General features: G+C 36.7%; 5 protein-coding genes, 2 long non-coding RNA genes and 1 other non-coding gene across 9 annotated transcripts; 6 read left to right on the forward strand and 2 right to left on the reverse strand.

Annotated features, from left to right (window-relative positions):
* Positions 1-22,767: 22,767 nt before the first annotated feature.
* Positions 22,768-24,569, reverse strand: LOC128198558 (uncharacterized). Of its 2 annotated transcripts, none has more exons than XR_008251306.1 (2): positions 24,470-24,569; positions 22,768-23,025 (listed from the first exon to the last, which is right to left on the reverse strand). It is a non-coding gene; the product is annotated as an uncharacterized LOC128198558 (long non-coding RNA). The 2 variants fall into 2 exon arrangements; XR_008251307.1 differs by having other exon boundaries at positions 22,768-23,037.
* Positions 24,570-27,533: 2,964 nt separating this feature from the next.
* On the reverse strand, positions 27,534-28,495 carry LOC128198567 (uncharacterized). The gene is made up of 2 exons (XR_008251312.1): positions 28,378-28,495; positions 27,534-27,759 (listed from the first exon to the last, which is right to left on the reverse strand). It is a non-coding gene; the product is annotated as an uncharacterized LOC128198567 (long non-coding RNA).
* Positions 28,496-44,734: 16,239 nt separating this feature from the next.
* LOC112050974 (sodium channel protein Nach-like) lies at positions 44,735-50,746 on the forward strand. Its single transcript, XM_024089394.2, has 10 exons — positions 44,735-44,928; positions 45,566-45,763; positions 46,089-46,358; positions 46,673-46,784; positions 46,892-47,016; positions 47,626-47,777; positions 48,376-48,429; positions 49,383-49,477; positions 50,030-50,135; positions 50,571-50,746. Exons 1-10 carry the CDS (start codon positions 44,735-44,737, stop codon positions 50,684-50,686), a joined length of 1,422 nt encoding a protein of 473 aa, XP_023945162.2. The 3' UTR covers positions 50,687-50,746.
* A 921-nt stretch (positions 50,747-51,667) lies between these two features.
* LOC112050973 (sodium channel protein Nach-like) lies at positions 51,668-56,373 on the forward strand. The gene is made up of 10 exons (XM_052884785.1): positions 51,668-51,870; positions 52,186-52,383; positions 52,809-53,075; positions 53,221-53,332; positions 53,515-53,639; positions 53,975-54,126; positions 54,455-54,508; positions 54,946-55,043; positions 55,504-55,612; positions 56,231-56,373. The coding sequence occupies exons 1-10, from the start codon at positions 51,668-51,670 to the stop codon at positions 56,371-56,373; spliced, it is 1,461 nt and encodes a 486-aa protein (XP_052740745.1).
* A 2,904-nt stretch (positions 56,374-59,277) lies between these two features.
* LOC112050988 (uncharacterized) lies at positions 59,278-61,049 on the forward strand. The gene is made up of 3 exons (XM_024089424.2): positions 59,278-59,499; positions 59,756-59,845; positions 60,612-61,049. The coding sequence occupies exons 1-3, from the start codon at positions 59,329-59,331 to the stop codon at positions 60,912-60,914; spliced, it is 564 nt and encodes a 187-aa protein (XP_023945192.2). The 5' UTR covers positions 59,278-59,328; the 3' UTR covers positions 60,915-61,049.
* A 729-nt stretch (positions 61,050-61,778) lies between these two features.
* On the forward strand, positions 61,779-63,855 carry LOC112050985 (uncharacterized). The gene is made up of 4 exons (XM_024089421.2): positions 61,779-61,925; positions 62,611-62,813; positions 63,184-63,273; positions 63,492-63,855. Exons 2-4 carry the CDS (start codon positions 62,631-62,633, stop codon positions 63,774-63,776), a joined length of 558 nt encoding a protein of 185 aa, XP_023945189.2. The 5' UTR covers positions 61,779-61,925; positions 62,611-62,630; the 3' UTR covers positions 63,777-63,855.
* An 854-nt stretch (positions 63,856-64,709) lies between these two features.
* On the forward strand, positions 64,710-69,714 carry LOC112050990 (uncharacterized). The gene is made up of 4 exons (XM_024089429.2): positions 64,710-64,896; positions 65,356-65,555; positions 67,879-67,968; positions 68,521-69,714. Exons 2-4 carry the CDS (start codon positions 65,367-65,369, stop codon positions 68,806-68,808), a joined length of 567 nt encoding a protein of 188 aa, XP_023945197.2. The 5' UTR covers positions 64,710-64,896; positions 65,356-65,366; the 3' UTR covers positions 68,809-69,714.
* Positions 69,715-126,764: 57,050 nt separating this feature from the next.
* Positions 126,765-126,835, forward strand: Trnag-gcc (transfer RNA glycine (anticodon GCC)). Its single transcript has one exon. It is a non-coding gene; the product is annotated as a tRNA-Gly (tRNA).
* The last annotated feature ends 17,344 nt before the right edge of the window (positions 126,836-144,179 follow it).

A 144,179-nucleotide genomic window follows, 5' to 3' on the forward strand; every position in this document is an offset into this window, starting at 1 on the left:
CAATATCTCTTTTGAACAGAAGTATTGGCAACGATTCTAACGTTGACTCATAGAGACTTACCTCAAACATGAAATTTTGTGATGAGGCTGTAAGAGGTCAATGTAATGCAAATTGTATCTTATTTCAACGTTTTTGTAGCCCTTTTCATGCACTACGTCACAGTTTAGGATGTATATGATTAGATTTCTAAACTAAGCGTTGTATTTCCCCCCGCTGAAACGTTTTACGTATACCACCAGCGCAATGTCTACTCACAGGTGTGTCCCTGCGCGCCGGGGACGGTAACACGACAGGAACGCGGCGGGAACGCACCGGGAACGTCGCAGGAGCGTGCCGGGAACGTCGCCGGAACGTGGCGGGCGCATGCGTGGACGACAGCGATGCGCCAACGATTTATCGACACGCATTACCTCAGAAAAGGTGAGCCCTGAATTAGACTGTTATTCATTGAGCAAACCGACTCTCCTATAGCTACGTATTGATTTATCGTAAACTATAGTTAGAGTGCAAATAGTAGATTAAAATTTATATAGGTAAATATAGATTCAATTTTATAAAAAAAACTACATACAGCTCAAAGGAAGCCTTTCCTTCCGTTCTTGGCGACCGCGCGACCCACTGACTTTAGTGTTTCATTTACACGAACGGCAGCTGCTACCAACGACTGCAGTCAGCGACGTCTCGGCGAAGGCCAACTGGAGTCGACTTCAGTCGGCGACCGCCGTCGCCCGCCGCCGAGATTCGACTGCAGTCGGCGACGCCGTCGCCTACCGCCGAGACGTTACCGGCTGCAGTCGACTGCGGTCGTCGGTAGAGTTGCCGCTTGTGTAAATGAACCCATAATATGAATTTGAGCTCAGAATGAGAGGGGTTAGTTTACCACGCTGGCCCAATGCGGATTGGCAGACTTCACACACGCAGAGAATTAAGAAAGTTCTCTGGTATGCAGGTTTCCTCACGGTGTTTTCCTTCACCGTTTGAGACACGTGATATTGAATTTCTTAAAATGCACACAACTGAATAGTTGGAGGTGCATGGACCGGTTTCGAACACACACTAGGAATCGGAGGCAGAGGTCATATCCACTGAGCTATCACTGCTCTGTAGTTACAGTTAGTGACAGTTACCTCCACGCATTTCATACATGCGGCGGTTCCGCACATTCGTATAACGTAACGCAATAACGGAAGTACGCAATACGCATTGCGGATATAACGCTCTCCGGACACGTTGTTGAAACCTTTCGCTTTTATTACGGGTATATTTTATTTACCTACTAGCTTTGAATGTACTTTTATATATAAATAATTGACGAACTACGTAGATAGTACACTGGCTAAGCTATTCGCTAACTCATCACTAACTCACTCAGGTTTGTCCCCAGAATCTAGGAATCTATACTAATATTATAAAGTTGAAGAGTTTGTTTGTTTGTTTGATTGAACGCGCTAATCTCAGGAACTACTGGTCCGATTTAAAAAATTCTTTCAGTGTTAGACAGCCCATTTATCGAGGAAGGCTATTAGGCTATATATAGGCTATTTATTATCCCCGTATTTCTACAGGGACGGGAACCACGCGGGTGAAACCGCGCGGCGTCAGCTAGTATAATATAAATAGGTCCATTTCAGTGAGACTTATATATTACGCCATCTGCCAAAAATTACATAAAAATATCAGAGTCACCATTTTATGGTAGGTACGAAATATTTTTAAACATGACCGGGATCGATAGCATATTGTGCTTTCTAGAGCAAAGGTTACAGTGACCCTATAACACCGAACTGCTATTTATATCTAAAGAAAATCCTAATAACTTCATAGACTATGAAGTCTGACTCAAAACTTGAATCTCAGGATCCAATGTCGCATAGACTAACCACTGAACACTTGAGGCAGGTACATTATAACCTGCATTTGGCCACCGTGGAGGACTAAGGCCTAATCCCTCTCATTCTGAGAGGAGACTCGTGCACTAGTGATGATAATGATGACATTATAAACTACCGCATATAACGCCAGCTTTCATTCAATACTTAATCCGCAATTGAATTTCGAATTCATATACGCCACAGCGCGCAAAACTATCGATATTTTAACTGTTACCACTACACTAGCACCTGTTCCACCGCTCAGCGAAGTGTTGTCCCTAATTTGTATAGTAGTGCTGACACGTTGAGCCGGCACATCACTATTAGTACCCATTAGTGAGGAGCCAGCCTGAGCCGGACTAATGAAGACTAATCGACAATTAATTCAACAGGTTCGGATTACTGGGATCGATATTTTAATCTGGTACTACGTCTAAGCTGGAATTAATCTAATGTGTAAATGGTTGCCCCATAAATTATAATCTGTGCTAATTTTGAGGGACGTTTTGAGCTTCCTAATGAACAATACGTTACTTTTTTATGCTGACATGTACATGTCCCACCTGATGTTCGATATCGTTGCATTTGCTACAAGGGCAGGCCTCTCTCTATAAAAGCATATCACACTGCTCTGTTGCTAGTCGGACAACAACATGTTATAATCTGTAAGGATCACTCTCGGACGTTAATAAGTATTAACGTACTCTCTGTGGCAACACAAGTGAGTATAACACCAACCATTTCCGAATTCCATAGCCTGCTACTTAAAATTTCACAGAAGAGAGAAAAACTTTATAAACTACCTGAAGAATAATAATTATAGTGGTAATTCTTACATTCTTGCAATAACACCAACAAAAAGGTCTACCTACTATTAAAGTAAAAGACATTCATTTGCCATTACCGTGGCCAATCGCTAACCAATTAATAAAGTCCATGATTTAATGAACTAAACTATAATTGAACTTATCATGTACTCGTAGTGTACACTGTCTATTTAGTATACATATCCCTACTTATTACCGCAGTTACGCTAAAAATTATTCCAATCGTGGTATTAGCACAGATCACGGAAGTTAACCCAAAAACTCATTTACCGCTTTTGTTTGGAAAACAACACGTAACACGCACTTTGTTCTTTCTCTACACAGCCCTTGAGGGAAATTACAAACATATCTCAGCAGAAATAATAAACCGCAGCTTGTCACCTTAAGATAAAAGGGATTAACCGAGTCGTGAAACAGGTTGGCTTCAAAGGAAGCTAGGAAAAACTATTTTGAGCTCTATACCTCTTACTATAAAGTCGGATTTAGTTCTGAGCAAAGATAATGAGCGTTTGAAGAAAATTAACAGTGTGTTATTGCAAGTGTGTAGGTGGATCGTTGTATAATTTCATTTTGTGACAACCCTTGTGCGCTAATAGTGATGTCATTCACGGTTGTCGAGTACGCAAATATAGTTTTATTGGTTTTAACTATTTAATTTTATGTACGACAGATTAATAGAGATTTTACACGATAGTTATAAGCGAGTGATTACAATTGGGATGTATGAAAACAGCTTTGCGTCCGTTATTTATTATTGAAAACGTAATTAGCTTATCAACTATAAATTATACAGTGCTTTCGGTGGAAATGCATTTGAAGAATTTTCATTTTTATTGTAACACTGTTCTATAAGTGTTACTTAACCATTGCCGCTTTTCGAAATAAACCTCTCAAACATTTCATGAATAAAATATATTGTATAGGTACAACAATCAAAATCACGAAAATCTACTTTGTACTTTCGGAAATTAAAATATATAAAAATAATATTTTTGATGTATCTTTTTAATTTTTAAACTCTGAAGTTTAAATACCTACACAAATAATGGTAATTTTAACTATAGTGCCGATAATATTGGCTTAACCGATTACATTTTATAAGTTAGTTATACTAGTTAATTCAACAAACTTTTTATAACAAAACATAAATTTTTCATTTAAACTTGAAAATAATAATCTACCTACAACAAAAATTAAAATTAAAAAGAAGATGAAAACTTGGAAATAATTTCTATGTCACTACAACCACTGAGGAGAATTGATATCTCGTACGACATCAAACGGTTCAGGCTTAAAAGTGTGCCGAAAATAAAATGTACATAGTGCAAAATATAACCCCCCTTGGATAGCTTTAAAAAAAAAAAAAGAATGGAGACGGACTATTCTGGGCCCAGCACGTTAAAGAAAAAAAAATACGGAAAATTCTTCATTTAATAATAAATCACCAAAAATAATTAGAATTGATAGTAGCTAATATTTTTTGGAAATGTGTGTGTTCGTGCATTTTATACTGTTGACAATTGCTCATATCTTGATTATGCAACTTTCAATAAAACTGTAATTAAACCAGTCTAAAACTAATATTATTACATATTTATTAAATGATTGAGTGTAACGGTTCATTCATTAAATTTGGGTCCATTAATGTATGAAAAATGGTCGATCTCGTTTGTCGATAGAACTCCCAACTCTAGCACGAATCTCAGTTCTTCAGGGGTTTTAACAGCGCACTTAACAGAAACACATTACGCTCTAGCTCGTTCACTGCACGAACAGGTGGAACTTTACTTCATTAACTTTGTCATCATTTAAATTGGGAAATAGAGCAGTGTTCTCGACGTTGACATCCTTTTTAATAGCTTTTTAGTTTTGGTTCTAGTCGTTAAAAATATTATCATAAAGGTGTTTATAGACTTGAGTTTTTATACTTATTTGTCGAACTGAACAACGAGCCAAGCCAAGCAAATATTGCTACGAACATCTGGAGAATTCTAGCAAACGCTCTATTCGATTCTCGTCCTAAGATATTTTTCATGAAGATTGACTTCAGACTTGACAATCGCGTGTGCTGCAAATCTGCTTGCTCGCCAGAACGCTCGTATGTACTATGAATACTCGCTAAAATATTCTCGTATGTTTCTGTGATGTACATTCGTACGAATGCTCATTACAAGTGAATGATCAAGTCTATTAGCACTTTTAGTTGAATAGAAAAACGCATTATAGTTATTTTCGTGTGGTAGGTACGAGAAGAAGTTTCATATAGGCAAACTCTGAATTTTAGGTACTCTAAATACCTTAGATGACAAATTATTTTATATTAATAACATGTAAATGTATACTTAATGTTTTGACAATATTACTTTCGTTTAATTTTATTTTATTATGTTTGTTATATGACTTTAATTTTTGAAATGACATTATAAATGATTGACAGTTCTAATATTAGTAAATAAAAATTATAATAATGTACTCGGCTTGCACGCCTATGAGGCAGATTGTGTAGGAACATTAAAATGTAACAATATCTGGATCTCTTTAACGAAAACTGACGTATTATGAAAATACAATAGGCTTATCCTAACAACTATACGAATCTTGCCCGAATGGTGACAAAAATATATGAAAATTAAAATGAAAAATACCTAAACGCCTATGGTTAGTTTCAAATTATATCCTGCAGAGATGTTGACTCTACAACATTCAGTTGCGGAGTTTTATTGCGTTAAAACCCTATTTTTCTTGAAGCTTGCGTTAAATAAAACCTCATCGAAGCAATCAATCCCAAAATAAGTAATCACATACGCAAGAGAATGCAATAAAAGTTGAATCGTAACCACCAGCAATGAAATAATCCAAACAGTATAAGCGTTAAATGGTTTGGAAATAGCGCGTATAAAAATACCTACGCAGGTAATGGCGGACGCGGGCGCACGACACGAAACACATGGCAGGTACACTGCTGTTGCTGGTCAAATAGTCTTGAGATTTTACTTTTTTAATAGTGGACCCATTTTCATCCGCATAGTTCCTAATTCCGTGGGAATACAGGGATGATTTATAGCCATTGTCGCGCTGATATAATAGCTTTACGTTAGCGAAACAAAGGAAAATAAAATCTCTCTCTTGACTCGCGCTTGACCATGACCATATCCACTTTTAAGGAAGAGCCTTAGCATCAGGTAAGCGTGTACAGCTCTATAATGAAATCAGGTATTTTAGAATTTAAACTATTGTAATTCTTATTCATATTAATTGATTATAAAATACGGCTTAAACTCACGTGATACACGGGGCATATACCCATACTCATATGGGGCCCTTAGTCATGAGCTGGCTCTTGCAACGTGGCACATTTCAAACTGATCGTACCAGCCAGGGTTCGGAACTAATTGGGCATACTCCGATGTTCTAACACGTAAGTTTTAGCCATGTTTCAATTCAATCATTTTTATTTCAATCAATTAATATGAAATCACGTATATACAGGCACATGCGGCTTAACACTTTGCCTCAAGTTTGCCAACGCAAGACAACGCATCGGTTCTTGGCATGCGTTGTGAAGTGTTGCGCTGTTGACCATGGTTTTCCACTTACTATCAGATGCGCTAGGGACAACAGGTATTATTAACCACCACCAATAAAGATTAAAGATTTCGCAGGCATATTACAAGGATTGCAAGCAATTGCAACCCACAATGCCCTAAGAACGCCAGTGTGAGGTATTAAACTATAAGCACGCGTGATATTATGTTAACACTTTTTTTAATTTATTTCACCAAGTGCTTTTAATTGACTAATTAATACTCAAACTCGAGTTAATTTAATACAGTAGAGACTTGATTATGAGACTTTTTACTTATAATTAAAAGAAGAAAATATTGCAAGTAACAATATAACAATTAACTTTAAAAATATAGCTTGTTTTCATATATATTATGGTTATTTTTTCTAAGGATAAAGATACCAAGTGTCCGCTGCATTAGCGACCAAGTATCAAAACGTATCGCTCGCGCTGCAGCTGTCGATCAAGCGCAAACGCATCAAACATTTCAGTAAAACCAACAGGTAATTTACAGTCGGCCCGCCCGCTACTCGCTATGGCGCGTGTTTATTTTTGTTCCAAATCTATTTATTTTACTTGCGGGGAATTGGGCCGATTACATTTTATTATTTCGTTAGTAGGCCACGATCACATTAACAACTACATCTGTACTGTAGTATATATTTTTTTATTCTTTATTTTTGGAATGTGCATGAGATTCTAAGATTCTTGGCAGTATTAGGCTGCCACTCACCTGTTTCATCGTCATAATAATCAGCCTATTTGTATACGTACGTTACGTTATCAACCCATATACGGCTCACTGCTGAGCTCGAGTCTCCTCTCAGAATAAGAGGGGTTAGGCCAATAGTCCACCACGCTGGCCCAATGCGGATTGGCAGACTTCACACACGCAGAGAATTAAGAAATTCTCTGGTATGCAGGTTTCCTCACGATGTTTTCCTTCACCGTTTGAGGCACGTGATATTTAATTTCTTAAAATGCACACAACTGAAAAGTTGGAGGTGCATGCTCCGTACCGGATCCCACACCCTCCGGAATCGGAGGCAGAGGTCATATCCACTGGGCTATCACGACTCTATGATAATGATTGGCACCTACATTTCATACGCTCCGAGGCACGGGTAAAACTACCAAATATCCTGAAGCATAGGTTTTAATCCTCATTTATATGTATTTTAGCAGCAGTATACCTTGGCCAGAAAATAAAATTGCTGCTACAAATAAGCATGGCGGTAGTACAACCCTCTACAAATTCTATCACAAAGAGCGCTACCAACTTCTACTAAATTTAATTGCAACACGACAAAAAGTCTTAGTACAAAAAGTCGTCAGTGTGGTGTTTGTTACGTTTCATTTCTTACTTGGAGTGTAGGTACACCTGTGTTTAAAAATGTTTGAGTGTTGAAAAAATAAATTGTTTTGTCAGAACGTACTTCGTCAGTTACAAGTTATAATGGCGTGGAAATAAACGCTTCGTGTAAAAGGTATTACACTAAAAACAAACAGAAAGCAATAACAGTTAAAAACGTCTATAGTATACCAGTTTATATACGACCGTTTGAATTTTAAATATTATTCATGAATTTGTATTTGTACATATTGCTTGCAAATGAAAATGCAACTTTCTTGTTGCTCCAGTAATTCGCCCATGTGTCTTCGAATCGCTGAGTCCTGAGTCGAGCTTTGAAATACTTCTACTTCTTCTGAAATACTAATTATTCTAACAAATTTTCAGAAAAATATCTAAGCCCTAGTGGGCAAAGTGGTCGGTTTCTGTATTCGCGAAACATTTAGAGAACGTATTCCCCGCGAATAATGAGCTTTTACTGTAAATGAAATTTAGTTTTAAATTGAATTTTAGGAGCTATGTAAATAAGCTTCAAATATGTAGCAATTTGGCTACACAAAATATATACCCACTAGATATTTAATGGGTATTTTTAATATGGAAAGAACGGTATACATTATATATTATTACATTTATTCTTGGGGGAGCAATATTTTCTCAAAAACCTGCTATCCTAAACAATCTTTAGCCATGCCATAAATTGCGTGGCGCTATAAAATATGCATATAAATTATCAAAGTAGGTATACACATGAAATATAATGCATTCGTGCGGCGTGATGTATAGCCACGGTATTACATTAGTTTTAAAGAGAGCTATGAGCTTTTACCATGCTCTAGAACAAAATATAGCAGTGGACTAAAGCACAATATTTTCACGAATTAAATAAACCAAAATAAATTATGCTCTGAACTACGTAAATAATGGCACACCCATGGTAATCACAATTCATGGAGTACTTCCCATTTTTATCTAGAACTATGAAATGTATAAAGTCTTAAATGTATAAAATCTTATGTCTTAAACTACAAGGATAGTGAGAAATCCAAAACTATACATTCGTAATTCAATAACATGAATGAATAATATGATTGTTCAATAATATGATTGTAGTTAAGCTGTGATAGCCCAGTGGATATGACCTATGCCTCAGATTCTGGAGAGTGTGGGTTTGAATCCGGTCCGGGGCATGTACCTCCAATTTTTCAGTTGTGAGCATTTTACGAAATTAAATATCGAATTACTCAAACGGTGAAGGAAAAACATCGTGAGGAAACCTGCACACCAGAGAATTTTCTTAATTCTCTGCGTATGTTAAGGCTGCCAATCCGCATTGGGCTAGCATGGTTGACTAAGGTCAAACTCCTCTCATTCTGAGAGGAGACTCGAGCTCAGCATTGAGGCGAATATGAGTTGATAATGATGATGTAGTTACCTATTTATGACGAAGAAAATATTTGTAAATAAGCCGAGATCAAGTCGCACTTATACAGTTATTTATTCACTTAGTCCAGTTAGTCTACAATCATACTTGTAATTGATGGACCAAACAAATGGTTCACCTGATCATAAGAGATTATATACAGGGTAACTCTTCGTATGGCAACTTATAGATAGTCAGTAAAAGATAGAAATGTATGTTTGTTTCCAGTGGATCCTATGTCACAATATATCTGTCACTCGGCAGCAAATGACGCGATCTCAACGCGTCGACCTTGTCATCTCTAATTATGACGTCTCAGCGGCTCTCAGATGAAAAAGATTCGGAAGAAAAACTTACGTGATGAATTACGTCACGGTGAAGATTCGGAGCAGCGGGAAATCTCTCTGAACTATTTTAATTGTCATATTATGTTTATTTTATGCCTGTCTTGTTAGCTCAGTGGTTAAATTGCTCGGCTAGGGAAAGCAAGATAGAATTTGAATTCTAGGTAAAAAATGAAATATCATTTTTCTTCCTTTTAAGAAATAAATTGATGTTACACCCCAGTCCGTCCCGGGCTTTATCGATGCTTTTATATTAATATTATAAATAGATAAAATTTGTGTAATCTCTGGATGTAATAAACCGATTTGAAAAAATATTTTACTATAAGAAAACCACGTTATTTGCTAGTGTCATAGGTTATGTTCTATTCCTATATTCCCACGGGATCGGCAAACTCGTGAGTGAAACCGTGGTGCATCTGCTAGTCTTTAATATCGCCGAGACACGGAGTGTAATACCATCAACTTACCAGCACCAGGCTGAGTTTTTTGACGGCCTCCGTGGCGCAGTGGTAAGCGCAGTGGATTTACAAAACGGAGGTCCTGGGTTCGATCCCCGGCTGGGCAGAATGAGATTTTCTTAATTTGTCCAATCTCTGTCTGGCTGGTGGGAGGCTTCGGCCGTGGCTAGTTACCACCCTACCGGCAAAGACGTACCGCCAAGCAATTTAGCGTTCCGGTACGATGCCGTGTAGAAACCGAAAGGGGTGTGGATTTTCATCCTCCTCCTAACAAGTTAGTCCGCTTCCATCTTAGACTGCATCATCACTTACCATCAGGTGAGATTGTAGTCAAGGGCTAACTTGTAAAGAATAAAAAAAAATGAGTATTCTAAGAAAAAAAAAGCTTAATATTTCACAGCCCTCGAACCCAACAACTTGTGATCCGGCGCAAACTAAGGCACTGGACAAACGATGCATTTGCATGTAAGAATTTATAATTATCAACCTATATTCAGCTCACTATTGAGCACGAGTCTCCTCTCAGAATGAGAGGGGATAGGCCTTAGTAAACCACGCTGGCCCAATACGGATTGGCGATGTTTTTCCTTTACCGTTTGAGACACGTGATATTAAATTTCTTAAAATGCACATAGCTGAATAGTTGGAGTTGCATGCTCCGGACTGGAGTCGAACCTACGCCCTCTCAATCGAAGGGAGGGGTCATATCTACTGTGTTATGATGACTCCACTTATATCCACTGGGCTATCAAGTGGAAGCAGACTTCGGTCGTGGCTAATTGCTCCCATACCGGTTAAAACGCATTGCGTGTTCTATGCTGCGATACAGTGCAGAAACAAATTCAGTAGGTAAATTAATTACATATTTTCCAGATGTAAATATATGATAATATATAATATATGTATAATGCTCTACTATCAGTCTAAACAGCATCATCATTTAACATCAAGTTAAATTATAATCAAGGGTTAATTTCTAGGAATTTCAAAAAATATAAACGAAGATAGAAAAATCCCAGTGTTGGACGGTGTGCTGTTTATTTTTATAATGTCGCAAATACCTGCCACAGGGTTAATGACCGGTTTTATCACGGCGCCCATAAATATCATGGCAACGAGGTTATCGGCCAGTTTGTACTTAATCTTTCAGATTATATGCGAGATAGATACACAGAATATAGGAAATAGATGGACTGGTGCGGGAAATATGCTTCTTACTTTACTTTGCAAACTTATATCTAATAAACCGAGAGTTTGGTATAGCCTTTGGTATAGCCTCATTTTAAAAAGACTGAAAGCTACTGAAAGTTAGGAAGTCTATGGTGATACTATAGGTAAGTACGGTAGCCAGTTATCAAGTTTGGATTATGTTAGCGTTGGAAGGTAGCAGGTTTCCAGTGTTCGACCGAAGAATATGCTCCCTGATAATTGTTCGACAAGGTTAGCACTTGATTTTAGGCATAGTTTGGGATATTTTTCAGGTCATGAGTAAAAATCGAAACGAGAGTGTCGCTTAAAAGAACTCTTTCTGTGTTGCGATAAGATTATGTAAAACACCTAAACGTTTTGAGTATAGCAAAATGTTTAGTTGTCTACGAGGATTTTTTATCTATACCTACTGCAAAAAATTGCCCTTGGTTTAGGCAATATTTGTTTTATTAAATAATGCAAGTGGTTATGAATAAATATTTTGTAATATGATGTTAAGTTGTCTACGAGTATTTCTCGTAGTCTGTGCCGGTATAAAAATATTTTCTATTTTTCACGTAAACATTTAATTTTCAACAGGTGTGCTGTTAACGTCCATCTGATGAAATTGAAATGGCGCTTCTGTGTCGTTGGGAATGGTTTCATCTGTGACTAATGAATGGACTTAGCCTTTATAAATTATCACCTCTGATACGAGTATGTGCAAATAAAAGAGTGTGGAGATGGAAAGATTATCCTAACTTATATTATTAATGTCAGTTTATTTGTATGTTTGTTTGTAGTAGTAGATATTGTGTACCTTTTTTGTATTGTTAGTAACTATGAACTTTAAAATAATTACTCATATGTGTCTCTATGATGAAAAAATGACAACACTGACGTTTGAGTTAATCGATGTTCTTGTAAAAATGATAATTTAACACACATGCTTCATTTATTTGGTATCTAAAATACTAGCAGATCCTTTTTCTATTGATTCCACCTGAATAGTTCCCATTCCCGTGGGAATACGGGGATAAAATATAGCCTATGTTAGGTACTTCTTTAAAATGTAGCTTTTTAGAGATGAAAGAAATTTTCAAATCGGAGTTTATTCGTTTCTTTTGCATGATGCAATCTAAGATGGAAGCGGGCTAACTTGTTAAAAGTAGGATGACATCTACACTCCTTTGGGCTTCTACACGACATCGTACCGGGACGCTAAATCGCTTGTCGGTACGTCTTTGTCGGTAGGGTGGTAACTAGCCACGGCGGAAGCCTCCCACCAGCCAGACCTGGAACAATTAAGAAAACCTCAATTGGTCCAGCCGGGGATCGAACCCAGGACCTCCGTCTTGTAAATCCATACCACTGCGCCACGGAGGCCGTCAAAATCGTTACTTATAAAAATACAAATCTTTCCTTTATAATATTGGTGTAGATGTAGATAATATAATAAGAATAGAAAACACTATTGCGTGTTATTTTTTTCGTATGGAGGTTAAAAAGAAAATAAGACAGATACATATCCGAAGTGAGCCGGTCCAATGAAAGCAATACAATGTTCTCACCTAGAAGTCGGCGTAAAAAACTAAAAGTGGGGCTTAGCCCCCCCGGGCGAGGGGGGTACACGCGAAACCACTCAGCAGCGCCATTAGCCCCCCCATAAAACATTTTATAAAACGGTGACGGTTACTTTGATCGCTCTAGGTGATAGCCGTGAACTTTATTGTCTTAGCATTGAATACAAGGTGTTTACTAGAACGTGCCCAAAGCGATTTTTTTTTTTTTAAACAAATGTTCGTACTGAATTTAAATTATTTGACTTGCCGCTAGTTACTTAAATCTATGTAAAGAAGATATTTGAATCATACCATTGTTTGAAAATCGAGTTTTCAGCGTTTAAGGATTTTTTTTTACGAGTTAGCCTTTGACTATAATCTCACCTGATGGTAAGTGATGATGCAATCTAAGATGGAAGCGTACTAACTTTATAGGAGGATGATGAAAATTCACACCTCTTTCGGTTTCTACTCGACATCGTACCGTAAATCGCTTGGCGGTACATCTTTGTCGGTAGGGTGGTAACTAGCCACGACCGAAGCCTCCCACCAGCCAGACCTGGACTTCTTTTTTTATTCATTACAAGTTAGCCCTTGACTATAATATCACCTGATGGTAAGTGATGATGCAATCTAAGATAGAAGTGGATCAACTTGTTAGGAGGATAATGGAAATTCACACCCCTTTCGGTTTCTACATGACATCGTACCGAAACGCTAAATCGCTTGGCGGTACATCTTTGTCAGTAGAGTGGAAAAGAGCCACGGCCGAAGCCTCCCACCAGCCAGACCAATTAAATAAACCTCAATCGGTCGAGCCGGGGATCCAACCCAGGACCTTCATCTTATAAGTCCACCGTGCATACCACGGCGTCACAGAGGTTCAAGAGTCCGTTTATGTCAGGTCAGTCCACTTTCTGCTGATATTGTTCTTCCTGCCCAGTCATATTGGGTAGGATCCTACTAGAGCAGATTAATATACTTGTTCCATATATGTAAAGGCAGCAAGTTGTTTAATGCGAAGTCAAAATCTTTAAGCAGGTTACAGACAATGATATAGTTAAAATCGTTGGTTACAGATAGATTTTGCTACCCACTTCTATGGTATATGTGTAAAGTAGTACAGCAGAGTAAGCTCTACATGAAATATTTAATTTTAACACATTTAACTACACAAGAAATCTTATCAAAAGACCTAACAAGGAGTGGGTGTCGACAATAACAAACTGTCGTCATTTCCTGAAAATTTTATCGGATACCTGTAGGAAACGAATATAATCTCCGAGTCAAGAAGAGTCGAATTATCATAACTCATAAAGTTTTTTACGTATCGACACAGTTTATCAATCAGTTAGTTTGTTTATTGTAAGCCTTTTCCAGAAACCATAATCATAGAACATGCTGTCCAAGTACAAATAGATTACCTAGTGGTGCCACGTTTTTTTGACATTGTATTGTTTTGTGTCCTACCCAATTAAATGAAAATTCTGTTTTAGTATTAGTTACGACAATACGGGTTTTGGTGAAATGTACAAAGACAGACAATAAGCTAGAATATGAGATGAATATATATTTTACAAGAATGGAATACTTTATTAGTATGGAAAGAAAAACTCCGACCAAAGCCCGGCACTTGTGACCAACGACTGTAGCGTTACGAATATCCTTTCAAAATCGATTAAAACTCCTCTTCTGCGTTAGAGTTATTCTGCACAGCCAAGTTTGGTAAGATCCTACTAGAGCCGCTTAAGATACTCGGTTTAATAGAACAACATATGCAACTATACCGAAAATTAAACATATGGCTCGGAATGTTAAAAATTTAAACTTCAAGCGCACAAAGTCCTGGACGTCATCATCGTCAGCATCCGTTGCCCACTGTACAATCGCTAAACTGCGGATCGCCCACACGCCTCTATCACTCATTTGCTAATGAATGAGGAAATAATGAATTTCACTGTATTATTTACGGATACGTTTCATTATGTTTATATCTGCCTTCCGAATGTAATAAAATCTACGCATTTCTTACTGTGATTTACAGTTGAATATATTTGATTCACCTTGTACACGTTTTATTTTATTTTTTCAGGTTACGCGGTGTGTGAGATTAACATTATTTTTAACTAGGTGATACTTTTTTATTTATGTATCCGTGGAAGTCTATTTTCGTGGTTACATCATCGTCTTAATTAATCTTTTAAGATCAGGCAATGGATTCCAGGTGGACAAGGACATTGGGATAGACTTAGTACTTTTTAATAAGTTTTACCAACATCTTCTATTTTAAAGGTAATCACGTCAACATATGACAAGTATGAGTACTTGCTTACTTATAATTTAATATTTATATTTTTTTTTTTATAATTAATAGGCATATGTTTGAGGGCATAAGCCTATTAACAGCTCGAATAGACTCCTGTCTGCCTGTTCGCAGACGAGACAAAAATTACTAAAACTGGTTTTGTTAGACTTTAACACCAAAATTATAGTAATCAATATTCAAAGTACAAGAACTCGAATCTACTCTATCATAGTTTAGATGATATTAAAATGTTTTTGCCTTCGCAAAATTAAATGACCACAACAGAGCTGCCTATTTCGCAACATAATACTATCAGCATCAGCATTTCCGCACAACGTGGGTAGTTATTATAAAATTTGTTACAATTTTGGCGGCAAATTGTCACCTATCTCATAAATGAGATCGCGTTAACACTATCCACGTTGATACGAAATACATGTGTTACCAATTTGTTTGCGAAGCGATTTAACAAGCTGGCTGCGCGTACAGTGTAGCCACAATCAGTATGTCAAATAATAAAACAATTTAAACTATTACAAAAAAAAAATCTAACCTCTTATATAATGCTATAGCCATGTAGCAGCTAACATGATGCTTAAATCGATGTTCTTATCTTGTTTAGTGTATATCGGTGATTGATAAAATGACATCGCCTGATATACCTACTCATGAAATTATTTAAAAAAAAACACTTTCTCTTCCTTTTTTTTCAATTTAACGAAAGAAAGCCTCATTAAGCTTTTTTTGTCAAATCGTAAAATTATTCCAGACTTAATTGACCTTCCGAAAAACAATCAAATTACAGTTCAGTAGTTTCTAAGCTATAACAAAGCAGTCTGTAGGCTCTGCTACTTTTCATTTGTCACTTTATCCAATGTAGTTTGTCTGTCAAATTATAAAGTTTGCTTTTTATCGACTCCGCGGTTGTCGAGAAAAAAAATTTCATCAGAGTGTCTACTTGAAAGTCTGCTGGACCTAAATCTAACGGAAAAAAACAGTCGAGCGTTTGATAGGCGCGTCGGTTTTTAATATTATTGTATTTTGGTGCGTACATACTTACATCTCTCTCGGTCTATCATCGTACTCGTATTACTACATCCAAAGACTAACGGACTTCCCGGAATGGACTAGGTATATGGGTTTACTGCTTCCACTACTCTACAGCACAAACCCGATCAGACAGATTGTCAGTGGGCGAGCTCCCATTCGCCGCTAATTACTGAGCTCATTGCGGGCAAACACACCGCTTTGTCAATACTGCACTCGGTTAATTGATACGGAACTTTACAACTACCGATTTCCGATAATCGATCTGCTGGAATCGAATGATTAGCACGCGCACGGCTTTGTTGTGGTCTTCTTAGAGCTCTTTTTACCTGGTCTTTTGGATCCCATACATAAGCAATAAGCCTACTCTTGAAACGTGAAAGTTTAGGTCTGTACGTTCGTAGCAATTTCACACTTAAATAAGAAATATATTGGTTATCGAAGAAAAACATTGCTACCGAAGTATGCTAAATTTTGATGTTAATTGTACGACAGTAAAGTTTTGAATTAGACTTGAAGCAGGTTAATGGAAGGCAAAAACCATCATCAGGAAATATTGACGCTACAACGATTACTTACCAAGAAAAATTATTTCAAGAAAGACAGCTTCCGTTTTTTCTACATTGTGTAGGTACCTATTCACCTACATTGTGTAGTTAGTTAGTTAAGCACCTTCTCGACAATCAAGTTCTTTCTACCATAGGTTACATCTTTGTTTACCAACTAGGCACGATAGAAGCCAAGCGCTGGCAAATTACATGTAGATATAATAATGTAATTATATTTGTCTAGGATGTCGTTATTGCTTTGATTCGTAGGTTTCTCTGAAATAATAGCACAACTAAAATGATTTACAGATACCAAGATACAACAAATGCACATTTTTGCGAGGTAATCGCGAATCGTGTTTCATTAAACATGTAACAGCGGATACTCCTCAAAGGGCCGCTCAAAAAAATTCAATGATTCGCTGTATCCATTGCGAGAGGCGAAAAGTTGACCACAAAGCGAGTGTTGGATATTGGCGCAGCCTTTGCTCATTTTAATAGCCTGCTTTTTTCCTTCATCCGCGCTCTGATTTAATCGAACCGCCGCAAATATCCGCACAAATCGAGATCATCCGCGGATCCGCACGGTCCGCTGCGTCCGCACAAATAAACGCTTGATTTGATCACTCGCTGCGGAGGGCCATCGGAAAAATGCATCGACGTATCGAATTTGTGAGCGTGTTGATCGAGTTAATGAAATTATATAGTTCACTTTTAAATCGATTTTTGCTCTCGTGATTTTGTTAATTATTGGGTTATAATTATCCGCGGTGTATTGGATATTAATGTGTCATAATTTGTTTATTTCATTAAAAACTTAATTATAGTAGGTATAACATATAACATGGCATATTTTATAATTTTATGGAAATAAAAGGTATGCATTATAGTATATACCTTTATATAATTTCCTAATTATACCCACCCTTAAACCCTGGCTCCCGTGGTTTGCCCCTGTGAATTTGAATCAGCAGATCCTGTGTTCGAATCCTGGAGCTACAAAGGAGCTTTTCTTCATGTTTTTCAGAGCTAATTCTCAGCCCGGAGTGATGAAGTTGGTACACCTCCGTGCATTGAAGAGCACGTTGAGCCGTCTCTCCCGGTCATTATTACTTATATCCATCTGATAGTGGTCGTTAAATAGTCAAAAATGATCACTCTATGCCCGCCAATACTATCAGATCAGAGTTGAATCTAAGAGTGAAAGTGGGCTAAAGTGTTTAAGCTCCGTATCTCTTCTCCTATATAAAGACTAATATTGAGGTTTATCTTCAAAGAACGTTCATTTGGTTGAGGAGCATTTTGGAAAAACTATATAAAACTGAATCAAAATAAGTAAATATTTTTGCCATTTAACGTGACTATCATAATTTGTACAGGTATTGGGATAAATTAGTGTCAGAGAAATAACTAGGTCTCCTATAGTATCAAATACAAAAACGAGAAATAATAGTTTAAACTTGTTTTATGTCATAATCAAACAGAACGTCTGACGGCTCGTTGGGGTTCATATTCATGCGCTGGTACGCGTCGCGGTAGATGCCGAGCGGCGCCTGGCAGTAGCACTGGCTGCTGTAGCACAGGGGTCGCCGGAACGCGGTGCAGGCGCGGCGGCAGGCGGGGATGCAGTCGGAGCTGCTGGAACAGCCCCAGCGGTTCTTCCTGCTACCTAAAAGGTCAACTATGTGAATATTTTAACCATGTATTGCCCTATTTTCATGCACAGGAAGATAGAGGATACAGTCCGAACAGCCAACAGTTCTTCCTACTGCCACGCAGCGCATTCGGTTACTTAGGACATGACATTGACCTGTTTTATGCATGAGAAACTTTTGTTGGTCCTTTGGTTAGCCTATGTGGTATTTTATCGAGGTTCTGGGTCGAGGTCGAGCGAGCTATGATTTATGAGTTTGTTTCACTAATGTTCACTTAGGTTAATTTCTCAGCCATGAGTTTGGTTTATGGTGTTTTACCCCCGTACCTCGTAGAGCACCTTAAGGCGTTGGTCCTACTAATTATCAATAACATTAATTGATAGAGGTCGTTAATAAATCTCTCCCGCTAAAATGAATTAATGATTGATGGAAGTTAGAAGAGAAGGCTAACCAGAATAACGATTGGTGCAGTGGGTGTGACCCTGCCTTCTGCATCTAAGAGCACGGGTTCGATGCTCACTGCTGAAAAAATATTAGTGTGATGAGCATGGATGGTTTCCAGTGTCTGGATAATTTGTACATGTTATTATTTATCTATGTTATATGAGCTTATCATTATTCATCAGTTTTCTCAATAATCTTGACACAAGCTACGTTTACTTTTAGGCTGGATGACGAACTATTTATCTAGTCCTAGTCCTTATGAAAGAGGGGATATGGAGCTTGGACTTACACGCTGCTACAATGCAGGTTGGCGTGCTTAGGGTGATAATATTAAATTCATTAACAACTACTATCAGATGCTAACGATAATGACTGGGACCGGCAGCTTGGCCTGTTGTCCAGGACATGGGGCTGTCACTTCACCATCTTTCAAACTCGGGGTCGAGAGTTATAACTGATTTTTTTTTTAGAAAAAACATCAGGATGATATAAGATGATTCAAAACACTTTGTCTGTACTAGTTCTAGGGGCATCACGAAATAAGAATAAAATACCACCCGATGATTTGCAATGCGATCAATGTGAGTTCTCCTTTACATATTATGTTCAGTTTGTATTCCTGTCGGTTTGTGAAAATTTTAATTGCTGTATTTTTATCTGAAGATAGTTGCTGGTGAATTTACAAGTTAGTAAGTGAGAATAAACAACATAATCATCTACTATCAAGTGTGATCATGATTATAGGAAATTTTATTAGGTTAAAAAGTCTTACCTCCTTGCGCCATTAGTGGTAGAAGAACCATTAATACCATTAAAATGAAAATGTTGGTTAGCTTCATTTTGTTTCCTTAATGATCCAAATTAACTATTGAACTAACTATAATTAGTCTTCTAACCTCTTTTATATGCTCTTATTGTTATTGTTATCAACAACTAATCAATGGTTTGGTTTATTAACAAATAATAAACCGTAGTTAATTGCTGATATTTTAATTGCTCGAAATATACCCCTTAATACTTATTCATTTAAAAATGCGATATTCATTTCTACTTTTTAACCGACGATAAACGAAAGAGGTTCTCAAGTCAACGTATTTGTTTGTTAAAGAATTAAGAAAATTCTCAAAATATATATCACTAGCGGACGCCCGCGACTTCGTCCGCGTAAAAATCGATGGCAATTTTCAACCCCTATTTCACATTCTATTTTGCATACCCCACCCTACCCTACCCTACCCTACCCTACCGTACCCCTACCCTACCGTACCCCTACCCTACCCTACCCTACCCCTACCCTACCGTACACTATACCTTCCCTACCTTACCCCTACCCTTAGCAAAATCGGTCCAGCCCTAGCGTGGTGCGATGACAAAGGGAAATAGAGAAAATTCTATGCTAAAATTATAATGAGGTAAAGTTTGTGTGGTTGTCGTAGGTAATCTTTGGATCTACTGGACCGATTTGGAAAATTGTTTTACCAATAGAAAGCTACGTTATTTGCGAGTGTCATAGGCTATGTTTGATCCCCATATTCACACGGGAACGGGAACTACGTAATTGAAAGTGCGGGGCGTCAAGTAGCGGAATTTCTCCGTCTTTTAGAAATTTTGTATTATCTCCGAAATTATTTAACTAATTAACATACTATAAAGGGCAAATCTTATCTCCATAATATCCTTGTGATTATTAAATAATTTATTTTCATAAGGATTTAAGTTAAGTAGCATAAATAATGACGCAAACCTAAGTATATAAAATTAATAATTTTTAAAACACAAAAGGTACAATATCTGCTAATATATAGAAGATATATATATGGTGTCGCGGACTTTTTTGTAGAACTTTTAAAGATACATAAAGCCTCTATACATTAATTTAAATTTTACACAATGGTTAAGGCAGCGCATGCGAATAAGTCTGCTTAAGAGGATTTTCGGTCCGACCTGTATGACAAAATCTGCGTTAACTCCGCTAATATATATGATATCAATATATAATATAACCTATAGCACTCCCCGATAATGTAGCATTCTATTGGTGAAAGAATTTTTGAAATCGGACCAGTAGTTCCGAAGATTACCCCATTTAAAGAATGTGACAAACTTACAAACTTTACCTCTTTATAATATTAGTATAAGTATAGTATGCGCGTTATCATCTGAGTCGTCCGGTCATAAAAGTCAAAAAAGATAGGAATGTGCAGCGCGCCTACCTGCGCACCCTAATTATCGATAAACGGCTACCTGCGCACGTGCTAATGATGAGTCAATAATGATTTGGACGATTCTGATTGGTCGGTTTCTAATGTAATTGCATTGCGTATTTTTTTTGCTATAAATGTGTTTACTGCAATTAAATAAATATTTAATGGAAAGAACTGATATTGTTTGTGCTAGAATGGACTTTTTAAGGAAATTGGATTTACTTAGAAGAACTAACGATCAGCGACCACGTTTCTATCTAGACGAAACATGGATTAATCAAAACCATGCAAGAAAGAGGATGTGGCTTGGAAGCAACGATGAAGGAGGTTTCAAGAATCAGCCTGTGGGAAAAGGCCAAAGATTAATAGTTTGCCATGCGGGTTCTGCAAGGACTGGCTTCGTTCCAGATGCGAAGCTAATATTTAAAGCGGTGAAATCAAAGGATGCTGATTACCACACAGAAATGGATGGCGAAACATATATGGCATGGTTTTCCGAATTCCTGAATCTACTTGAAGAGCCCTCAGTTATAATTGTCGATAACGCAAGCTATCATTCGATACAGTTGGAAAAGATACCCACAAGAAACACGAGGAAAGCTGAAATTCAAGAATGGTTGACAAAGAAAAAGATTCCATATTCCAGCAACGAAATTATTGAAGAATTAATAAGAAAAGTAAAAGCCAGTAACCCGCAGAAGGTCTACGCTTTAGACCATCTGGCAAATGAACGAGGTCATGAAGTAATAAGGCTCCCTCCATATCACTGTCAATATAACCCAATAGAATTAATTTGGGCACAAGTAAAGGGAGAAGTTGCGAAGAATAATAATACCTTCAAGATAGCAGATGTCGAAAATCACCTCCACCGAGCCATAGAAAATGTCACACGAGAAGACTGGGCCAAATGTGTTAGGCATGCCGAAGAACTTCAAAACAAAGATTTACAAAAAGCTCTAATTAGAGATCACGCGCCGCTTATAATAAATTTGGCAGAAGACGAAGATTCTGATGATGAAGACTCAGATGAAGATTAATTTTATTTAGTTAATAATTATATAATATGAAATATGTATTATATTAAATCAAATATTGTTAATTTTTTTAATTTTGTGAACAAGATACGATAATAAACTTTACTTATCGATAATATGTCTTTCATTGTTACACCCTTCACTAGACGGCTCCATAAGACCCATAAGTGCAAGCGACATAGATATAGAGAAATGATTTATGGCCCTAAGACTCAGTTGTTAACGCGCGTACTATGAAGTGCCAATTTGCCATATCTCGTCGATATCGACAGTCTTACCACTACGATTACGTATTTTAAAAAGCAAGGATAGATAAAAGCTTGTGTTACATGGATATTCGGCATTATTTTAATTACTTTGTGTGAAAACTTAATAATTTATTATAATAAATATTTATTTATTATTTATTATTTTCGGCTTCTATAAGTGGACTTGTCAACACCTTGAAGTTATGGGAAATATTAACGAGCACCTGTATATGATAAATCCGCTATCTTACTACCCATAACACAGGCTAGTAGTGATATGTGTATCGTGTAAGTATGTTTAATATAGCTCATCTGAAGAATGGTAATCTGAGAAAGGATTCAATTTATCAATAGTTCCCCAATTCTAGCAAAATGGTCCATTTAAAGTTCTACATTTCTTATTCCATAAGAAGGTCAATCAATCTATCGTTTACATCTGCAATGCATGCTTTTTAAAAACGAAATGTTATTAATTTATTCATCCATGTACATTTTAGGTTATATACTTACTTGGGCCTAAGATTGGATAGTTATCGACGCCATATGATGGCGAAGTAATTTAAGTTAATTATGTTTTCATGTTAGCGATTAAGCCATTTTATAAGAATAAATATAATCTTAAACCTTAGATTTAATTAAGTGGGCTGGGGATACATATGGAGGACAGAATTAATAATAACTCACATTAATTAAACTGAAATATTTTTTATTTATCTGCTAAATACATTGCCAATGACATCGAGACCAATTCAAAAATTTTAATACAAAGAAGTTATTCTCAGAACATTAGTATGGAACTTCTCTATGCGACAATCCGCGCTTGTTGGACACTGCCTTGCAGAAGCATCGATGTGTGTAGCAGAGAGCTTTGTCGGCAGTAGGACACGCTAGTTGGCACAGCGGGACACAGTCTTCGCTGTCGATGCACGATGTACGAGGCTGGTCCACTGGGAAAGGAACTTATCTTCTCGTCATTATCAATTACTTCAAATTAATGTACTTAAATCTATACTAATATAAAGCTCAAGAGTTTGTTTGTTTGTTTCTTTGAACGCGCTAGTATCAGGAACTACTGGACCGATTTGAAAAATTCTTTTAGTGTTAGATAGCCCATTTATCGAGGAAGGCTATAAGATATATATAATTCCCGTTTTTTTACGGGAACGGAAACCACGCGTAAAACCGTGTGGTGTCGGCTAGTAGATATATAAAATAGCCGTGATAGCCCAGTGTATATAAACTCTGCCTCCGATGCAGGAGGACGTGGGTTTAAATCCGGTCCGGGGTATACACCTCCATCTTTTCAGTTGTGTGCATTTTAAGAAATTAAATATCACGTGTCTCAAGCGGTGAAGTAAAATGAGATGGACGTTGGGGTCCCAAAGTTCTGGAATGGCGACCCCGCACTCGAAAGCGCAGTGTTGGTCGACGCCCCAACAGGCGGACTGACGACATCAAGCGAGTCGCAGGAATTCGCTGGATGCGGGTGGCTTAGTATCGTAATGTTTGGAAGTCTCTACTATGTCCTGCAGTGGACGTCCATCGGCTGATATGATGATGATGATGATGAAGCAGCATCGCTTTTTTGTTGCAGGCATTGTGTGTCGGTGACGTACTTATTTAAGTACTTTCTTTATCTAACTTCTTTGTAGAGTTGGGACAGGCTTATGTACCTTATACCCCAAAATTAATAATACTTTTACTGCACTGTATAGCTATTTAACGTAGAAGGTCAACGCAGACGTTAATAGTCTCCTACCTAGCTGCATTGATAGTGAATTGGTAATAGGCCGTGTCGCACGAGGCTAACTTTGCCATTGTTTTACTGCACTGCGTCATCAATTGACGAAGGCTTATACTCGTAATTATCCTAAATACTTTAACCTGTTATAAGCCTTATTGTATACAGGCATATATAAGACTTGACAATACACACCTACACCACAGGTTGACAATGCAGGGTGACACTTTTTAAACCTTTAAAGTTATAAAATAGCATCCTATAAATTATTGTTTATAGCAAAGCTGACCTCCTTTTGGAACAAAGAGGCGAACTAGCAATTTAAATAGTGTATTACCACAACCAGGCTTCCCTCTTTATTTAAATATAAGAAGGGTATATGGAGGTTAGAACAATCACACTGTCCCGATGTGGGTTTGTTGACTATGCGTGATATTTAACACTATCAGAATATGATGATAATAAAAGAAAAGATGGCATAAGGAGGTTAGTGTGTAACACCACAACTTCCTAACACCAACCTGAGAATTTTACAAAGAGTTTCTTGGTAGAAAGAAAAATTCAATATTTCATAGCTTGACCCAAGATGAACCACTAGATCGAGGCTTTTTAATTTAAATACTTAATAATAACTATTGCAAAGGTCTCACCTTGACCGAACGCTGTAGTAGACAACATGAAGACCAGAGCTGCAGCAGCTATGAAGTAACTTGCGAGTAGTTTCATCCTGACCACTTATTTGACAGCGCCATTTCGTAAACCGTATCCCAGCTTATATACTAATTCTGATTAAATTCAATTAAGCCGTACTAATTGATTACACCTTCATATAATTATAGTAATCTAAAATCGATGTAAGCAAATTGGAATTAAAAGGTGCGAAATTGTGAAATTATAATTACAAAATTGATTTTTTTTAAATATACATTTTAGGTATATAGCTCAAATCAAAATCAAAATCAAAAATCATTTATTTCAAGTAGGCTCAGTTTACAAGCACTTTTGACACGTCAGTTGACTATTTGTAAAGATTCTACCACCGGTTCGGAAGGCAGGTTCTGCTGAGAAGATACCGGCAAGAAACTCAACAGTTGCTCTTTTGAAAAAGTCATACAGTATTATAATTTACAATTGATAACAATTACAATTTCTTATAGTTTTATTTCCTGTGTGAAGGTGGAAACTGATCCAATGGCCTCCAAGCGCTTTTATCTTTAAGGATAAGCTCAGAGATTTATTCTTATTCGACTGCCTCATTGGTTCTGTACTTTGTTAATGTAGCTTCGGACTACGAGGTTCGAGCCCTGGGTAAGGTTATTTGAAATTAAGCTTCTCTTCTAAGCTTATAATATTCTCATTCTAGAGTTGGGAAGTTGGTACTTGGTAATGTTACACCCCCGTGCCTCGGAGAGTACGTTAACTCGTCCTGGTGATAAACATTACCAGTTAATAGTGGCCGTGAAATAAGGCTGTTCGCAGAACAGCCAAAGTCACTGTCATCAGTGAATCGCGAAGCAGAAGAGGCAATGGGCTGGCCACATAGTTCGAAGAGTCGATGAACGTTGGGGTCCCAAGGTGGTTGGAATTGCGACCCCGCACCGAAATGTGCAGAGTGCACCCCCCACTAGGTGGACCGAGGACATCAAGAGGGTTATATATATAATGATGATGTAGGGTAGGGGTAGGGTAGGGGTAGTTGAAAGTTTACATCAAGTTTCACGCGGACGAAGTCGCGGGCGTCCGCTAGTTAATAATAATTTGTAATAATTTGCAACTTGTTGCAGTCAAAATGTTCTTCTCACCTCTCTGATAATAGAAATTGATTAGAAAAAATTAAAAAAAAAATCTGTATAGCCTCCCGAGACGCACACTTTTTGTTTTCTACCGACAATCAGCATTGCTGTGTCTGGTCCAGTCTGAGTAGGTATGGTTGCCGCTTTAAGTACAGGCACAAGAGGCTTAACATCTCTGCATTTAATTAAGCCTTAGATTAACTTGTTCAAGAGGGCTGACTGATCTTTGTATGCCATGCGAAATGCTCTTCACTTATATGCGGCAAGTCATTTAATTGTTCAGTCAACTTGTAATATAAATTTTGTTTATGCATACAAAGTGAACTTCTATTTGTTTATTTTTATTTCTAACTCTTGTTTTAGTAGGTCAGATCAAAGAGCTTTTGGTTTCAAGCTTCCTTTTGGAATTGAACAATATTTATTTCGGGTACATATATTTAACAATCTAGATTAAGTCTCTCTGCCGTATTTCAAAAAATGTTCATTAAACAGATAAATAAACCGATTAAACATAAAGGGTAATAATTAAAAAATATATATTATTATGGAAAACATGTCTCTTTTTTTTCTGTATACATAAGTATACAATATATGATCGTGAATCGGACACATGACCTAACCTGAACCAATTCGTACCTTTGTGATAAACATGACAACGAAGCCCTGTCATCCTTCTGCTAGTATGCTTATTTTTCTAATTCCATTCTAATGTAAAGCTTAGCAAAGATTTTAGCTTTTTTTCAAAGTTTCCTAATTAATTTTTCGATATTTAACTTAGACTTAGAGTTTCACTTAATATTGTTGACATACTTAAAACATGATGAGATGTACTCTCAAATATTTATCCCAAGGGCGTTTGAGTGGAACGTTTTGGTACAATGCCGCAATCAGCAATTCATCAAAATAGTAATCAGCAAATAGACTAATCAAAAAACAATGACCAGGTCAGGGTATAGACTCCTACGTCTATTGCACTTAGCTAACGTCAAAGCTGTGTACAAAATTACGGATCTTGCTTGCATTCAATTACTGATGGTCTGTTGAAGTAATAATATTTTGCTTAAAGAATTTCTGAAGGATGATAAATGATGATTGAATTGACAATGATCACCAAAAGGAAAAATAAAACTCGTCGAGCCAGTTTCCTTACTTTACCTGTAACGAGAACAACTTATGGTAAAAAGACCCCAACCTATGAACGAGCCAAATTTTACAATAAAATACCGACACCAATTAAAAATGTAAACTCACTCAATGCATTTAAAACTAAACTAGCAGATTACATAATAAGTAACACAGCAGTTTAAATAATTATCACTGAACTAATGCATTGAGTAAGTAATAGCAAAAAACATGATGGCGAAGTAATATAAGTTAATTTAAGTTAAAAATTATGTTCACAAGTTAAGCGGTTAAGCCATTTTATGAGAATAAATATCATCTTAAACCTTATTCAAAATCAGCTACAAGTAGGTGTGTAGGTACGAAATTAGTGCAATAGATATTGAATTTGCAGCCTTTCAATCCAACCTGACGGTTTATCTGTCAAAGCGTAATTATTAAAAAAAAAAACATGAAAAATTTACAAAAAAGATAAAGTTATTTTATTTGTATGATTCCAAATCAAATGGCACTGGCACTGGTCGCCGCGGTGCCACGCGCGAGGCAACTTTGCCATTGAATGGCTGGCAGTAGCATTGTGGATTTCTTGCAGAGAATTGCGATATATTTACTTTGATTTTTTTTTCATATCATTGTTATAATTCTATCACTCCCAAGTAAGGGAGATACAAACCTTAAAACTTCATCGATTGAAAGAAGAGAGTAAGTAAGGTTTGAACTATCCTAGGCAAGAAAAAAGAATTTTCTAAAACTACACGGTTTACCTATCAAAGCGTAATTTATAAAAAAAACATGAAAAATTGACAAAAATATATTTTATTTGAAGCAAAGGAAGAAGTTATTTTATTTGTAGGATTCCAAATCAAATGGCACTGGCACTGGTCGCCGCGGTGCCACGCGCGAAGCGACTTTGCCATTATATGGTTGGCAGTAGCATTGTCCTAGGTAGCACATGTAGTATCGCACGGTGGAGCAGGTCCTCAAACAAGGATAGAGGCAATCATCGCTGGTGATACAAGGTTTGTCTGAAAATAAACATGATAATATTTCATTAATTTTTAGGCTGCAGGATGAAATTTTTTAATTAAAGTCCATTTTGCTTTGAAAAATCTTCACTACGTATCGGCCATCTTACCCATTAGAAAAAGTGTAAGAAAGCAATAAATAAATGTAATCTGCCTCTTCAATATTGAATCAGGAGTGAAGCAGGAGTTACTAATTATTATAAACAGTAATTTTATTTCATTAAATCTAGGGACATGTTGACATATTTTGTTTCAATTTTGTAGTTGCCTACATAAAGCAATGCCGCTTGGATTTGTGGATTTCTTGCAGAGAATTGCGAAATTTTTACTTTAATTTTTTTTTTATATAATTGTTATAATTCTATCACTCCCAAGTAAGGGAGTTAAAACTTCATCGATTGAAAGAAGGGCAGTCAGTGGAGTAAGTAAGGTTTGAACTATCGTAGGCAAGAAAAAAAAAATTCTAAAACTACACGTCCAACATCGAAAAGTCTTTTTTCAATTCGTTTTGTGCTCTTCTCAAAAAATGCTCTACTTACCTGAGTAAGTAGCATTTTTGTATCTTTGAAGTGCACGCCACTCATGATTCACATTGGTTATATTAAAATAATCCCTTACCTTGCCCTTTTGCGCCTGAGACCAAAGTTATAATTAAAAATACTGCCATAACCAGACCACATGTAAGGAACTTCATTTTGCACTCAACTCAACTGAAGCAAGTACTGAAACCTGTGGCTAAGATCGAGAAACGACAGTATTTATACACACTATCAAACAAATTCTAATTAGTATCAAATTGAAACAAGGCGTGATTAATTCTCACGCCTTGTTTTACAAATTATACCATTTTTAAATTAATAGGTTTTGATAGCCACTTGACTTTCAAAACCTATTAAAGTTATTAAATTAATTTTAGCGAATTGAAATTCAAAATTTGTTATGGTTAAAAATAATTATAAGAATTGATAAGAGCTTTACTGGTCTTACAAAGGATAATAAAGTCATGTAAATTAAATTTTCATGTTTTAAAAATGTTCAATTAAGTACCTACTTATCTAGGAATAGTAATAAATTCAAAACACTTAGGAACATTTTTATGAAATGTATGTACATGAGAAAATTATAATGCCGGCAATGTCATTAGGCACAGAACAGAAAACGCTAAAAGCGAACACTTATTAGGTATAAGGTATAACTTTATGCTTACTGACGCCAAATACAATTCTTACTTCACTTAATTTTAATGAAAAAAAAAACAAAAAATAATTATTGACAAACTACTGAATTCTAAGTTAATCGTATTAAACGCTAATGTGTCGTAAGTCGATCGACAACTTAAATCCACACTAAATTAATATTACGACAAACAAATCCGCAGATAATAGTTATAGTATCAAATAATTATAAATATATTGACGAAATTTCACAGTTCGCTTTATTACCTAATTCAATTAATTACAGCTTTGTTTCTCTCAAAACCAATTAGTTCATTAGTTCAGGTGAAAACAAAACGTTTATAAACGCCGACTTCATGAATTTGTTGTTCCGCAGACCATTGCAGTCATTAGACGAAGATGAAGGTACCCCGCGCACTGTTGTTAGTCACATTATTGGCAAATCTCATTGCCGTCATTTTTGGACAGTTTCAAGATAACGGTAAGGTTGCTTTGTTTTGTCTGTCTACACTGTCTAGCCTATTTTTTAACTAACCGAGTCCGACCGAATAGTGGTAAACGAATTTTCAAAATCGATTCAGTCAAGTTAGAACTTTATAATAATAGTATATAAAAACGAATTTGAATTTGATTCTATTTGCGGCTCCCTCGTTGTTCCATTGGTTAGCCTATAATATGGTTTCAGATCACAAGGCTGGGCTGGCAATGCTGACCCATGCTGATTCGAATCCTTGGTCAGCATTGCCAGCTATACTTAGCTAGGTATGTGTTTTTCTTCCTATAAGAAATTTTCAGTTCATTACTGGGAAATTGGTGATTTTACACCCGCGTGCCTTGGAGAGCAAGTTAAGCCGTCGGTCCCGGTCATTATCAATTACAAATGATAGTGATTATTAATGCATTTAACATAACCACCAACCCGCATTAGAGAAGCGTGATGAGTCTAAACTCTAAGCTATATATCCCCTTCTATAAGAAAGGATGCCTGAGCTTGCAGGAAGCCTTAAAAGTAGGCTGAGGATTATGATTATGTTTGCAGAATGCGACTTCAACAGAGACTGCGAGCGCGTCTGCAGCAGGAACTGCGAGGCTCCCACCACCCCGCACTGTATACTGCACGTGTGCTACTGTGCGCCGGTGACTTACCACCCCCATCCACGTGCTAGACACCACCCGGTTAACTATTAACTAGTCTGTGTGCCTAGTGGGAGTTTTCAATATTTTCATACTGTTACTTTCGCGTTGACGTAAACGCGAATTTATATGGAATTGAAACAATGGTGCAGTAGTCCCAATAGATGGCGCTGTTTCAATTCCTTAGAAATTCGCGTTTACGTTAACGTGATAGTAACAGTATCAAACTGCCACTAGGCTCTCTGTTCTAATAACAAGTCTCTTGACCACTTGTTAGATAAGCAAATAAACTTGTAGCGTTACTAATCCATACTAATATTATAAATTCAAAAGTAAGTCTGTATATCTGTCTATCTGTTACCTTTTCATGGCTAAACAACTGAACCGATTTGGATAAAATTTGGTATAGACACAAATTGGAGCTTGGAGCAGAAGGCAAACTACGAGTGATTTTTATCCAAAAAAAAAACAAGGTTCTCGTGGAATTAAAAAACAGATTCACGAGAACGAATAATATGGATATAACTAGTATTTTAACTTTTTTAGTATTTATTAATTTAGTATCTTTATAAGTTAAGAAAAGTTATATAAATAAATCTATCTCCTGAATCTCTCAAAACATTTTCAGTTCAACTTAAGTATTTTTTTCCTATTGTAAAGTATGTATAATAATAAATAAGTACCGGATGTATCGTGTTTTATCTTTATTGACGCAAATATTATAAACTGATAATTTAAAACTGACACGGCATTTTTATTTTAGAATGTTATTCATGACCCAATATTTCACACTGGTTTTTAATGGTAAAATTATATAGTTTGATATTTAATCTCAATCGACGGATTAAAGAGATGGCACAGTAGACGGTAAGTAATTTCCCTCCTAAAAAGATAAACAACTTAGACCCGTGGTGTGTCTATGTTTCACTTGCTGCATTTTTGTTGATGTTGTTTGACTTAGTAATGATCAATACGCAAATAGCATAGGGGTATCAATCAATTTCTCAATTCTAGTCCGAGAACTTGTACTTAAACATTCTTGATATGACAGAAAGAAAAGTCATTATTTCGTTGCCTAAACTAAGCACCAGAACCCAGAGGTCACCAAATCAAAAACAACAAAAGAAAAAGTAAGAAGTCACATAGGCTAACCAATCAAGAGACACTAAAAAAAAACATTACTACCATTTTTATTCAAGAATTTATTCATAAGAATTAAAACATTGGAAATCGTACTCAGGTCCTTTTCCTCCTGACGTCACGGTGTGAAAGTTTGTGAAGAGGGCTGTTAAGTACAGAGGTTAAAGATAACAATAGGCAAGTTAAAGTTGTAACGTTTGATGTAGCGCACAGGAAGAGGGAGGATGATCGCGGACTGAGATTCAGAGACAAAACAAGCTGAAGCAGGCTTACCTACATATACAGGATGATGGACTTTTCTTTTGAGTAATTAGAAATTACATTATAACAACAAAATAAATAATAACACAATGACAAGAAATTCATACCAATCTATGCAACTACTCAACGGATTTTCTTTCTTTGTTTTATGAAGATTAAATGTAAGGAAAAAAAAGTTACTCGGAAAAATCAGAAACCTCTAGGTTTGATAATACGCTGTTAACTTGGAAGTATACAAAGTTTTTACTGAGACTGGTTTCTATTGTATTTTTAATTTTATTGTATTAAATTCAAAATTCATTTATTTCAAGTAGGCTCAGTTTACAAGCATTTTTGATACGTCAGTTGACTATTTATAAAGATTCTACCACCGGTTCGGAAGGCAGGTTCTACTGAGAAGAAACCGGCAAGAAACTCAACAGTTGCTCTTTTGAAAAAATCATACAATATTATAATTTACAATTGATGACAACATTACAATTATGTAATTGTTGGTAGGTATGTATGTATATTCGTATGTGTTCATATATATATAATAAAAAAGTAGGAGATACATTACACTTATAAAATCAATATATATATATATATATATATATATATATATATATATATATAAATATATATATATATTGATTTTGATTTAATATATTATTATATAAGTGTAATGTATCTCCTACTTTTTTTTTTATGTGTACACCCGTCATTATGCATTATTCCTTGTATTTATTTTCTCTTTTTCGATAGGTTGTCTGGAAGAGATCGCTCATTAGCGATAAGGCCGCTAATTGTACATTAGTTTTTAAGTTAATTTCTTGCCTGTAATTATTATTTTTGGTGTACAATAAAGTATATTTCATTCATTCATCCAAATTTCTTATAGTTTTACTTCCTGTGTGAAGGTGGAAGTTAATCCAACGGCCTCCAAGCATCTTTATCATTAAGGAACTCATCAATAGTGTAGTAATCTCGACTAAGTAAATATTTTTTAACACATTGCTTAAACTATGCATTGGCAGGTCCATCACACTCTTGGGGATCTTGTTATAGAAGAGATGTCTTGTTTATTGTTTAAATTATGACATTTGAATTTAGAACCGTAACTAACTGACTGCTCAACATTCTCCAGAAATATATAGAATAATAAAACAACGATGCTAAAGTTGAATCACCGTGTATACAAAGTCTCACCTCTTCATGGTGACTTGTCTCGTACAGCGCCGCTCCGACCGCGGAACTTTTTAACGAGCATCCTTCACATTATCTGTATTTAAATGTCGCTAAATACACCGATTCTTGTGACGACCCCTCTGGTTTGTTGATTGTTTTAAAGTTATTCGATATCTAAAAGGTTCTAAATTCGATTTTCAGTCACTTCAGTACTGAATATGGCTACGGAACATTCGACTGGCGAATTTACGCGGCGAAATTTATTTAACTCTGGTAACCAACCCACCCAAAAAAGTACTATTTCGTGTAAACCAATACTGGCCTGCAATAATCCTTAGTTATACAATGTATTTTAAGGCTCTATAAATACTTCGCTGGCACAGTACTTTATTTGAGCAGTTTGATAGGTTATAAAAACATTATTATATTTTAAAAAACACTAGGTTCTTGATGTTCTATTTCCCATTATTTTTTACTTTACACTCACAAGGACTTTGCTTTTCACAACAATTTAAAAAAGCCACAATACCGCATCAACCTCATCCCATCAACACCCAACACCATTAATAACAACAGAAAGCCATAAAACCTTCATAAAAGATACACCTCCGTGTTATTTACCCCACCTTAAAGATTGGTAGATAAAAAATAACATGATTTATTAGGTTCTTACCCGATAAATAGTTGTCTTAGAGGGTAGAGGGCGGGCAGTACTCATTTTTCGAAGGTGCCCTTTTTTGCTGATAAAGGAATGACGAATGGAAAAGGTGCCCCTGTTTTATGGGCATGTGAGTGGCGTATTTATGACGTGGTCGAGTTCCCACTGAACTATAAAAGGGAATATCTTCATTTATTCGACTATCATGATTTTCCATCAGGGATTTTCGGCGTTCCGATAATGCTTTATTTCTGTGCTTTAGTATTTTACGTCGATTACTTTACTATTCTACAATGTAAATACCTAATAATTATTTATATGAAATATCTATGGGTAGTTGGTACGCTTCGTGATGTTTGGAAGTCTTATTTCCTGCACAGACCTATGTCCTGCAGTGGACGTCTACTTACTGATATGATGATGATGATGGACGACTTCATTCTAGACTATAATCTATGTCTGTGGTTTTAATGTCGATCCATTCAGCCAATTTGAGTTTATAATTAAAGTACGTAACTAATCCGATTTTATTTTATTTGTACTCGAGTAGATAGAAAATTGCATACGAAGAGTTACAATTAAATGAATTGATAATATAATAAACCAATTTTTTTAATTACTATTTTGCATGCATAAAAATAATACAAAATTGCGAGCGTACGCAGGTCAAAACTAAAAGTTTTGACCTGCGTACGCTCGCAATTTTGTATTAATTAAAGTTAAGTTTTTACGCATGAGTATAGGACAAACATTCCTCTTTTCCATAACCTAACCGAAAAGCCTGTGATTGGTAACCAACGGGCGATGAAACTTTGGACCTCTCGATTTGTGTTCTATCCCTTAAAAGTAGAGTTGTAGAGGATCAATAATCAAAATACAGGTAAATGAATTTGTAAAAGCATACGAAGAGTATGCTCCTCCGTTCCCCGTGCTCGTATCTACCCTCAGTCGCACCTCATTAGCACACGAGGCGCAGATAAAACAAAGCCTCCCCCACTCATACACAATTCACAAAAGCCACTTGATGCCCGCAATTAAAATCTTAACATGTACACTTAATAACGCCACCTTACTAGGACAGAGACTTTATCGATATCTGCAAGTTATCTTCTCTCCTTTATAGATAACAATTTATATTGTTTTATCACGTTTAACTGTTGTGCAGTGAACATTTCATTATGATGGTTATGATGGTCTTGTTTTAGAGTAAAAAGAAAAGAAAAAATTAATTAATAACTTCTTATAAAGTTCATAATAAAGCAAAGCAACGTTTATTCAGTGTTCGAGCTTTAGAATCATTCTTATTTCAAGTAGGATAAGTTTAATTTTAATTAAAAAATCGAACAAACACAAATGATTCGGTAGGCTGAAGATATTTTGTCTGTAGATATTAGAAACTTAACAATCGTTCTTTTAAAAAAAACTATAGTTAGACATTAAATTTAATTTCCAGCGTGCAGGTGACCGTAGATAGAACTGCCTCCAAACATTACGAGTACTGATGTATAATGAGTTAGGTACTAATAATAAAACAGTACGAACTGAGTATCTGTCCATTCATTTTATAATCTTTTTTCTGCCTGCAAATACATCAAGTATACAAATGCACACCAAGTATATCCGTTGTTAAAAAATAACTTATCGATATCGATATAGCAACATAAAATATTGCAGCAATCACTAATTCAAGAATCGTTAAGAGAGAGGTAGGACGTCTTTGAATTAAATTACACCTCGCTTACTCCAAACAATAATCTTTAACATTTGCCTCACCCTGTCCCATACTGTCGAATCCCACTGATAAAGGTGTGACTTGAGTGCAAGCGGGGTTAGTATACCTATACTTTTGTCGACTAAGTTGTTTACGTTTATGATATTTACGTTTACCACAAGAACGAATTTGAGAAGTTTGCGAATTTGAGATGTGCAAAGCAGCAAAATGTTTAACAAAACTAATGTCTTTAAAATTTTAGTAAGCTAGTTTCAATGTCAAAGGTCTCATACTAAAAAAAAAATTAACACTATATTATTACTACTAACTAACTCTAACGATACTCAGCTCGAATTTCTATTTGCTTTTAAAAAGAACTAAACAATCAAACTTTGGTCACTATGGTTAACTTAGAATTAATCAAATTCGTCAGCGTAGACATCATAAAATAATGGTTAGTACGTTGAGAGACGAGACGAAAGTCTTAATTAGCTAAGCATTAACATATATCTCAAGTCAATTAAATTGAATAAATTCGTAATAAAAAAAAATCACGTGGTTTGTACGTTATTCATAGATATCCTAAAATGGGTATTTTGCAGAGATTTGCATTAGCTTAAAAAAATATGACAGTCAATAAGCAAAATAATTATAGGTACCTCAAACCGCTCACATTAACGCTTATAATTTCGCCTCCGCCATAACTCACGCCACACCCTATCTCATTTATGGTTGCGTAGAAGACGTCTTGGCGACTACAGATAAGTCTTAACGACTGGTGTTTTGTACCAAAGGTATGTTGCCCGGAGATAAGATGAAGTTAGCATTGCTACTGTAGTTGTGTTCATTCTGACTGGTCCAAAACGTTTACGATAGTTTCAAATGAGGACTGAGCTTCTGCCTAAATAATTTTATGGTTTGTGTTCTATTCTAAATAGTTTATTTCGCGTAGGTTTACTTTAAATATTATGCTTTTGAAAAGTAGTCGTAGTAGTAGTACCTAGAGGTTTTGTATCCCAATGCTGGTTGGCCATCAACACCTCATTTATTTTCCAAGTATGAAGTTCTGTCATCGTTCCCTTTTGGATCTGACCATAGGATGTTGAGAGCAACACTCAATTTAAAATCAAATAAAAAGAGCAGGCGCAACTTTACAAGTACTATTAAAAACTTGAAAACATTGAAAGAGCAAGAAACATACCTTGAAAACCTAAATAATTTTATACCAGAACTTACTTATTGGAATCACATCAAAACTATAATATTGACGAATACTGTCAAAAAATTACTCACTCAATGCTTGAAAGTTTAAAAGATATACAAAGGAAAAAGAAAAACAGCGTTTTATCAGAAGAAGCACTGGTTCTTATGAAAGAAAGAAATAGACTTCAAAATAAGCCTAAACTGAATAAAAGTGAAAAAGAACAGCTTAAAAAGCTTTACAAATCGGCAAACAAAGAAATAAAGAAATGTTATGACACCTACAGAACAAACACTATAAAAAAACATATCGGAAAGTCCCGATCTGCAAAAAGAGCTTATAAAGAATTAAACAGGACAAAGGAATGGATTACATCACTTCAGCCTGGTTCTACCAAATGCCAATCACGATTTGGAATTATAGACATAGCTACAGACTTTTATACAAAACTATATAGTCAACCAGAAACATCAAATGAATCGAATAACATCATCCAATGCAGCGATACCCCTACAGTCGATGAGTTTACAGGGCCTGAAATTTTAAAACAAATAATGAGATTAAAGTCAGAAAAAACCGCAGGGCCAGATGGCATAACAAATGAATTCATAAAACTGGGCAGAGGTTCACTTCTGGCCCCTATCACACTCCTATGGAACAAAATTTTACAAAAAGAAACTGTCCCTCATACATGGACGGAATCCGAAATAATTCTGCTCTATAAAAAAGGGGACCCAGCTGATATCGGGAACTATCGACCGATAAGTCTTATGTCTTGTCTCTACAAACTGTTTGCATCTTGTATACTTGAAAGAATTTCACCAGATATTGACGTACACATAACCTATAGAGCAAGCTGGTTTTAGAAGCGGTTTCTGCACATTAGATCACATTCAAGTAGTCGACCAGGTGATAGAGAAATATTTAGAATTCCGCAGACCCATATACCTAGCCTTCATTGACTATAAAAAAGCTTTCGACTCTATATCTCACTGTAGCATATGGGAAGCACTAAAAACACAAAATATAAAGGAGAAATACATAAATATTTTGAAAAACATATACGCAAATATGACGAGTAAAGTCAAATTAGATAGAGTAGGTCCAAAAATAAATATAAATATAGGTGTGAGACAGGGCGACCCAATCTCTCCAAAGCTGTTCATAGCAGTCCTGCAACACATAATGAACAATTTGCCGTGGTCTAAGCAAGGTATTCGAATAAATAATAACTTTCTGAGTCATCTCAGGTTTGCCGACGACATCATTTTATTTTCAGAAACTCCAAATCAATTAAATATAATGATAAATGACCTAAATCAGGCTAGCATAAGAGTTGGACTAGAGATGAACCTGGACAAGACGAAAGTCATGACTAATCACAACACAGTACCTATCTTGGTAAATAACATCCCCCTCGAATATGTAGAGAAGTACGTCTACCTAGGCAAACAGATTTCGTTTAGCAAAGATAGAAATATAGCAGAACTAGACAGAAGAGTGGCGATAAGCTGGAATAAATACTGGGCTCGTAAGGAGATATTTAAATCGCAGCTTCCGCTCACATCAAAAAAGATAGTTATGGATTCGGAAATACTACCTTGTCTCACTTACGGATGCCAAACCTGGACGCTTGATGTTAAAGCAAAAAGAAAAATCCAGACTACGCAAAGAAGAATGGAAAGAAGTTGCTTAGGCATTAAGTTGAAAGACAGGGTGAGAAATGAGGACATCCGTAATAAAACAAAAGTAACCGACGCCTTAACTTACTGCCTAAAAAGGAAATGGCAATGGGCAGGTCACCTGCCCAGATGTACTGACAGAAGATGGACTGAAAGAATACTAAAATGGGCTGGTCCAATAGGCACAAGAGCGAGAGGCCGCCCAGCTGCTAGATGGGCAGATGAGATAGAGACAATAGCGGGAGTGAAATGGCAAGCTGCAGCCAAAGATAGGGAAAAGTGGAAAGCATTGGAGGAGGCTTTTACCCTTAGGGGGTCCATATAAAACTAGAAATAAAAAAAAAAAAAAAATGTAAATATAATATACTTAGATACAATATATATATATATGTATACCTATTTTAGAAATGTAATATAAGAATGTGTTAGTTTTTAGGTTTATATGGAATTAAATAAAGTTTTATTATTATTATTATTATTATTATACATGCATTCTACTCTCACGCCCGGTACAAAATAAATATATATAAAAGCCAAAGGGAAAATAAATAAACTTACTTAAATACACAAAATAAATAAACTTAAATATATATTACATAAATACATATATGCACCGGGCGGAGGATTCACCCCGGCAGGGAGACCAAACGGCCGGGGGTCAGGGCGACAGGTGGAGAAACCGGCGGACTATCCTAGCCGAGTCCAGCAAGACCGCTTTTTGCATCTTGCCTGCGAGCGAACTGCCACGGAACCCCAGCCGCCTCAGATGGTGAGCGAGGCTGACTGGGATCAAACCGTTGGCAGATATAACGATGGGGATGATTTCAGTGGACTCCACATGCCACATGGCGGTAACCTCGTGAGCCAGATCTAGATATTTACGTTTTTTCTCTGTCTCAGCTCTCACAAGGTTCTCGTCATATGGAATTGTGATGTCCACTAAAAACACCCTCGACTGTGCCCGGTCCAACACCACGATGTCAGGCTTATTCGCAAGAATAGTCCTGTCCGTGATAATGGACCGGTCCCAATAGAGCCGGACTCCGTCGCGTTCAAGCACTGGCACCGGTGTGTACTTGTAATAAGGCAACCTCTGGTCCAGGAGACCGTACGTCAGAGCAAGCTCTTGGTGAAGGATTTTGGCTGCTTGGTTGTGTCTGTGCAGATACTCAGTGTTGGCAAGAGCTGAACAACCCGAAAGGACATGTCTGAGTGACTCGCCGGGATGGCGACAGGCTCGACAGATGTCGTGAGTGCCATCCTTCAGAATGTACTTTCGGTAGTTCCGCGTCTTTACCACCTGATCTTGTATCGCAAAGACAAACCCTTCGGTTTCCCCAAAGAGGTCACCGAAGCGCAGCCACTGCACAGACGCTTTTTTACTGACATGGGGCTCATGAAGAGCCTTAAAAAAGCGTCCGTGCAGCTCCTTCCCCTTCCATACGGTCTCCCGGTCAGAGATGCTCTGTACCACTGGTTTTTGCCATTCGCTGTTGGCCAAGGATAGCGGGGTGAGTCCTTTATCACATGCTATGACTTCTGTATGCATCGGGGACTCCCTTTTCGTCTCGAAGTAGGTCCTGAGGCTGCATATCTCCCGATTGTGCATGGTCTTGGCGCTAAGTAGGCCTCGACCACCACACTTTCGGGGGACATACAATCTCATGACAGACGATTTTGGGTGATGCATACGATAGAGAGTCATAGTCGTGCGGACCCTTCTATCCAGGACGTCTAATTCGGTCTGAGTCCATCTGAGCACGCCAAAGGTGTACATGAGAACAGGCATGACCCAGCCGTTATAAGCTCGAATCTTATTGGCGCCCGACAAATAACTTTTACAGATCTTTGTCAGACGTCGATAAAAACCCTCGCAAACTGACTGTTTCATGTCCGCCTCTTGCACCCCTATAGATTGTGACATGCCCAGATACCGGTAAGATTCAGTTTCAGAAAGGGTCTTGATGTTAAGCAGGTCAGGATTGATCCCGACCGTATGAGTGACCTGACCCCTCTCCACATGCAAGACCGCACACTTGTCTAGTCCCAGCTCCATTCTGATGGAATTACTGAATCCCGTGGTGAGACTCAGTAATTCCTGCAGTCGGGTAGCATTGGGCGCTAGCAGTTTGAGATCGTCCATGTAGAGAAGGTGAGGCACTTTTGTCCCTCCTCTCCGAAACTGAAAGCCTGTTCCCGAACCCTCTAGTAATGTACTGAGAGGATTCAAGGCCAAGCAAAACCATAGTGGACTCAGACAGTCACCCTGGAAGATACCCCGGCGTATCCTAATCCGGTCATCGGCAGCCGCCAACCGCTCGCCATGGAGACAAAGGATCGTGCTCCATTGCCCCATACATGACCGGAGGAAGTCTTGAACTGTACAATCGATTTTGTACAGCTCAAGGACCCTCAAGAGCCACGAATGAGGCACCGAGTCGAATGCCTTTTTATAGTCAATCCAGGCTGCGGCAAAATTCCGGCGGTTGCGCTTGACCAATTGGCCCGCGACGGAGTCGATGAGAAGGAGCTCCTTGGTACCACGACTACCACCCCGACATCCGTTCTGAGCCCCAGACATGATGTTATTATCGTCTACATGACGAGTTATCTTAGAGCTCAGAACGGATGTCAGTGTCTTATAGATGGTAGTAAGACACGTGATGGGGCGGTATTTTGAGGGATCTACGGTGTCGGTGGTCTTTGGAGCTAAATGAGTGATCCCGGTGGTGAAAAGGTTCGGGAGTGTCCCTTGCTCGAGAGCCTCTTGGAATTGGCGAGCCAAGGTGACATGGCAAGTCGAGAACGCCTTCAGCCAGTAGTGATGCAGTCCGTCGGGCCCCGGACTTTTCCAGTTCGCGGCCCGCCTTACTGCACCAACTACATCCTCCGTAGAGATGGCGACTGGGTTCATCGGCCTGATTGCGGCACATGTCTCCTCTATCGCCGAAATCCAAGGACCCTCATCGTGCTTTACCTCTCTTGACCATATGTTTCGCCAAAAAGCGATAAGGTCAGCCGGATTCGGCTGTGGAGAGGTAGAACAGACTGCAGGACACTCCAATCTGTTGTAGAACCTTTTCTGATCACTCGAGAAAAGACGATTTTGCTGAAATCGCTCAACTCTTTCCGAGTATCGTCGTATGCGGTTCCCCCATGCAGCGATTTTCTGCTTCAGGTCGTCGATGCGCTCCGTCAGTTTTAGGGTTATGTCCGGCTGATCCAGCCTAACCCCGAGCCCGTTAAAGGCTATTCTGACGGAGCGCACAATCCTTGGCCTTCTATTGCCCAACCTGAAGCATAGCAGTCTGCCAATGAGGCCTCTGGCAAGGGTGATACGGCGTTCTATCCTTCTCTTCCAGGCTGGTTCTGCTCTGATGTTATTAACAGAACGCCCCGGGCGTACAGGTTCCTTGGTTTTGATACCAATGAAACGGTGGACGGTTAGGGCTGCCCCGAAAAGGATAGAAGCCGTATCATCCAGACCAGTGCTGCCCGCCAGATGTTGGGGCAGCATTTTGTTGACAGCCTCAATGACATCCCGCGTCGCTATATTTAGCGCAATACGGCAGAGCCGCGGACGATTCTCTAGAGGAGCATTACGGATTTCAGCAATCGTCTCTTCTAGGATCCTTCTCATCCGCTCTAAATCAAGGGAGACGGTTCCCTCAGTGTCCTCCTCCTCTGCATGCAAATCTTGGGACATAGGTTCAGTCTCTTCGCGGACAGGCGCCGCCGGTGAGACGATTTGCTCTGCAGAAGAGGTTGGCACTTCGGGAACAGCCTCACGTCGTAATCGTTCGAGCTCGGTCGCGTTGAAGATGTTAGAACGCTGAATAAACCGAGCTCGATCTGCTAGGTTCTGTTCCGTGACAGTTAAGTGCGGCTCAAGCAGCAAGAACTCGCGGTACATTGCTGCTCGGTAGCCAGTCCGTCCGGTTTCTCCCCCTGTAGCCCTGTAGTACGCGCGCATGACATTTTTATTCATGTCGCATGTCCATTTCATGCGCCGTACGCCACCAGCGGCGGGCTCCGAAGATTGGGCCCTAGGGGACCCTGTCGAAGCCAAGCCCTCTGATGGGGATGATGGAAGTGTCGACCGGTCAGGTGGTAGTGCCGGTCGACTATGTTGGCTGGCGGCTCGCATGCTGCCACGTCCAGCGCCAGCCCCAGACGCGCCCTGGCGGCCCCCAGGTAGCGGCCCTAATCGCGCTCTCTGTTGTTCCATCATCATATTTTTTAGGGGGGGGTGAGTGGAGGTTACATCACCCGGGGTCCACTCAGGTCCCCGAGGAGGCTGTTTTTTTAAGCCAGCTAGCTTGATTTCGGAGAACCAAAAGGTACCAAACGGTTATTATTATTATTATTATTATTATTATTGCTGGTTGGCAGAAATAGACACGGTTGTAGTACTTCCAAAGTGTAAGAGACGTGATAGCCTAGTGGATATGACCTTTGCCATTGATTCGGGGGGCGTCGGTTTGAAACCCGGTCCGGGGCATGCACGCATGTTGAGTGCGTTTACGTACACATACGTGCATTTTGAGAAATTGTACATTGTGCAGCCTCAATAGCTCAAATAGCTCAATGGTAAGAGCGGTCGGACTCATCACGGAGGGGTGGTGGTTCGATTCCCGCCCCGTTGGTCTATTGTCGTACCCACTCCTAGCACAATCTTTCCCGACTAGTTGGAGGGGAATGGGAATATTGGTCATAATTTAATATACACGGCAAATATTCTTTAAAAAAAAAAAGAAATATTACTTGTCCGTCAATGTCACCGACGTAGCACAACGAGTCGCGAAGCTAAAGTGGCAATGGGCGGGGCACATAGTTCGAACAGCCGATGAACGTTGGGGTCCCAAGGTTCTAGAATGGCGACCCCGCACGAGAAAGCGCAGTGAACGGCGAACTCTCACCAGGTGGACTGACGACATCAAGCGAGTCGCCGAGATTTGCTGGATGCAGGCGGCTCAGGGTCGTGATGTTTAGAAGTCCCTACAAAAGGCCTGCAGTGGACGTCCATCGGCTTATATGATGATTATGAAATTATTTAACAGCAATGTCACTGTAATCCCAATTATCTAATATTTATATTTGCTCCTATTTCGGCTAACTTCCTCGAGGGCTTCGTCGTTGGATCAAAGCGAATAGCGTATATTGGAGTCCTCCATTTTATTGTTTATTATCTCGGCACAACACAATCTGTTTACCATCCCAATGGCGGGTCATTAGCAAACCGTTTTATAAAGCCTAACCCGTTACCGTACGTAAATTGGCCAAACGATCCTAAAGGGCCCCAACATCTTAATTATTAGCGAGGTGCTTAAGGGTTGGATTTACGACGTGTTAATATGGCCCGATGCGCGTCGCCCGCGATTAACCTAACCCTACATTAAATTTACCTGACGGTCTATGGGACCCGGGTGGAGTTTCAATTGGATAAACCATAATGTGCCGGGTGCCAATGTTGTCGTTATTAATATAGGCTATTAAATATAGCATATTGGAAATTAAGTAGTCTTTAATATAATTTACTTATCCCGACTAACTTACTATTACAATCTTACACTCCTTCAAAATTAAATAATGTTTCTTTTGAAAATGAATAGAAAATAACCTACCAATAAGAAATTAACACTGTTAACCCTTCCTCTCTAATCATCATCATTCATCAATATCAGCCGATGGACGACTACTCGTGGACAAAGCATAGCTCGAGCCGCTAGCAGCCAGCGGCTGCAACCCGCTTGATATCCTCGGCCCACCTAGTGAGGAGTGATCGACCAACACAGCGCTTTCCGGTGCCCATTGCTACTTCAGCTTCGCGATTCGCTGAGCTATGTCAGTGACTTTGGTTCGTCTGCGGATCTCCTCATTCCTGATTCGATCACATAGATATACTCCAAGCATAGCTCGTTCCATCGCCCGCTGTGACTCTAAACTTTCGTATGTGGCCCATATTTAGCGTCTAAGTCTCGGAACTACAGCTTATCGTTGTCAACACGCACTATTTGTGGACTTTTGTTCTTCAGACACTGAGAAATTTCGGACGAAAATAATATCGCGGAGTTTTCCAAATGCTGCCCAGCCGAGTTGGATTTCACCTGCAGATCTCCTGATTTCTGAAACGAACACGCAGAGAAACTCCAAACCTTAATTCCAATTAGAGAGGCCGAATTTTCGAATTATTTTGAGAGCCAAGCTATTTTACAATTAAATTGTATGGTTTCCAATGATATAATTTTGTGATACCGCCAACTATTACCTCAAATTAGTAAAACGTCGATAAAATCACTCAATAACCCACGTAATCTCTCACTATTTGCCCATAGGAGTGATTTTTTTAAGGAAATTCAACCCTTCTGGCGTGTTTTCAAGAGGTATTTTACGTTGTTTATATTTTGACGAATTATTTATGTGTTTGTTGTAGTATTCAAATTATCAGATTTGTAACAGCTGTTGATATAATTGTTATGGTTTCTGAAGAATTATAAATTGTGCTTTTACACGAAATGTACAAAAAATTATCGGTTGACATTTTACCTTTTTACCTCTTACTGTGTGACTGTGTGACAGCTACTCGTACAACTTGAAGGTATTTTTTTTAATTTTCCATGTATTTTAATAACAATTGGTAAATTATAACGATGCTTTTTTAAAAAATGCTTGTTTAACCGAATCTTTTTAACCGGTAGATAATATAGTCAGACTTGAAAAAAGTGTTTAGAATGTAAGCCTACTTAAAGAAAACTAATCGTAAGGTAGATCATCGTGATTACATGATTTTACATTTTGTTAAACGATGATCAAAATAATCAATCAACCTTTCAATTAGTTTTCAGGATGTTTCCCAAAAGAAAAGTCAATGTTCAAAGAAATCAAGATGTAAATCATCAAAAGGAACATAACAATGGCCACAAACTGCTGTCACAAGTTTTGATAGAGAAGATCAGAGACTATGTCGTGTTGTTTCTAGAAACGTCTACTATACACGGCTTCAATCATCTCGTCAACGATAGAAGACATCCATGTGAAGTGTGAGTAATGATTTGATCATTCATTATTACCTATAAGCCTGTCTTAACGACCATCGACAGGGTCAGGTCTTCCTCCTTATAGGAGAAGGGATATGAAGCGTAGACTCACCACGCTGCCCCAATGCGGGTTGGCGGGCTAAGGGTGATAGCATTAAAGTCATTAACGACCTCTATCAGATGTTAATAATAATTAACGGGATCGAAGGCTTAACGTACTTTCCGAGGCGGGGGAGTAACATCACAAATTTCTCTCTGGTCTGAGAATGAAAACTCAGTACCATACACCCCAACCCAGGATCTTGTGATTCAAAACCACATAGGCTGACGAGACAGGAGTAATGAATTAAACTTCAATAGCTCTACGGTTAAGTTATTACCGAAATAGGAAAAAAATCTCAAAAGAAATATATTTTCACGTTTTAGCTACATTTTTTATTTATGCTCTGTTTTATTGGTCATGGCGTGATATTATACAATTACTAATAACATGGATTTCTATTAGTAAAAGAAATTACAAAATCGGTTAAGGAAATCTAGAGATTGCACCTAAAATCCCACAAACACTCAAACTTTACCTCTGAGTATAGACTTGTACATATGTTTTCTTCGGTATAGATGAAGATGTTTTCTTCTTCAGCATCCTGTGGCTGATAGTGGTGATGATATCTCTGTACGGCACGATATCCATCTCGTGGATGACGTGGACGCGCTACCAGTCCTCGCCCACGGTCATCTCCATAGACCGCAACATGTACGCGTGGAACACCACCTTCCCCAGCACCAGCATCTGCCCTGAAGAGAAGGTGGATCTTGAGAAACTGGAGCTCTATTTGAAGTGAGGTTTCATTTAGAAGAGTCGCAAAGTAGATTCTCCATTCCCTTCAAACCAGAAAACAGCTCAATTCTGATTGGCGACATAGACAAGCTTGGTGATAGTAGGTACTCCCACTCCCATGACTGACATTCACAGAAACCTCCACTACGTAATCATTTATTCATCTTCATATTTTTTTATAACCAAAAAAAAAACAATTTCATTGGGTAATAATTAAAAACTTCATAAATTAGTTGTACAAAACTACACACTGTTCTGAATCAGGCCCCAGTCATATTGCCTGCAAACTTGCACTAAACTTCTCTCTAATTTTTCACATCGACAGCACTTCAACGGTAGAAGACAAAGAGAAACTCAAAACATTCATCACGGCGTTGGCGAATGCTACTTTCGAAAACTTCGATGCGCTCCCTGACTACAAGGATATAGAAGCGCGAGATTATCTGGAAACGCTACTCAGTTTGACCCCACCGTTCAAGCCGACCGTCTCCATCGGCGCAGCGGGTGTGGGGTTTGGGAAAATGGTGCCGACTATCACTGAGATGGGACTGTGCTATGCTACAAATTCCAAGATAGCGATCTATAACTCTCCTGAGTAAGTTTTTTTTTATGGTTAACCTTCATATGTAATGGTTCAATAACAGATTGATAGTGGTTTTGTCATTTTGTATTAAAGTTTTTATGGCTTAAACGCAAGAAAATTTAATACATCATATGAAAAATTATAATTTATAATAATTATTAATAAAATAATAAAAGCCAGTTCATATGTCGTTCGCAATCTTCCATTAAAAATATTGGGTTGGATAATTTATGGGATGCTTTTGGTGAAATTAGTTTCTTTCTATTTAGAATAACCTTACAATAATATTATTTATTCTATGATTTTGTTTTATTTAACATTTTCAGGTACAGAAAAGCAAATAGATGGGATGTCATACAAAACAAATCCTCATCATATTTTGTTCATCCACTAGACGGCGAAGTGTTTGCTCAGATCTTAAATATTTCCTCGTACAGAGTAAGTTTATCAATTAGATTCAATGAATGTAGAAAATTAAGATGAATATAAATAAAAAAATAATTATTTTTTGGAGTTAAATGTTTATTTTATGTCTTTTCCATTAGGTGTACATCCACAGTCCGCTCGAGGTGCCCGACGTCGCCTCCAAGTACCATCATTCGCCTTCGTACTTCTACATGAAGATTTTCGTCACCGCCACTACTGTTTATACTTCTGATGAAGCCGCTGGGTATTTAAAAGTTTTCTTTGTTTATCGCTAATTGGCTGTCAATTATTCCATGGTTAAGGGACCAGACTAAACACTGAGAAATCATGGAAACCATGCTCGCCCAGGACCCTAAACACAAAACAGCTTTTTTATAATTTTTGTCTGTCTAATGATTTTAAACTTAATTCGTGGTTGTTCATTACGATATTATTCAAACGGGTACGTACCACGATAAAACGACGAGATTTTTAAAGTCGATATTTCGACTTGCATGAATCGTGGTCACGACGGGACTGATGTTTGCGAGATGCGAAGTTGACAGTTCTGCCCTTAACAGCTGCTGTCAACTTCGCATCACGACGGAGCTGGATAGAGGAAGTTATTGAATATGTAGACTAATTTTCATCCCAAAAAAAATAACAATGCAAAATTTTAACGAATCAGTTGTAGCGAAGTACTTGCTAGGGTACCCCGCGCGCGCCTGTCTCCAACTCGAAATCATCTCACGTATCTTAATTTTAGGGTACTTTATGCGCGTAACAACATTAGTAGCTAATTTCCCAGACCTCATAAAGTTTGCATCGGACTGTACCAGGCATCGAGGAAGAAACTTTGATGTTTTATTTCCAGCCTCAGCGTAGCTCAACGCCGCTGCCGCTTCAGCCACGAAAACAACCTGAAGCACAACTCCGTGTACTCGTACACCATGTGTCGGATCGAGTGCAGGATCCGCCTCTGTCTGCAGTACTGCCAGTGCATCCCGCACTTTTACAGGAGGATTGGTCAGTGCATGGCTTTTCTTTTACTCAATAACAAGTTAGTTGACTGCCTGATGTTAAGTGGCAAGTGCAGTCTAATATGGACGCGGGCTTACTTGTAAGAGGCACAAGTATGCGTCATCGTACCGGAACGCTAAATCGCTTGGCGGTAGGGTGGTAACTAGCTAGCATGCCTATCATCAGACCAGACTTGAGCCAATTCAGAAAATTTAAAACCTTTAACTGACCGAGCTGAAAATGAATCTAGGCCTCTCTGTTGATAACCACAGCATTGGCAACTGCGCCAGAGTTGGTCAATATGTGTTAACCTCCTATAACGCAGAACCAAAGACATACATATACAAGAAATTGAAGTGGGCGGGGCACATAGTTCGAAGAGCCGATGGAGGATTCCAAGATGCTGGAATGGCGATCCCGCACCGAAAAGCGGACGAATCATCAGAGTTACGATAAAGTTATCCGCGAACATACATAAAATATACATATATACGGTCGAATTGAAACTTCCTCCATTATTTGAAGTCGGTTAATAATACTTTGCCTTTAAGCATCTGAACTAACAATTGCTACGATTTATGAAATTGCTATTTTTATATCGCAGGTGACGAAAAGATATGCGACGTAAAAGGATTACACTGCTTGGCTCGTTATAAAGGTATATTTGATTTAACTAAATATTTGTAAACATGCGAGACTCTCTAACCAATATTGGAGCAGCGTGGTGGCTCTAAGCTCCATATCCCCTCTTGAATAAGGAGGAAGACCTGACCCTGTGGTGAGCCGTTAAAAAGGCTAATAATAATGAAGAAAGCAAAACTACTTATTAAATTTGTGAAAAATCGAAACTAAACAAAGAGTGTTAAAATCTGATGGCATAACTAGACATAATTCACATAAAAGGCTTATTATTTGCGCAAATAAATTTTGCCTAGCTGTCCACCGCGGAAATGCAGACAGTATTTTTGCCAGTATTCCACGTGGGCATGATTTGTATCCCGAGAGCCGTAATAGCCCAGTGGATATGACCTCTGCCTCCGATTTCGAAGGATGTGGGTTCGAATCCGGTCCGCGGCATGCACCTCTAACTTTTCAGTTGTGTGCATTTTAAGAAATTAAATATCACGTGTCTCAAACGGTGAAGCAAAAACATCGTGAGAAAAACCTGCATACCTGAGAATATTCTTAATGCGTATGAGAAGTCTACAAATCCGCATTGAGCCAGCGTGGTGGACTATTGGTCTAACCCCTCTAATTCTGAGAGGAGACTCGAACTCAACAGTGAGTCGAATATGGGTTGATAAAGATGATGATGATGATGATGACGATGATTTGTATAGTTATTAGGATAAGTTCTTTGCGTATGAGAAGTCTACAAATCCGCATTGAGCCAGCGTGGTGGACTATTGGTCTAACCCCTCTAATTCTGAGAGGAGACTCGAACTCAACAGTGAGTCGAATATGGGTTGATAAAGATGATGATGATGATGATGACGATGATTTGTATAGTTATTAGGATAAGTTAGCTTAAGTTCCTTATTGTATTCTTTCTCAATAAGTGTCCAATGTACTTTATTTCATCCTATAAATAATTCATTTTAATGTTTACAGATATACTAATAAATTTGATGCACAAAGGTGGCAAGAAAGTAGACTGCGAATGTTTCCCCATATGTCATAACGTGCACTATTCTGTTCAATCATATGTAAGTGGGTAAACGGAAAACTTTTATATTTATACATATACACACCAAAAACCAGTGAAGTGCATTTTATACGTCTCCAGTAGCGGGAATCGAACGCTAGACTCGAATACTGGACCCGATAATTCGTCGCTAAACAAATTAGCGACTGGACCAAAAAAGTAGTTACCTGAAATATATTTAGGTTAATCTTTGGTAGTTGTGTGTCGGCAGCCATACTCTTTTAAGTGTTCGTAACCCTGACCACTAAATTGATTAGGCTTTCTGTAGTCTCATTTAGAAGAAAGATGGATAATCTTCTGTTACGTGGATGGGGAATTTGAAAGTAGTGTTACGGGTAACAGGAGTAGAATTAGACCTCTGGTCAATTGTCACTCTGTTACAATCATTACCAATCATTATGACCAAGACCGACCAGCCTAAAATGCTCCCCATTTTCGGGGTGCCGCCAAGCATTTCTCGCAAATATCTAATACCTAATAAACCAGCCTTGAATTTAGACCCAAAACTGAATTGAAGGTTATCATAATATTATATTGAATCTTTCTTATCCAGGCTTTGCAGAGCTGGATCTTAGGCACCAATTTCCAGTGGGGTATCAGCACATACCCCAGGATGAAGTACCGACGGGACATCATCTTCGGCTTCACTGATGTTTTAGGTAAGCTGTTTTGCTTCTTAACTACTCAATCGGGAACTCACATTACATCAGATGCTCTCGCTCACAGAAGATTTACTGAAAACTTTTAGGAATATTTTGACGGACCGTGCCGATGATATGTGGAAGACCATCGTCCACAAACAGTACATAAGAGTAACACTTCGCAGGGCAGGTCTAATTTACATCCTAATTAGTGCCACCCTGTTTCCATGAGGCGTAGTCTGCAAAATCTAGCCTGTTGGTATTGGGTATACCGCCATTTGTCGGTCGCCAGAGCTTGTCAGTCATGAAACACGAGCAGGTGACGTTGGCAGTTGGAAAAATTGCTCGAGTTTAGAAGTCCTTGCAAGAGGCCAATGTCCCAGCAGAGAACCCATTCAGCTGATAATGATGAGAACAATTTAAAAGTAAATCCAAGGTTTTGCTCACTTTCAGTGGCGGTGGGCGGCATGGCGGGGCTCTTCCTGGGGTGCAGCGTGCTTAGCTTCATGGAGATCCTTTACTTCATGACGCTGAGGCTTATCTCCTACACCAAAACTACAAATAAATAAACTAAAATAAAATATAATTAGCAATGCTAAGAGTAAGATGTAAAATGCCCATTCGGTGTTAGTGTTTCTTCACACGACCAATACAATTTTAGAATGTTTTGTTCAATTCAAATGTAATTTTCACTAAATTTAATTATGTAGTATTTTTTTTATAAATTGTATGACACTTATATGGCAAATATAAATAATTTAATAATAAACTTTAAACCTTTTGTTTTGTATAAGAAGAAAGATTTCGATAAATAATCACAATGTTGAAACAAAAGTCTAACAATCAAGAAATTAGATCTCAGAACATACTCGTAAAAACACGCGTAATTATATTTTGCGCAACACATATTCGTGTGTTTACGTGAAAGAAAATATATTATTAATTGACACGATAAAGCGTGATTTCTGCCCTCTTTATGAATAATGAATAGAGGAGGTAAGCTATTGTTATGACTCGGTTATGACAATGAAACGCTAAGCTTCGATAAAATCAGTGAAGTGCCATTACGGCATTATTGACCTAGTTTGACAAAGTTTTTTCCTGACTCAAAACGTGAAAATGAAAAATAACCTTATCATGTCTAACATAAAGGCTTATATTGCATGCTAAATATTATATTAAATGCATAATGCTGATAACAATTATCAGATTTGTAGCATAGATAATTAATAATTATGTATGCAATGTAACACTTGCAATAGCTACACAACATGGTTTTCAAAATTCTCGTGTTTATTTGAAATCAGAATTCATTTGAAACGGTCAAACTCTTAATCCCACATTATAATCATATCCAGTAGAAAAGATACCTAAAAAACTCCTTGTGTTTTGTATCATTTGCAATTCGAATTTATTATCCAAAAAAGTAATTAATTAATTTATTAGTACACCTAGATTAGCTACTTGTATGTCTTATGTTTTAACATGCTGATTTTTTTTATTGTTAGTTTTTTTAACAATTCCTAATTCTTGATTGATCATAATTCAAGATGTACCCCCAAAAGGAATTCCTAGCCATGCTAATCAGGCAAGATCAGCGTAGATATAATCGTCGCCATTTTAAAAAACCTCGAAAGAGACCACTACCATACGTCAAGCAGAAGATGAAGACGTTCTTGGCAATGTTCTTTGAAACTTCATCGATACATGGTTTGAGCCATCTCGTCGCCGCTGGAAGGCATCCTTGTGAGATGTGAGTAAAAAGTAAAAAGTCATCACACATGATAACAGACATTGTAATAAATTAACAAAATTCTCTTTGCCTTATAGACGGTCTATTGAAATTAAATTGTTCTACACTTTTCAAAGGCTGCTCAGCTCCAACACGGGTAAGCGGGCCGTCAGTAGTTAGCAGTCTGGAATTGGTGAAGCTCCACTCACTAACTCCCACTTTGACTGCTTTATATTTTAACACTCGCTAACAGATAAGGCAGAAAAAATGTTTCGTTGAAAATAAACTGATGACAATCATGACATGACATAATTTTAGCAATTAATTTATTTTCAGCTTTCTCTGGCTCACAATGGTGATCATATCAGTATGCGGCACCTTGTATCTCTCGTCTGCCACCTGGGAACGCTACCAGTCGTCTCCTACGGTTGTGTCTATGGAGCGTGACATGCTTGCGTGGAATACCACTTTTCCCTGCGTGACCCTCTGCCCTGAAGTGAAGATCGATTACATGAAGTTGGAGCGTTATGTAGAGTGAGTTTTCTCTATGAGTTGCAACATGCAAACCATGCAAAGGCCTAGGGCTTAAAGTTCTATGGTTTTATAGTTTAAAAATAGGAGATATTTAAAAAATGTATACGTGCTAACTAATCCTGCAAACGTTGCTTTGCTTTACCTAAAAATTTGTGATAAGTCTCTATTATCATATATGGGTATGAAAAATAGATGTTTTCTAAAACCTACCTAATATGCACAGATTTTTAAAAAATTAGTCCAGCCGTTCCGCTAAACCGAATCACCTGAAATTTTAAGTAGAGATAGATTGTAGTTTTACCAGATAGGCTATTTTTTATTCCAGTTAGAGAACGTATGATATATATTATATATAGTAAAATATATTTTTTGAGGAATCCACTTTTATTATTATATCCATTTATTGGAAATGTTTACATCTACAGAAAATCAAATGTCGAAGACAAAGAAGCACTGAGGAACTTCATCAAGGCATTAGCAAACGCAACTTATGACAACTTCGACACGGTGCCACATTACGATGGAATTAAATCTGATGATTATTTGGATCTACTCTTGGATTTATCTGCTCTGTTCAAACCGACTCTAACGACTAGCACTTCCGGATTTGACCTACAAATAATGCCTACAATTACAGAGATGGGTCTTTGCTATTCCATTAATTCAAAGGTTGCTGTTTACAATTCACCTGAGTAAGTCTTTTTTTGTAAGTGTTACTTGCAAGAAATGGATTAAGAGCTACCTCTTTGTTCTAACGAAACTTTAACTCATGATTCGAATCATGAAGTTAATAATAACATTGTGAATAAATGAAGTCGGTTAATAATATTGTTTTAGATATAGGAGAGCGAATAGATGGGACACTGTTGTAAATAAAAATCCTGTATTTTTTGTTCATCCGTTAGATGGAGAAGTTTTTGCTCAAGTTAATATAACATCTTCGTATTCAGTAAGTATATAACAACATTTTACGACAGTACATTTTACGACAGACAGACAGACAGAAAGGCTGACTTATGTTGTCATTTTTAATCATAATTATGATAATAACTACCGTTTCTTGCTTTATTGTATACTTTTGTAGTGGTTTCTATTAATTTCAAAATCGTTATGTATTTCAAAACATTTTAGGGTACCCTCCACGGCCCGATGGAGGTACCCGACATCACGTCTAAGCTTCATCATTCGCCAGAGAAAATGTATATGACGCTATATGTCAAAACGATATCTGTTTATACTTCCCCAGAAGCTGCTAGGTAGGTATAAAGTTTCTATAACAAGGTGGTTTAATTGGTCCTAAGTTGTTGCTGTTTTATATTATTGCAATTCGTAACATTTGCAATGCTCATAGGAGTAAAAAAAAGGAACAACGACTATCATATTTTAATTTATTTATAATACAAAATAATATAGACTCATAATATTTTAATAATATAGATATATCAAAATATTTTAATAATATAATAATATCCTTGTTGCTAACAGCTTGCATATTTCGTTTGTTATTGAACTTGTTACTTGGTAACGTAGATATTCAAGAAAACTTTAAACTCAAATATATATTTACCAAATATTACTACTGTTCTTCCAGCTTAAGCGTAGCTCAACGTCGCTGTAGATTCCAGCATGAGAACAACCTGAAACACAACTCAATATATACCTATAATATGTGTCGCATCGACTGCAGAATCCGCCTCTGTCTCCAGTATTGTCAGTGCATTCCACACTTTTACAGGAGGATTGGTTAGTAAAATTTAATTAAAAATCTGTCTTGCCTTAAAATTGAAGGACAACCGTACTTTTGATAAAACATCAATTCGTCAGTCACGTATCATTAGTGACAAGTAGTATATAGTAAAAGTTTCAGAAACATACATATTATTGACTTTTCTTTTTCTAGCATGCACATTGACTTCATTTCTACTTTTTCTTCAAAAACAATTAATATTATCAAGAAATTGATTAGCAACTTGGCAAATATAATATAAAGCTAAACGTTTTTTTTATGTGAGTTTAATTAATTAATACAGAAGAGTAGTACAAAATCTATAAACTTATGTTCTTATTTCAGACAACGAACAAATATGTGATGTCAGTGGTCTACATTGCTTACATAAACACAGAGGTAACAGAGCTAATTTATCCAAACCATCATAACTAAAACTAACTATCATTATATTTTTGATTTGAGAAATAAACAAGGATTCAATATTGATTAAAATGACTGGAAAACTTTTCGGATAGTGATAGCCAAACATCGTAAATGGCACCAAATGGGCATGGAAGTGTTGATTTCTATAGAACATTATTTTATTTAACTTCAGTATAAAACATCATCAAAATTTAAAACCACTTCGGGTCTTTTGAATGGACTCAAATTTTCGACGATTGAATGTCAAATAAAAGAGTTGATCTGACGAATGAGTTGAAACGTCTAACATTTCGCCTTTGAGCTCATTTGTTTTAACAATCACTCTGGTGCTACATATCAAAGCATTTTGACGAAATCTTGTATTTTTTAATCTTTTTAAATATTGACTTCTATTTTTTTCTGTATTTCAGATTTAATTTCAGATTTGATTGACGAAAGTGGTAAGAAAGTTGAAAACTGTTCATGTTTCCCTGTATGTGATGATGTTAACTATATTACAGATACATATGTGAGTACATTATGAGTTACTAATCTAACACCCCACTTACAATACTGTACAACACAGTTTACATGCACAGGCATTTACGTATAATATCGGAAACTAACATAAAATTTAAATTAATTTATTACTAAAGAACCGGTTTCATCATCAATTTGTTACGTTACATTACTTTACAAAATTATATTTTTATTATATGTTCTTTTTTTTAATTAACCTCTTCAAATTCATCACGTCTACAAAATTTACGACAAAATGTACACACTATCTATCACTTCACACTCAAAAACAGGTACCACCTACTTGCTACTTGCCACGCTAACTCTTATTTGGCATTCTTGTCTTTGTCCTTTAAACATATTTTTGCTCATACAGTTCTTATTTTCTTATTTTGTTATAATTATGTACTTGATTGTTTCATGTAAAAACCTAATATTATATGATTATATGGCGTTTCGTGTAATTTCAGGAATTACAATCATGGGTCATAGCGACAACAACCCTGCAATGGGGTATGGTGACATTTCCCCGAACTAGATACAAGCGGGATATTATATTCGGCTATAGTGATGTTTTGGGTATGTAGTGTACAATGCTTCTCGCACTGCTGATGCTGCGATGCTGCCCTGTTAGTCCACACACTGTACTCGCACAAGAAATCGCGACACCTCGTGTGAACAGTGCACTCACAGACAAAATAAGGAGGAGGCAGGACGAAAGGCGTGATATGCGGAAGGACAAATAACATAGCATGTCGTCTGCTTACTTCTCTCGCTATATTCTCTTATGCAGTGTGTAGTGTGCGAGTAGTAGATATTGTTACAATAATATTTGGCCCAACAAAGATACCTGAACTTTGCTTGTTTTGTTTATACGATCATCCAGCATGATTATTTCAACAAAATTACGTAAATACCAGATTTTTGTTAAAATAACGTTACTATCTGCTACTATCACTATTTGACTAATGTTATTTTATGTAAAATGACGATAATTGTGTCATTTCCTTGAAAATATAAAAATAGATGATTGCAAACTGACTACTTGAATGGCACACCGAGTTACATAATAACCCTGCAGGACATAATCATAAAAACGCCCTCCATCAGTTTTATGTAAAGGTTGCCTGATTTATAACGGTGCTTAATAGATACTACTAAAAATAATAAATAGATTGATCCTCATTTATTTTTCAGTGGCGGTAGGAGGAATGGCGGGCCTCTTCTTGGGCTGCAGTGTAATAAGTTTCATAGAAATATCTTACTTCTTCACTTTGAGATTATTTTTTTATGCGAGGGATAATTTAGGCAAATCAACCCCCTCAATTGTTAAACACTAACTGATATTGTAAACTAGAGGTTGCTAGTGAGGTAGGCTTTTTAAATATTATTTTTTCCAGGATATAAAGTATCATAGGTGCACAAGGTTTTTAACTAAACTAGTTCTTTCTCTGATTGTTATTCCACGTCGAATGATATATCTATACTACTCGTAATAGTTAAATGAGGTAAAATCAAACTCTGTATGCTAATATCCGTCTTTCTATGCTAATGAAATATATGATTTTACTTTGACTTAGTTAGATGCTGTTGGCTCAAAACCGTGGACTTTGGAAGATCTAACAGGTCAGCACCAGCAGTGGACGTCCATCAGCTCATAGTGATGGTGATGATAATGCTAATATTACAACACACTATAGGTGTGTATACTCGTATATTGTAATCATAGAAAATGTTGTTATTTACTTAAGTACAACTTTATTAATCACAAACTAAGTAGTTAATTAAACTTTTAAACTCTTTAAAAAGAAAACACTTCTAAACCTTACGTAGCGAAAGTAAGCCGCTTCCAATGTCTAATAATTTCCAAAGTGTCATGTCGCCCGGAAAATAAATGAAGTGAAGAAAATAAATTTCATTTAAAAATCACGGCGTACCATTATTTTCCCCGGCTTCCCCTAATTAATTTCTTGTCACCGTCTGGACCGGCCGTTGTGGCGATGACAGCGGTGGAGGAGGACAGCTCCATAGGAAATTGTATGGGAAAGAAGGAGATGGGTATAGAAAGGTGAGTGCGCTTCATTAGCATCTTTCAGTAGTTAACGGAAGCAAGATACGAAGTTTACTCCGCTCGAGTTCTGCTCGCCTGGTACTCGTTATTAATGACCGTGGATAATAAATAATACAAATTAAGTGGGAAATTGAGTAAATTATTATTATGGAGGTAAAATAAAACGGTAAACCTGAGGTAAATTATCCTATTAATTGTCTTACGGGAAAATAATAACTATGATACCTTAATAATTGATACTTTGAACCATTACATAGGTTCTCAGATGCAAACACAATTTTATGGTATTTAGCTTAACAAATTGATATTATTAATTAAATCAGCATTTAAATAAATAACAGTATTGAATAAATATTATTATAAATAAAATAAGGCCGACATGTGGGTGCCCGCTAAATTATTATTATTTTCTGATAGTGATAGTGATAGTGATTTTTTCACAGTCTCGAACATTGTTCGCCCACCAATCTGCACTGAAACAGCGTGGAGGATCTAAGCTCCAATTCTCCTACGAAAAAAGTTTACTCTAAAGAGTACTTATGGTAGCCGGTATGATTACAGGCACATGAAGCTTAAAACCTATGCCTCTATGCTCTTCAGATCTAGTTTTGAAACCGATAGTAGAGTCCTTCACTGACAGACTAGACTTTTCAAACGTGTTTATATAGACGCCTAGGACCCGAAACAAATGTGTTTCATCTATTACCTACATATTTGGGTTCGATATATTTCTTGTTTCAACAATAATACAATATCATCACTTACCATTATTACTTGACTTTTGTTACTAAAGTACACGGTGAGTAACATCGAGTTCCGCTAAGGCTGTGTACACACGAGGTAGGTAGATAATTAAACAAGCTTAATTTTCTTGTACGAGTTATATTCGAAATGTTCGCGGGAATATTTACAGAAAGTAACGGGTAAATATTGCGAACAGAAACGCAGAGGTGGAAATCTTGGAGGATAATTGAATATGGAAAAGACTTTTGTAATTTTTTTTAAATTAATTAATTGCTTCTTTCATTTAAATAAAATGATGTACCTACTTTGAACTCTAAGGATATTTCTGGTTCTTCAATGCAACACTTGTAAATCTGTTTGTAGTTGGTATTTAATTAAATATAACATAAATTATATTTATGAGAAAAATTGAAATGAAAAATTCGCTTAATATGCATTTTTAATACAAAGGTAAATAACAATTCTATCGAAACGTACAATACCACGTTATATTTTTTCCATTGAACATGACATCGTATTTTTACAACGTCAAATTAATTATAAAATAAATTATTTCTTTTCATTCTTTAAAGTCATTGTACTACACAAAGTACGTGTCTTTAAAAACCGAGTCCTATTCCGTACAAACGAAGCATCGACACCGCCACTTAATTTGAATACCCAGCACTGAGTGTTTAATAAAACATTCAGTTTGATTTACATCCTTACAAATCTGTACCTTTTGCGCTCCCAGTGTAAACACGCCCTTACAATGTTACGAGTTTCCCACTTTTAATTTTGCATTTCAAATAAGGGGGAAGTAATTAAGATTTTGAAGTTTAGTTTTGTACGTTCAGTGATGCGTTGCTAAACGCCCGAGGAGACAATCGAATTTGATGTGAATGTTTACAGATTTATCAAATTTTAAATTGCATGCAAACTATTAATTAAATAAAAACTACTTTTACCTGCATAATAATTGTTGTTTGTGCACTTTAGAGGCTAAAACGAAATATTAATAATGTATAAAAAAACAAGGCTTAGGTATACCTACTTACTTACCATTGCGTTTCCTTAGTGCTGCCGTCCTTTTGGCTTACACAAACGAACAGGCATGTCATGTTACCTGACCATTACATCTAAAGTCAATCCGTCTTCTAAAAGCCTCTGCATTCTGTAATCTTACAGCGCTGTGACATCGTTCGTTTCCATGGCAACTTCGTGTAAAAAACAAGGGCGAAAAGTTCTTCGATGAGTGTAAAGTAGCGGAATTGCACTCCAGCACTCTTTACAACAATTATAAGTTTAAAATAGCCAATATATCTAAAAAGTTAAAGGTGCCTACTTCACATATAGGTTTTTTATTAGGTGTTTTTACCACGTAATATTATCGTTACAGTTTTCCTCATCTTACGCCTTGCTTACCGGTTTGTTAAGGTCGCAAACAACTTATTTGTTTTATTACTTTGTGGTGTATCGGACGAGAACATTCGTGTTAGAAATGCACTTACTTATTTTCGCTATAATAATACAAGTATTGTTAGGATATACTGAAGAGGCTATTCCAGAAATTTATATCCGACATTTAGGCATCGACGATCCATCCGGCTTCACGATCAGATGGGATCCCATAGAAGTAAAAAACGGCACTGATCCAATCATTGGAATTAAAGTAAGATTTCTTTATCAATCATTATTAAAAATAATATGTGTCTACTTGAAGTCCATACCTATCTCAGAAACGCATTTAAAGCATAAGTCTTTTTACGATTTAGAAAGCAAATACAATCGATTTTCAGTTAACGTTTAAATTGTGTATATGATGAAACTTTAATAATATCTTTTATTACGCCCAAAGTTTCTTGGCCAAAACATTAAGATATTTTTTTTTCAACCTTGATTAATTAGTTCTCATTCTTGATTTTCAGATTAAAGTATGGAGGACTCCTTGTAGGATAAGGACCTTCAACCACCACGTTGGTGACCAAGTGACCAGGATAGTTAAGTCTGAGCGTCTGGTAAGCTCAATTGAAGTTTATTTTAAATTCGACTGAAGCCTGTGTCGTTACTATATTATTTACTTCTGCTGCTTCCCAACTTCACAATTAATAGATTTAAGTGTACATATTGTAAAAGTGGTTTTATGCTTTTAGTATTTCTGAATTTCAGCCTGAAGGGCTTGGTTGCTGGTGTAATTACATGAGGCATGAGTAACTTTATTAACCTTCCGAAAATTTGCGATGGTTTTCTTTTACGTTCCAATTGGTCAAAAATCTTGAAGGTTTTAATTTTTTTATACCATCAGGCGGGTCATCTACCTCCATCCGTTCCGAAAACTATTCGCACATGTATAGGACATACAAGAAACATTTATGACAACCTGTAATATATGATATAATGTGATATGTTGCTTCATGTCTCGACCGTGATGCCATGATCTCAATAAAGACCTCCTGGAGGTCTGTCCTCTATCTGTTTTTGGGAGGTCGATTAAAATGCCAATTTTTTGTGCAATAATATTTATCTCTTTCGAAGAATTTTTGAAATCTATACTAATATTCTAAAGAGAATCGATTTTATTTCTTGTTTGTTTGCATTTAACAGGCTCTGAAACCACTGAAACGATTTAAAAAATACTTTCACTGTTGGAAAGTCACACTATCTCCGAGTTATCACCCTGGCCATATTTTATCACCACGCGGGTGAAACGCGGCGTCTGCTAAAATCTAACCACGAGTAAGATAAGTAATCTAACTTTATTGAAAGTTTCCGAATGTATTCCAGAAGTTTAACCGCACCACTTTACCCGATGAGTTACCAGAACTGGTGTCCATTGTTAAGCCAGATGAGTCGTCGCTGTCAGTGCCTCACGTGGACCCTGAGGTGTGGTACCATGTACGCGCCATAGCATTCACAGCCACCGCTGAGGGACCTCACTCAAACCCTATTCAGTTCAAGATCAACACGGCCGATGAGAATGACAAGGAGAAGTCGTGTGAAAGAATCATTTCACAAACGGCTGTTGCAGATGAAGACATCGCACCAACAGTTCTTATTAAGGAAAAGTCGTCTTATGTTGATTTTTAGGGTTCCGCAGTCAACAAGGAACCCTAATAGTAACGCCATGTTAATCTGTCTGTGCGCGGTTAAGCTCAGTGACTCTTAACTACTAGAAAGCTGTAACATGAGTATATTAAAAATGTCGACAAAGTCGAAAACTAAGACGTTTATGATTTTGACCTTTATATAATAAGAAGAGGTTTGTTACCTCAGAACTTCGTCATTTCTTAACCAATTTTGAAAATTCTTTTTTTGTTAGAAAGGGTATCGAAGTGGTCCCATTGTCATCATGTCGGGATCTGATGACGAGAAAAAATTTCAAAAATCGTAAGAACAGCTATAGCGTTTGTTACTTTTTTTATTAGGCATTTTATAGCAATACAATTTCATGAAGGTCTAGAGTCGATCTGATGATGGAACCGAACACGACCGGTACTCTTCAATGGTTATAGTAGTTGCATTGTGTATGGGCTCGATTAATTTGTGTCGACGAGGACTAACTACCTAGATGGTTTTGAAGACGAATGGTACTTTATGGAACTCTTCGACAGCTTACAGTAGCTACCATGTAGTTAGGCTTGATTAATTTGTATTAATGAGAACTTTCCACCTAAATGGGTTATGACTGTCATTATGGGTCTGGTGATGGAGATGAAGGACAGTTAAGAGAACTCCTTATGGGTTTACAGTAGCTACTTACATTTTGTTAGAAATATAAGTTGTGTGATCGCGCCGTGTGTTATAAAAACATATAACCGACTTCAAAAACATAAAACGTACCGACTTAATTAAAAGCGAAAAATAGCATCATATTATGTTACAATATCATTATCATATTAACGACTATATACAGATACAAGTAGTATTATATACCTGTAACCAACATTCAGATTTTGTATTAGTGATTCGAACGTCATATTTTCCTTATCCGTGCTCAAGTTATTAAAGTGTCAGTAACGTAGTCTTTTGTCAGTAAGTATCAAGTTTGGTAGTGTGAACAACATCGTGTTACCTTTATCTATGAGGATATTTCCCAAGGTATTTAAGTCATATTTAGTGTCTTCACTCGAAAGTGCATGCTTTAAGTATTGGATAGAAGCAGGTGTTACTTTGCGGTTCATGATGATTATATAATGATTTATTTATTTTGCTATCCTCCGCGAAAAGCCGACGAACCCATGCGACTTTTGCAATTGTACGTTGTAGAGTCAACATCTCCTGTTTCGGGGTGAAACGTACGTAGAGAGTATTTTGTCGGATCTGGGTAACGCAGAGGATAACAAAATAAATAAATCATTATATAATCATGCTTTAAGTGTAAATAATAATTAAAAAATAAGTATACATTTTCATCTCAAATATAAATCAAAAATTAATCAGCATAATGATTATCTTTTTAAGGAAAAAAGTATCAAAATACTTGGACCTTACGAGATTACCGCCATGTGGAATGTTGAGTCAACTATTATTGTTCCGATAGTTGTTTCAGTCAATGGTCTTATAGCGAAAAGCTTCGACCAACACCTTAAGAAGCTTTCGCTTAACTGTTGGATCAAGAGTCGGATACAAAAGGCAGTGATTCTTAAGACGGCGCGTATTGTGAGGAGGTTCCTCACTCTGGAGCCCTGACCACTTATATTGACATTGTTAAAAATTAAAAAAAAGAACTAATAAATAAATGAGAGATATAGAAATCTCTTTAAGAATTACGTTAATGTTTCAGATTTAAGATAAACCAGTAAGATGTGGATCCTATCTTGTATCCTCATTTTGGTGGTTCCTGAGCCAGGTCTGTCGCTGCCTACTCCAGCTGATGATATACCGGTGCCACACCTTAGGCTTTTACGAACCTTCGACTATGGCTTTACGATACTATGGGATCCAATAGACACGACGAATGTGAAAGATCCAATCATTGGAATAAAGGTACCTAATTTATATTAATCGAATGAATCACTAATGTTTTAGTTATTTCTTAAAATTACTTTTATGCTGAAGTGAAAAGGTTATTCCAGAAAATATTATCATTTTAAACAGACTTCAAAATAAGGAGAAGGTTCTCTATTCAACGCGTATGTTTTTTTTAATGTTTGTTACCTCATTAGTTCGTCATTTATTACCCACTTTTGAAAATTCTTGTTTTGTTTGAAAGAATATATTTTCAAATTTAAGTACCATTTAGTTTTCATGAAAATCGGTTTTGTAATTTTGGTTTAAAATCAAAATAACTGAAGTACGTCTTTGAAATCGGTTCCATTTTTATGTTACAATATTTTAATATTTCATATATTTTTAGGTGATAACATGGAAAACACCGTGCGTCATAAAGACCTATTATAGGCTTTCAAATAACGGATCATCATTGGTTGTAGAATCTGCCCATGAGGTAAGCGATACTCCAAAATATGTTTAGTAGAATCCCGGCATACAGGCATCTTTTCGACGATGCTCCTAACTATTACTGTAGCCTGTTTAATATTTTAGACATACAAGACATAAAACAAGCGATTAGAATTAAAATATAACAAAGAATTGGCATGCAAAGGCGGCCTTATCAAGCAATCTCTTTATTAACTTTACTTTTATTTGTCGTATAATTTCCAGGACTACAACAGTACTACAGTCCCGGACATTTTGCCAGAGTATGTGACCATCGTTATGCCAGATGAGCTGTCAGCAACGGTACATAACATTGAGCGGGCGCAGTGGTACCACGTCCGCGCGTTGGCCTTCACCACCACCGCCGAAGGGAAGCCTTCGAACTCGTACGAATTTCAGCTGGGCTCTGATGATGAGAAAGAGAAGGAGAAGTCTTGCGAAAGAGTAATATCTGAGACGCCGTGTGAACATAACGGTTTAATTAATCTACAGTCACCGGACTCATGTTAGATTCAATACTATTAATGTAATACAAACGTGCTCCTGATTATTTAATTGAATTTTAAATTATATTCATCTGTAATTTCAATAAAGTCTATTCCTTTTCCCTTGGACAAGCCATTAATCTTTTTGGAACGATATTCTTTTATGCAGCTTATACAACTGAACTAACTGGACTTAACTAACAGAAATCGTCACGTAACGAAAAAGCGTTAAAAAGTTAACCGTATACTTGTATAACGTAAAAGCTAAAGTCCAACTAAAACATAATCTACGCGGGTGAGACCACGGGGTTTAGCTAATAGAGTAATAAAATCAACTACATATCGCATTAGAATATGTTTGGGTTTTGACTTAGAATTACGGCATATTTCTCCTCATCTTACCGTAGAGGTTTTGCAATCACTATACTTACATTGTAGGAAAATCCAAATAATTATGTTTAGACCAGTAGAAGTGCCTTTATGAAGAAAATATGTCTGTGTAGAATTTAGCTGAAAACAACTTCGTGTCCATTCATTACGAAGGATATTTCCAATACATAAGTTTCAAATCTACAAATGAATGTTAAATGCAATTGTTTAGATATTCTTTTATTCGACAACTCAAAAATTGTTTAATTTTAGTAGGATAGTATAGTATAAGCTTCTAGTGATGAACTTCGTTCAAGAAAGTACTATCACCAAGCTTATTTCTGCCGTCAAGTAGCATTGCTGTGTTCTGATCAGAGGTATGTTTGCCAAAACAATACGCGTAGGTACATAAGTTGATGAACTCAGAGAGCCACTTTATAGGACGTATTACTGTGTATTAGTGTACTTTCGTGACATCACCACGTCCCAACTCAAAACTTATATTAAAAGTTTCAAAAAAAGGAACCTGAACCCTTTATCCAGGAGTTCCAGGTCTAAGATTTGATCCACTGGCCTTTGTTATTGTTTATTGGTGGCAGTAAACAATAACAAAGTAATAAGTATGACCAAAATTCTGGTTTTGTGGTACCAAATATAACGGCATATTTTTCCTCAATCGTGCTCAAGTCATTATAGCATCAGTATCAAACTTGATTTGGTGGCGTGTAAACAACGTTGTGTTATCTTTATTTAGGACAATATCTTTATTTCAATACGTAAGTAACTTCAAACTAAGCAAGTGTACATTAGATTGTTAGTTAGACTTTTAGAATTAGGATTTATTTATTCAAGATGAGAAAGGTGATCGATCATATTCAAACTATATTTAGTGTCTGCATATCAAGTGTATGCTCAACATTTAAAGGAGTAACTTCTTTTATTATTCCTCCTTGTAGTATTGTATATATCTATAATTTAAGATCTCGGAAACGGGTCTATAAATTGGGTTCAAATAATATACTGATATAAAAGGTCAATGAAGAATATTGTGATAAAAATACTACTTATAAGTTAAAAAAAAAATATCATTTCTTTTAAGAACAGAATATTGTGTATCTTTGTGATATTTTCTCTCAAGATTAGAAAGAATAAAAGAAGTTAAAGCAGCATTCGTTTATCTAGGCATTAAATATTTATACAAAAAAAATTAACCTTAATTGTCCTTAATGTTTCAGAATTATATTTCATGAAGATGTTGATCCTACCTTCTATTCTCCTTCTGACTGCGGCCGTACCAGGTCTGATGCTACCAACACCATCTGATGACATACCGGTGCCACATCTCAAGGTTTTGACAACCTTGAACACTGGCTTTACGATAGAATGGGATCCAATAGACACGACGAATGTGAAAGATCCGATCATTGGAATAAAGGTAGGTTACTCAATCTTAGACAGTGTAAACATTATAATTATACCAACAAGTGCAAACAAAATTTAAACTAACATGCCAAGCATAAACGCTTTCGGAAAGCTAGAGCAGTAACTCGAAATTTTTTTTCGTTGTATCTAGACTTTTGAATCGAGTTGTACGTGTAGGTACAAAATGCTATAACTTTGGATGTTTCGGGGAAATGCTTTTACCCTACTTTTACAACTTAATTCCCGACTACACTGAAGTTGAATAATGAATATGAGGGGTAAACATGTATACTAATATTATAAAGATGTAAAGTTTGTAAGTTTGTCACATTTTTTAAATGGGGTAATCTTCGGAACTACTGGTCCGATTTCAAAAATTCTTTCACCAGTAGAATGCTACATTTTTGGGAAGTGCTATAGGATATTTTATATTAAAGATATATATTCGCCGAGTTAACACAATTTTTGTCATACAGGTCGGACCGAAAATCCTCTTAAGCAAACTTATTCGCATGCGCTGCCTTAACCATTGTGTAAAATTGAAATTAATGTATGGAGGCTTTATGTATCTTTAAAAGTTCTACAAAAAAGTCTGCGACACCATATATCTATCTTCTATATATAAGCAGATATAGTACCTTTTGTGTTTTAAAAATTATAAATTTAATATACTTAGGTTTGCGTCATTATTTATGCTACTTAACTTAAATCCTTATCAAAATAAATTATTTAATAATCACAAGGATATTATGGAGATAAGATTTGCTCGTTACAGTATGTTAATTAGTTAAATATATAGTTTCGGAGATAATACATAATTTCTAAAAGACGCAGAAATTCCGCTACATGACGCCCCGCGCTTTCAATTACGTAGTTCCCGTTCCTGTATGAATATGGGAATCAAACATAGCCTATAACACTCGCAAATAACGTAGCTTTCTATTGGTAAAACAATCTTTCAAATCGGTCCAGTAGATCCAAAGATTATAATTTTAGCATAGAAGTCTCTATTTTCCTTTGTCATCGCACCACGCTCATAGGGCTGGACCCATTTTGCTAAGGGTAGGGGTAAGGTAGGGAAGGTATAGGGTAGGGTAGTGTAGGGTACAGGTAGGGAAGGGGTAAAGGTAGGGTAGGGGTAGGGTGGGGTAGGGCAGGGTAGGGGAGTGTATGCCTAGGTTAGGGGTAGGGCCTACTCCTATCCTAGGGGTAGGCCCTATTTTCTATTTTTTGTCTGTCTGTTTGCCTTTTTTTTGACCGGGCATCACGCTGAAACTACAGAATGAATTCAAATGATACTTAAGACGATTTGAGACCATAATACGTAGATATAGTAGTAGTAGTAGGATAATAGGATACTTTTTGTCGCGAAAACAAAATCAGAAATGGGTGAAGTAGGGGTAGAAAGTTTGTACGGAAAGTCCTTAATTTTTCTAGGTACATTTGTAAATGTTAAATGATAAGTGGACTATTTATTAGGTATAAGTTATAAAACTTGCAAAATGGAATGTGAATAGGGGTTGAAAGTTGACATCGATTTTTACGCGGACGAAGTCGCGGGCATCCGCTAGTGTTAGATAATTGTTTAAAAAAACACCATGCGTAAGTTGTAAGTAAGAATGCACTTGCTGTTCTTTTCTCCACTTATTAAATTTTTCGTAAGTAGGTGTTATTTGTAATTCTTTTTTGAGCCATCTCCAAATTAGGATCACCATTCTTACTAGATGAAGACATAACAATTAATGTTGCGAAACATGTAAATTACGTTCACAAATTCACAATGAATTTATTTAAAAATATCAAGTAATTAGATTATTCACGACAATAATTGTTTTTAAATTCTTGCTCTTTAATTTTATTTTCTTTATTAATATAATTTTTTTCCATGAAGAAAAGGCAAAGGTATTACACCGTGCACCCTTGTCTTCAAATCTCGCTCTATAAATTACCAACTCAATAAAAATCAAATAAAAAAAAATAACCGACCTTACCTCTGGCTCAATCGCTCGACGCCCGGAGCCATATAACCTCCTTCGATATAAAGTAGGCTAATACTTGGCTAGTACTCGTAATAGACAATAATTATAAAAACAAAATTACTCCCCTGGAGGCTAATATGCTTGTTTAGCCCCGCTGTGGAGTGGTAATATGACAATGTTTTTGAGCAAGAGTAGTGAAAAATCATTAATCAAGTTTTTTGGCTGGGAACAAAATTTCCTTTGGTTCGAGTTTGTATGGAAAGTATAAGGTTTTTTTTCCAGATTTTCTAGGTTATCACGGTATACAAAGCCAAAAAATTATGACAGAAAAGTTCATTTTCATTTATCTTTTTTTAGGTCAAAACGTGGAAAACGCCGTGCATTATAAAAAAACGTTACCATCTTTCAGACAACGGAGCATCAATGATTGTTGAATCTGTCCGTCTGGTAAGTGGTGCTTAATTACACTTTTACAACAATACTTACATTGTCAATTTGCAATAGAGTAATGAGGTAGATTTGAGCTCTAATCTAGCGATGCTTAGGTGGGCTGTTTTATTTGTTTTGTTGGCTGCTTACTGAAAATGAAGAAATCAAAAAATCAAAATCAAAATTCATTTATTTCAAGTAGGCTCAATTTACAAGCACTTTTGACACGTCAGTTGACTATTTGTAAAGATTCTACCACCGGTTCGGAAGGCAGGTTCTGCTGAGAAGATACCGGCAAGAAACTCAACAGTTGCTCTTTTGAAATGAAAAAGTCATACAGTACTATAATTTACAATTGATAACAATTACAATTTATTATAGTTTTACTTACTGTGTGAAGGTGGAAGCTGATCCAATGGCCTCCAAGCACCTTTGAAGCACCTTTGAAGGCCACTGAAAACATTGGATTTTTATTTTTTATATAAAAATTACGCGAGCGAAACCACAATACACAGCTATACAGTTTACATACTGAGATCCCAAAAAAAAAGTTGTTTATCCGTTTTTCAGAGCTACAACAGAACTACAATTCCGGATATTTTGCCCGAGTATGTGAGCATCGTGAAGCCAGATGAACTGACAGCAACGGTACCTCACATTGAGCGGGAGCAGTGGTACCATATCCGCGCGCTGGCTTTCACCGCCACAGATGAAGGAAAACATTCAGACGCATATGACTTTAAGCTGGGCTCCGATGATGAAAAAGACAAGGAAAAAGCTTGCGAAAGAATAATATCTGAGACGCCGTGTAAACATAGTTATGCCTTGATAAACCCACGGTCACCGGACACATGTTAGACTTAAAATATTCAAATAATATATATTCCTGATTATTTTTAAACTGTAATTTATAAAAATCTATTGCCCTTGGCCATTGCCATTCATGCTATTCATTTTTTCTGAGCGAAATTCTTATATGGGGCTTATAGAAAACTAAGCTGGCAAAAATCGTCACGTAACGAAAAGGCGTCAAAAAAGTACCAGGGTAACAGAGTATTAAGAAGTACAAGGTGTTTTAAGAAATAAAGCTACTATGAAACTACCTTTAGTTTATATATCATGTTTTCTGTGTAAGAACTGGGTTTACGAGGCATTTTTTTGCAACTTTTATCATTATTTACAGATATTAATTTACTACTTTATTTACATTTACATATACTTTGGTATTTTATATTTATTTTGAATAAAAACTTCTTTTCTGACGAGGGCACCCCAACCGCATAATTGTTTTTATAAAGAGGATTCTACGGCATGAAAAATTAATAAAATTGCGCAAAAGTATTTTTTGGATGTTAATAATCAATCACAAAATCAACACCTTGAAATAAAATACACAATAGTTGATGATAATTATTATTATTGTCTGCTATGCAAGCTTAAGGCTACTTTTAGAATATTCCCACAGAAAATCTACCCAAATGAAAACGCCGGGCATAGCTACTCGTAGTAGAAAAATAAAAACACCTATTGAATGTATGTCAGAATATTATGTTTGGGTTTTTACTACTCAGAATTACGACATGTTTTTTCCTCATCTTACCGTAGAGGTATACACTTGATAGATAATCATTGCATGGCTAACTCGTATCATTCTTATGTCAGTTTTAGTCTAGTGTAACTTGAAACAACATTGTGTTTAGGAGCATATAATCAAATTGTATCCAATAAGTAAGTATTTTTTAAATAAACTAATTCTTATTTGGATTCTTAATTTTAATTGAACTCTCGAAAGTTTTTGACTTCGTCGTAGAATCTACGCTAAACAACACTCTATGTTTCGGTCCGAAGGGAAATGGCTGCCGGTGTATTACAGACACACGCGCCTTAGCCCGCATTCGCACGAGAGTTTTTTAAAAAAGCGTACAAATATAACAAATCCATTCCCAAGTATATGTTCACACGTCAGCGTTTTTAAAACGCGACGCTTTTGTTCGAGCTGTGTTGCAATTTCAATTTTGGGCGTCGGAAATAGACCTTCTAACTTCATACTATATTTGAACGCTTTTTTAACGTCTGTTAATTCAATTCGTTCCATGATATGAATGTCTTACGAAGTATTGCTCAGTCCTCTGTTAATAAGAGTGATTGTTTTCTACTTACTTTTAATAAATTTTTTATTTGGAAAAATAATCGACAAACTCGACTGCTTTCGTGGCGCAGTGGTATGCGCGGTGGATTCACAAAACGGAGGTCCTGGGTTCGATCCCCGGCAGGACAGATTGAGATTTTCTTAATGTGTCCAGATCTGGCTGGTGGGAGGCTTCGGCCGTGGCTAGTTACCACCCTACCGGCAAATACGTACCGCCAAGCGATTTAGCGTTCCGGTACGATGCCGTGTAGAAACCGAAAGGGGTGTGGATTTTCATCCTCCTCCTAACAAGTTAGCCCGCTTCCATCTTAGACTGCATCATCACTTACCATCAGGTGAGATTGTAGTCAAGGGCTAACTTGTAAAGAATAAAAAAAAAACTTTTCATTTCATTTACACATCTATACCTACACAAAAGTGTTAAGTATGTGTATATACCTATTGTTATTTATTAATGGACAAAACTTCGATTTACCTTTTAATACCAACGCCAATGTTTTTAGATCTAAATTCAACCATTGCGATGTGGATCTTAGCTTGTATTCTCCTTCTGTCGGCGACCGTGCCAGGCTTAATGCTGCCAACACCATCTGATGATATACCGGTGCCAAAACTTCATCTTTTGACAACCTTCGACACTGGCTTTACGATCGAATGGAATCCAATGAACACGACAAATTTAAGGGATCCCATTATTGGAATAAAGGTAAAATATCCTTATCTATACGAAGACTATACGAGTGAAGTGGAAAGAATTGTATTTTTCCCGACTACGGCGAAGCCAAAAGGAAGGGTAATGATTTTGGCAGTCTTTGTATGTATGTATGTATCTATGTAGGTATGTTCTATCGTAGCGCCTAAAATATTGAAACGATTTTAATGAATGAGGTGTCAAAATATTCGTATTAATAGCGCGGGTGACATAAGCTATATAAATTTTATAAAAAAAAATAGGACGAAATTTAAACGTCATATTCTAATAATATATTCGTATCTATACTTATAGTAAATTTATTCGTAATTTGAGATTTTACTTATACCATTTGTAACAACAAACTTTAGCGTGGCATAAAGGACGCCAGCGCCATCTAGAATCTATACTTATAATACGAATTCTGTACATTTTGTACAATCTGTACATTGAAGATATTTTGAATTTTTTTCTTGAGGGAATCATTATATTATTCGATACTGCAGCTAAAAATATTTTTTTTTCGATTTTTGTCTGTCTGACTGTCTGTCTGTCCGTGTTTTTTTTGTTATTTGGGCATCACGCATAAACTACTAAATGAATTCAAATGAAACTTGACACGGTTTAAGACCATAATACGGACGAAGTCGCGGGCGTGTGCTAGTATTCTATACATATAATGGGAGCGATCACGGCTTTACCATGATGATTTTAGTATCGATGCATTTCCAAATTTCTATCAGAAATATTTTCTTGTTTCGTCCTTTTTAGACCACTTTTTTACGTAGTCGGGTTATAGTTGTTTAAATTTATTTTTTTGTATATAACGAATAAACTCTTAAACTATTGAAGCGATTTGAAAAATTCTTTCAGTAATAGAAAGCTACATTATCAGGAAGTAACACAGCTACTAGGTGAAACTGAGAGGTTATGCTTGTGTTTTAAATCTTAGTAATAAAGTTTTTTGCGACAGAGCTCGTCAAGGGAAGTACTATCGCCATACTTATTTCTGGCGTCAAACTGCATACATGTGTTCCGGTCTGAGGTCATTTCTATGTATATGGTTGTCAGTGTAATTGTAGGCAAATGAGGCTTACCATATATGCCTCCTGTTCCTTAAATTTCATGCAATGTGTTGTTATGTAAGTAGACGATCATCATTATCGTGGCATGTTCTTGGTTCATTTCAAAACAAATCTCCATACGGACTCCTTAAAGAATAAAGGTTGTTAGAAAAAAAAGTTATTGAGTTTTTTTCTATCATTTTATAGGTCAAGACATGGAAAACGCCGTGCGTTATAAAACGCTATTTTAATATTTCGGAGATTGGATCATCATGGGTTGTGGAATCTACGCATGAGGTAATTTTTTTATAACACACTTAACTATCTGACCCACCAAGCGTTGTTTTGTCCTTTAAAAATAGGGGTTGATGGTGGTGTATGCTTGTATTTGCGAGCTACGTTATTTGCGAGTGTCAAAGGCTCTGTCTTTACTCCGTGTTCCTCCGGGAAGAAGAACTATGTGGGTGAAACCGCGGGGCGTCTTTTAGCGGATTTTTTTCGTCTCTTAGAAATTTTGTATTATCTCCGAATTTATATGACTAATGAACATACTGTAAAAGGTAAATCTTATCTCTATAATATCCTCTTGATTATTAAGTAATTCATTTTGATAAGAATTTAAGTTTAGTTGTGTAGATAATGACGTAACCCTTAGTATATGATTTAAATAATTTATTAAAGTACAAAAGGTACTATATCTGCTAAAATATAGAAGATAAATATATGCTGTCCCAACATTTTCTGCAGAAAATGATGTATTCTGCAAAGTTGTAGTACATTATGTTATTCTAACATCAATAGTTTTTGCAGCGCACGCCATGTAAACAAAACTTTTGTGCACCTTGGGTTACATTATTGGAGTTTCAGGAAGGATCCCTAATTTTAAAGGCTTAACTTATAAAGAATAAAAAAAATAACAAATTGTTTATCCGTTTTTCAGAGCTACAACAGTACTACAGTTCCGGATGTTTTGCCCGAGTATGTGACTATCGTGAAGCCAGATAAGCTGTCAGCAACGGTATCTCACATTGAGCGGGAGCAGTGGTACCACGTCCGCGCGTTAGCCTTCACCACCACCGCTGAAGGGAAGCCTTCAGACTCATATGACTTCAAGATGGGTTCTAAAGATGAGAACGACAAGAAGAAGTCGTGTGAAAGAGTCATATCTGAGACGCCGTGTGAGTCGAGATTTGTGTCACCGTATTGGAAGTCATGTTAGACTACTAACTAACTATTTTATTCTATTATTTATTATGTATATTTTATATTTATACATGTAGTATATATAAATGTACTATTTTTATTATAATATATTTTTTTTTGTTGCACTATCCCGCATTTAATTACATTAATTCCTTTATCCAAAGGTTGTCTGGTAGATATTGTTATAAGCAATAAGACCGCCTTTGCACATACTTGATTTCTATGCTTTCTTTTGTTTTCTTTGTTATTGTTTTTGTTTTGTGCAATAAAGTATAAATAAAATAAAAATTAAAAATAAATTTAACAGATACTAGCTGAATTGAATTTCTATAATACAAAACTACTGAATTTTCTAGGAGGTGGGTGAAAAATACTTCACGTACAATTTTTTTTTTATTTATTTAGTTGTGTTTTTTTTTATTTTAACAATTGTAATAAAATACATTACAAAACTTTATTAAAACGGTCAAAACTTTCGCGACGGGGGCACAGGGTACTCTCGACCTGGTCAATATTGCGAATGTCCTGTTTTGTTCCCTTAGCCTTCCCCATTCTCTTCTTCTATCTTTCTGTTCCATTTCTCTCCTATTCACCTTCGCCTTTTGTAAGTCTCCTTTCTTACGTGCCCGAATAGTGTAAGCATAAATACATTAATTCACATACATATCCGTTTTGCGACCAATAAACACCATACCACAAGATTTTTATATCATCATCATCATCATCATCATCAATCCATATTCGGCTCATTGCTGAGCTCAAGTCTCCTCTCAGAATGAGAGGGGTTAGGCCAATAGTCCATCACGCTGGCCCGATGATTTTCAGACTTCACACACGCAGAAAATTAAGAAAATTATCTGGTATGCAGGTTTCTTCACCGTTTGGATCACGTGATATTTAATTTCTCAAAATGCACACAACTGAAAAGTTGGAAATGCATGCCCCGTACCGGTTTCGAACCCACACCCTCCAGAATCGAAGGCAGAGGTCATATCCACTGGGCTATCACGACATGATTTCTATATATTAGAAGAATAGTTTAATAATAAAAACCATTATTATAGTTTTACATTTTAAATATAGATATTACTTCCTGTAACCCGCATTAGAGTAGCAAGCGTGGTATGTAGATGCACGCTCATATTTTCTCTCTTATAAATAAGGAGGTATGCCCCTTAAATGGGCCTTTGAAATAGGTAGATAATGATGATGACTTCCAGTACGGCAAGGGAGAAGGCATTCATGGCAACCCTAACAATAATATGGTGGTGTAACGGCAGTATCACACGAAACGCAATAAGTCGCGCGAGTCGCAGTCGCCGTGAGGTAACACCTCCTAATAAAAATTCCTGCAAATCAATATGTTCTCTTTTACGCTTTTTATATTGTATTTTATTTTGTTGTTCGCCTCCGTCGTGTTAAAGGAACAATTCCGGTGTGTAGCTGAGACAACTCAGCGTGATACTTTGTTAGTAAACTTTTTATTAAACACGATTGGTCCACAGCTGAGACTGTTAACGACATTTCACGTTTAGGCGTACGTAATTCAAAGGAAATGTATTTTTTTAGTATTTTTGGCATATTTTTAATTAATTTTTTGTTTGTTTATTATAATTCTTGCACGCCCTAAAAGCAGATTGTGATTGAGCCACACAATGTAATTTAATATCTGTACATTAACCAGAATATGGTTACAATTATATACATATAAATAAATGGATTTGAGTTTCAATTTATAAAAGAAAAGCAATAAAAAAAAGAAAAAGTAGCTTAGAACTAAACATTGAAAAAATATTGATGTGTGTTGCAAAATCACTTCATCAATAATAATGAACAAGCTCTCTTTTTGTATTAGTTTTTTGGCATTTATTTGAATTTAAAAATAAACATGACACACGATACGTAAGTATCATGCTGGGTTTCTAAAGAACCCTGCAACCGACATCTTAAGTTTTAATTGCATACCTACATTTAGTGTTAATTCATGGCACAACAAAAAATAATTCATTTTGTTACAAATCAAGTATCAAATTTGTTCAAGTGCACTATAAAAGCAACAGTAAATAGAATACACGTTGGATACCGTGTTCTATCTTTGCGATTTGCATTCCGTAATCGTGAACAGACACATTGACGACATGTAGCGCGACAAAAAGTCGATTACTTTGCTATCGAAGTGCCAGCACCAATATCGGTCTCCAGCTAGGTATACATACATTCACAGAATACTTAAATTAAATAATTTTATTTTTGTTCAGGATATTTTTACCGATTTTATGCACAAAGGTAAATTATAAAAGCCGCAACAAAAATATCTACAAAAGATTATAATATTAACCATTTTTTATACAATTTATAAATATTTTTTCTCCAATACATTCCGTTTTTGATTAGTCGGTCCGACAATACAATACAAAGATGTATTTGTTGGTCCATTTACAAAAAATGATGATACCGTTTTTTGTCGATGTGTTTAAGATCGTGTTTTTCATTCTAAATTCTAGTTAATATATTTTACAAAAGAGTCGGGGCTGAATTCTCCAATAATAATTTGACACTAATGAGACAACTTACTTGAAACTTATAAAACTTTTCAGCCGCCCCTGGTACAGTGCACACCTGTACGTAGGTACGTGGCTGGACGATCGTCCACGATCACTTTAATATATGTTTTCATTTATTTATTCTATGTACTAGCTGTAAGTTTTTTAATAATTAAATAAACTGTACGATAATGCAGCAAGTCAAGAAACAAAAATCCGCACACATGCGCCTTCCAGAGTGCACCGTAGGACGGCGAACGCTAGTGTGTGTCGATTGACATAAAAGAGCTAAATGGTAGGGTCTGGATCGTTTGAGCGCTTAGCGTCGTATTTATTGGCACGTACAGGATACGCAAAAATTCCAATAAAAAGTCCCCGCGAGGAGGAATGCCGATTGAAAAGAATAATGTTTAATTTGCAATGAACGGGCTGATTTATACCGTAGGTAGGTATGTGCGAATTAGAATTCGGATTTCGGATTCGCCTTTGGGACGGACAGTTTTTGGGTGTTCAGCTCTTATTGGTTGTCCGGTCTGTTTGGATTCGATGTTTAAATTTTATTAGAAGTATTCTAATTCTGCTGCTCTGCTGATTTTCTATTTTTAATGGCTTTTTAAGCTTTTTTTGCAATCTAAAGGATACGCTGTAGTCGGTAAAATTACTCGTATGGGTTTATACCTCAGATTAACAGGCGCAGGGCAGCACACTACATGCAAGAAGGGTTTTGCTTTTCACGCATCTTGTACGTTTATTGTATATAAGTATGCATGTATGTAATATTCTTTATTACCTTATGTCTTTCATACCCCTGAACGGATTTACGTAATTAATATATCGCTAGATTTGTCCTAATAACCCAAGTGTTCTTAGATAGGTGAAGAAGACGCTAGACTCGAGGTGAAAAAAAAACATTTTTTTTTTCGAATATTGCGATATGAGCATCAAACTCAAGGGCTCATCAAGAGATTTTCAAAATGGTATATCATGGCAATATTAAAAAAACATCTACAATGAGAAAAATGTTATTAATTGTTAATCGCTATACAAAATACGCGAGGCGGATGACTAGGTCCGAGCAGGCAGTCAGGTTTTTTTTTTTTTTTTAATTTTTTTAATTATTGACTTTACTTTTTTGAAGATGTTTAACTCTTATTGTCTGTCCTTTTTTTTATTAATTCATAGTTTTGATTTTAGAAAACTGCAAGTAATTCTGTGCAGTTTTTAAGGAAGTTTTAAGCCAAAATGTGTTCTGATCTAAAGAATATGGATGATGTTAAAATGACAGACACTCAAGGCTTAAAACATATTGATACATCTCATCGCTGGCACAGAGCAACGCATAGAATATGTTCTTTACATGCCAAGTGAAGTGATGCTCTGTTCTAGATGATGGTTCTGAAAGTGAAAAGTGGTCTATCTCCAATTATTCTTAGCCTAAAATCTGAAGCTAAGAAAAATGTAGTATAAGAGACAACAGTTATATTTACCGCATCAGGCGGACCTTGTCCGGCTAATACCGTGTGGCATGTGTCACAACTATCCGCTAGACATAAGCCCGCGTCCGTCATCCACTATACTCTACTGGATTCACTTTTTGCGTCCGATTCCCGCAATAGTTGCATGACGGGATTAAAATTTTAAATAGATAAAACATCTTTGAAACCCTGTTTTTACTCTTGTGCTTATTTGTAACATTAATATTAAACTTTCGTAACACTTGAGTTTTATCAAAAATAGTGGTCAAAACTAATTTTTCATAAATAATTCTTTAAAAAAATTATTGACCAAGGATTCGATCCACGCATTTTTAACTATAATATTATTGTACCCAGTCATAACAAATAGCCTTTATAACACGTTTGCTCGTAAAGTATCTCTTATTTCAACAATTTTAATATGGCAATGTATCTCATTACGCACATGTGCCGTAATGTAATTTAAAACCTTTATCATCCGTCTAAAATCGAACGGTACTTTTTTAAACCTTAGCAAAAAGTTTTAATGTCAACTGTCAATTTACGTTATGTGTAATACTGGCTATTTTTGGTGCATTTGCCTAAAAAAAATGCTGGTGCTCGCACTTCGCTTTCTGTGTAAAAATGACAAGTGTGTCAAAATGTCTTCATATTGAAAACCGGCAAAGATTTAGATTTAAATTCATTTTCAGAAAGTGTGTTTCCTCGCAAATGTGTTATAAAACGTCGTATGACATACGTGCGCTTTCATAATTACAGCCTCTGCTTCCTTAATATAGCTCTCGCCTTTGACTCGAGCAGCAATATCGCCTCGCCTGTAATTTTCAACTTACCGCACTTATATCATAATGTACTATTACGACTCTTGAATAAAAATATGGCAATTGATCTTAAAAAAATGCTAAACTTGGCAGAGTCACACGGTAAGAATTTTAAGAATACCTACTTTAAGTAAACGACCTTTAAGGTTATATATACACTATAGTAAAGTTTCAGTTAAGGTCAGGCCACCTAGAAAGTCTTACAGAAGTCCTTTCTCACCTTCAGTTATAGGTAAATACAAAACACATGTAAGGCCGGCAGACAAGGGAAACGATCTGATTATCTGCCGCAGATGGCAGTAAAAAGTAAGTGAAGTGTACGCGGCGCTCACCTCAGCGAAAATGCAATTAGATTCGTCTCGGGAGACTGACGCGACCCGCATTTGTAGTGCAAGAGCCCACCTACATAGATGAAATATATCCCTGATAGATTAATTAATAAAAGCTATGCTAACCTTAAGGCAGATGATGCTGAGTATATTTTCCGAATATAATACCCTGTTCAAAAAGTAAGGTGAATTTTATATTTTGTTGAAAAAATATTTATTTATGTATCAAAGTTTATATTGTCAACAAAGTAATCCCGCTCAGAATGCATGGCTCTACTGGTTGCGTCCATTGGGATTTGGGATGATTGGGCTTTTATTTACAATTTTTAAGTTGAATTACACAATACGGTTATGTCTTTATGAAATTTTATTAACAATTTAGCAAGGATAATTAATAATATAATTATAAAAACAAACGTTGTAAATGTAAATGTAAATTTCCTATAATAATTAATAATATAATTATAAAAAACAAACGTTGTAAAAGTAAATGTAAATTTCCTATAAAAAGGAGTTCTGAAACTGTAATTTTAAAAATAGGCTGATGATGATGATTTTACGACCTGCTCCTTGCCTACTTAGCCCCGCGCCTGATTTACATATAAATTGTAGCTAACTCACGTGGCATCTCTTACTTTTAACTGTTGTAACCGCGACCCCTCTCCCCCGGGTGGGGGGTCCTCTGCTTAGACGCAAACGGACGCCACTCGCCGGCCGTATTCAAATTGAATCGTTTTATGTTCTGTGTATTGTGCACAATAAACGAACATGAAATGTTACTGCCCCGGTGGTCCAGTGCCTACGGACCTTGAGGCCCTGGGTTCGACTCTTGACTCTTGTCAGGTTTAACCTACGAGTATAACCATATTTATATATAGCATATTGTGTTTGCCTCAATAATTTGTATAACCATGGAGACTTCGTTTCTTGAACTAAAAAAGCAAATATATACCATTCGAGTAGGTATACATTATTATGAGTAGATAGATATTATGTTATGTTTGTGGAAGCGAGTCAAAAAATGATATCTTCCAGCCATTGTCCACTTGTCGTCTCCTGACCCCACTTGCCATAATCTAATATTGCCCCTCTGCGTTGGGCCAACGTTTGTCAACTATCACCAATGTTTGTCATCATAGAATAAATATCGAAGATAAAGTCTAAAATAGTATTTCCATTTGCTTGCTCTAAGCGGCGTAATTTTAGAGCAACGCCTCCGTGAAGTTCTGTTTTTTTTTCGGGATATAATATAGCCTATTTTCTATTGCAAGGTCCCATTTATCAATGTAACAAAATTAATCTGAATCGGTTTAGCAGTTTAGCCGTGTAACAGACTGACACTCCGACTTTCGTATTTGTAAAATGTATATGGATGATTATATTTGTTTGATCAATTGCAGCTGAGTATATAGCGGTGAAGAGCTAGGTGTAAGAAAAAATGTTCAGAGGTAGGTCTTCTACTCGATGGACGTACTAAAAACTAAAAACTGAAAGCGGCAACCCAAAACACCGTAGCCGAGTATTCCCACAACGTAATCAACCGCCAAAGGTGGAGAAACAAGGCATCGTAGGAACCACAACTACTCTGCCAAAAGAAATGAAGGGGTCTGATCTTCTTTTTTAGGATTCCGAATATACGTATTACAGAAATGGAACCCTTTTTTTGATGTCCGGCGTCAGGCTTCATCTATTCATTTCATTATTTATTAGTCATTAAAACTCGTATAAATTAAAATATAATAATTTAAGTGTTATGATAAGGTGTAGATTGTAAAGTAGTAGATACAAGCAAGAGTGCCTACTTGATGTATATGGCAAATATTTATATTAAAGAGTTTAGTTATAAAAAAGTCTCTCTATTTGCCCATACTGCCAAACATTGGTAGTGACGTTGGCGCCATAGTTGGCCCACATAACTCATATCCCATAAACACGCCGTCTCGGGGCGAAGGCAGGTAAGTCGGAGGAAAATCTAATTTAGCAAATTGAATTACACCGTCCACTGGCCCCCGGATATATTTCTACAGAAGTGCTCTTTGTGACATGTTATTGAATGGAATTTTGATGGATACCCGGGACATTTCCGCCAACGACCGTAATGGATACCGCGTGAGATGCTGAAGATACCTACCAATTTTTTAACAAAATTCAAAACAAGAGATTTATTTATTTTTGTTACCATATATTTTAAGATTGAAGCAATGCGAACAAAAACGTTTTACTTAAATATTTTTTTTTATTCAACGATAAGCTTAATAGTACATTATGATAAAAGTGCTACCACGCTTAGTTGAAAATTACAGCCGAGGTGATATTGCAGCTCGAGTCATAGGCGAAGCATAAGGAAGCAGAGGCTGTGATTATCAAAACGTACGTATGTCATACACGACGTTTTATAACACATTTGCGAGTAAACACATTTTAAACACACTTTCTGAAAATGAATTTACATCTATGCCTGTTTTCCATTTGATGACACGCTTGTCATTTTTACAAAGATAGCGAAGTGCGAGCGTTTTTTTAGGCAAATGCACCAAAAACAGCCCGTATTAGTAATAAAGTAAATTAATATTTTTGTGTTTCTGTTACAGATAAATTGTTGTGAATGTGATTTATTGTGAAAATTAATAAAATTAAAGAATTAAATGTTTATTTATTATATTTTATCTCACAAAATTAATTTTTTTCTTAAAATGTTGAGCACTTTTCTTACATAAAAAACTATTATCTCCTAAGGCACTTTTATTATGTTAAATGCCGTTATTGCATGCATGTTTACTTAAATTAAATAAATTGGATAGGTGTTATTTATTTTCGTAATATTTAGTTATAAATGAAGTCAACGTTTTTATTCTTCGACATAAAACGTTGAAGAAGTGCCTCCGCTACAACCTGAAGGATACATCTCGGAGACCTTTATATCATACGACTACTATTACAATCAAACATTTATTTTTTTATAAACAACAAAATTTAAAAATAAATAACGAGTACAAAAATCATCCCTATCTTACAGTTACTCACCTAAAATATATTTTGTACGATAGATTTTTAGGCCTACTACCTACCTAGATTAAAGGCAGATGGACAGACGGACATGGAGAAATATTAAGGATTCCTTATTGACTACGGAACCCTAAAAAATGAATATCGTCAGTTTTTAACGCTAAAACTCAAAAACAGACTGGTGGAGTTGAATAACTCTTTTTTTATTTTATTCTTATACAGGAGTGGTTCATAAAAAAAGAAAACTAGAATAAACCCTATGAAATAGGCAAATCTCGTAAATACCAATTTAGGTTATTTTTTACCAGAATAATCACGTCTAATTACTATAAAAACATCTTATTTGTAGTGGGCCTGATGTCTGACAGTTGCGACATGCATGATTGTTATTCTTGGTGGGGTATCTTATACGAAAAACGACTTGGATGATAGAAAGTTATGGATGGCAAGACAACTTCTGTTGGTTCAGCTAACCTTGTACTTAAAAACCGCTGTCCGATTCGATCAATCAAAGTCGTAATGATGTCGTGAGGTCTAAACGTCCTGGTCACTGGCGCATTTCTAAATCAAAACACGGCCCGTTACCCCGGAGAGTGACTTGCGGAAAATTGGAAAACGAAACAAGGTGAAAAATATTATTAAGTGAAGCGCTCACCGCCCCGCGCACCCCCGCGCACCCCCGCATACTCCCGGGAGCACCGCGATACTCTTTATGATGCTGAGGTATTGTTTATAACTTTAACAGACTTTGTTACGTTGTTTCTAGGGTACTTTTCCATGTTATACCTAATCTAAATATGTCACCCACCAACACGCAAGCAGCGTGGTGGGTTTTAAGCTCTACATCCCTGTTCTAAAAGGAGGAAGCTTGACCATAGAGTGGGCCATTGAAATAGGCTGATAACACAGAGTAATCTATATTATGTCATTACGTTAGTGTGTGTATTACGCAATGGGTGAACAGGGCGTTACCAGCACATCCTACTTCCTATTAATATTATAAACGCGAAAGTTTGTATGGATGTTTGTTTGTTACTCTTTAACGCTGCAACTACTGAACCGATTTGGCTTAAATTCGGAATGAAAATAGATTTTACTCTTGATTAACATATAGGCTTTTCATCCAAAATACATGGTTCCCGCGTTTTAGGAAAAACTAAATTCCACGCGGACGAAGTCGCAGGCGGTCGCTAGTCACCTATATAATATAATTTCTTGGGCTGATAATGACTAAATATAGCTGACTAACTGAAAAATAATTCATTGATTTTTTTAACATCACCTGACTAGATCTGACACACATCAGTTGATGGTTTATTATAAAACACTCATATTATAAAAACTACACAGGGAATTGAGCACGAATTCATTGATACAACCTGGGTCAATAAGAGAAGGTCGTGCGGCTAATGTACGGGCCCCTACCTCTAAAAGGCTGTCGTTAAGGCTTCGCAGGGCGATTTGTAGGCTCAATTGACTGTCAATGAACGGATGTACCTTCCCAATGGGGTGGTTTAAGGTAATGCCCCGAGGTATTTTTGATTCGGCGACAGAATGGCGACAATAAAATGCCTTTTTGGGAGCGAAATGTTGTATTACAGTGAAACAATTTTTTGACATGTAGGTACCAAAATTTTATTAACTATCGTTAGTGTATGTGGCTTTAATAAACAGATTCGATTTCTGAGGCGGGCTATCTTATACAGAGCTCTTTTGAGAGATTCTTGTACGAAATGTTCAGTGAAAATTCTGTGCCCGGGGATAGGAACTTGGTACCTCGTTACCGGTAGGGTGATTGACGATACTTTTAAGCTTTTCAGACAAAATTAGAACGATTTAGGAAAATGAATTCTGTTTGTCGTCAATAGCTTATTGGTTACTTGCGTAACTGCCAATGCGGTATTACCGGGTCCGCTAGTTGATCTGAAATTGAACCTCAAAATACCAGTATTGGTTCACCTTAAACCTTAAAATATTACCATTAAAAGTCATCCAACTTCTCCAGTTTAAAAACAAGTGTATTTCTTCACAAAGCCGTGCAGTAGGTAACATTTCTGCGCAGTTTTCTTTCATCGCCGGGTGCAGTTTCACGGTCGATCGGCGGCTCGCCTCACCTCTTTATGGCCGCACTCTGATAGCTCCAATTACCGACCGCCGAGCTGAAATCATAACGTGGACATGCCTGCACGAAAGAATAAAACAAAAATAGCACTATTTTTTGCAGAAACGTTTCTCAAAGTCAATCTGCATTGAAACATCGTGATGGATGTAAGCCGTATCTCTTACTTACACAAAGCATAGTACTTATGTCTAGGGCTGATGATTGCTAAGTGGCGAATTGTTGGTCAAGGTCGTAGCGTACATACTTCGGTGGATAATAATAGATGAAAATACTTATTCGGTTACCAACTAATATCAGGACAGAATACCTGATCAAATTATACCTGATCAAATTATAATCGAAAAATTTATACAACACAAAAGTCTAGGAATAACTAAGCCGAAGTCTTTTAACTTTACTACTCCCAGATTTATTTTGCTGTTACCGACGTCGAATCCTGCTACATCTCCCTAATAAACATTAAATTAATAAGAACATTTCGGGCTTTGTCACTTGGTTTTGTCGGTTTTTTTGTGGATAATAGCAAAATAAATATATAATTCTCAATTAAAAAAAGTGTGGTTAATATTAAATATTAAAAAAAATATTTCTAGGTCACATCCACATGAATCTTACGTCAGTGCTCAATATATTTCAGAGGTTGGTCACTCCCTTGGACTTTGTTACCTTCGACCGACGTACGGGTTGATATACTTTTATAAGTATAAAATATACACTTACACATTTTCTTTCGTACTTTATGCTTTCGTAAGAGCTTGACTAACTAACAGACTAACTAACTATAAAACAGACCAACGTATAACGTACCTATGGGTTGATTCCTGGGGACCTTTCTAATTATCATCTGGCCCCTAAAATATTAAGACATCAAAACTATTATTGGTAGAAAGTAACACATCTATTTATTCGTTTGCCTTGCCATCTATCAACGGCCCTCTGTGATTGATGGAACCATTTCGGAAGACAATTAGGTTTTTGTAATCGCATGGGGACAAGGTAAGGGAAGTCAGTAAATGGATGATTAACACGGTTCTATAAAAAACTAGCTGACGTCGCGCGGTTTCACCCGCGTGGTTCCCGTTCCCGTAGGAATACGGGAATAACGTATAGCCTTTCTTGATCAATGGGCTATCTAACACCGAAATAATTTTTCAAATCGAACCAGTAGTTCCTGAGAATAGCGCGTTCAACCAAACAAACAAACGAACTCTTCAGCTATATAAATTAGTATAGATAGGAATTGACTAAAACCAACCTATATATTGTATGCTGAATGTGAATTGACATCTAATAAAAAATATAGTTTCAGTTCTGGTAAATTTTTTTAAAACACCAATAAAGTATTGTTCATCGTAATCATATGAGAGGGATTATGAACCCACCACGCTTAACCAATCTGAGTTGGCGAGCTCAGGGCGATAATGTTTGACTTTTACCAATCAGTATCAGATAATGATAATGACCGGATCGACGACTTAACAAGCTTTCCGAGGCTAAGGGATATGATCTTGTCCACTTTAGATGAGAAATCTTACGAAAAATAAATTAGAAGGACAGACTCAAACCCAGGACATCGTGAGTCATTAGCCACTAATGATAACATCTACTAAATCAACTTAGTAGAAAGTCTATCCATAAAATGGAAATTCTTAATATATAAATAAAAATGCGAAAGGTCATTCATCACGAAATATCGAAAACCACGTGACGTACGAAGATGAAATTTAGCAGGGAGGTAGTTTAGAGACAGGGCCGGATTAATGAGGTCTCAAGGCGGAAGCTGAAGTGGCAACGGGCGGGGCACATAGTTCGAAGAGCCGATGGACGTTGGGATCCATAAGTGCTGGAATTGCGACCCCACATTAGAAAGCGCAGTGTTGGTCGACTCTCCACCAGGTGGACTGACGGACTGATATGATGATGATGATGATGAAAGGCAGACGAAGTCGCGAGCGTCCGCTGGTTAAATAACAAAAAATATAAAAAAATATCAGGTGAAACTATGGAACGCATGCAAAGGTAAATTTTCTATATATCTACATTCAGCTGGAAAAACAGAACAATCCGAGTTTGTGTGGAAAACATTTTCCGGAACCGATACCCACGTAAGCACCTGTACTGTTTGGCGTCGCTAAAAGCCCGTGTCGGGTGACCACCCCCCGCCGCGCACCGCCCCGCCGCAAACACGCGCGGATCGGTTACACCGCGCGTAGAGGGTAGTCGCACATTCAACCAGCCGTACAGAGCGCACGTACCGCAAAACAGAGCAATAAAACATCAACTAAGAAAAAATAACACTACCTGAGGTTTATTTTTTTATGAAACACAGCTAAAACTCACGTGGTATAACGTCAGAGTGTAGTTTCGAACTCATACGGAGCCCTTAGACATTATTTGATTTTTGCAACGTGTTACGATTCAAACTACTTGAGTTTATAGTGGTCTCAGACGGATACCCGTCCAGAACACATAGCTTTAGTTTTGAAGCAAAATAGCAACTGTTTAGTTTCTTGCACACTCTTCGCAGCAGAAAGCAGTTTAGAAAGCAATTCTACACTGGTCATAGAATCGCTATTTATAATCAAACCTGAAGTTCACAAGTGGTTATAATATTTTGTTATGAACTTTACTTACTATGCCACACGTTTGGGGTTAGTATAGTTCACCGCGGTCAGACAAATTCACGGCGCAGGGGTGCTTTTTTATTATGTCGTTTTGTACAAACGTACAATGCAAATCCTGTAGGTACTTTATACCGCACGTTTAGTGTGCGTTAGTTCATAGTGAATAATGTGTGCTCATCTTTATACCTATCACTCGGAGAACAATCATCGGTGAAAAGAATTGCTTTTCAAATGTTACTATTGTAACTCAACACACTTGTCTGAGAGAAAAGTCAAGAAAACCTTTACTTTTGATAGCATTATATTATATTGACATGGCATTCTATGCAAACTATTACGATAAAATGTATAAACTGAGTAGTTTTTGTTAAATGGCTTGGCAGTATCGGCTGGTAGGATGGTACAAAGGCCACAAGGGTATTGCTCCTTTTATTGTTCCACAGTTTGGGTGGACAGTCAAGCCTTAATATAATTTAGAATTTAATTATGTGATATGTGGCATTACTTAAAAATATTATTTTCTTTCTTTTATTTTCTAAAAGCCAAGGCCATCCATTAAATCAAATGTGATCCAATTTAGAAAATCCTAAATTAACATAAGCTGGAAATCGAACCCATGAATTGAACATGTGTTATAAACCAATTACCAACTGCGCCAAACAGTTCCCATAGAGTTATTCCAAGTGAATAAACTAGTTGTAAAAAAGTAAGAAACTCTTTACCGCGAATAAAATAATTGAGCAATTTTCTCACCTTTCGACAATACAGCTTGGAACGCTCCCCACATCGCGAAGTTGTTTAAGAGCCGTAACACGAGGCAATTGCCGTTCCTTTCAATCGCTCCGTTCCGTTCCCCGTTCCATTCCCGCGCTAAGTAAAGGTGCTATCCTCTGAGCACGTACCGTAATGGCGGCGAGGTAATCTATGGCCACTTACACTTGGAAAGTGAAAAGTCAACTTCATATAGTGGTTCCTAATAGTCGAAATTCGAATGTCATTTTTATTGAAAATTTGAGGAAAATTACCTCCACCTTAGATCGTATTTTCTCACATGTGAGGTTCTCACATCCATCTCATTAATTCATTGGTATTTGAAAATATATGTATCTGCTGTTAATCTTTATACTTTCATAAATAAATAAAAAATCTGTTAAACTTTTACCTAAATTTATACTTTATTTTTGTTATGCTTGAATTTTCTTAGCCAATTTTAAAAGATTTGTTTAAATTGAAGTTTTAATTTTTAAATTTTTCTAGCTTAAGTATTATTTCTATTATTTCTGAGCCCCTTTTTTGGATCATTTGACTACACTGCTATCTCCTCTCTTTGATCTAATATCATCATGTTTTTTTTTCTTCAAAGTGAATCTAAAGTCAATGTGTTGAAAAGAAAATCTTACAGTTTAAACCTTAATAGCTTAGTGAATAGCGAGCTATACAAATAGGCCGAAAACCGATCATCCCGCAATATTAATTGTATAATTAATAAAAAATGCAAGCTATATAACTGAACTCCTTGAACAGTACAGTAAGTATGCACTTGAAACAAACCGACCAATAAAAGTAAAGCCAAAGCCGAGTATCTTAAACCCCACACCCCAAAACTGTCTCAAACTCACGTAAGCCATTACGTACAAACTAAACGATCACCGGACCTCATTACGGGCGTCTTAACCCTCACAAGGGGGGCAGTGGGGGGAACTAAGTGACTCCGAACGGAAATAAAGGTGCACGCGACTGGAGGTAATGTTAATTGAATTTCTGCAGACGCGTGTATAGTGAAGTGTTGATTTTCTATATTTCGTTACATAATATCGATATCGATACAATTTATGCCTAAATGTAAGGTTGTCTGTTGAATATTTCTACATCTACATCTACACTATTATATAAATCTGAAGAGTTTGTTTATTTGATTGTTTGTTTGATTGAACGCGCTAATTTCTCAGGAACTGCTGGTCCTATTTGAAAAATTCTTTCAGTGTTAAATAGCCCATTTATCGAGGAAGGCTTTAGGTTATATATTATCCCCGTTTTCTTACAGATGTGGGACCCACGCGGGTAAAACCGCGTGGCGTCAGCTAGTAATTTATAAAATAAATAAAGATCCTAAAATGTATTGCAGATTAAGTAAATACAGACATTTAAAACCAATTGGTAACCTTGTCGGATAATATTTTTCACGGGGCAAAGGTATCTGTTTACAGACGCAACGTTGTCGGGATGATAGCTTGGAAAAAAACGCCCAGCGTCGTGGTTCACTGCTTTTACAGGTAAGTCCGAATCGCTCATAAATAATATCAAAAGACTATTAATATAAGGTTTTTCTTTTTTTTTATTCTTTATAAATTATCTTTTGACTACAATCTCACCTGATGGAAAGTGATAATGCAATCTAAGATGAAAGCGGGCTAACTTGGTTGAGTTAAGTTTAGTTGTTGAGTTCTGTATTATTAAAGCTAACTGGGGAAATATTTCATTGAATAACTATAACTTTTTGTACAATCTGCAGGACCTTATCTTGTAATCTATTATTATAAAAAGGTATTTTGGGTTAGTTAGATAGGTAGATAGATATTTATAAGTTAGTGTTATTTAGATATTTTTAATTACCTTTATTATCGACACGGAACATCACTAAAATCGCCCGTCGAGTGATACCTACGCGGCCGCGCCACGCAAGATTAAACGTCACCAACCTTCAGATATTTCTACCAGAAGTAGGGGGCACTATTAACCCCCACTTTTATTATTTCTCTAATACATTGTAATAAGGGTCAGAATGGCGTGACAACTCCAAATGCAGGCTGTTTGGTTATTAGAGCGTCACCTGCAAGTAACAACTTTTAAATAATTATTAAGAAGCTTTAATTTTTGTATTATATTTGCCTTTATTTGTTTCCCGTTTATATTAGTATTATGTATGAATTTAATTAGTAATATGCTCATTGGTCCAGTGGTTAGAGAACATGACTTTGTATCATAACCCTTGGGTTCGAGGCTTCGTTGATATCATTAAATAGGTAGATGACATTTTTCAGTTGATTTGATGTATATTTTAAATTTACTAAACCGATTTTCATGAAATGAAATGGGTCCAATCTAGAACCATACTCTTTCAAACAAAAAAAAAGAATTTTAAAAATTGGTTAACTTATGACGAAGTTATAATATAACAAACAGTAAAAAAACATACGTGTTGAATTGAAAACCTCCTCCTTTTTATGAAGTCGGTTAAATATATAAAATAACTAGTTGACACCACGCGGTTTTACCCGCGTGGTGTCAACTAGTTATTTTAGTCCCGTTCCCGAGGGAGTACGGGGATAATATATATAGCCTATAGCTATCCTCGATAAATGGGCTATCGAACACTGAAAGAATTTTTCAAATCAGACCAGTAGTTCCTGAGATTATCGCGTTCAACCAAACAAACTCTTCAGCTTTATAATATTGGTATAGATTTTAGCGGATTTCTATATTTTCATTGCAGGTATTTTTTAAAATCTGATAGGATATCAAACACAGACACTGATGCTAAAGAAAAAGCTACCTATTAGCAGTAAAAACGAAATAGGTGTGTCTGAAGTTCGCGACGGAGATAGATGGGTCCGGGTGATTGTTGGGATGGGTGACGCGAGGTGCGCCGCTATCTGATGGGTCATATCTGATGGGACGGTAATAGCTACTGTGATATGCGAATGGGTATGGTGTTCAAATCATAGATATTGCAAAAGTGACCATATATCATATATTTAAAAACATATTGATATATTTACCTCTAGCGTACGCCTGCGACTTCGTCCGCGTGGAATTTAGTTTTTCACAAATCCCTCGGAAACCATGGATTTTCTCGAGATAAGACGTAGCCTATGTGTTAATTTAGTTTCGTGGCACTTACTCGTAGTTTCGTGGCAACCCTTCCGAAAAACACTGTTAATGAACGATCTATAAGAGAGTTATAAGTACCTCAGCATAACGCCTCATGAAGAAAGGCATCCGCTTTAGTTTATAAATAGTATTTTACTATTAAGATAAAAACCTTAGATTTAATTCTTATTTTATAATGAAGTCTTGTACCATTCAGTATCCCGCGCGAACGGTTGCCCGTTTTTGACTTTTCATTTTCTGTATTACTTTTCTTTATTTTTTTTAAAGCAAGTTTCCCTATCCCGTTTATTACTAGAGTCTATTCAAGTTTGATTATTATTATTTTATTTATTATTTTTATGTCTGGGAAAACAACTCAACACACAAATATTTTATATGTGGGAATCTAATCCTGCCTTGGATATAATAGATAGTAGTAGTAAAATCACCCACTTCACCATAAATATCATGAACTATAATAACAACATCACTATCACATGACGGAAGAGCTCAAATGAAAGATACACCTAGTCAGAACGGAGCGAACCCCTCACAATGCCAGTGTGAAGGTGACCCGAAGTTATAAAACTATTCTGAAGACGCCATCCATCTCGCGGGACTGCGACCAGCTCCGTGTATTTGTGATTTCACGCAGATGCTTTCTAGTGATGTTCATCGTACACCTTATCGATACAAAACCTTGTGCACATTTAGAGAAAAAAATTAAAACAGTTACCTACTTACAGAGCTACTTACTCGAGCAAGATTATTTATTTGCTTGTCTATCACTCTGTGAAGTTTCCTTTACATAAAAAAAATATTTAATCAATAATCAAATAACAAATAAAACATCATGCTCGAGTAACTTGAGTGAGTATCTAAAAACTTTTTAATAATGTCACGTTAGCGAAATATTTATTAAAAAAAAAAATATAAAATAAAATTCATTTATTTCAGGCATAGACCCATATTAAGAAAAACATAAAAAATAATAATATTATTTTGAATTTTAAATCATGTGTTTCCAGTAAACTTAAGTAACAACTACTCCTGATAAGGCTGTATTATGATTGTGGAAAGTGGGATTGTGGACAGTGGAAAGAAAGCACCAGCAGTGTTAAGGATAAAACCGTAGGGTTTTAGGGTTTTTATAAAAACTACTCTCAACGTCAGTGAAGTACGTAGTAGGACTACCCTGTCGTTGATAGTAACTCTTATCGATATTAAATACACATCACTAGTATAAACCAACTGACAAATGGGCTGCACTGAGCGGGCGGGAGTGGCTCCCGTGTCTCTAAACACGCAATTTCACTCTCATCTCCAAAACTAATGCCGTGGACCATCCGCCATTTATACACGTTTTCAAAATCAAATTTCCCTGCGCCATATATTGGAAACTCAAGTCAAATATATGATGCAATATATGGGCATAATAACAAAGTAGACTCCAACATATTGGTTATATTATATTAGAATCGAATTCAGAATCTCTTTGTTCAAGTAGAACACTGATTATTTTATAATATTTATAGGATCCTAAAAAACTCACTGTAAGAGTTAAGTAAAAAAATCACCTTAATTCTAATTGCATCATCAAAAATGAATCAGCAAATTAATGTAAAATTAAAGCGTATTTAATAATGCGGGGAAAAAAGTCCATAATGGAACACCTTAATCTTACGGAAGCTCGTTGTAGAGTGATGAGATTCTGCGATATTAATTAGTGTAATTTGAAACCTTTCAGACGGGAAGCGTTTAAATTTGAACCTTCTTATCTAGCTTTGTATTATGTGAATGAGAATTTCTTATTAGAAAGAAGAACTCAACACTTCTCAGTCCGACCCAGGACTGATCAATCAATGAAATAGTCACAAATATATGCTCAGAGTCACAATTATCCGCCCACTTTACTAATATTAAATTGGGCGGATAATTGTGCATCTGAGTATATATTAATGCATAATTTGAAAATGACTTACACTGCGAAGCAAATGCTACATGCAATAGCAGTGGTTGGGATTCAGGTAGGCACATAATTGTCTGACAATTTCAACAGGCGTTTTTTCACATAGCTAGCGGATATATTGTTGTATTGCAGACACCATGGATTTTTCCGGGATAAAAAGTAGTTTATGTTCTGCTCCAATTTAGATGTATTTTGGTACAATAATATCGTTATATTGTCCCAAAAAGCAGCGCTCACCTAACCTCGTGTGAACTGCCACTTGGGCAGTTTCCTCTGACGGCGGCAGATTTCCGCGCACTCGGCTAATTAATTGGCTTGCATTCGTTTGCATGAATTAGCCAGGTATTGCAGCGCGCGGGCCATTTTTGCCCACCCCCGGGCTAGAGCTGAAAGGGATGAAAGGTAACAGGATAATGGAATCATTACTTCGGATTTTCGTACGAATAATTATGAGAAATTCGACCTATAATTTAGACCCGCCAAAAAATATTATTCTTTACAAGTTAGCCCTTGACTACAATCTCACCTTATGGTAAGTGAATAACAATCTAAGATGGAAGCGAGCTAAATTGTTAGGAGGAGGATGAAAGTCCACACCCCTTTCGGTTTCTACACGACATCGTACCGGAACGCTTGATCACTTTGCGGTACGTCTTTGCCGGTAAGTAGCCTAGGTCGAAGCCTCTCACCAGCCAAACATCAAGTTTATCTTGAAGCGTTAACAGTCTATTTAAACAGCCCACTAAAGGGCCAGGACTCCTTTTAAATAGGTGAGGGGATATGGAGCTTAGACCCACCACGCTGCTCCAATTCGGGTAGGTGAGTTTAGCGTGATAATGTTAAATTCATTAACGACCAGATGTTAATGATAATTGACCGGCTTAACACACTCTCCGAGGCACGGGGGTGTAACACCACCAACGTCCCAACTTTAGGCTAAGAATTTTAACTGAAAACTTTAACTTCAACTATTTTTTTTTATAAGAATATTTTCCATAATCTTTTAGATATGATCAATATTCCCGTTAGGAGTGTATACGAGAATAGTCCAGGGGCCCATCTCAGGGTCATCGAACCCACGATTTTAAATAAATTTTGTACTATTTTTCTTATATGTGATTAACTTAATAATATTTTTCTATTCACAATCATTTCTTTTAAAAATTATTTTTAATTTTCACTTGTTATACCTACTTAATATTGCAACCAACTTTCTTTGTAACTGTATGTGGCCTTATTATTGTTTATTTTATACAGGAAGAAAATTTTTTTAGTGCGGATATTTTTATATTTTGTACATAAACAAAATTTAATGATCACGTATTTTTTCTTTTTTTTTAACTCAAAAATAACAAAATTATCGTTAGCTAAAGTTATTTACTTTTGAACAGAATTTTAGGGTCACCCTATTGTGCGTTTATTTTATTTCCGTTTGATACCTAAAGATCACTTTTAAGCTGAATATATCTTGTTTAGTAATAATATGTACATTATTTTGTTATTTTAGAGACATAAATTAAAAAAAAAAATACATAAAATGTATCGAACTGTTTGTAGATTTATATTCTATTAATGATACAGAACCACGAAAAAAAAATATCCGCACTAAAGACCGAATCATCCTGTATTTTTTGTACATATTTTGTTAAAATGCTGTTAGTTACAAATAAATAAATAAATAAATAAATCTCATGGAGTAACGTCCGAAACTCCTTACCGTGAAAATATTGAGGCTTAATTGTTAATTAATGATTGTTATAGAATTGGTTCATTGTACGTAACCATTTTCTAGCAAGTTCGCCTTATTTGGTTTTTAACCAACAAACACAAGAAGAGGTTCTCAATGAGCTATTCACTGAATTGTCATTTGTCAGGCGCGGAGGAAACTGTCACAAGTTGGAAAACTTTCGGGTTTTCCATCGGCGGCGGATAAGCACCTGAACCGGTCTTTGTCTTATTTATCATACTTTACAATATACACAAATATTTATAAGATCTTCTTATTATATATTTTGTTCAATTGCTTATCAATTTACAGATTTCCTTCACTCTTTTGTTTCCTGTCGCCTACAATCTTCTTTCAAAGTTTGAATTGGCACTTTCTAGGAAAGAGTGTACCACCGTCGACCTCATCGTAGTCAAGCGCAAAGCATAGACCATAAAAAAAAACAACGGGTTGCACTCTGAGAGTGCCAGCAGAGGTGAAAACTTAAACATTAACGTTGTGCATTTTAAATATTTTTGGAATGGTCGGGAATAATTTTGCACATCATCATCATCATCATATCAGCCGATGGACGTCCACTGCAGGATATAGGCCTTTAGTAGGGACTTCCAAACATCACGATACTGAGCCTCCGCATCCAGCGAATCCCTGCGACTCGCTTGGGACCCTGCAGTAATATTACAAATATTTTTCATTAAAAAGTTTATCTCTCAGAAAAATCAACTTTCATCCATAATTCTAATGACTCTTTCACAGTCATCAATACCAGCATCATCATCGCCGATCTCTAAAACTGATTTAATATTGATTTTTTTTATACACCTTTATTACGACATTGTAATGAAAATGTAAAAAATCGACATTGATATTTATTACAGGCCAAAAAAGTTATAAACAGCAAAAGGTCACGATAATCGTATTTTCGCATAAATCTCGCGACGAAATATTGCTCGGAAGTCAATAGACGTCATTATACAAATTGTTTATCGTAAAATTATTTAGAAAAAATGCCTCGGCATTTTTCTGTAAAATAAATCGTTTTCGGAGTAGACCGACTAGAATGCACTCACATATGGTATTGTATGTTGTACACCTGGGGCTTTTAGTCATGTCTTGGAATATTCATCGGATACATACTACTACGTAGGTACTAGGACTTAATAACATCGGGATTATTCTAAACACCTCAACCCTAACGTGATACAGGCTAAAGTTCACCGTATTGCGCGCGGCGGCGGCGGCGGCGACCAGGTCGGATCGCACCGGATCAGGTGGAGTGGATTATTCCGGTTCAGCCGCTCCGAACCGGATCAAACACGATTTTAGACTCACGACGCAAGCGGGCTTATGCGAACTTTGGGGAACGTAGAGACGGCCGGCGTTTGCTTAAACGTCGATGTTTGTGACCTAACTGGCTTATCCGTTTTAGAGTTTATTAAGTTTGCAATAAATTTTATTTTTATATTGGAAAATATTAGCATTTTGAAGGAGATGGTCCATTTCAGGTCCACTCTTGTACCCCGTATCATTAAAATTTAAAATATACATAAATTTTATTAAAATCTAAATAATTGAATAAATCAAACTAAATAAAAAGAAATAAATAAAATTAAAACTCAAGTTTTTGAGATAAATTAAGATGGCGCCCGTATAGAAACTATGACATGACAATTGACAGCAAACGTCAAATCGACTACAGTATTGAAAACGTCATCAATCCGCCATTATTACCCTTATTAGTGTTGCATTTCTTGGGGGAATGAATATTATTTCGAAAGAATTAAAGTAAATTCGTAGATTTTTCTAATCAAAAATAGTTTAAATAAATATATTCTTTTATTTCCGCTAGAGTACAATGACTGATCCTGGGCTCCATACAATTTTGGACCATCTCCTTTGTATGTAAATTGAATTACTAACATAAAATGAGTTAATTTGCTGTTTAAAGTTTAAAAGATCTACATTACATAGTTTTATTTGGATGGGTAGCGAAGCTGACGTGGCAATGGGCAGACCACATAATTCGAAGAGTCGATGGACGTTGGTGTCCCAAGGTGCTGGAATGGCGACCCCGCACCGGAAAGGGCAGTTTTGCTCGACCCCTCACTAGATGGACCGAGGATATCAAGCGGATTGCAGGGAGGCGCTGGATGTTGGCGATTCGAGACCGTTGTGCTCGGGAGTCCATGCTAGAGGCATTTCCTATCTGGCTATGTCGACTAATAATGATGGATGATTTGGATAGGTAGCTTAAGGTACAATACAAAAATGCTCTCCCAAAAATGTTTATCAAGTATTGTAAAAATATATTCAGTCAATGAATTTATCTATTATTTAAATAAATACAAAAATGTTGGCATTTTCACCAAGTGAGGTTTTTCCAGCTATGAGTACGATTTGCTAAATAAAAGCTGGTAAACAAACTGGTAAATTTCAACACAATAAAGAGTAATGATTATAATACCTACGATTCAACGACAATTTAATTTTAGAAAAAAATCACTCACTTTAAATAAACACTAAACAAAAAGTTCACAAACTTTATCCGTAAAGCACACATCGGCACCGCAAGTCGGGCGGCCGGAGCGTCCGGGCCGGCACCGGATCAGGTGGAGCGGATTATTCCGGTTCAACCGGTAAGAACTGGATCAAACACGATTTCCGACTCGCACCGCAAACCCGCTTATGCCGAGATAGATAATGGATATAAGAAAATAATAACATAATTTGATGATGGAAGGAAAAATGATAATATTGATTGAAGCAACAATAGCTCATTGGTTAAGGCTGCACTCATTTAAAAGAGTAATGTGTGGTCGCTCCCGTTAGACTACCTACTATTGCGCCCACTTCTAGCACAATCTTAGTTAGGATAATTAGCCATGTTTATAAGATATAACTTTTTTTCTATCTATTATGTCAGTATAGGATTTCAAGAACAAAACCGTGCAGATGTTAGCAAAAAATATTTTTTATGAAATACTAAAGTATGACTAGCAATTATTTGTATTCTGAGTCAGCGCTCATTTATGGTAAGTCTCGTTAGAATGGTAGCGAGTTAACCTATTAAAAGGTACCATTATAACTTTCTCATCGTATCGGAACCCTGAATAGCTAATCAATACGACTTCATCAGTAGGAAGATAGTCACAGTTAAACAGCTTAAATTTTATGAATGTTCTTTTGATTCTTGAAATCGAAACCAGCCTAAAATGCCGTCATCACAGAACTCAAAAATTAAGCTTAAACTCAGTCCCGTGTATACCTGAAATTGAATAAAAAATCAACCACATAATTCAAAAGTTAGTCCAAAAGAACTTCACAAGTCACTTCAGCGAAATCGCCCAACAAAAATTTATGTATGCAAAACTTTGTAAGCGAAAATTGGACAGGAAATTCTTTGCGAAGTGTCGTCAAATATGCGAAGGTAATGATGGCGACGAGTTGCGCGTGACTTCACAAATTGAAATTATTTTTTCATTAAAACTGCGAGCTCCTGAACTTTAGCAGCTCTAGTACGAGTGCGTATCGAAACTGATGTCAAGTGGAAAAACCATCGATAGTGGATTAACATAGCCACATCTTGCATTGCTATGTAAGATGTGGCTGTCATAATCCACTATACTATGGCCACGATTTGCTAAGCACTGTTCTTCGCCCAAAAATCTGAGGTTTAACTTATTTTACACATAATATAATTTCACTGACTACCAACTGTTTAGATCAACATGTAGCATGATGCTTATGCTATAAAGCTGGCCGTAATACTTATCCTAAAGGTCTATAACTGAATACTAGCTTTATTTCTTTTGGATGTATAACTAACGATTTTTTAAAAAATATATAAGCATTGTGAAAAATAAAGAATAACAGAACAAACTAACAAAGTATAATATAATACTCTAACATTGAGGCCTACATTGAGGATCGCTCGGTTTTGTTTTCAATATCTACAGAGTCTGCGATACTGGTACGTTAGCATATCAGGTAAGAACTTGTCACAGGGTATATGATTTTTACTGAAGATCAGTCATACTAAGATGTGGAAACGGTACACTTAAAAGCAAAACGTAAAATTCCCTCCCTGCATTTGAAATCCATACCAATTGCTCACTTAATCGTTTCAGATTTATCACTCTGTCAGGAAATACATAGTCCGTATTCTTTCGAAACTTAAAACAACCGATACCGACTAGCGAGTAGCGACACCTCGTACTAAATGCGCAGGTAAAGTTAGTTAAGCGGCCATTCACCGCGCAGTTTTAGTTAAATGATTCTTCTGCCGAGTTGGCCGCATAGCTAAGCGGACTTTGAACATTTTCTGAATTGAAAACGTGGAGGTGTTTTAATGATAAGATGAGACCTCTCAGCGCTAAAGAAAACTTTGAATTTTACTGCAATGTAAATTCTTTATACAAATTGACCTGTAATGCCACAGCCAGACGCCGCGCGACTGGCGTGGGCAAGGAAAGTAAGCAGGAAAGACAAATCTACAAATGATCACGGAACCTGTCGATAACAAATGTAAAGAAAAGACATGTCACACGGTTACAGGACCTGAATTCGTGTAAATATTTTTCCGATATTCGCGCCAGTAGCCGCAGGTCGGTAATAGTTAGGCAGTAGGTAGTAAACCGATTTTAGAACTTCTTTTACCATATAAGGCGACTATATTTTCGAGTGTCATAGGCTATGTTATATCCCCCTATTATCACTGGGTTGGGAACTATGCGGGTGAAACCGCGTGGCGTCTGCTAGATGTCAAATTGAAACTAAAGCTGTAGTCACAATGATGTCTTGTGAATTAGCTAGTAATTGATGAACGTCGCATCATCTCTGTGAAACCATAAGTAATCCGCCGGACGCAGGTAGGAGGCCGCAGGTTATCCCGGCTTACGGGATCAGTCCGTCCCGGTAATGTATCAATGAGTCGAGCGATGCCGACAGATGTCGCTTCCGCCCCTCACGTGACGACGATTGGAAATTATTACTGAGGAGTAAGCACTTATAGATGGGGATTTAGGGGATTATTGGCATTTTGCTGTATCTACCTGGTGGTAGGTACAGTAAAAATGCCAATAAACGATATTGTCTATACTACGAAAACTTATTTGCTGTATGGTTTAAGGGACTTCTTATTGATACGTTATTTTTCTGTAACTCTTAACAATCCATAAACTAATACCATAATTGGTTGAATAGTTAAGGCGAAAAATGAAATTGGTATAGATGCAAGTTTTTGTACTCGTTGACATACCCCTGACGGTTACTACACGACCTCAAACCAGACGACCAGAACGCTAAATCGCTTATTGGTTCGACTTTGCCGGTAGGGTGGCCCAGCCAGTCTTGGTCGTTGCCTACCATGGCGGTAGGCTAGGCTTGGTACCAAAGATTGGAAAAATCATAAATTGACACGAGCTGGAAATTGACCTCTCTGTAGAAAACAAAAGCATCACTAACGGTGCCTTAGAGGTGGTCAAAAATAACTTGCATTCGAACAGCAAGCCTACCTGATATAAAGGGAAAATACTTCGGTATCGAGTAAAAATACAAATAGCTATGCAAATTACCTGTTCCAGACAGCGGCTTAAGAAAACTGTATTAGTTACCATAGACAATAATAAACACAATCGCCTTCCCGCCCAGGTATAGAATACTCAATTAATTACATTTCCACCCGCCGTGCGCAAATACGGCGGCGTCGCGGGCGGAATTTTAAAACGGGGAAAATTTTCTAATTTTGTAAAGTTTCACAGCTCTGTAAATACTAGGTACCGTTGCTTAATTACACCCTTCTTCGCTCGCTGGAGTTTATTTAACAATAAAAGAAGTTTTGAGACATTTTCGAGGGATAAGTTAGTTAACAAATAACGACACCTGGTATACATAATAATTATTTTTTGTTCTCGGTATTGTATTTTGTATTTTATCTATTTTTTTTGTGTCAAAAAGTTGATAATTTTCAGCACATTTTGTCGGCCCACTACAGAGCTAGGCCTCACTCCTTACTGGCGTTGGAATACAGAGACAAAGATATGACACACTGGTGGGTGACTGGTGGGCCCCAGGACCGGCATTGATAAAAGGACCGACAGCAACAACCGACGGACTTTGGAAATCGATAGTATTCATAGATGAATTAGACATGGAGAATGGAGATGCATCTGCATTCTGTAACAAAATTGTCTGTCGTTTTTTGAGGGGGACGAGGTAAATTCATGCATCGAAAATATTTAACACCAATAAATATATTTTGTGTCCTTACACTACACACAACTATTTTGATTCGCAATAGTCACACGTGTATTTTTTACAGAAACTAACAATCACATCGAATTTGCTGTTCCGTCAGAAGAATCGGTTCTTTTTAAATATTGGTTTCATTACAAATTTGATATAATTAAGTTAGAAATCGTTACAAATAATAATAATTATAATAATAAAATTCTTTATTTAGCTGAGTACATACAACTGAGAAAAAAAACAGATACAAATTAAGTAAACAAAAAAAAATTAAAAAGGGACTGCACACCATCCGATAAGACTCTGCGGAGTGTGGCTTCCTGGTGTGCGGTCTCTTCGTACATGCCACTTAATTTAACTTATAAAACTAATAATAATGTTACTTCAGCTAAAAAGGTTACTGCCTCAGCATAATGCTGCAGTGTTTGCTGCAGCGCTGGTATTCTGGCACAACCGTTGGTGGCGTCACTACACGACAGGTACCGTTGGTTGGATACCGAAAAAAAAAACTAATGCAATATAAAAGATACAACTAATACGTCAATTATAAAATAGAATAACATGACAAAAAACAAAGATAACAAATAGTACCAAAATAAGCAATATAAAATCCCCATATTTCCCTAGCTCCATTTAAAAAAATGTTTGTTTCGACCTTCATTGTAGGTTTTTTTGTTTGAAACGTAACTTCATCTTTTAGTGAACTAGAAGTTGTTGGCCATTTTTTATGCCATTCAACTTCACAAACCGGCATTTTTACACGACGAAAACAATTATAACCATCTATATAAATCGTTAGATGGGCCCCTCCATACTAAAGACCGCACAATTTTATGTCATTACCCAAAGACGTGCAAGCACATCTTATCTTACGTAACAAGCGCATGCTGTGAGTGGAAGTGGACTTAAAATAATATTCACTGCTTTTTTTTATTTTAATCCCTTAATTATGGGTTCGTGATCATTTTCGAAGTAAGAATCTTATCATATCTTTCCTTACACCGACTGGTTATTATCATGTTGTCCTTAAAACCCGCTATGCAAGATCAACATCCACTTGCGTTGAAAACCATTCATCGTCACCCCGCGGGTAGAAATAAAAAATCGCTCGTAATATCTCGATTGAAAGCCGGTCGGTAATGAATCAGCCGCTCAGGCGAGTTAACAACCGCATTATACCGTTTACAGCAAAACGAAACCGCCATTACTCATCCGCTGTATTAATGACACTCCAATGCCTGACTTACCTTTTTCACGTTTGTGGTACAAGGGTACAGACTGAAGCGTTTCAAATAAAAACATTCTTCAAAAAGGCAGTTATTTTAACTGGAGAGGGTGGAATCGCATAACCGTAGAACAAGGTTTCTCAAAGTGGGGTACGCGAATCAAGTCAGCGGTAAAATTGTCCAAAATTACTCTCTAACTAATATCAATCTATTTATCTATTTGCGAAAAGAAATCAGCACACCCATAGCATTAATATTACAAAGACTTTTGGTACTGTACTGGAAAGGTACGACATAACCTACCTTTTATTCAAATAAAAACCTTATTTTCTTCAACAGTACAACAGGGGGGGGGGCATTACTTAGTAAGGGGTTCGTTGTCACCTGGAAATTTTAACAGAGTATTGAGGCTTGATTTTGGAATGGATGGTAATTTTCGCAAGTTAATTGTTAACTAAGTTAATGATGATAACTTTCGATTCCAAGTGCAACGCCAACCAGACCTACCAAAATGAGAACCGAAAGATAACTTTATAATGTGTCTTTGTACATTGTAAAGTCAACCTTCTTAGAATGCGGTTTCGGAGTAAAACGTATTATATTTTCTTTATTGGTTTCGTACTGTTAAGCGATTTTCAAAAATGTCTTTCCAACTGCCTATCGATTTATAAATTAACGCGACCAAAGCCGCATACAGCACCGTACTTGTTTGTACCTACTGCAATGAATTTATTCGATTAAGTCAGTTAAAAATACCTTTAAATTTGGAACCCTAAAAATGTGAAAATATTCAAAGAAAATCCAACTGATTCATGAATCGGGAACCGTGTAAGATCAATAATTTTGTGAATTAGACATTACAGCAATAAATTCCACTATAATAGTTTTGCGATTTTAACATAACTATCTTATAACTTAGACCCTCATTTACCTAAGAAACAACATCACTGGATTATTATTTTTATGACATTAGGCAATAGAGTTTAAATTCCCTTGTAGAGAGTTTGAAGGTTTGAAGGGCTTTTGAAGCAGGTTGCTACAGGGCACTTCATTCGTTACAATTTTTCTTTGTCACAGAGAGACGGATTTGGGCAGAATTAATTTTGCGAGGGAATTTTATTAAGTGGTTTTAAGGTGTACGCCATTGTTGGTTTTGATGGTTCGGATCGCTTTATCAAGTGTTTGTGTAGGAGGAAAACTCTTTGGTTATGTGGATTGGGCTTAACAATTCAAGTAATTTATGAGGTAGATATTGGATATAAAATTCCCTATTATAGGAAACCGGGCGAGGGTTACGTATATATAAATGGTAAATCGGCTTAAACTTACACGATATTTGCCCTATTCGTTGCAAGCCCATACGAGGCCCTTAATCATGAGCATGCTCATTTTACAAATTAATCGGGATTTATTAATTCAGGGATGATTTCCTATAATATTAAATTTAACCGCGCAAGCGGCTGGTTATCATAAATACTGACAAATATATTATGTCACAGCTCTGTAACCCTTCCAACCCACTCGTATCATCGGAATTTCGAAATCAACGCCCGCGACTTCGTCCGCGTGGGATTTAGTTTTTCACAAATCCCGCGGGAAACATGGATTTTTCCGTGATGAAAAGTAGCCTATGTGTTAATCTAGAGTAAAATCTATTTCCATTCCAAATTTCAGCAAAATCGTTTCAATAGCCGCAGTATAAAAGAAGAACAAACAAACTTACACACTTACACACAAACTTTCGCCTTTATAATATTAGTGTGATTTTTGAAGTTGTTTTTTTTTTCATTGCCTTACGCATACCTTTACCTATCCAACAGTATTGAAGACTCATACATGGTGGAGGTACTTAAAAACATCCAAGGTATTCTACTGTATATTTATGTTCATCTGCCGGGAGTATATTCAATAATCCTTAATCTTTGGCTCCCATACTATTAATAGTTCCTTTGTGTTGTACAATTTTAACATCATTATTAGTAGCAAAGATCATAATTTTCCCGAGCACCCACTTATTTGTAAAACAATCCGAACGCCTCTCGGATTTGTGCGAATAACACGCGAATTTCCGCGCGAACCTCACAAAACAACAGCTCGGGCGCGAAACAGGAAAGTGCACGTACATATTTATGCGGCCGACTCCGCTCGCCGGAAATTATTGTTACCGTTGCATTTACATTTGGCGCGCTCTGCGAATTTATTGCCAGTGTTTAATTTCACTTGTTTATGAATTTCACTTGCGAACCGCGGGACCGCAGCGAGCGACACTGTGTGGCACTGTGAACTACGGCCGGACGTTTTGCTACATTTTGGTTATTGTGATTTTTTGATTTGTGATTAACATTTAATGGTTTAACCCTAAAATAGTTTGTGTTAGGATTAACATTGGTTTATGGATAAAATACTTATACGAGTATGAACGTAATCAATTGGCATTTCTATATACCTCTTAATTGTCCTATTTTAACGGCCTACTACAGGGCCAAGCCTGCCTCTTTATAATCATCATTATCAACCGAATGATATATTTTTTTTCAATCTAGTATAAATAATTAACAATTCAAGACCATTTGAAAAAAGTGTTAACTAGCCTATTAAAACTTCCAAAAACCGAGTTGAAAATTCGAGTATTCAATCGTATTCGTTAATTTAGTTACATGCTGGTCCCATTGAGGGCCGTTATAGCCTAGTGGAACCTCTGCCTTCAATTTGAAGGGCGCAGGTTCGAACCCGGTCCAACTTTTTAGTCGACACGTGATATTTAATTTCTATATAATATAAAAAACGGTGAACGAAAACAATAGTGAAAAAACCTGGATACCTGAGAATTTTCTTGATTCTCTATGTGTGTGAAGTCTGACAATCTGGACCAGTGAACTGTTAACCCCACCCCTTTCATTCTCAATAGTGTGTTAATAATGATGATGATGTTATATTAAGATACTTTATGTAACCTTATCTTTTTAAATGGAAGCTACTGTAACAGCATGTGGCGTAGGAAGTAGATACAATCGCAGAGGAAGAGGTACGAGTGGGTAGGATGTAATTGAATCGATTCGTTCCTTATAGGAGAGTTCGCTGAAAGAAGCGGACGTCTCGGACCAATATAAATGTAAATGTTCCGAGGTAGATACGGACCGGTCACGGGTGGACAAAGATTATGAAATCCTACGATACCGAGCTTTAAAAGATATGTAAATTTTTTCATAAGTGGGTTTTATGGTGTACCTACGTCTAGGTATAGTGTTTTAGGGTTAATGAAATTATATCATTTGCATTATCACATTGTAGTTAAATAGTAAAAATACAATTAATATAACAACCTGAACTAGTGCGAGGTGTACGTAGGATCATTATATTATTAGTTCAGGAATCTAATTGGGCAGTTTTTGCCGAGGTTTTTTACCAAATTCCTGACCCGCTGTTTTTTAATGATCTACAAATGTATAGTTTGAGATTTTTCTGTTACTTTTGGTTTATAGCGAAGTTGATTGCTAAATATCATAGTTCTAGGTGAACGGAAAGTAGATACTTTTCCACAAAAGGAAAACCGGAAACCGGTACCCTAAAAATAGTTATTATGATTACAGTTCAGTATTTTGACCTTAACAGTTTATTCGTGCCTTTCTATTACCAACGTGGCTTTGGACCATGAGTTGCTAGGTTTGTTTTTGGTCCGGCTATGATTATAGATCTATAAAACTGCTCTATACTGTCATAAAATCATTCGTATCACGCTTTTTTGAATTTCATGAAAGAGCGACGTGGAATGGCAAGAATACTGGCTATATTTCAGCTTTGAAGAGCCAAGCTGATCCTTCTGAGTCAGCTCTTCTGTCACCAGACGACGTACAGCTAATAAAGCCTGTATAATCATAAAGGTAATTAATAATTATTCATCATAATCAACACATATTCGGTTCACTGCGGAGCTCGAGCCTCCTCTCAGAATAAGAGAGGTTAGGCCACGACGATGCTGGCCCAATGTGGATTGGCAGACTTCACACACGCCGAGAATCAAGAAAATTCTTTAATGTGAAAGTTTCCTCGCGAAGTTTTTCCTTCACCGTTTGAGACACGTGATTAATTTCTTAAAATGCACACAACTGAAAAGTTGGAGGTGCATGCCCCGGTCTGGATTCAAACACACACTCTCCGGAATCGGAGGCAGAGGTCGACTGGGCTATCACGATATTAAGGAATACTTAGCCTTATGATTTCAGGACATCTCTTTCATGGAATTGGATTTCAGTATTATTTCCCACTAGTGGCATATCTGCACAATCGCAGCACAAATCTTTGCGCTCACATATCGGCGGTGCGCCCCGCATCACAAGAGCTCTCATGCATAAAGAAGCCGCCCGCACTGGCGGGCACCTGCACGGCGCGGCGTCACTCGCTGAATATTTCATTGCGATCCCGATTTCATGACCGACCGCCTTCATCGTGACGTCATAATGTTGATAATTTGTGATGGACCTACCAATGCATAGCTTTAAGCAATGTGTTAAAAACATTTACTTAGTTGAGGTTACTACACCATTGATGAGTTCCTTAAAGATAAAGGCGCTTGGAGGCCATTGGATCAGCTTCCACCTTCACACAGGAAATAAAACTATAAGAAATTGTATTGTTGTCATCAATTGTAAATTATAGTACATTATGATTTTTTTTAAAAAGAGCAACTGTTGAGTATCTTGCCGGTTTCTTATCAGCAGAACCTGCCTTCCGAACCGGTGGTAAAATCTTTACAAATAGTCAACAGACGTGTCAAAAGTGCTTGTAAACTGCTTGAAATAAACAATTTTCTTTGAATCTGGTATTCATAAATAAGCCACGATTATCATGAAATTATAATGAAAATAATTAGTATCTAATATTATTTTTGAATCACGACCGTTTACTGACTGAGCGACTAATTTGAGTTTCGATAATATGAGTATTTAAAAATAAAAATATTTTTTGGGATTGCTCAAGACGCAAGCAATCTTAAGCAATCCCTTAAAAGGCCTCATTGTCTATTGTCAGACTATGATGACACATTATAAAAGCTGAAAGTTTGTCAGCTCATGCCCCTACTTCAATACAATACAAATAGTATAGTCAGCAATTATGGTGTTTGGACTGTATTTTTTAATATTATCCTCGACATCTCACATTATCTCTTGTCGCCAGTCACTTAGTAAAAATACTTATAAAGAAAGAAGAATATTAGAAAAATACTTATAAAAGCTATAAAGATAATATACTTAAGCTGGTGTTTTAATGAAGGAAATGACAAATGAAATAGACATTGTAAATTTTATTGTAATTAAAGTAGCAACGCTGACGTTTATATAGAATTATATAATCTATGTCCTATTTCCTCCTTCTTCTCAGAAAAATGGCCGATCTGTAATTACGTGTATTAGTAAAGTTACTTTTAATAAGAATTCTCGTTTAATTAATCCACTGCGAACCTAATATTAATAGGATTGTCACGTTACTAGATATCTAACGATTGGGGACATGATTTAGCTTGATATTCCATAGAAAATATAACATGAGGAAGGTGTGTGTACCACAGGCTCCCAATCTACAATAATACACACAATCTTTCGCAATATAAAAGTTAGGTCCGCATTTTTAATTTATGTAGAAGGTCTGAGATAAAACGCGCCTCCACCTGACCCGCGCCAGAACTTTTTCACTTTTAATGAATACTTTATTCGATCGCCGAACTTGCGGAGTTTTCATGATTTTATATTGCGAAGTTTGCTCGCGGCACGAGGATATTGAAAAATTTTGAGAGTGGCTAAACCTAAATTTTAGGTATATTTTTTTAATAATAGTTGATGAAAATGTGCATGTGAAACATAAATTAATAGTTTTTCAGAACACGGACATTCAAACACTCTACTCAATTATACATACATAAATTGGATTAGATATAAACAGATAACAGACATCACTAAAAGCTAACGCAGAATACAAAATACTTTGACAGAATAACCTTTGTTTTGAAGTAAATTATTCAACGCTTTGCTGACGTTATAGTAGACGTATATTTTTTTAGAGAAAGAAAATGCACTTACTTACGTACGTAACCTACGTATAATTGTTTGAAGCGCTCAGCACTTCGTTTGGCATCTCGAATGATTTTGTTCTGAAATTCCAATAGCCGCTCTATGATTTGGGAGTATCCCCAGCGCATTACCTATGCATTGTCTCCCGGCTGTACACGTATTTAATATTGCAGGGGAGGGACATCTGTTTAAAAGTTTTCATTGGATGTTTTGAATAAATTGAATTAGTTTTACTCTTGTTTGAACCTCACATAACTTTATAATAGGAATGAGTTTGCTCACACGGCGCTTCCTCAACCTGAAGTTATAATTATCATTATGGGGTTCATTTTGAAGATGGAAAGTGATAATGCTGTTAAAGATGGGATGTGCTTGCCTAGATAGTACCTATTCACTTTTTACCTTTAATTATGAAGAAAATTATGATTATGATACGCTACGCTACGCTGTGGTACACTACCCTATGCTACGCTGCTCTAGAGTATTTCCTGCAGTTCCAGTAGCTCTTATGTCAGATCCAAATTAGATATTAGACTGTCCAGTCCGTCATCCAAATGATGGTAATGATACGTACCACCATTTCGCTGTTTCGATGAGCTCTCTGGCGCTGTAGTAGTACTGTTTTTCTCAACAGAGAGGTCATGGATTCGATACAGATCGTTTAAGATTTAACATTTTCTAAATTGGCTCAAGTCTCGTCTGGTGGTAGGCATCCGACGCGGTAAGTTACCACATTACCGGCAACGTACCGCCAAGCGATTTATCGTTCCAGTACGATGCTGCTTTGAAACTGACAAAGGTATTGTTCTATTAAACTTATACTTCTTCTAAGTAAACTCACTTCTATTTTAGACTGCATCGTTACTTCAAATCAGGTGAGCTTGCTAAGTAAAAATAACTAGTAGACGCCGCGCGGTTTTACCAGCATGGTTCCCTTTCCCGTAGGAATACGGGGATAATATATAACCCATAGCCTTCCTCGATAAATGGGCTATATAACACTGAAAGATTTTTTTCAAATCGGACCAGTAATTCCTGAGATTAGCGCGTTCAAACAAACAAACTCTTCAGCTTTATAATATTAGTATAGATTTATATATAGAATCCATGTTCTCCATAGTAGCTGTAGCGCTTGTGTCAACGAGACGGCTTATTACCGCGCGAGTGTCGGGCGAAGTGTAAAGTGTAAAGTGATTGCGCCGCAATCAGACACTCGCAATCTGCACCTACCTTTGTTTCATTTCCTGATACTTCTCATATATTTTTTCTAACGGCAAGTCTTTGGCGCGCTCACTATGGATTCAAAGGGAGCAGCTTTTAGAAATTCCTATATCAAACATCTTTTTAATAATTATTAAATACAATCAAAATACCCTGTTGGATTGATTATAGTTGAAATATTTGATAAACAAAAAAGTAACAGAAATCATGTAAGTTTTCCCTTTAATTCATATAATATAAAAGAGGAGATCCGCTTATGAGCAACATTTACCGACATATATTTTAAGCGAGTCGCGAAACTGAAGAGGCAACGAACACAAGGTTATGAAGATGCTGGAATGATGACTCCGCACAGTAAAGCGCAGTCCTCGATAAAGAACCCGATAATATTATGTGGGTAACAGGGAGCGTCTGGACCCTAGGATTCTAGATATGGTATTCTATTATGGTACTAATAATAGACTTGATGTTGGAGGCCAGGTTCACCCTCAGAAATAATACGCCAATGCTGGCAATTCGAAGACCATGGTGTTCGTAGTCCTTACAAAGTCCAATAACGAGTTTTTGGTAATATTTACTATTTAAAGGACATGGCCGAAAAATGACATTGCGTTTACACGTACTTAGCAAGTGTATTTATATAATAAAAATAGAAAGATGAATTAACACATAATTCTTAACCTCTCTGAACTTCTCAGTTTTTATTTAAAAATAAAAAGATTGCAATATGAATTCGTCCATATCCAATGCTTCTGTCCAAAGAATACTCGCGCTAATTTTAAGAATTACTGGTCCGATTTAAAAAATTCTTTCAGTGTTAGATAGCCCATTTATCGAGGAAGGTTATGGCATATATATATAATCCCCGTATTCTTACGGGAACGGGAACCAGGCGGGTGAAACCGCGCGGCGTCAGCTAATAATCAAAATAAAATCCATACCATGCCTAAAGGACTTAGGTGTAGTATCGTGTAAATAACTACATACACATCAATTTTTTATATGTTTATACGTCTGGTTATATAGAGAGCAACCAATTCATGTTATTAATGAAGCACTATAAAACCTTTTAAAAAATAATCTGATTTAAACAAGCTTATAGGTATTTTAGCACTGTAATGCTAAACATGTAACAATTATTTGTATTTAGGCGTAATAGATAATAATAAACGAAGATGTACCTAACTTTTTTTGCCACATAGAGATCTACAGGTAGGTAACGTACTACACCGCTAAATCGCTTGGGGATACGTCTCGTCGTCTCAATAATTAGCCACTACTAACGATAGGTATCTACCACCAGATCAGAACTTCAAGCCTATTTTGTTTGTATATACATTTTAGTGGATATTTTTCTATATTTTTCTCGGTGTACGATTCTAAATAATTCGATAAAAATGTGGCCTACTATTACTTAATCCATGTCAGGTTACCGTAATAATTCTCAACATCTGTATGATATTGTGAATAATTATTTATTTATTAAATAATTATACAATAAATAAATAATTATTCTTACTTATAAATCTTGCAATACCTAGAGCTCGTCATTATTTGGAAGACGAGCCTACGACGGTCAGAGGCCAGCGAGCCAGCGCGGTTCACCATTTTGCAATGCAACATAGTACATAGAAGCGGACGTTTCGCGCGAAATAAACATGACAGGTTTAGGTCTAGTCTGTTGTAATGACAACTTCTGCGAGTTTAATATTTATAGTAATTTAATATACCAATTTTTAGCATCATAAAATACCAAATATCATTTGTGTAAATTGAAATTAGTAACTCATACAAAAATCGGCCATGTCCTTTATTAAAGCGTTCATGCATACACGAGGTTGTTTACAATGCAAAACATGGGCCCAGTCTTATTGTCAGAACTGTGATAGCCCAGTGGATATGACCTCTGCCTCCGATTCCGGGGGGTGTGGATTCGAATCCGGTCCGGGGCATGCACCTCCAACTTTTCAGTTGTGTGCATTTTAAGTAATGAAATATCACGTGTCTCAATCGGTGAAGGAAAACATCGTGAGGAAATCTGCATACCAGAGAATTATCTTAATTCTCTGCGTGTGTGAAGTCTGCCGCATTGGGCCACCGTGGTGGACTATTGGCCTTACCCCTCTCTTTCCGAGAGGAGACTCGAGCTCAGCAGTGAGCCGAATATGGGTTGGTGACGACGACGACGAGTCTTATTGTCAGTGTGAATGATAGGGAAACCCTTTATAAACAATTAGAAAGAGTCCATCTCCACATGGGCGCGCATCCGTTATTAGGTGGTAGGAGCAGCGAGCACGGAGTATGATCGGCGCTCCGAACACTGGATTTCAATAAAGCGTTGGACCTTTTGTTACGTGTGCTCCCAATATTTGAGCTCGGCTCGCCCGCGCGATATTAAAACATTCATTTCAGATCACTCGCTCGTCATTCAGTCGTACCTTGATAAGACAATCTATCGCCTCGCTTCTGCTTCACTAATGACTTGCTGACATCTTAATGTAAACAAACATACATTTCTTTAGATTTACACCAATATTTCATTTAAGGAATTTATAATTACAATTAAGGAATTTATAATTTTTAATTAATTTCGCATTACCGCCTTTCTTATTTCTGACACATCGATTGGTGTAATCGACTTTAGTACTAAGGGTGATTGTTGCAGAACAAATAGAACATCCGGGGAAGTACTACTACCATATTTTCTGTAAGTACTTTTACACGTTTAAAATAATCATCATTACTCTATGTCCATTCAAAATTTATATTGGACATAGAGTAAATAACTTATTAAAAAAACCAAGCTAAGTAATTATTTCGGGGGCGACTATCTAAATAGTGCTTCAGTGGAAAATCGATTTCAAAACAAACATTCGTATGCAGACGCGTAGACAATCTATAAAAGAATTTGATTTTGACAACTCCATAAAAATTTGTATATAGAAATGAAAATCCTTCAGGATTTTCTGAAGAATGCTTGTTCAGATAATCTCACGTACACCTCAAAAGGTGGGATTACAGCCGAGTGAATCGAGGATAGATCCAGACATTGATGGATTTACCTTCAGACGTGGATTGTGTTGAATCCAATGCATCTACCAAATAACTTCGCTATACAAACAAAAATGAACTTTATTAGACACATACAAAGTTTATGTTCCCGTGTAAAGTCGTTTTCGGTAGGCTAGAATGATTGATAATAAGGATTTATAGCATTTTTAAAATTGAAAGCTTTCTACAAAACATAAGATTGTCTTGATGATCTAAAATAGTCAAGAATTTTCACTAAAGAAATTCGCAAAACTTTATACTATGTGGCCTAATAAACAATAAGGTAAATACTTTATAATCTTAGATTTAAGAAATCTATGTCTATAAGTAAATATTGCTATTTTTAATTAACTTTTAAAAACGAGAATCTGTTTTCGATCCTAACTGGATCAACTGGTAGGTACTAGGTAGTTAATCCAGTATAGTTAGCCTACACGGATTCAGATCCTGGTTCCAGCTTTGTTTTTCACCAATTGTAACAGTTGGCAATATAACCTACCGCACTGTTATCTCGGAAAGTGTATTAAGTCCCGATTCCGTTCATTGAAATTAATAATCTGATCTCAGAGTACATAAAACACCAGAAGCCAGGTTCAGACGTCATTATAAAGCACGCATTGTGTTGCACCTTTGTAGCACGTCATAGTCATTATTCATTATTCCTTGTATTTATTTTCTCTTTTTGGATTGGTTGTCTGGAAGAGATCGCTCATTAGCGATAATAGCGCCAATTGTACATTAGTTTTTAAGTTAATTTCTTGCTTGTTATTATTCTTTTTGGTGTTCAATAAAGTATATTTCACTTCATTCATTCATTTCATTCATTCATTTCATTTCACGTTACACAACACGGCATACACAGATTGACTTATCGCTTGTTCGTAAAATTACACCAAAAAAGAGTAGTTACAACGGCTTCATTCCTATGCTCGATCACACCTTCTAGAGTTTTCTGTATTCTGAGAATCTGATTGTGATATTTACACTCTAATATTATCACCTTACGCCCGTTAACCACCATTAGAATAGCTTCAAATTTCGTGCTTCTAGAAGCAGAGGTGTAGGCCATGGCTATTAAAAACAGAATAAGAAGAAGAGTTACTTAGAGATAATGAACCTAGGCCCTCGTAGTTAAAAACTACGCCACATAGATAAAAAAAAATCGTAAACATTGGCACATAAATAATGTATAGGTATGTGAGGGTAGAAGCCCCAAAGTGCATGAAAGCTAATTTAGCATAAGCTGTGATGGGCTTACAACGAAATCCCTTAAATTGGCCGCGCGGCTCACCTGGACGCTCATCCGACTAATGAACAAAAAGCGTCCACTGACGTCCACGCAAACATCCGCGTACATTTGTAATGCGTGGTTATTTCGTTTTATATTTACGAGTTATACCTACAAGCAGCAGTGGCGTGCACAAGGTTTTTAACTAGGGTAAGCACTTTAGGTAAAATTGTACCTACAGAATGGAAAATGCCTCCTCCAATACTGGTTCCTAATGAATCCTCATGGTATGCATTGCGTTTATGCAATACAATTCCAGATTACTAGAACCAACATTACATGTTTTTTTTTATTCTTTACAAGTTAGCTCCTGACTACAATCGCACCTGATGGTAAGTGATGATGCAATCTAAGATAGAAGCGGGCTAATTTGTTAGGAGGAGGATGAAAATCCACACCCACGGCATCGTATCGGAAAGCTAAATTGCTTGCGTCTTTGCCGGTAGGGTGGTAACTAGCCACGGCGGAAGCCTCCCACCAGCCAGACCTAGACCAATTAAAAAAAACTCAATCGTCCCAGCCGGAGATCGAACCCAGGACCTCCGTCTTGTAAATCTACCTTGCATACCACTGCGCCACGGAGGCCGTTAAAAATATGTGCTCGAGAGCGTCGAAAAGAGGGCCGAGAGAGGCAGCTAATACAAAGAATGTAGCCAGTCTTAAAAACTTTTAATTAGCTTGCATTTTCAATCTTACACGTTTATACTCCTCCATTTTTGTTGAATTCATTTGATGATGAAAATGAAAGTTTCGTAAATTCAAGCGGTAGACAAAGTAGAAATATTGTATTTAACGCTATTATTATGGTACCTAATACGAATTAAAATATAGAAGTGCATCATCCGTATTTTTATTTTGACTCTTTATCCAGTGTGCTTCTAACCGAAGTCGGCAACTTTTTTACTTTTTTCGAAGGTACTTATTAGACAATTTTATTAAAACAAAATGAAACATACTGTATTTTAAACAAGAAATACAATATTTTTGTTTTTCTCATCTTACGTAATATTAACTCACCTGGAACTTGGGTTACCTTAGTATGTGCTGTTATTCCATTCTATAAGCTATCTCTTCGCTAAATTTCACAGAGATCCGTTTAGCCTTACAAGAGTTATGAATAGTGTAAACTAGTTAGACATCATTTATACTCTCCAAGGTACGAGGGAGTTTGGTATTCTGTAATTAGTAATTATTCAAATTCGGTAAGGGGTGGTCACAATCAAAGCCTACAGTGCCTGACCTTTTTTTTACTAAAGACACTAGCGAGGTGAAATGGTATGTATATATATCGGACTCATATAAAAAACCGAAGAGAACCTCCGCTAGTCAATGTATAAGAAAATAAATAACATATTATCCTTCATTTTTTACGTGTTTCCCAAAATCAGTCACACCCGATACGAATAGTAATTCGTCTACCAACTGTTTGCGATTCACGCAGCGCAATAATTCACTAATTGCCGGCGCCGCGGCCGGCGGTCAAATATGGAGTTTATTTCTCTTACAAATCCCTCTATACATTTTTATTGGACCCTCACCTTCCGCGGCCCGACGTGAGAGGACTTTTTATACTAAGGCGGAAGCTACACTGGCCGTTTTATTTTAACCCAAGCAAAAAGTTATGTCTACCCGAGAACACGGTACTAAGCCTTTCAAGTTAATCGTACAAATTATTCCATATCGATTTATATGTTAGGTCAGATGAAATGTCCAAAAAAAATAGACCATAATATTTATAGAAGCCATAGTTATCTTGGATTTTTTTCCCCTCCAACAAACTTTGCTAGTAGGAGGCACTATAATAGTCCAGCGTACTGAGTACATCATAATAGTCGCGTAACACGCTTTAGTCGTAAAGGTACTCGTATTGAAGCTTTTCACCAAGAAAGTACTAGTACAAATGATCATCATCATCATCATCATTAACAGCCGATGGACGTCCTCTGCTGGACCTAGGCCTCTTACATGGACTTCCAAACAAAACGGTCTCGAGCCGCGAGCATCCAGCTGCTTCCTACAACCCGCTTGATGTCCTCGGTCCACCTAGTGGGCGAATTGCACCTTGGGACCCCAACGTCCATCGGCTTTTCGAACTATGTGGCCTGCCCATTGCCACTTCAGCTTCGCTATAAACGATATTTAAATTATTTTTATAACAGAGTTTGAAGAAACAAGACTTATAAGTATCGTAGTCTCTAAACGGCAGCGTTTCCCCGCTCAGTGCAGCCGCGGCCTACGATTACGATTTGTTGTGTTTCCGCGAGCGACGTGTCCGCCGCCGACCGTCCGACGCAGGTGGAATCACTGTTACGCACTATTTCATCGATGCCGGCTATTTATTGTGTTAGGCTGTGTTCATACTGACCGATATTCTGCAGGTATTACAGTTCTTAAAATAAATATTTTAATAAATATTTTGAGAGACAAAATTAGATCAATTTCAATTAGCCCGTGAGTGTGTGTGTGAGATCTTACGTGTTTTTTTAAGTGACGATGGCTAAGATATTAGCAGCCTTATGGTATGTTTTTCTTTTAGGTTGATAGCTAGCCACGGCGGAGTCTTTTTTTTTATTCTCTACAAGTTAGCCCTTGAGTACAATCTCACCTGATGGTAAGTAATGATGCATTCTAAGATGGAAGGGGGCTAACTTGTTAAGAGTAGGATGAAATCCACACTCCTTTCGGTTTCAACACGACGTCTTTGTCGGTAGAGTGGTAACTAGCCACCAGCCAGACCTGGACCAATTAAGAAAATCTCAACCGTCCCAGCCGGGGATCGAACTTAGGACCTCCGCCTTGTAATTCCACCACGCATACTATTGCGCCACGGAGGCCGTCAGACCACCCTAGACGATTTTGAAAACATAAAATCCTATATTGACCTGACCTGAGATTCAAACCTCGGACCTCTGTCATAAACCACAGCTTTACCAACTGCACCAGAAATATTCATCCAATATTTATCGTATTTTTAAGATGGTAGGGAAGCCGCAGGTAAAAATTTTGTCCGGTTTAAAAAGTCTCTTAGCTGTCTTACAAGGAGAATATCAAATGAAAGGTAACTTTGCACTTTTCCAACTTTAAGCTGAGGGGAGGTAATAACTGGAATGAGATAGTTGTAATTAAAATTTTATCCTTTGACATCCGTTCGTGCCACACCTCCCTACATTTATCACGTCTAGATTTGATGGAGATAAATCTACCTTTTCTATTAACTTTGAGTAGTTTAAGATGACTTTAGTTTCACCATGGTCGCGATTTGAGAGTTTCATCACACCATCCTATAGCCACATGGGCTTTTTGCAGGAATTCTCAAATACAATAGTCCTACGCCGCCTACATTCTATGACTTCCTGTTCTAGGTTCTAGTTCCTGTAATATCTTTATTTGTGTACTTCATTAGAAGTTATATTATATATATTAGGTTATGGAACAACATAGAGGCTACTTTTAGTCCAAAGAAATTTATGGTTCCCGCTGGATTTGTAAACCTGTATTTCACGTGGACGAAGTCTCGAGCGTCTGCTAGTCTGCATTTATAAAAGTGACGTCACCGGGATTTTCTCAGTTGTTCCTTGTATGAAACTTTTCTTATTATTTAAAAATGCATATTTTTCAGAGTTGTATTGTATTTATTATAAAAAAAAATTATCGTTTTTTCATGAAAAAAAAATTTTATTTGGTGCACGAAAATTATTTAACATATTAAAGAAATATGCAACATTTTTATTATTCTCACTTTTCAGGCATTATAAACGACTTTTTTTATTTTAAATCCATTTCAGAGTAAGTAGTTTTAGTTTACTAGCCCAAGGTGATCCGAATCCCGTACCTATATATCCCAGATTGGCTTACCTTATCAGAAACTTAAAGTCATATCTCCCAGCAACACCGCGCGGTCACCTCGGGTCAAGTAAAGTTGAAACGTTTCCAACTTTCGCGACTCCTGCAAAGATACATCAAAGTTTTTAGTTTCCATTACCTACTTCTGTATAAACTTCGTTGGAGCGTATTGGATTGCTTAGATAAAGTGAACGCGTCAACCTTTATACCTAGTCAATGAATTCAAAACAATTCGATTATATTTATTCGCAAAGAATTTCCGAATTAACTAATAAAAATATCAAATTGTCTACTTGATAAATTAAGAGCTTTTTACTAAATGAATACTAGAAATGTTATATGTATTTTTAATTTGCCTATTCCGATAAATCTCTAAATTTAAAAGTACCTAAGGAGCTGTTTTGACTTTCACTAACAGATCCAGCATGTTATTTAGAAAATAAAAGAGTAAGCTAAAGATTTACATCTATTTTATTTACCTGGTGCCACAATTAATTTACACATCTCGTGATGAACACGAGATAGAATTTACAGTAACTTTCAGTGCGAAGTCTTTCGCTTCGTAGACTAAATAAAACATAAAGAAACTCTGTGACATCAGATTGCAAATTGTTTAGTTCACCTGTCTACATAGATTTGCCGTGGCAAACCAAAATATTAAACCAGCATTTTAAGACGCCAGCATGGCATAACCAGTGGTCACAAACCTTCAACAAAAGTTTCAAAAAATGCACTATTTTGGCACGGCATCGCAAAACGTTTAGCCCACCTGCCCGCATTGTTTGGCCGGGGTAAACGAATCAAACGAATAAAAAAATGACCGCGACCAATCAATCGGGGGGAATAAGAAAAAATGATGGCATTCGCCTCACGTGCAGGGGGAAAAAATTGGTGGTCCTTTTATTGGTCTTTTTATTCCGTGTGTATTTGCGAAATTACGGGACGCCAGATTTGTGCCTTTTGGTGACCGCTGCGGTTTTTTTTTGTTTTTTTTTTCGCAACGCTAATATTCACGTGGGTTTTATTAACTGTGGATTATGCATTCTGGTTTTTTACAGGACAGTTGTGACTGTGAGAGACCATTTTGTTTTTTTCCGTTAGAAGAACAGTGTATGCGTGTTTTGTAAAGTTGATTTTTACTCTTAAATATTTATTTTTAAAATTATTAAAAATGCCTTTAAAATACAAAATATAAGACAAAATCCCTATCGTTGAGGGGCTTTTGATTTCCCAAGCAAACGGTGGTGAGGGGTCTATAAGGAGGAACCTCCTCGCTGTTTCAAGGATCACAGCCCTCTGTATCCGACCTTGATCGAATAGTCCAGCGAAAGCATTTGAAGGTATTGGTCGAAGCTTTTTGCTATAAGACCGTTGACTGAATCGACTAACGGTTGACTCAACATGGCGGTAATCTCATGAGCGAGGTCCAAGTACTTTGATAATTTTATTATTATTTGTTACTTTAACGTGTCATAACAAGTATGTCAACTCCACGAGTTCAAGCAACTTTCTGTTATCAATAATCTCAACACAGTCCAAAGACAACAAACCATAAGATAATACTTATAATACAATCTGTATCCAATATTGCTAATACAAATAAAACAATACTTTCTTAATACAAATGTTGTTCATGCCCTCAACTAAACCCTCCCCTGCGTATAGTTCAAAAGTGCCCACCTAATTTATTTCATCCCCCGTGGAAAATATAAGCAAGCGACACTGTAACTCAGGTGTTCGTGCCCCGACTACGCGTGTAGTTTATTTGTCGTCTCCTTGCGTTCCTTGAATAAAAGTTTCATTAAAAACAAAATATTTTACTTGAGCTCCGAATAAAAGGCTATTTTAATGAATAAAACGAGTATGTTTTTATTTAATTTCATGCACCGTAAATTATTATATTTCGCTTCTGTCAAGTTACTGTTATAATTTAAAAAATGTTTTATATACGTTCTATCAAGACGTGGTTAGAAACAACTTACTTCGTTACATGCTTATAATACATGATTTTTAATTTAACAAATTTAATATCGAGTTTTGTAGAAGACAATAAAGAGTTTTCTTTTGAATTTAAACAATTTTAAAATGCGCCGAGTTTCATTAAGGTGGCAGACATTGGAATTTTTGTAAAGACGAAATATTTTAAAATAAAACAAATACAGAAGGCTTATTAACCTCGTAATATACAATAGAATCATTGATTTTTTTTAAATACTTCTTATCAAAACCCTTTTACCCTAGTATCCAAATGTACCAAAATGGATTCTACATAAAGTTAAACATTGGTAAGTGATTTTCAACTTTAAACTATATTAAAGAACACTCAACGCCAATGGACCTGAAAATTATCAAACTACCTTCAAAGGGTTGGCCGTAAATTCGGTTCAGGTGCTCGCAAAGTTTTATCAGATGGAGTTATTGAATCCCTAATCCCCTTTTATTACTTTCCGCAATGAAGAGGGGTAATTGTTCTCGATCGAACGGGAACAAGGGTAATAGGGTATTAATTTCTTTCTAGCTTTCCGTTTTGCCCGGGGGTGGTTTAGGCCATGTTTGAATAACGTGTGGGTTAATGTTCATGTAATATGTAAAACGATTTGATTATATAAAGACGTGTTTATGATCGCACTCCTCCGAAACGGCTTGACCGATTTCAATGTATTTTGTTTAAATGTAATATATTGGTATGTCGTAAACTAGTTGGTCAAAATCAAAAACAACAGCTCTGTCAACGCGGAAATAAAAAGTATTACAATCATTCTAATTATAAGATGATGCAATTTAGATTATGTACCATCATCAAATGATTTTTTTGTGAACAGCTAATTTAAAAAAGTAAAGCAGTTACAACTCCTACCTATCTAAGCGATAGGTTTTCCTAAAATAGACAGCATGTAGACGGCATGCCTTACTAATAAAAAAGAAGATACATACAAACACGAAATAAACATGACTGTCTTTGTGTATTTGCTGGAAAACATTAACGAGTTACACGACGGACAGCGTTTCTAATTAACAAACCTCGAACACTTTCCACGACAAGTGAAAAAAACCGCCCCTAACGAGTTTGCTGCAGTGAGATTGTAAGTCCACGCGATTAGGAAATTTTCAGAAGGTTTTCTAAAGCCAACATTCTACATTAACTGTATTTTGTAATATATGCTCCAATGGTTTCTCACATACCCATACTATACAAATATACATACATAGTATTATTTAAACGAAATATGTATATTATACGCCAAATATACATAATTGTTCAGAGCTAACAGCTTATAGACTATGAGAGATATCCAGATATAACTCATTTTAGGGAACTTGAAAACTCCTACCACGTGTAAGTACCAACAGCGAAGATTTCATACAAGCCGATTCCCGCCGGGTTACCGTTAAAGTCCATGCATATTCATTGTTGTACCTACTGTATCTAGATATTATTTTAATTTCCTTTTCTTTGGGATGGCTTACCTTGATCAAAATTCCATTCTTCGCCACTGGACTAAATACCTACGGTAGCCAATTAAGGCAAACTCCATAATTAACTCCATGATTGGCCATAATGATAATGGGACTACTCTAGAAGTATGCCTTTTCAAACAAAAAAATATTTTTAAAATCTATTTACAACTGACGAAAATATCGAAGAACATAAAAAAATATGACACATACAGTCAAACATTGAACCTCCTTTTAGGAAGTCGGTTAACTAAGCAACACTTAAACATTGCACCATTATGTGGTCAACACAATCGCGCTCCGTAAGCCGTAAGCAAAACGTAAATCCCAACTATTTATTCAAACGAAACATCGCAATACGCCCGTCTCCTGGCGGCACCAAAAAAGCCATTATTGTCGGAACGATCGCTCAGCGGATCGGCCGTAGCTCGTAGCAGTCGGCAGTCGGCAGTCGGCACCACCATTTGTCTCTCACCACCTTTAAAAGCTATTCGCAGCCATTTTTCTTTTTAAAAACCTTCGGACGCTTCCTTCTCGTTTTTCAATCGCTCTTGCCCGGATCGCGATAAATGCTTTTGTTTGAGTCTATGGATGTATCGCTTAGAGCTGATTTTACCTCTTTCAATACGTCGCTCTACGAAACATTTGTACAACACTATAAAGTATTCATGCTTTTTTTTTATTCTTTACAAGTTAGCCCTTGACTACAATCTCACCTGATGGTAAGTGATGATGCAGTCTAAGATGGAAGCTTGCTAACTTGTTAGGAGGAGGATGAAAATTTACACCTCTTTATGCATTAATCTGGATTCCTAAAAATGTATGTAATAAAAATGAAAGCCTTGGAATATCTTATCAAAAACGCTTATAACCATACTAATATTTTATAGGCGAAAGTTTGTGTGTAAGTATGTATGTTTGTTCCTGCTTTGCACTGCGGTTAATAAAGCGATTTGAGGGAAATTTGGAATGGAAATTGATTTTTTCTGTATTCACACATAGGCTTCTTTTCTTTCATCCTGGATTTTTTTTCCAACGGAACGCTAAATCGCTTGGCGGTACTTCTTTGTTGGTAAGGTGGTAACTAGCCACGGCTAAAGCCTCCCACCAGCCAGACCTGGACCAATTAAGAAAATCTCGATCTGCCCAGCCGGGGATCGAACCCAGGACCTCCATTTTGTAAATCCACCGCGCATACCACTGCGCCACGGAGGCCGTCAAAATCAAACAAAAGCCAACCGATTGTTGCTACATTATACGCGTAGCTTGATGTATGTTGCAACATACATTAAGCTACGCGCCTATCACTTTGAGGGTGCTGCATATTAATTAATTAATTGATCTTTATAATTTATACATCACAAATCAAAGAAAATGTTAAAACATCTCTATATAGATAGTCGTCAAAACAAAACGCTGAGCACAGGTCAGACAGGTGGATGGATGTCTCGATCCGCGCTCATCGCTTCGAGTGCTGGAGTTCATTATACGTTGTGACTATGCTAATAGTCGTGGTCAGAAAAAGTTAAAGGTCTACTTAGGAGTATTTCCAATAACTCTAGGGTTATATTCTCTAAGGAAAATTAATTAAAAATGTCTAACGATTATGTGTTCTAAAATGAATAGTTTCGGATTAAAAAATATTTCTTTTGTAAATAGATCTTAAATTGTGTCCCTTATATCGCATCCTTATGACCTAGCCAAACTTCTTCAATGATAAATACCATGAAGTAGCTTACTAGTGGAGTGCGAGCTGCCATATTGACAGTCTTACCACTACGATTGCGAATTTTAAAATGCAAGGATAGATAAAGGCGTGTGTTATATGGATAGTCGGAATTATTTTGTATCAAAATATAAAAAGATTCTTTTTTCATTAAAAAAAATAGTTATGCAGTTCAGCTCCTGTAAGTGGACTAGTCAACACCTTGAAGTTATGGGAAAAACTTCCGAGCATCCTGTATAACTGTTATATAATTATATTATTTACAAAAGTGATATATAAATCGATTTTATAAATCAATGTTACATTAGTAAGTACCTATAATTACTCGTACTATTCCAAGTATAGTTTAATTATTTAAATATAAAACCTTAATCTATACACCAACGGGCAAGTTCCGGTGTCGCTCCGGAGTCGGCCCGGCCCGTCAGCCGTCTATCAGCGCCGCTTAGCCGTTAATTGAATAGTCCAAGTCGCATTTATCGCGTCCATCGATAACCCGGCTCTCCCCGTCCGCCTGTTTATCACCATTAGCTTTTTAATGCGGACGATTTTGAAGCTGCACTTTTAACTTATTTTTATTATCGCATAGACTTTAAATCACTTCGTTTTTGCGATTTACTAAATAAAACTGCCAATGTGTGTCCAATGGTTAGCCTATGTAGCTTCTGGGTTCATGAGGTTATGGGTTTGAGTCCTGAGCCGGAATAATGATTTTTTCTTTTGTCAAAGTAATTTGCATTAAAATTTCTACGACCGAAGTGATTGATGTAACGATCCCGTGCCTGGGAGAGTGATTGTTAAGAAGTTAAACATAATCCTATTTATATATTTTTTAACCACTCATCTGTGGGCTCAGTAAAGAAAAAGTTTAATTTCTTTTATTGTGTAGTAGATAATAGATAGAAATATTGGATAATATGAAAGAATCTTAAAAAGAGCAAATAACATTTCAATAACAACTAACATATTATATTGTTTCACTTCAATAAAAAATAATTTATTTTAGTTACGAATTTTCAAACGTTAAAATATCGCATTGCGATCGTCAAAAACAAAAGAAACGGCCAAAACATTCAAATATTAATTCCCACACTCATAAATTACCCCCCTCAGCGCTGCAGCGCTCACTTCATCTGCGTGCAGCGATCGCGGATCAATCACCGGACGCAGAGGCCGCTGCAATAAATTTAAAGCGCTCGCGGCCCATTTTCCAACAGTTTTCACCTCTTTCCCTGACGCAGACGATTTGTCGCTTCCGACAGACCTGTTATATGGAATTGATCTACCTTCTGTTGGTGAATAATTTCAATTGTTCGAGAGGTCAACGTTCATTTCGATTCTGACAAATTATATACTCATGTTTATGTCTAAAAACTGATGAGGACAAGATTTATTTTTAAACGCTAAAAGCAGAAACGGCTTGCTAATAAAATATTTGGTGCAAGTTCACAATTATTAAAAATTCGTTTGTTTCAAGTAGGCTTAAACTAAGAAACGTTAAGTTTGTCTATTTCTAGTAATTACACACCGCCGGTTTAAGCCTGCAAAAACTCAATTATTGTTGCTAATTGATTTAAAATTAAGACCAGTTATATACTATTTTAATAAATTACATTGATTCCAGACTAATATAAAGTTATACGTTTTATCATTCATTGGAGTTTTAGATTTTATCAAAGAATTACCTAGGTCTTCACTACCTACGTAGTTCATATGCCTTACTTAAATAGATCGCTGCCTCATACAATTTGAACTAAAACTGCATCTTGATCTAGTGCCTAGTGGGAGTTTACAATATTTTCATACTATTACTATCGCGTTAACGTTAACGTGAATTTATATGGAATTGAAACAGTTGTGCAGTAGTGTCACTAGATGGGGCTGTTTTAATTCCTTAGAAATTCGCGTTTATGTTAACGCGATAGTAACAGTATCAAATTGCCACTAGGCCCTCAGAAGTAGCCGTAGTTGATCGTAGGATGGTTCGTACATTAGATCCGAATTTCACTTTTAGAATCCGACATTATCTCGTCGTACCCTGAAAACACACAGGTATGCCTCTCTGACTGAGAGTTACATATTTGTTCGTTTTGCCGTGGAAACCCCTGCCTGACCTTTAGTGAAAAAAAATCTCCAAATAATTTCACCGCGGCTAGTTGCCTCTGCTGATGACAGAAGGGCTGGCTCATTCTCTGCGCAAAGGATTTCTATAGTTATTAGGATAAGTTAGCCTAAATTTATTTCTCATTAAAAAAAGAAAACACATAAATATACTAAATTGTAAGTCAATAAATATCCCCGTCAGCGTTATTGCAGCGCTGACTCCAGCGCTGGCAGCGCTTGAGGATCAATCACCCGCACGTTCAGAGGCCGATGCAATAAATTTAAATCCCTTTCAGCCCATTTTCCAGCTGTTTTCACCTTTTCGCGCTCAATGCCGACGATTTGTCGACATCGGTGGAATATATTACCTTTTATCGACCCAATATCATCGTCATCATGTGCCTAAGTTTAATGGCTCAATACATGCCTTTTTCCTTATAGGAGCTTAGGCTGCTTCTATGTGGATTGGCGGGCTTAGAGTTTCAGTTTTTGTACCTAAATAAAAATTAATTTATACTTTTATATTTTTATGCAAGCCCGCGGTTTCACCCACCTAGTTTCTGTCCCCGTGTGAATACAGGGATAAAATATAGTCTGTGACACTCACAAACAACGTAGCTTTCTAGTTGAAAAGAATTTTTAAAATCGGCTCAGTTTTGCTCTGTTACAGGCGATAGTTTTAAACGTAACATCAAACAAGCTTACGGTAACTATAAAATAAACATTTTTTCTATTAACAACAACTCCAGTAAACATTTTTCATCGTCACGTCACGCCGTTGTCACGCTTTGATAACCGTTAAGAAAACAAGGCTAATAAAAATTCATAAGGCAGTCATTTTTCAACGGCGCCGGGACCATTAGCACGGCCCGCACTAACGGAGACCGGTGTAAACACGTCACCTGTCACGCGTCACGGCGTCACGTGACGTGACGTGACATAGCAACTTTTATCCGAGAGTTGATAATGTCACAAAATATGGAGGCGGCAAATCCTTGGCATACTTTAAAAGTTCAATTAGAGGAAACACTTCGGTTCATAATTTTTAAGTATTTGACTTTGATGATCAAAATTTATTTTTAAAAAAATTTAGCTAGCTACTACAAGTTGGTGTCATACAATTTTTTGGTCCCAGAACCATAATGGTGATTGTATAGTGATATTGCCTACTTTTCTGGTACGGATGGATTGATTTTTTATTATTGTGTGTGTTTTTATTATTTTTATTAGTTATCAGTTTTAATGGAACTGTTATAAAGTAGGTAACACTAAAAGGTTTTCAGTAATAATTATAAAATATAAAACATTTTTTGTATTGGAATAAGGGCACTGTTTTTGTATTCAGACTTCCGAAACCCTAAAATTATATGCTAAAATATTCTCCAAACACATATCTAGTATCTATATAATATTATACATGGCTAAATTCAATAAAACTTGGTATTGAGATAAAGTGACCCTTGGAGCAGAAGGGTATATATAGGGTAAATTTTTCCGGAATAATCCATTATTAGATTAAAATACGGATTTTACGCGAACGAAGCAGGCGTCCGCTAGCAAAAATATACAAGTGAAAGTACCTTATCCTTTCTTATAGCATCGTTGGTGACGTCGAAGTATGAAAAATGAATGGGCGTTAGAACATTGACACACAGTAGGTTGCTATCGACGGGGGATTCGAAAATAATCATCGTGAACATGTATACAGAATGCTAGTGTATACAGACTTCTAGTCTATATAGAGTATCCTAGTGTACTTTTTTTTTTATTCTTTACAAGTTAGCCCTTGACTACAATCTCACCTGATGGTAAGTGATGATGCAGTCTAAGATGGAAGCGGGCTAACTTGTTAAGAGGAGGATAAAAATCCACACCCCCTTTCGGTTTCTACAAGACATCGTACCGGAACGCTAAATCGCTTGGCGGTACGTCTTTGTCGGTAGGGTGGTAACTAGCCACAGCCGAAGCCTCCCACCAGCCAGACCTGGACCAATTAAGAAAATCTCAATTGGCCCAGCCGGGGATCGAACCCAGGACCTCCGTTTAGTAAATTCATTTTTGTATTATAGCTTAAGCACAATAATTAAAATTAAATTGATTTTATGTATGCCTAGTAATAAGTATGGTAATAAAGATTATTTATTATTATTATTATTATTATTATTAAATTCACCGCGCATACCACTGCGCCACGGAGGCCGTCAAAATAGTGTATACAGGATTCTAGTCTTTACAGAGTGCTAGTGTATAAAAATTCTTACTTTGGCTTCGAGACACAAATCACAATGATGTCATCACCTTTTTTTACCACTGGTAAGCCTCATACTGGGCCAGCGTGGTGGGTTAAGCTCCAATACTATAGAAGGAAGTAGACTCAAAAAAAATGTGTAAAGAAACTTTTTTCTTGTAATTTATTCCATTACTAATAGACGCCCACGACTTTGTCGGTATGAAATTCAGTTTTTCCATCCCGCGAGAACCATATATTTTCCCAGGATAAAAAGTAACCTATTATATTGCGTATTCTTCTCCGTCTTCTTATATCTTCGCTTCTACGTCTTCCAGACTCATTAAAATCAGTTCAGCCGTTCCAACGATTAACCTAGACCAACAGACAGACACACATACAGACAGACAAAATAAAAAAAAAGATTGTGTTTTAGTATCGTATCTATAAGCACTAGAGAAAACAGTTATTTTAAAATCACACACAGATACTTCAATTTTATTTGTTCTGATATTACTATGTTTTCTTATAACTTGCAATAATAATAATCGAAGTCAACGAAGTGTGTGTTAATAAAAAACAAATGATCTAACATTAGATTACTGACCGGTCATTGACCCACTATAGATAGCTGACGCGTGTTCTGTGAACGTCAGAAGATTCCACTTTCACGCAATTATCATCTTCCGTACCAATGATTTTGAGTACATATTCCTATGTATTTATCTAAAGTTTATATGCTAAAGGTTAGTTTTGTAATTTTAGTATCAGCATCGGTGGTTCAGTGGTAGAATGCTCGCCTGCCACGCGGGCGGCCCGGGTTCGATTCCCGGCCGATGCATCTTAATTTTTTGGTTTTTAAATTGTATTTTCTTTTCGTTTCTTTGAGGCAAATTATCTTTATTTTTAATTATATCAAGGTCCAGGATTCGTGGAACATTTTTACAACTGTTTACTTTCAAGCTAATTTTCTTGAGTAGCTTCATCTTGATGAGACGCTTAACTTTTTTGTTTACGAAAATTATTGATTCTGGTAGCTAACTGGGTTACTAACTGGTTAAAAATTTCTGAGCGTCGGAACGAGATGATGTACCAAAAAAAAACATCTGGTTTAGTAACAACTTTTAGTAAACTCCCTTTCTCCCAAGTTGAATTAAATGTTGTTACTAACCAGTTGATTTGTTTTTACTGTTGCTTAATTAATAGTTAGACCACTTAAAAATGAAAAATAGTAACAAAGGCTCCTGTTCTAGAATTTTAGAATTTAAAAGGCTCCTGGTATAGTATTCTGGTATTCCCTCGGGAATGGGCACACGGTTCAAAAAGTAGGGGTCTGCTAGTTTTGAGTATATTTTAGAAAAAATCGCAATCCGAATCCGTATAGCCTAAACACAGTAGGTACTAACGACGATATTATACATAACGCACAAACATTTTTTTTAATTCAGATAAACTCTCGTTTGACCATGTTCTCACCTGATGGTAAGTATAATATGATCTAAGTTGGGAATTAGGGTAGACACCCCGCGATTTTACCCGCTTAACCCCATTTCCGTGAGAATATGGGGATTAAATATAGCATGTGACACTCACAATTAACGTGGCTTGCTAAAAGTAAAAGAATTTTCAAAATCAATTCAGTGAATCTTACATACTTTACTTCTTTACTTTTAGTATACCTTATTACGTTTGTGATAGGTGTTGATAATGCTTCGTATACGTTAAGTGACAGTAGTCATTATCAACCCATATTCGGATCACTGCTGAGCTAGAGTCTCCTCTCAAAATGAGAGTGGTTAGGCCATTAGTCCACCACGCTGGCCCAATAGCAGACTTCACATACGCAGAGAATTGAGAAAATTCTCCGGTATGCAGGTTTCCTCACGATGTTTTTCTTCACCGTTTGAGACACGTGTTATTTAATTTCTTAAAATGCACACAACTGAAAAGTTGGTGGTGCATACTCCGGACGGAATTCGAACCCACACCTTCCGGAAGCGGAGGCAGAGGTAATTTCCACTAGACTATCACGGCTCTCAAGTTACAGCAGTGCACAGTAGTAATCAAGAAGTTTATGCCCCAGGTTAACGAGAACTATAAACGTGTAGCAATCCGCCAGAGGGCCCCGCGGGAGCGCTTCACCACTCGGGTACTCGGGTAACGACCTTGCAGTACTACTGACCTTTTTGTTGGTTCCTTATGTGGCACACGATGTTTTGAGACATTACAACAGTTTAAGGGATTTCGTAAACAAAAGACAAAAGAGAAACTTCACTAAATTAAACCTTAACTTTTTAAAAGTTACAAACAACATTCTAGCTGAGTCGGATCCATTTTATTGGCACAACACATTTAATTCTATAAATAATAGTTTTAAGTATCAAGACGTGTATTTAACAAATAAAGTATTACCTATTCTATTCTATTCTTAAATTAAAAAGTTAATTTTATTTTCTACTTGTTAAAGTGCAATTTTGATATTATTTTTGTTCTAAAACTGATTTTACGTCTACCGTAAATTATACACCATGATAGATTATCGTAGGTCAATATGGTAATCTATCGTGGTGTACACGGATACGGTGACGATGTACGGATCTGAGACTTGGTCGTGTTCTCTGGGCTTTATTAGAAGGCTCAAAGTCACTTGGATGGATTGGATGGAGCGAGCTATGCTTAGAGTTTCTCTATGTGATCGAATCAGGAATGAGGAGATCCGCAGACGAACCAAAGTCACTGACACTCAGCGAGTTGCGAAGCTGAAGTGGCAATGGGCAGGCCACATAGTTCAAAGAGCCGATGGACGTTGGGGTCCCTAGGTGCTAGAATAGCGACCACGCACCGGAAAGCGCAGTGTTAGTCGACCCCTCACTAGGTGGACCGAGGATATCAAGCGGGTTGCAGGAAGCCGCTGGATGCTGGCGGCTTGAGACGGTTGTGCTTGGAGGTCCATGCAAGAGGTATATGTCCAGCAGTGGAGGTCTATTGGCTGATGAGATTACTGAGTTGAGTACCTTGATTAGACTAAGATTTTTCAAAGTTCGATTCTCAACCATAATCGTACCCACCCCAAACGCAAGCCATTTGCTTAGTTATAGGGAAAAGAAAATATTCTGTTTACGGAGACATTCATGTCTTGTATTTTAACCGACTTGCAAAAAGACGGAGATTCTTTGTTCGCTCTGTATGTTTATTTAATCTATTAGCCTATAATTGATTGTTTAATTATTGGATTAGTTTTATTTATTGTAAAAGTTGTTCTTAATATTCTTCCTTCCTTTTCACAAGTCACGCCAAAAGAAAACTTATTAAAACACATTCAAAACGTATCATTAAACTTTTCATTTTTAAAAGTTTAGAACAAATAACAAATGTAGAGAGACGAGTCCACGATGAGCATTCAGATAAAGTGACTTAATCACAAGTTTGAAACAAATCCCTAAGTGAAACTCGTTCCTAACTTGTTCTCAGGTTAAGTCGCGGTGCGTGCCAAGAAAACTTTGCCGTAGCAAGGACTAAGTGGCCGGACCATTTCCTCCACACACTAATAAAACTTCGGGTAGTGAAGGAAATATTAAAATTATTCTATTACTATCATCATCATCATCATATCAGCTGATGGACGGACACTGCATGACAAAGGCCCTTGATGATGTACTCGTAGTAGGTACGAGTATAGGCACCTAATCAGGCAGTAACATAAGCTATATTTAACTTCAGTATTCTCAACGTAATAGAAGGTACGCGAGTAAAATCTCTACCGGGGTTCTGCTGGCCTATTCACTATTTAGCTCTTTATTATCAACCTATTAAAATAAACATCAAACTAATTGACAAAATGTCATTTACCAACAGTGTGATATCTATCAGTACACTATTATGCATCGGATGACATTTTTAAATGCAATCTCAATTTCCTTTAAGTCACCTAGCATTCGTCAAAGATAATGAATAAGCCTGCTGCTAGTTAAAAATAAATGGGCACTCAAATATCCCGCAGTGGGAGGATCGATTTTATTTCATATATTTTTTGATAAACTTTTGTAATATAAACAAATAAATAAATAAAAGAAAATAATTGTAGTTTGACGAATGTCTTTTAAAATGTACGGAAACTATTGTTCAAGGTTGTTAATCTAATTCGTTCAAAACAGCTTACAGATATTATTTAATATTTAAACACCTGCTGCAAAGTTTGAAGGCTTTCGATAGCTAAACGAAATATGACGGCGGAGATGGTCTGACAAATTGAGTTTCTCAATTCTTGGATGGCGGGAAACTTTACTATGTTGTGGTTGTTTTTTTTTAAGGTAAAGTAACAAAAAAATTCTGAGCTTGTGTCTAAAATTGTTCTTAGTAATATTGCCTCCATATTGCTTAAAACACAACAGATCTCTTTATAAAAGACGGGATTTGAATCTTAGACACATCATGCTGCTCTAACTCGGATCGGTGGGCTTTGAGACTCTTTAACGATTATAAACGTTTTGACGTTTAAATGTACTATTTGAAGCAATGGGGTGTTACCAACTTTCCATTCAGGATGGCAAATGAAAATTTAGTAAAAAAATAAAACCTGCAAATTTCTATAGACAAATTTATGAAAAAGTAAAATCAAAACCAAAAATCAAATTTAGGGTAACAAAGTATTTTTAACACACTGCATGAACGAATGCATTGGTAGACCATCTTATTATAGAAGAGCCAACTTTACTCTTTGGAGACGATAACCGGATATAACTAACGTTCACCCGTTTCTAGTATGTAGGGGGTTTCATTTGTAAATATAAATATGTTTTCAAGATAAATACTACATCCAATTTAGGCAATACCAACAAAAGAAAACCAAGCGATAACAAATCACAGTATCCAATCAAAGTCCACAGCCATACTTCATACGGCGTTCCACCCCATTGATTCCTATAACATTTTACGAGCCACCTTCACGGCGACAATTTATTACTATCAGGTTCACGCTTGACTAGCCCGCCGCCCGCCACCTGTCACCAGGTATGATTTAGCGCACCTAGACACTGTCGCAGACTGGATTAAAACCTAGCCCCGAAGATATCAACTGACTATGAGATTTAGGTGCTTTCTTCTGCAATGGAATTAAATTAAGTTACATTGTTTTTTGGCTTTATTTTAGTTGAGATTATAAGGTTTAGTTTGTATTTATCACGATTCCATTATTGTGATAAATAAATGTTCACTTTACTTTTAAGTCCACTTTGAATTAAAAAACTTTGAAAACTTGCATTTGAAGTTATGATTTGTATGCGATCTCACCTGATGTTAAGTGAGGATGCAGTCTAGCGATCTAGATGGAAGCGAGTTTACTTGATAGAGGTACAAGTTAATTCCACCCATATAGCCTGTTTGTTATCAACCCATTTACGGCTCACTACTGAGCTCAAGTCTCCTCTCAGAATGAGAATTAAGAAATTCTCTGGTGTGCAGGTTTCTTCACGATGTTTTCCTTCACCGTTTGAGACACGTGATATTTAATTTCTTAAAATGCACACAACTGAAAAGTTTGAGGTGCATTCCCCGGACCGGATTCGAACCCACACCCTCCGGAATCGTGGGCAGAGGTCATATCCACTGGGCTATCACGGCTCTCAGGTATATAGCCTGTGACACTCACAAATAACCTGGCTTTCTAGTGATAAATGAATTACGGGTAAGTAGATCCAGAGATTACTCCCTCCAATACCACAAACTTTACCTCTTTATAATATTAGTAAATATGTAAATTGTAAAGATATTCAATGTATGGCGTGACATCTCAATCTGCGTTTGATTATTTTTTGTAAAATAATTTTAAAGTCAGGCATAAAAACATAAGAGTGAAAATCTTCCTTGATTCTCACCTTACGAGCAATCTCCACAAATCTGCGAGATAGCTCCATCGCTCGGCAGATGAAACGTGTCTAGACCGCAGACGGAACCCGGGACCCGTCATATTTCAGGCTCAGCGAGTGTATCAGACGCTCTCTGGAGCAGCAATCGGCAGAGAGGTGATCCGATTGACTATCACTCAACGTCGGGTGAGTTCGTTGGTTTGAAACACGTCAGAATAAAACCGTGACATAGACTATTGATATAAATTATATTTTACGGGTAATTTAATCGTTTTTATGTGTGTAATATTTATTTATAATTTTATCTTATTTATCTTATTATTAAAAGCGGCTACAGTTTCTATTATTCATTGATAGCTTACTGGTAGCATGGTGGGTGACAGTTCGTTTCACTCTTGAAAGTTCACGATAATAGTACGTATTATGAACGTCATAAGGCAACTGTCACCCGCACCCTGCTACAGCGCATATAGTATAGAAAGAATGAATATAACTAGCAGTATATTACCTGCCAAATAATTCCAAATTATTCTTAAAATACATAGAATGTATTTTAAGAATAATTTGGATGTTTCTTTCTAACGTTATTAAAAAAAATCACTCAACGAATATTGCTTCAAAAGCGCTTATCTGCACGTGTTTAAAGTGAAGTTTATCTGTTTATTCTTCCTATAAAATACAATAGATTTTAAAACAGTTTTAAGATGTATGTATTATGGAGATATTTCTTTTTTCGCTGGGAAATGTAAGGTAAATAAAGTTGACAACGGAGCAAAGAGGCTTTGTAAAGCTTATAAAGCCGTGCACAACTAGCAAAATGCAAAGTGTATCACAAAAATAAACCTCCAACCACCTATAACTCACAGGCCACCGCGTTACGGATCATCACTTTATTCCAAAAACCCACGTGAGACCGAAACCCGCTAACTTATATTTACACCCCATTCAACCAAACCCAAACCTTACCACCTTGTGTTAAGACCTTACAATAAAACCTCTATTATTCTGTATTTCTACAAAGTTAAAAGATAGTAAATTATTATAAAATACACTCTGTTCCTTTGTAATAAGAGGTAAAGTAACTGAAGATGTGTTATAAGGATGACACATCATACATCAGATGGTCTCATTTGCATTGAGCAGGAACATTTGTGTCCAAGTGTCACCTCTACGTATATTGAGTAGTTAACTGCCGGAAAGGGTAGTCGTGATAAAGTAGTTTAGTTATTGCCGGTTTGCTTTTAACTGACTTTTAAACAAAAGGATGTTATGAATTATATTTTGTTAATAGATATATTATCTAAAAGAGCTAGTGACATATTTCATTCATTGATTCATTCAATATCAACCCGTATTAAATCTAGTGTGGAGACCACAGGCAATCAAATACTTGGTTTTTGGATCTTTTTTTGGTTAAAAAAGATTTTATTTATTTATACATATACGGCTCACTGCTGAGCACAAGTCTCCTCTCAGAATGAGAGGGGTTAGACCAATAATCCACCACGCTGGCCTAATGGCCTAATGCGGATTGGCAGACTTCACATGCGTAGAGAATTAAGAAAAGTCTAATGTATGCAGGTTTCCTCACGATATTATATTATATGGTCCAATTAATATGACCTCTGACTCTGATTCCAGATGGCGATTCAAATCCGGTCCGGAGCATGCACTACCAGCTTATTCAGTTGTTTGCATTTTAAGAAATTAAACCTCGTATCTCAAACGGTGAAGGAAAAACATCGTGAGTGACATACAATTAGTTCAATCTTTAACGGTGTTTTTAGAAGTGTCTAGATAATGGAGACAAGATTTCTAACTATACCTACCATTGCCACTTAAGCTTCGCGACACGTCGAGTTATGTCGGTGACTTTGGTTCTTCTGCGGATCTCCTCATTTCTGATTCGATCACGCAAAGATACTCCTAGCATAGCTCGTCCCATCGCCCGCTGTGTGACTCTGAGCCTTCTTGTGGAGCCCATAGTTAGCGACCAAGTCTCAAAACCATAGGTTCTGAATGGTTAGATGACCTTTAGTTCTCAAAACTTGTGTACCTCTTCCAAATGTGGAACCTCAGTTAACCAAAGTTTGCTGGACATAAAAAGTATTATTATAGTACATTTCGTATAACACGTACTTATTTGTAACACAATAAAGCTCAGGTACATTAACATGCACGACATCCTGCGAGGCGTAAGAACTGCAGGATCGTCTGGACTACTAAGGAGGCACTAATTTCCCCCCACTTAACGACCTGAGGCACTACCTTAAGAAAGAGGTATGAAAATTGCATTTATAAATAAGAATAGAATAAGAATGCATAACATAATCATAAATGCAAACGTAAGTTAGTTTCTTCTTTTTTATTACACCTTAAAGCTTAAACTACTAAACTGATCATTATAAATTTATGCACACCCATTTTTCAGGGAATAAAACAGTACATAGGAACTTAGAAATAAAACAAACAACAACATTCTCATACTCAGCCCTTCAAAATTATGCTTGCTTGCACAGTTCTAGTTGGACAATACATTAAAATAAGAAAAAAAAACTTAATACTGCAGGCAATATTGTCTCCTTATGAAAGTGCATCTAAACATATACAATAAACAAGCAACTTTTATTTGGTCAATTTATTTTCTTGAAAATTTTTCTTTTTAGAGATTCATAGATGCATATGTTTTTATTCTATCGTCGTTTTATTTCCTGTAAATAAAGTCGTATCAATTACAACTCTTCCACTTTACGATTATAAAATACGCTTCACAAGTATATTCACTTGAAAAAACGTAGACACGTAGAGCCTCTACGAAAGTCTACGGCTACGCAAATAGCTACGAGAGGGGACTCTCAAGGGGATGAGATAACCGCTAATAAAAGTTTTTCCATTAACACCTGCCACGTTCGGCAACTCCGGCCAACTATCGCCAACTCTTTGCCACACTCATTAGTTGGCCTGAGTCAGGCTCCACCACACACTTTTTGTTTTTCAAACTTTTTGTCCCGTCGCATTTCTGGACACACTTGGCGCAGTCAATGACCTCTATATCCAAAATGTGTCCAATTTGAAATGAGATGTATGTTTCAAGTTGCATGTATTTCAATGTAGTAGGGTAGTAGGGAACGTACATAGTACAAAAACGAAACCCTTATTATATATTATGTACATACAAGTAACATGAACAATAGTGAAATGTGACGAGTGACCGTTGATTATGCGCTCAAGTTGCGATAATCAGGGAAGTATTCGGTTTTCTAGGGCTCTATTTATGTATTTATACCATATCAAAATTACTTAAAAACAACATCCCAAATATTGAATCTATACTTTAATATTTTATAGATTTAGTTTGTGAGGTTGTAGGGTCTATTACCGATTTTGAAAATTCTTTGCCCTATAGATAGACACGATATTTTTGAGTGTCATATACTATATTTTATCCCCGTATTCCCACAAGCGAGTGAAACTGCGGTGTGTCTGCTAGTGTTTTATAATGTGATATAAACATAGTAGGTTGGGTAGGTAGGTACTAGCGTTTGGAGAGGATAACACGGGTATGCTTAACCCTAAGAGAGTGATTCCAGTCTCCTATATCTCGGTCTCTTCTTTGAAAGTGCCCTCAGGGTAATAAACATTCATAAGTTACCGATATTTTGGAAAGTGTGTTCTCAGCACCTTCACAACACCTGATATATAAAAATAGGTATTTTACTACTCGTAGATATTTTAATAGAATTAATATCACCACGGGGCGGTGTCATGAACAGCACCGCAAAAGTGGCATAAGTGCCAGATAAGCGTTTTATCTGAAATTGCCTAAATTAAGCGCGGCGGTGCGTCGGACAGGAATTTAATTTAAATGTTGCCACGTTTAAAAATTTGGGGCGACGCTACCTGTCGAGGCGGCACGGTGCGTGACGTGCCGCGACGTGCCGTGTGTCACGTGCCGCGTGCCACAGCTATGGCACGTCACTTAAACTCAATTTACCGTGTATTTGTAACGCGGCAAATAGAATGCACAGTAAAATACACGTTATTTATTAGATACGAGTAAACCATCCGGAAAGTTAACTATGTTTTTTTGACGCTAAGTTATATTTTGTAAAATCTTAGAATGTAAACGGCTACCTATTAACTCAGGCAATTTTACAAGAGTATTTATTTATCCATACACTTTAATTGTACACCACAAAACAAGGAAACAAACAACGTAAAAACTAAATGAGAAAATAAGAAGTGGGATACAAAAAGGCGACCTTATCGCTTCATAGCGATCTCTTCCAGGCAACCTTTAGTTATATTTTAAGCGTAGTTAAGGGTTATATTTTTAAGCATACCTATGTATTAATAAAATTTTTTTTTTGTTCAACGTATGTAAGAGTATGTATGCATGTGTAAGACTATGTATGCCCTATACTGTTTCACAGATTTTTATATTACGAAAGACCACCCAAAAATCTTCCCGAGGTATAACAATCAAAGTTAAGCAAACGAACGAGGCCAGAGGCTCCTAAATAACAAAAAAAATAATAACAAAAAATCTAATATTCAACTTAACATCATTATGTTTACAACCCCTGGATCCCGAGTGAATGAATACAAAGACAAGTAAAAGACACAAGTGGCAACCTGCCATTATGCAGGTGTTAGCAACTGGCTCACGTCCGTGTGCCGATAATTAGATGGAGCTCATTAGCACCCCCTCCCGCTGTAACAGGGTTACCCCCGTGTCTATACAAACCACCTCGGAATATAAAGAGCCGATAACTAGACGCCTCGCTTTCGGTTACGTACTTATTTACGTATTTCAAGTACCTGCGAATAATATTGGTTGGACTTACTAGATTTCGTTCTCGACTTTGTTGTCTTTCAAGTTATTGACTATGCAGTGGTTTTTCACGCGTGTCTCTATTAGAGATCAGTTCCATATTATTAGAGTATGAGAGACCGTCTTCCGAGAATAGTACATCTATAGTTAGGTACTACTACCCTATCAGCAAAGGCGCACCGCTCTCCTGTAAAAGCCAATTATAAGCCACTTTCCTGTAAAACATAATGTAAAAGCCAATTATAAGCCACTTTCCTGTAAAACATCATGCAAAAGCCAATTATAAGCCACTTTCCTGTAAAACATAATTTAAAAGCCAATTATAAGCCACTTTCCTGTAAAACATCATGCAAAAGCCAATTATAAGCCACTTTCCTGTAAAACATAATTTAAAAGCCAATTATAAGCCACTTTCCTGTAAAATATCATGCAAAAGCCAATTATAAGCCACTTTCCTGTAAAATATCATGCAAAAGCCAATTATAAGCCACTTTCCTGTAAAACATCATGCAAAAGCTAATTATAAGCCACTTTCCTGTAAAACATCATGTAAAAACCAATTATGAGCCACTTTCCTGTAAAACATCATGCAAAAGTCAATTATAAACTACTTTCCTGTAAAACATCATGTAAAAGCCAATTATAAGCCAGGAATTACGATACGATAGCCGAAACTTACGAGTAGTCGCCAACTACGAGTTGAAGAACCGTTGGACGTTGGGGTTCCACGACGCTAGACCCCGACGAGAATAGTGACCCCGCGCCGGAAAGCGTAGTCTTGGTCGACTTAACACGAATGACATCAAGTGGGCTACCATTAGCCAATGATCAAGACCCTAGCATTACAAGAGGCCAAAGTGGACATCCATCAGCAGACAACTATAATGATTTGTCCGCATTGTCAGCTTGACTCCACGATCTCTATAAACCACGCTATTACCAGCCACGTTAGAAATGTCTAAACCATCCAGACAGTGAATATATTATTCGCTGTCAAAGAACACCTCTAAGCGCGGTTAGCCGTCAACTCGATTATCATTAAGCATGTTTTCGCCCCTTTTTGTATCCCGTTGCGTCGTAATTTTTATTTTGCACAATTCATCACGTCGCTCCTCGGCGCGTCACGTCACGTCCGCTGAAAGGTGACGCTGACGCTGACGCCGACGCTTGACGCGTAACGTCTGACGCCTGACGCCGTGTTTTAAATTAACAAATTTCGTTGTAACACTTTACACCGTAACTTTGATGTGAACTTTATCTTAGAATAGAACGCTTTTTAAATGCTGTTACCTTTATTGCATTGCTTTTCCAGCCCGTTTGTAATGATTAGCGACTAAAAGCTAAACCATTACAAATAAATAAAATGAGTACCTACTAATTACAGATTTTCATATATTATTTTTATAATGATTTACTCCTTACTTATATCATGTAGGTATTTATCACGTATTTGTTTGTAATGATTTTATTTAATGATTCATTATTGCGTTTTAGGTATATGTATCAGAATAGTTCAATTTTATTTTAAACAGGCATATCAATGTATGTTTCTTTAAGAAATACTGTAATACTGGATGGATGGTGTAGTATATGTCAACAGCCTAGTCTGTCAATAGATGAGTCTATAAATACAAGCCTCGGACAAGAGGGGGAGTTAGTTGCACTTTGGTGCTACAGCAGTACGTACCACGAGGTTCTAAGTAGATACAGTGTTCAACCAACTGGATGTGATAGCCCGAGTGATCGACCGATCACCCAGAGAGTGTGTGCAAACACTACAGATGGTAATACTGAAATTATTTATGATTGGTGTAAAATAAAAATACAAGAGTTGTTACAATGCACTATAAAGCAGAAACCAACCAGGGTATGATTTTCTTCACCCTCACAGACAACACCCTCTCGGCTTATATCAGCTATAGCGGAGTATCCAGAACTATTTAACCGCTAAGTGCACAAATCAAAGACGCTCCGGTGCCGGTCCGCGCGACCCCACTATCATTAACAAACAGTCGGCCTAACCCGCCCCCGCCACGGACTCAATACTTCAATATTTACGAGAGTGGACTGAACGTGAGTGATGTGCCGTCAAATATCGATATGAGTTAATACGTCGATAAACGATGGTTACTTTTTTAAACTCTGACGTAAAAAGGAATGATTTTAAAGTTTGACGATCTGTCTGTCTGTGAATATAAACCAATTATGACGCGGTTTTGTTTGAAACCTAACGTGATAGTACTATATATGACCAAGATTTGACAAGGGAATTTAAAAATATCGGATGTTTTAAATTTTACCTATACTATACTATTCTTTACATTTAGAGGAAACGTGGTTTAACGCAGGCTATAGAATTTTTATTTATTATATTACGTCGTAATGATTACTATTAAATGCTAATGATTATTATAACCGATGCTGAAAGTATAATGTGCTACCGAGGCATAGCTATGTGCAATGTAGGTTCTTGGTAAAAATATGTACTAATCTTTTCTCTTTAAGAAATACCAGTGCAGAATTATAAATGAATTTATCGATATTAGTCCCAGCACAACACGGAGCGCTTAGTGACCCCAAGATTTATGCGTTTAGACAAGTGCCCTCGGTCAGGTGCGCTGATTTACTGCCGCGCGTGGACGGGGTCGCTGCGACCCGGCGCTGCTTTCTTTCCACCACATTGCCATCGCGAGGGTTATTTGGAAGGTAAGCCCTGTTGAGGAATATATAACCTATAGATATTCCTAAGATATGTTTCATATGTACCACAGCTAATAACACATACTACAAAAACACGCCACTAATTTGTTTGAAAATTATTTTTTTTTTAATAATTTAAACATTGGTATTACAACAAGCCAGCTGACAAATGACATCACGAAAAAGAGAGCCATGACCGCCACATTTTCATAAATACGAGTCAGCTGATCTATCTGATAGACATTAGATGGATTCGTTACTTTGTGGTTACGGGTGGCTATTTAACTTCTAAACAGATATCTAACACAATAAAAATTTTAATAAAAAAAATACAACCGACTTCAAAACCTAAAAACGTACCTACTAAACTAAAAAGCGAAAAATAACATCATAATATGTTCTACCTGCTGATCAGTATGAAGGCGGTGCTAAGGCGGTGATTCAAGCCATGTTATAGATTTAGATTTTGCAGACAGTGTTGTTTCATGTGGTCCTGTCAGAAATGGCTTAAATTAAGACAACACCGGCCCAAGTTAGCCCTTGACTACAATCACACCTGATGGTAAGTGATAATGCAGTCTAAGATGGAAGCGGGCTAACTTGTTAGGAGGAGGATGAAAATCCACACCCCTTTCGGTTTCTACACGACATCGCACCGGAACGCTAAACCGCTTGGCGGTACGTCTTTGTCGGTAGGTTGGTAACTAGCCACGGCCGAAGCCTCCCACCAGCCAGACCTCGACCAATTAAGAAAACCTCAATCGGCCCATCCGGGGATCGAACCCAGGACCTCCGTCTTGTAAATCCACCGTGCATACCACTGCGTCACGGAGGCCGTCAAAATCAAATTACAAAGAATCCAAATTGTTCCAAATAGTAGAAACTCAGCGAACTACAAAACTAAGCTCATTTAATCTAAGTAATGATTGAGACCATGGGTTTCATAATAAATCTTATAGTTAAGTCGTAAATATCTATCTGTCGTCTGTTTGTTTATTTCTGTTACAGTTAGCTGACGATTTTGTTCAAAATTAATACATTTGTCTGTGTGTGAGTAACGTAATGTAATTGTCTTACTGATAGAAAAGTTTTTTGCTGAACAAGTTAAAGTAAGGGAACGGTCGGAGGTAGAAAGTCAAAGTTCAATTCCTTCAATTCATTAAAAACAAGAATCTTTTTATATCAGTCAGTACACTTGGTATATTTTAACTTGCTTTGTTAAAACTATAACTTAGCTTAACTATAGCTTTGTTAACAGGCAGAGAAAATATACAAATGCAGTTGTTTCGCGATTTCACTCGCATAGCTCCCATTTTTATGGGAATACGGGGAATAAAAACTCAAGGTTGCCTTTTAAAGATTGCTATGAAACGATAAGGCCGCCTTTTTGTATCCTAAATCTTATTTTCTCATTTGTTTGTTTCCTTGTTTTGTGGTGTACAAATACAGTGTAAAAATAAATCTGATAGGACACATACATTTATTTTAAAATTTAAAAAATAGCCGTGATAGCCCAGTGGATATGACCCTTGCCTCCGATACTGGAGGATGTGGGTTCGAATCCGGCCCTCCTCACGAAAATGCACCTCCAACTTTTCAGTTGTACCTATGCATTTTAAGAAATTAAAAATATCACGTGTGATCGATCAAACTAACGGTGAAGGAAAACATCGTGAGAAAACCTACATACCAGAGAATTTTCTTAATTCTCTGCGTGTGCGAAGTGTGCCAATCCGCATTGGACCAGTGCGGTGTAATTGACCCCTCTCATTTTGAGAGGAGACTCGAGCTCAGCATTGAGCCGAATATGGTTTGATAACGAACGAAAAATTAAAATAAATTAAGACTAACAATTAAAAGAATAATTAAATGTAAATTTCAAATACATTAAATAATTATAACAAGGCTTAAACTTTCGGCCAAATACGCGCCAGCTCTAGGGTTACCTGACGCATAAATCTATTTGTCAGGCATAGAATACATTGAATATTTTATTTTATTTAAGTTAAAAGACAATAAAACACTCAAGTCTTTCTGCAAACATTCTTGAGTAATCTTGTGTATAATAAAAATGTTTCCAGCAAAAATAATTTGCATTTGGGCATCGCTTCGTACGCAGGTTGCTGGCACGCTTCCCGCGAGGTGCGCCGTGAACTGCTGCGATGTCTCGGGACAAACAGACAAATCTCACGACCGAATTTATACGCCCTGGGGATTATTGTCCCGTGAAATTTCTCCTGGAAAGAATGTTGGCTGTTTGGCAAGTGGATATCTTGTTTGTTTAGCGAGAAACAGTCGATTGTTTGTATTATAGTATCTTTTTAAGTAACGACAGCTTAGCTAGTCGACTCATAAGTGATGTTGAGTTTTTTTTATAGAAATAATTGACGGAATAAGAAGTGAACGATGGGTTAGGCCAAGATGGTAGGTAAATATCCATCCATTATTCTGAGGTTATTCGTTAAAAAACAACAAGTAAATTAACTTAACTTTAAAAATGGTCTATACACGACTGGATAAATATACGAGTAAAAGAGTATCGAAAATTTCGCCCCTATGGTATTAAATAGGGGTTGAATTTTTTTTTGTAAGTCGTGTATAAGTTTCAAGTTTCATTTAAAGTTATAGATACTTTGACTATTTCCAAATATATTTGGAAGGTGTTACAATTTGTCTAAATTTTGAAATCAGGCGTATTTCAATAAAATATTTTGAAAATGGTCTATGAACGATCAAATAGGAGTCAAATAGGAGTTGAAATATTTTATGACAGTCTGACATTTTTCAAGTTATGTTCTCGGTACATAATCTATCTATACATATATTCTATGCTTATAATAAAACTAACAGATCTAATTATATACATTAAATATAAGTTACTGAGTGAAATCAGATGAAACTTGACACGATTTGTGATCTTAATACGAAGAAGGCTAGGATAGGTTGAAAATTTCTATGGAAAGTCCTTCGATTGGAAAGGACTTTTTTATTTTGATTGTTCATGATTTTAGTTATTTTTTTTTAAATCGTTAGTAGACTATCAATTTTATATAAAACATGCGAAAATATAAATAGAGTTAAATTGTATATCGAGCTTTACTCTAATTTCGCCCCCTTTCTAATTTCACACGGACGAAGTCGCGGGCGTCCCTAGTTCTAAATACGTGCACAATTTACGTATAATTTCAAAATGAAGTCGTTATCTAATATCTATGGAAGGCAGCCATATCTTACGGCTGCTAACTGCCTCACACGTGAGGCGACTGTACGCTGGCGCGTTGCCGCCTTTTGGATTATTTCGACTTACTTCACTACATTGAGACTTTCTGTTTTCTTACTATTTTAGTACTTAAAGACGAAAATCTACGAGCAATGAATGTTATCTGTGATGCCATATGAATCCGAGACATGATTGCTAACTAGTGGCCTCACAAGATGGCTCAGTGTCAATGAGAGACGATTGAACGAGTTATACTAGATGGTCAGAGATACTTCGAGCATAGCTCGCTCAATTACGTGATCGAATCATATATGAACTCTGCAAACGAACCAAAGCTACAAACTGATCAATTTGGCAAGTTGAAGTGGCAGTAGAAGAAGAACCGATAGACATTGGGATTATACGTGCTGGAATAGCGACTCTCCTTCCTCTCCTGTGATGGACCTGCCATTGCATAACTTTAAGCAATGTGTCAAAAAACATTTACTTAGTCGAGGTTACTACACTATTGATGAGTTTCTTAATGATAAAGGCGCTTGGAGGCCTTTGGATCAGCTTCACACAGGAAGTAATTATAATAAATTGTTGTCATCAATTGTAAATTATAATACTGTATGATTTTTTTTAAAGAACAACTGTTGAGTTACTTGCCGGTTTCTTCTCAGCAGAATGTGCCTTCCGAACCGGTGGTAGAGTCTTCACAAATAGTCAAGTGTTCGTCGGCTCCGTCTGTGAACTGATGGCATAAACAGGTTCCAGTGAGCCACTAGATGCAGGCTGCCTAATTCTGTCTGTCAGAGGCATAAGTCCATCTATAGTCGTCCATCATCAACGAACCTACTCTTTGATATTAGCGAGGTGGTAAATCCATGAGGAGGTCCATTCGTTCAGAAGTTATGGTACCACAAACAAGATACATAGACTGACACTTTAAACTTATTACATCTTTGTTTTTACGTCGGGAGTTAAAAGATTCTTAAAAGAAAGCGATAGATACCAAATTGTAATACACACTTAGTTAACAAATGATTTCTACATTCCACAGAAGATAATGACAAGAATTTGGCAAGTTATTTGGGCACTGGCCGTGTTTAGCGAAGGGCTATTACCGTACCTGTTGTATGGGGCGCGTCTGCCAAATGGCCAACACTTGCCAAATTATATCGTAAAGGTTAATATCGGCTGCGAAACCGCAGCAGGATGGCCGCACCAGCTTTTGTTATGAATTCTCTGAGCCAGCCTTTGTTAATGTTTCGTTAAATTGAAATCTGACTGACTCATCAACTGTGTAGTCAACTTTTAAAAGGGTAGAAGAGAAGGAGTCATTTTACCGACATTTTCAACTGAAATACGATGATTGCTGGATATTGGCCCACGGTAAGCCTCAATCACCGTCTTATGCCATGTATAACTTTATAATTAGTTAAGTGTTGACATATAATTATATAAATGTTATGTGCGCCTATTGTTTATATGCATATCAGAATTCTTTAGTATGTTCTATTTTATGTTTCAACGTTTAATATGTGTATTGTTGGCGTGCTTTATATAAATAAATAAAATAAAA

The sequence above is a fragment of the Bicyclus anynana genome, chromosome 12, assembly GCF_947172395.1.
Source record: "Bicyclus anynana chromosome 12, ilBicAnyn1.1, whole genome shotgun sequence".
In the NCBI taxonomy this organism is placed as follows: Eukaryota; Metazoa; Arthropoda; class Insecta; order Lepidoptera; family Nymphalidae; genus Bicyclus; species Bicyclus anynana.

What these genes read in the sequence shown, in the direction of transcription:
- LOC112050974 (XM_024089394.2), top strand. Translation starts at nt 44,735, where the DNA reads ATGTTTCCCAAAAGAAAAGTCAATGTTCAAAGAAATCAAGATGTAAAT. An exon ending in TAAATATTTCCTCGTACAGA is followed by an intron (nt 46,785 to 46,891) that starts GTAAGTTTATCA and finishes CTTTTCCATTAG; the next exon opens with GTGTACATCCACAGTCCGCT. An exon ending in CGGCTTCACTGATGTTTTAG is followed by an intron (nt 50,136 to 50,570) that starts GTAAGCTGTTTT and finishes GCTCACTTTCAG; the next exon opens with TGGCGGTGGGCGGCATGGCG.
- LOC112050973 (XM_052884785.1), top strand. Translation starts at nt 51,668, where the DNA reads ATGTACCCCCAAAAGGAATTCCTAGCCATGCTAATCAGGCAAGATCAG. An exon ending in ACTTCCCCAGAAGCTGCTAG is followed by an intron (nt 53,640 to 53,974) that starts GTAGGTATAAAG and finishes CTGTTCTTCCAG; the next exon opens with CTTAAGCGTAGCTCAACGTC. An exon ending in ACTATATTACAGATACATAT is followed by an intron (nt 55,044 to 55,503) that starts GTGAGTACATTA and finishes GTGTAATTTCAG; the next exon opens with GAATTACAATCATGGGTCAT.
- LOC112050988 (XM_024089424.2), top strand. Translation starts at nt 59,329, where the DNA reads ATGCACTTACTTATTTTCGCTATAATAATACAAGTATTGTTAGGATAT. An exon ending in ATCCAATCATTGGAATTAAA is followed by an intron (nt 59,500 to 59,755) that starts GTAAGATTTCTT and finishes CTTGATTTTCAG; the next exon opens with ATTAAAGTATGGAGGACTCC. An exon ending in TAGTTAAGTCTGAGCGTCTG is followed by an intron (nt 59,846 to 60,611) that starts GTAAGCTCAATT and finishes AATGTATTCCAG; the next exon opens with AAGTTTAACCGCACCACTTT.
- LOC112050985 (XM_024089421.2), top strand. Translation starts at nt 62,631, where the DNA reads ATGTGGATCCTATCTTGTATCCTCATTTTGGTGGTTCCTGAGCCAGGT. An exon ending in ATCCAATCATTGGAATAAAG is followed by an intron (nt 62,814 to 63,183) that starts GTACCTAATTTA and finishes ATATATTTTTAG; the next exon opens with GTGATAACATGGAAAACACC. An exon ending in TTGTAGAATCTGCCCATGAG is followed by an intron (nt 63,274 to 63,491) that starts GTAAGCGATACT and finishes TATAATTTCCAG; the next exon opens with GACTACAACAGTACTACAGT.
- LOC112050990 (XM_024089429.2), top strand. Translation starts at nt 65,367, where the DNA reads ATGAAGATGTTGATCCTACCTTCTATTCTCCTTCTGACTGCGGCCGTA. An exon ending in ATCCGATCATTGGAATAAAG is followed by an intron (nt 65,556 to 67,878) that starts GTAGGTTACTCA and finishes ATCTTTTTTTAG; the next exon opens with GTCAAAACGTGGAAAACGCC. An exon ending in TTGTTGAATCTGTCCGTCTG is followed by an intron (nt 67,969 to 68,520) that starts GTAAGTGGTGCT and finishes TCCGTTTTTCAG; the next exon opens with AGCTACAACAGAACTACAAT.